The following is a 122723-nucleotide window of genomic DNA, read 5'->3' as shown; positions in this document are numbered from 1 at the left end:
TAAAGACATAAGGATAGGAAAGAGCAAAACCAGGCAACAACTGGGATAGAATGTCCCACAAAAAGAGAAAAGCATGTGCAAAACCCTCCAATGAGACCAGGGCTGGGAGAAATGAAGGGATAATGGAAAGTGAAGAAGTGGGGGAGTTAGGCCTGTGGCACACCATTCAGGCTTATTGGTTACGGAAAAGAATTTGGATTATATTCTATTTGCAGTGGGAAGACCTTTAAATATAATTCTATTCTTTTGCCCCCTTCATTAGAGAAAACTCTTAAGCGAGAAGAAAAGGAATCCAGGAACTGAGCCTTGGTGAACACAGACCTTTGTAAGTTGGGAGAGAAGAGGAAGAAAGAGCCTGAGAAGGAAGAGCCAGAAAGATAGAAGGAAAACCAGGAGAATGTGTTGTCCCAGCGAAGAGGAGAGTATTTGGGATGAGATTGTGCTTGTGTAATGGTGAACATTATAATAAAAGCAGATGAGTACAGATAAGTTGAATTTGGCAACAGGGAGACACTGATGATCTTGCCCAAAGCATATCCCACTATATTTAATTTGGAGCTGGAATGAAAGAGAAGTGGATAGGAGATGAGGAATGAAAACAATAGCGCAAATAAGGGGTCAAGGCAAAGTTTATTTAGGGTGGCAGCTAGGAGCCATGCTACCTAATATGGTAGCTGCCAGGTGTGGCTATTTAAATTAAATAAAATTAAAAATTCAGTTCCTCAGTCATACTAACCACATTTTGACCACTCAATAGTCACATGGGGCTACGGACAACCGTACTGGGCAGTGCACATACAGAACTTTTCCATCATCACAAAACGTTATATTGGGCAGTGCTATATTAGAGTTTGTAATTAAGCAACTAGGAATGATTTGATAGAAAAGAGAGCTAATCTCTTGAGAAGAGAAATCAGATAGGTTCCACAGTGCATGTGGAGGGTCTTAGGTAATTTCAAAGGTCTTGCATAGGAAAAAGTTCATTTGTAATAGGAATTGCAAGTAGAGTTCAGTTGCAAGAAAGTTTGAAGGTTGATGGTAGGAAGATAGTGAGAGCAGTCCTGTCTGATGGCTTTTATTTTCTCAGCAAAAAAAAAAAAAAAAAAAAAAGGCATTATCAGCTGAGGGTAAGGAGAAAGGGAGTAAGATGTCTGAGGAGAGAGAAGGAATGAAATAGACACGAAGAGTGGAAATGTTGGTTTCTGAGAGTGGAAAAGTTGGTTTTCTAAGGAAAACTAATCAGCAGCACTTGTAGGCAGTGTGCTCATTTGGTATTTGAGATAATGGATTTAAAATAATTGAAGATGTGTGGCTGTTCAGGTGCAGGCAGAGAAGACAGACTGTTGACTTCAACCAGAAATGGAGTTTTGCCTGGCAAGTACAACAGAGAGAGAAGGCCAAATGAGTTGAGGGTGTTTGCAAGAGAATGTTTATGATGATGTATTGTAGAATCAAAACCATAAAGAAAAGCAAATAATTACATGTGAAGCCTGATAGTAGAAGAGTAGAGGGTGGCAGGGAAAGGAACCGAGGTATTAGAGCATTGACAGGAGAATGGTTGCAGTAGGGTATTCTAGCAAGTGAGCTGGCAGTACAGATGACAGTAGCCTAAGTGGGATATTTGAAATGGAAATTTCAGAGATTGTGAGTTTCTGATGATGCCAAGGTCTGTGGTGAACCCATGCGGAGGTGAGACCACCAGAATAAAAGGCTGAGGCCTAATGCATGCCCTGTCATTAGAACTGAGAGAGCAGTGTGTTAGGTTTATCATCCATGTAGAAGTTTAAGTCAGATTGTATTGGAGTGAAGAGAGACTACAAGAAAAGAACTAAGTTGTTGAGGGCAGAGTGATCAAGAGGTTGGTAAATGATAGTGAACAAGAGAGGAAGATGGTGGTATGGCTCTCTGACTACCCCCACTTTCCTTTTCCTTCTACTACTCCTTTCCTTTTCCTTCACCCCACATTTCCTGCACTCCTCCCTATCTCACTCTACCCTCCCTCCCTGCCCTCTTTTTTTTTTTACTCATCCGTCCTTCCCTTCTCCCCATCTGCTTCTCTCTTCCTGTCCTCCCCACCTTCTTTTCTTTGCCACTCTTTTCCCTTCTCCTTTCAGTTCCTACCTCCATCCTTTCCACAATTTCTACCTTTTCCTTCCCACCATGAAAGGGGAAATGAGATATTTCAGATTATCACAGCTGGAGAAATATTATTATTAATAACTTAATATTCTTACAAAATATTCCAGTTTTTTGTTTGTTTATTGTGCCTTATTGTAGCTACTATCTCATTGACCTAATAATATAGATGTTACTTTTATGTAACCTCGTTTTGCAGATGAAACCTGAAGCCAAAAGTTGTCCAAGGATATACAGCCAGTAGGCAGCAAGAGCTGGAATTCAGAACTTCTGAGTCCATATCTCATGTTGTTGTTATTACTGTAGAGCTGGGTACCATCTCATTTAAAAAGCCAAGCACATATAGGTTGAAAGGGACTGTAGAGTTCTGAAGGCCAAACTCTTCATGTTACCAGTAGGGAAGCAAGGATACAGATAATTAATTACCTTGTCCAAGATGTTGCCCCGTTTTAGTACAGTTATTAGGACTCAGGGAGGATGAATATTCAAGGGGCATCTGACAATGAGCAGAGAGATCTAGGTTTAAGTCTCTGTGCTACCAATAACTCTCTCTGACCTTAGGAAACTCCTATGAATCTCTGAACTTCAGATTTTTCATCTTTAAATTGGGAAATGGAGAGAAAGGAAAAATGAAAGCCTTGGTAGACAACCTCTAAGAGGCCTCCCATGCTTATGTTTTTTGATTAGAAAAAGGAAAGCTACCCAATTGATGCTACTGAGTCTCTTGAAGGCATGTCCCTGGTATCTAGCCCAGGGAGTTGCCAACTTTTTCTATAAAGAGCCAGATAATAAATACTTTAGGTTTTATCTCTGTTGCAACTACTCAACTTTGCCATTGTAGTGCAATAGGAGCCTCAGACAATACATAAACAAATGAGCATGGTTATGTTCCAATAAAACTTTAGAAATGAACACTGAAATTTGATTATCCTATAATTTGCACATGTCCAAAAATATTGTTTCTTTTATTTTTAAAATCCATTTAAAAATGTGAATACCATTCCTAGCTTGGGGCTATAGTTTGCTGACCACCTCTGACCTAGCAGAATATCTGGTATCTAATCCAATCTCAAAGAAAGCCTCCAAACCCTTCAGCTTCTGGGGAGGAGGAGCTAGGACATGGGCAGCTGAGAACAAGGACAATTAGTCTTATTAGGAAGGGGTAGCGGGAGCATTAAAAAGGCCATATCAAAGCAAATGTGCCTTCTTTTCCTCTGTTCTTTCCTTTTCCACATTATCTTCAGTGACTTTTCTGTATCTCTTCTGGAAATTAGAGAAGAAGATCTTAAGGGTATGGGATCTGTGGTAAAAGGGTCTAGGAAACTATTGGCATGCTTTTAGTGAAGGCCTTAGGCCAGAGACAAAAAGGCAGTCTTTGTTGCTTACTTGGTAGAGGACCAGAACTAAGGATTCCACATAGGGGTTTGGGTCCAAAACTTCCTTGTATACCTACTTACAGCAACATGAGGTGATTTTTCTCTCTGTCTCTTTGGATAACGATGACCATAGCAGGTTGAGTACTTAATGTTCTGCACCTTGCCCATCTCCTTCTGCCAACCATGCTAGGCTATTAAAGAAAATATTAATGTAGAAAGATATAAAAACATGAAATGCATCCCTGACAAGCATTTTCCAGGGAGTCATTTCCTGAAAGAAGGTTAGGCAAAAGAACACTTTATTCCTATTTGGTTCTTTTAGCCTGTCCTGGTTTTCTATTGCTACATTACAAACTGCCCCCAAACCTTCATGGCTTAAAACAACAAAAAACATTTATTTTGCTTATGATGTGAAATTTGGGCTGGGCTCAGTGAGGACAGCTCATCTTTGCTCCAAATGGCATCAGCTGGGACAGTTCAACTGGGGGAGGGAGGATCCATTTCCAAGAAGGCTCATTCACATGGCTGGCAATTTTGTGTTGGCTGTTGGCTGGAAGCTCAGGACCATGGGTTTCACCATAGGTTGTCTGGATTTCTTCTTACAGCATGATTGCTGGGTTCAAAGAGTCAACAATCAAAGAAATGGGGAGTGAAAACTGCCAATTTTTAAAACCTCAGCCCAGAAACTGCCACAGCAACACTTCTACCATGTTCTTTCAGCCAAGCAGACAGGGCCCAGATTTAAGGAGAGGATACACAGATCCTCCTTATCGATAACAGAAGTGTTAGAGAATTTTGGAGCCATGTTTTAAAGCTGGTACAGGGCCCAGAATGCCTCTGTGGAACCTTAGCTTTAGTAAGCTAAGTTGGATCATATAGAACTTAGAAAACTCTCTTGAGTAATCAGTGAAGGCAGGCTTAGATGACCTTTCTTCTCTTAGATGCCTCCCTGGCAACAGATACCTGGGAGCACTCCAGAAGAGAAACAAGCCACAGAGGTCAGGATCTCCAGGTAGCTTTTGGCCTATCTTAACATACTAGGCAGTCACATGGAGCCAAGCCAAGGAGGCCAGAATTCATAAAAGACACCATACTACACTGATACTTGAACATTTAACCCTTCTGCTTATCCATAGTGAAAGGTCTACCTCTTAGCACCTTTATCCTAATTTGTCCCCAAAGAATCCATTTTGTCTTAGCCATATATCAGTGCTCCTACTCCTTGGAGGTGGCAGAAATGCAATGAGTTACACCTAAATGCAAAAAACCAGACATGCAATAATAGTATGTCCCAATAAATATATATAGAATAAATTGATGTCACCCAGTAGAGGGCCATTCCCTATCTAAACCCATAGATTGAATCCATAGGTTAAATAAATTTGATAAATATCTATTGAATGTCCACTATGTGCCAGGCACTGCACTTATATTATTTATGTTTTAGATGATAATCAAACTTTTAAACTATTGAAACAATCAGAATATCTGCAGAGATTTCTGTGCCAGGATTTTCTGTGCCATACATCCTTTAATTGCTAGATCACGGAGAGGTCCAGGGTGTCCCAGGGAAGTCGAGGGTACTGGAGGTGCTTAATAGAGTAGCTATATACCAACTCATATATAAATATTTCAGTATTTTAAGCACCAGCACAGTCTTACCAGTTGTGTATTGGCTAAACATCAGCCTTCCCTTATAAAACCCTTATAATGCTGTGAAGTTAGTACTGTCATTTTACAGATGGAGAAATAGAGCCAGGAAGTGGAAGTACTTTGTTCAAGACCACAGGGCAGTAGATGGCAAAGTCAAATTCAAACTCAGCATGTATGGCTTCAAAATCTGCACTCTTTCTATATAATACTGACTCCATAAAAATTCCATACTCACAAAATCCCTTTGAAGTAAGTTATATTACAAACGAGAAGACCTGTCTTCAGAAAGATGTATAGCAAGAGTTATCCTTAAAACCCACTTCTACCCATATGTGTTTATTCATCACTGAGTACATTAGGTCTCTTGGCATATATTCAGTGCATAGATATTCCCAAGGTATATCTATGTTATTAGTGCACTTTCTAGGAGCTTTAGAAATAGGACCTTGTTACTATTCATCTGTCCTGTTTATCATAATTGCCCTTTGGAGATAGATCATCTGTTTTCATACTTTCATTTTCCCATTCTTGACCACTCCTCTTTGCTGGCTATGTTCTACTCACTTTCCAGGATTCAGCTCAGATTTTTCCTCCTCCAGGAAGCTTTCTCTGTATTCCCAAGACTGGGTTAGGTGCACCTCTTTTGTGCTTCTACTCTCTCCCACAAGTCCCTTGTTACTTCTGTTGTAGCACTACGTTGTATTGGGTATCTCCACACTAGATTTAGAGCTTCTTGAAGGAAGGAACTGTGCCCGATTACTCTTTGTACAGCATTGAATTAAGTGCATGATGTGTGTTATTGTTATATCATGATTCACTTCCTTAGGCATGCAGGTCACATGCTTTGTATTCAGGCCTTTATAACCATGTATTATATTGAGATCTATTTCCTGGAGGGATGCTTAGCTGATTGTATAACCTGAGCTTAATGGAGTTTCTAAAATGAAGGTTCCTGCTACTCAGATTTGCATGGTTATTACTGTAAGGCTTTATCAAAGGAACTTTTATCAAAGATTCTTAGAGCATCAGTTAAGGAAAACATGTCTTTAAAAATCTGATGTGCCAAATCTGGCAGCAGACAATATGCCTACCCTCTAGGAGTGACTTTTTCAGCTGAGTTTAGTTAGTTCCATACTGCAGAACTGCAGGCAGACCAGTGAAGGGAGATTGTCTTTAGCTGATCTTACAGTCTCTTTACTCATTAACTTTGTAAGTTTAGGTAGGTTGGTTATACCTTCAATTTACTTGTCTGAAAAATCAGGGTGGTGGTACATTAACTCAGTTCAGCAAATACTTTTAGAGAATTTACTGGTATGTGTTATTTCATCATTCCAGTCTTCATTTCAAATAACCCAAGCTTTTAAAAATAAGTAAAATAACCAAGACTGGGAAGGGGAAATTACAGTTAGATAGGAAGAATAAGTTCCAGTATTCTATTACACAGTAGGGTGACTATGGTTAACAGTCGAGTTTTGTATATTACATAATAGCTAGAGAAGAGGCTTTTGAATGTTTTTGCCACAAAGAAATGATAAATGCATGAGGTGATGGATACCTTAACTACCCTGACCTGACTGATGACCAGAAGAATCTGCTTTGACCAGCTGAGCTAAATTCTAGTGCCTTGAGAGATCTGGGATAAGTCAGTAATCACATCCACCTGTCCTGGAAAATATTATCATAAGATCATTTTACTTAAAAGCAGCCATATGGCGCCAGAAAGCCATAAAATAACCTAGAATACTTCTTATTACCCTTACCATAGATCCCTGCATGTAGGATGTAACCTAGTAACGATCCCAAATCTAGATGTCATGTACTGTCAACAGAAAGCCAGATAAAGTAATTAGGTGGGGCTCTCTTTCTCTCTCTCCTTTGACTCTTCCCCCTTGTGATTATAAAATGTTAAGCTCTGCCTGCCCTCCTTGGAACACATTTTCAGGGCAACTTCATCTGTCTCCCAGGTTGTAATCTTCATATTGGTTTAATAAATCCTTACTATATATATTTGTTCTCAGTTTCTTTTTTATATCAGCATGATCATTATACAACACACATATATATCAAAGCATCAGAATGTACTCCATAACTATGTACAATTACAATGTGTCAATTAAAACCAACAAATTAATTAAAAAATAAGTAAAATAAGTCAACATGACTTGAGACATAACTTGTTATTGTTACCTTTCCCAAGAGTTTTAAGTGTCTAAAAGTAGTTTTGCATAAATTGACAGATTAGTAATACCCTTTAAAAATATGATGTTCCTTAAAAGCAAAGCTGTAGTCATTTTTAAAAAGCATAGCTGTTTTTAAAAAGCAGCAGTACAACTTAGCTCAGAAGTATAAACTGAGAAAGGAAAAGTTGGGTGTTTCAAGAAACTTGGTACAGTAAATAAGTAACAGAACCAGGAAGAGGAGAAATAACTGATTCCAACTTCTCTGATCATGGTGATAACAACAGCTCTTTAATTCTCACAGCCAGCTAGTTAGTAGGCACCGTCAGGGTTTATAACACTGAACGTTTACCTTGTCTAATCATAAAAACCACGTCATATGAACAGGGACTCAAAGGAAACAAGGTGAAACAAATTGTTGTGTTAGTGTCTTTATCCATTCGGGCTGCTATAACAGAATACCATAGACTGGGTAGCTTATAAACAACAGAAAGTGATTTTTCATAGTTCTGGAGGCTGGGAATTCCAAGATCAAGGCACCAGCAGATTTAGTATCTGCTGAGGGCCTCCTTCCCTGTTCATAGACAGCCATCTTTTATAAGAAGGTGAGAGCACTAGTTAAGGAAAACATGTGCAACTTCACATGGTGGAAAGGGGCAAGGGTGCTCTCTGGGGGTTTCTTTTATAAGGGCACTAATTCCATTCATGAGAGTTCTGCCCTCATGACCTAATCACTTCCCGAAGACCCCACCTCCTACCATCCCACTGAGGATTAGGATTTCAACATATAAATAAATTTTGGGGCGGGAGAGAACACAAGCATTCAGTCTACAGCAATTAGGATGTAGAATTTTGGATGAATTTTTCCCTTTACAATTTTTTTCTTGTTATAACACTGATTACACAACAAATTCATACATTTTCTAAAAGCATGACACACTGGCAATGGTTTTCTATGAAGTAAATTAAAGCACTTGAAAATTTGAAAAATAAGACTGGTAGCTTTCCTCTGAAGGGGCTAATAGCGATAGCAATTCCACAGTGTCTTGAAATGGCACATAAATAGATATAAACAGGAATGAAATAGCATAGAATGAATTCAGTCTATTTAAACTGGCGAGCAATCTAACAATAATTCATATTTGCTTTGGATAATTACCTCGCATTACTCAGCCTATAAAATTGTGCCTTTCTTGTTCTCTGCCTGTATATATCTGTTCAGTTCCACATAGCAGGTAGCACAAAGTTTAGTGTGAAGTTAGTTCTTGGTATAGCATTTGTAGACTTTATTTCATTAAATTTATTCTCTTTATTTAACGTTGGTTCCCTTAATTTCTTTGAATGTAGGGCACTGTGTTGCTCATTTATTGTCAGTATACCTAGACTACTAATAATATATGAGCAGCCCTTTTAATAAGTTAATTAAAAGTGTAAAAGTTATTACAATCATAATGTATTAATTCTTTTTATGATAATATACAATATGCAAATGAGGGCAATCAATCTCAGATTAAATGGCAGAATTGGGGCCAGATCCCCAAAGCTATTGTTTGTTGCATTACACCATAATTCCAAAAAATTTTTTAAAATATCTGGGAAGGAAAGCTCTTTAGTCACCTCCAAGTTCTCCTAAATATAAAGCTGAATCATTCCAATCCTAAAATGAAATCAATACTTTTCTTTTTTTTTAAAATTACTTTTCATTCGAGTCAAAAAGTATTTACTCTATGAATAGTATATCCTTCTTAGAAGTCCAGTGGTAATAAAATGTTTAAGTCTTATTGGTATCTGAGCTATTAAGCAAAAAAGAAGACATGTTATTTTAGTTGTTCAAAAGATTAGTACATGCTTCAACTCTCCTTTTGCCCCTTCCTTTTTTCTTCTAATGGGCTTTTTTTTATTTTTCTTTTTATTTTTTATTTTTATTTTTTATTTATTTTTTTTTAAATTTTATTTTGTCGATATACATTGTAGCTGATTATTGCTCCCCATCACCAAAACCTCCCTCCCTTCTCCCTCCCCCCCTCCTCCCCAACCATGTCCTTTCTGTTTGTTTGTTGTATCAACTTCAAATAATTGTGGTTGTTATATCTTCCCCCCCCCCCCCCGGTTTGTGTGTGTATGTGTGTATGTGTGTGTGTGAATTTATATATTAATTTTTAGCTCCCTCCAATAAGTGAGAACATGTGGTATTTCTCTTTCTGTGCCTGACTTGTTTCACTTAATATAATTCTCTCAAGGTCCATCCATGTTGTTGCAAATGGCAGTATTTCATTCGTTTTTATAGCTGAGTAGTATTCCATTGTGTAGATGTACCACATTTTCCGTATCCACTCATCTGATGATGGGCATTTGGGCTGGTTCCAACTCTTGGCTATTGTAAAGAGTGCTGCGATGAACATTGGGGAACAGGTATACTTTCGACTTGATGATTTCCATTCCTCTGGGTATATTCCCAACAGTGGGATAGCTGGGTCGTATGGTAGATCTATCTGCAGTTGTTTGAGGAACCTCCATACCATTTTCCATAGAGGCTGCACCATTTTGCAGTCCCACCAACAATGTATGAGAGTTCCTTTTTCTCCGCAACCTCGCCAGCATTTATCGTTCAGAGTCTTTTGGATTTTAGCCATCCTAACTGGGGTTAGATGGTATCTCAATGTGGTTTTGATTTGCATTTCCCGGATGCTGAGTGATGTTGAGCATTTTTTCATATGTCTGTTGGCCATTTGGATATCTTCCTTAGAGAAATGCCTACTTAGCTCTTTTGCCCATTTTTTAATGGGGTTGCTTGTTTTCTTCTTGTAAAGTTGTTTGAGTTCCTTATATATTCTGGATATTAATCCTTTCTCAGATGTTAATGGGCTTTTTTTTAAAGAACAGTTTCAGATTTACAGAAAAATTGAGTACAGAGTTCCCATACTACACACCCAGTTTCCCCTATTTTATATTGGTATGGTACATTTGTTTCAATTAATGAACCAATATTGGTACATTATTACCAACTAAAGTCTGTAGTTTATTTAGATTTTCTTAGTTTTTACCTAATGTCTTTTTATTCCATGATCCAATCCACGATACCACATTACATTTAGTTGTCACATCTCTTTAGGCTTCTCTTGGCTCTGGCAGTTTCTCAGATTTTCCTTGTTTTTGATGAATTGAATAGTTTTGAAGAGTGCAGGCCAGGCATTTTATAGGATTCTTCACTACTGGAATTTGTCTGATGTCATTCTTAGGATAAGACTGGGTTATACGGGCTGGCTGGTTAGCTCAGTTGGTTAGAGTGCAGACTTAAAACACCAAGGTTCAGATCCCTGTACTGGCTAGCCACCAAAAAAAAAAAAAAAAAAAAGTTTGGGTTATTGGGAGACAGACTGCAAAAATAAAGTGCCATTTTCATCATATCATATGAAGTATGCATTCTATGAGCAAGACTAAAGACTATTAATGGTGGCCTTCATCATCTGGCTGAAGTAGTGTTTATCAGGTTTCTCCACTGTAAAGTTACTCTTTCCTCACCCTCCCACTTGCCCATATTGTAGACGTAGGAAGAATGTCATTATGCACAGCCCACACATAACAAGTGAAAAGTTATGTGTTCTGTTCACTCCTTCCTTTTTGTCTAATTCATATCATTTTACATTTCTCTCTCAGATATCTTAAAGTAGTTTTAAAGAAAACCATAAATCATGAGGGGCCCACACAGAGTTCCTTTCCTTTACATCCGAAATTCAATTTGTAATCAAATCCTGTTGATTCTTCCTTCAAAATATATCCAGCAGACCAGCCAGTTAGCTCACTTGGTTAGAGCATGGTGCTGATAACACCAAGGTCATGGGTTTGGGATTCCCGTACCAGCCAGCCACCAAAAAAAAAAAAAAAAAAAAAAAAAAATTCAACAACCTTTCACCACCTCCACTGCTACCATTATGGTCCAAGCCACCATCATTCTCTCTCCCTAGATTATTGCAGCAGCCTTCTAACTGGTCTCCTTGCTTCCGCTCTTGCCTCTTACAGTTTATTCTCAGTGTAGCAACCAGTGTTCCATTTAAAACCTAAAATCAGATTATGTCTGTCCTCTATTTAAAATCTTCCAGTGGCTTGCCATCTAACTCAAGAGTGCAGCCAAATCCTTATCATGCATGGCCTATAAGGCCCTATGTGGTCTATCCATACTCCTAACCCTCTCTCACTTCAACTTTTAATATTCTTCTCTTCACTCACTCTACCCAAGTCATACTGGCCTCCTGCTCTTCCTTGAAGATGCCAGGAAGCTCCCACCTTAGGGCCTTTGCATGTCACGTACCCCATGGTAGCTACTGAGGTGTGTCACTTAGCTCTCTCTCTGGAAAGAACTTACTAATCAGCTGCAAAGAGTACACTTGGCTGACAAGCCTCCTGCTGTGGCCTTTGGACTCTGCCTTAGCTTTGGTGCTTGGTCTTTCTGGAAAACCTCAAGCAATGACTAGGTACAGTAAAAGTTCTAGGGCATAGCCATTTCTGTCCAATGGGGGACTTCTCTAACAGGCCATTTTTTCCTCTGGAGCTCCTTATTGGGTTGGCCAACAGTTTATCAGACATACATTGCAGTCTGAGGCTCCTCCTGCTCCTGCACCAGAGGTGAGGAACTGACCAACAATTCCCTTAAAATGTGTGCCTTAAATTCCAAGAGTTTTTCCAAGAAGGAAGAAAATGACACTCTATAGAGCATATATTTCTTGGCTAGTTTCACACATTATTCGGGATAGTTTTTCATTCTCTCAAAAGGATGGAAGCTTATTCTAAATAGAACAGCCTATAAACGCAGCTCAAACTTTAAGACATTCCCATATTGCTCAGAAAACTAACAGAAAGTGGAGTCTTTTTTTTTGGCTACTGGCTGGTAAGTGGATGCCAAACTCTTGACTTTGGTGTTGTCAGCACCACGCTCTACTAAATGAGTTAACTGGCCAGCCCAGAAGTGGAGTCTTGAGCAAATAAGCGGCATTTTGAATCCTGACTGTGCACTACCAACCCGTGGGATCTTTGACGTTTCGTCCCTTGTTGAATAGGAATAACACCTATCTGCTTTGGCTGTTAGGAGAATCATACGAGATACTGGTGAATAAGGCACAATTACATTAGCGGTGGAGATAACTACAAATTATCAAACCAACATTAATGCCATATATAAATGTATAAAATACCTATACTACATATAATACCCACAGCTGTGGAGATAAGCATAAGTGGTTTATAAATTCATGTTCTTTTCCGCTCAATGGGAAAGAATTCCTAAGATTTTATGTTATGGAGAGGAGAGAATGCTTCTGAGGAAAGAAACTGGGAGAAATCTAACTTCCCTCCTCTTTTGTCCATTCAAGTAACGGGTTTAGGAAATGCTCCCAACGAGTCTGCTTCTAGTCGCCGCGCGACTTCCGGCTTCCTCTGCCACCCTCTCATCTTTACTCAGCTAAGCTTTTCATTGCGCGTGCGCAAGTCCCGCCCAAACACATCCCCGGAACTTAACCGTTACGAAAGGAAGGATTTTAAATCCTTGGGTCCTGATTCTGGAGTGTTGGTGGCACCCTCAGTGCTCCAAGGCGGCTTGAGATTGGTCAAGCACAGAACCGGCGCGTGGCGCTGATTGGCTGGCACAACAGCACGTCGCGGCGATTGTGCGTGCTGCTCCAGCACCGCCCCCGCTCCCTGACTGGCATGATTTCTGACCAGTCAGTAGGCGCGGCGCGGCCTTTGGTTTCGCGAGCTTGTGTTTGCCGCCTCTGTTCCCGCGACCGTAACGTCCCAGAGGCGGGGCCGGAGACAGTGAGGTCGCTCCTTGGAGCCGGCCTCAGTTCTGGCCCAACAAACAAACCCCGGCTCGGCGGAGGTTGCGGTAGGTGGGGCTTTGTGCTGTGGGTCCCGCTGAGGGAGCGGCAGCGGGGCTGGGAGGAGGGCAGTGGGTAACATTCCTGACCCTAGGTGGATTCAGCCCCCCAGGAGCCTGGGGCCAATGACGGGAGGGGAGCTAGTGGGAGAAATTAAGCAGACCTCGAATTCCTTGGAATCGTACTGTATGTGAAAGAGGTTTGAGTCAGTAACTTGCCACTTAAAGGTGTTTTTACTGTGGAAATTTCTTGAGGGCTGAAACCTCGCTCTTGCGTTCCGAATAAAGGGGGCAACCTGTGCAGATATAGTACTGAAACTCAGGGACAGCAGGTAGTTCAGTTTGACAGAGATGTATGATTAGTACATAGGGGATAAGGTTGGAATAATGCAGTGAGGCCAGATTGTGAAAAACCCTTTATTCTGCATATGAAGGAAGAAGAGCCATCAACTTTTTAAGCAGCAGAATAACTTTCACATTTATATAGAAATCCCCTTCTGGAAGCACTGTGGGGGCTTTTTGTAAATCTGGTGAGAGTTGATGAAGTTAGCAACTAAGGTGCTGGGGATGGAAAGACAATTTATATGGGTGAAGAGGGAGGAGGAAGAGGAGAGGATAACTTGATGGTTTCCATTTGATATATGATGATGCCGTTATCCAAGGAGAATATGTTTTGCTGGGTATAGGTGTTGTGTAGTTTTAGTTTCATTAGCTTAAATTGCTTTCGTAACCCTGTCAGAATAAACTACCTTATGTGTATTGTATTAAAATGAGAATTGGATCAGCATTATCCATGTTTTCACCTCAATGCATGAAGGATGAGACAGATATGAAATTTTAAGACACTTCTGTTTAAAGAAGAAAAAATGGCCCTTTATATACTTTATAGAGTTGCATTTATCAGCCTGAATACTATTATCCATGAAAAGCAAGTGGTGTGGAAGGGCTTTAGAGTTAAAGCTTGCATTCCATAGAAGCTGCATTAAACTTTTGAAGTCCAAATATCTGAGGGACCTTTTGATCAACCTTACAAGGGTACTTTCAATAGGATTTTGTTCTTAAAAATATTTTCAGCCTCTGACTACCTAAAAAGTGCCTTCTAAATGACTTCTGCACCTTCATTAATAATCCTTTCCCCCCTAATTGCTTCAGACAATTCCTTTTTTCTAGAATTGAAACAGAATGTGAAGGACCTAAAGAAGTCTGAAACTTGAAATAGTATAAGAAATACTGAACTGTAAAGAAAGGACTATGAGGTGTGTATTTTGTTTTGAAAATATTTAGATGGAGCTACCCACTGGGCAATTAGAAATATGAGTTTGAAACTCAGAAGAAAGGTGGAAGCTGAAGATTTGGAAACAATGGGAGTGGATGAGAGTACCCCAAGGGGACATGTGAGCCCAAAAAATAATACTGATTTTTCACTGATACAAGTCAATTTTGGGGGATGCAGTATTTCTCTTATCATTGCCACAAGACTGAAGATTCCTTGATGACTTTGTTATAGGCCCAATAAATACCTAGCCCAAATTGTTCCTATCTGCTGACTCATAGTTTTCTGAGGATTGTGAGGCTTCTGGTCAAAATCCCATATGTAAATATTATTTGCTCTCCCCACCTCACTAATTTGATACAAAGATTTTGGGGCAGAATCTGTGCTTTCCTTAATGAATAGATACAGTGGTAGATTTTGATGCCTGGAATAAATACTAACATTAATTTATAGGCAGGATGACTGTAAAGTATGAAAATGATCAGCAGAATCTACAAGCATTTAATCTTATTAACCTATAGTCACATTAATATAAGTAACCTAGTTTTACCTGTAATTTCGTTATGTGGTTAAATCATGTTTCTTCTTATTCTTTGGTTTTATCATTCATGAGTAATATTCTCTTTACTTCTTTAGGATACTGAGGATTCCAAACTGAATAAATCATTCACCAAATATTGTGGAGCCTGTATATCCTCTTGCAAGTCCCCAGATGAATACCAGGTATAGAAATAGTTTTTAAAAAATTTTTTTTCACAGCTGCTCACATAACTTGGGAAGGTAGGTCAGAAGAGAAGAAAGAACATAATCTTTAGAATCAGGAAAATCTGGGTCCATATCCCAGCTCTACCACTTATTATATGGGTGACCTTGATCAAGTTAAGTCTCAGTTACTCATCTGTAATATGGGAATGGTAATCTATCTAACAGAAGATTATTGCAAAGGGTTAAATAAGGTTACTAAACTAAAGGGTCTGGTACTTAGTAGACACTCAATAAATACAAGTTCCGTTCTCTCCTTCGCTTAGTTACACTGAGGATCTTTTCATTGATGGGAAATAGTACCTGAACTACTGAGGCTATAAATTACATAGGTTTTTATTTACATCCTAGACAAGTGGGAAAGTGGTTGGGTTTCTTTCCTCTTCCAAACACTAATTCCTTGATGGGAAAAATTTCACACTGGGTACACCAAATTTCCTCAAATGTCCTTAAGCCTTTCCCACTCGTAAAATAGGAAGGAGGAGCTTGCCACCTGTCTCCTAATTTTCTCAGTCTGTCATTGACATTGGGACCAGGCATATTGGCCTGTGTTATTTGGCTCTTTGGATCATTCATGGCTCTTTTTCCCCTAGGGAAGGACAGTTAATGCTGACATGTGCATTTTTTTTTCTTCCAAATTAGAATTACATCCATGAGGTACCTTTATTCTCCATATTGTCTTTCCTTGTGCCAGATGTTCTTAGTGAAGACAATGGGAAACATGTCCCAGGAAGGATATCATATTCCTTTTGCTTTAATTCTTGCCCTTCTGTTCTACCCCAGTGCCACCTCTTATTTGAAAATTTATTAACTTCTGTTCTTTAAAAGGTATAGTTGTGTAAAAAGTTCAATGTATCTTTTATTTTATTGTCTGATGGACCATGGGGTCAAATTCATTTCTTGCATTCTAGGTAAGACATATACTCATGTGATTTAAACTGGTCATTCCTGGCATGTTCAACTCTAGTATCTTTTACTCATATAGTAACCTCTGGTTTTCAGTAATCTCGGAGGTTTAGCAGTTCTGATTAGTGTATGTGTGGGTGTTTAGGTGTTACAGACCCTCTGAATATCTGATAAGAGCTGTGCATTTAATTCTCTAAGAAAAAGCACTTACATACATACATGCAAAATTTTGCACCCACTTTCAGAGAGAAGTTTATATCTCCCCTGCATTCAAAGTCTACCTGTATACTCTAGATTAAGAAAAAGACCAATAACAGCATTTATTGAAGTCTTGTTATGTGGTAGATGCTGTGCTAAGCACTTATTATCTAATCCTCATAACAAACATATGAAATAGGTACTATTTTTTTCTAACTTTTTAAATGAGGAAACTGTAGCATAGAGAGATTAACCAACCCAAGTGCATAGAGTTAGTTAATAGTATAGCTAGGATTTAAACCTGGCACGACTTCTGTACTGCTGAGGAAAGTAAAACTGAAGTAGTGTAGGTTGAGTTTAAAGGTATTGTGGATTACTGAGAATGAAAAAGAAATAGCTAACATTGAACGCTTACAATGAAATGGGAATTATTTAAGCACTTTACATATATTAACTCATTTAATATACAATATAACTCTACAAGGAGATACTGATAACCCGTTTAATGAACAAGGAAACTGAGGCAAAGAGAAGTTAATTAATTTGATGAAAGTCACACAGCCAGCACATTGTGAAGCCAGGTTTCATTTTTTTTTTTTTTTTTAAAAGATGACCGGTAAGGGGATCTTAACCCTTGGCTTGGTGTTGTCAGCACCACGCTCAGCCAGTGAGCGAACCGGCCATCCCTATATGGGATCTGAACCCGTGGCCTTGGCGTTATCAGCACCGCACTCTCCCGAGTGATCCACGGGCCGGCCCGTGAAGCCAGGTTTCAGACCCAAGCAGTTAATTTCCAGGCTCTTTGCTTTTACCCCCATGATATACTGCTTTTCACTGATGGGTAAGTGACAAATATATTAAATAGAGAGACAGATAAACTGACAGTTTTGTCATTTACTAGCTTTGTGACTTTGAATAAATTTCTTAATCTCAGACTGTCCTCATAAAGAGGGGATCAAAAATCCTACACATAATATTATTTTTATTTTTATTTATTTTTTTGCAGCAGGCTGGTATGGGATCCTTCATGTATATATTATAAACTCAAAGATTTATAAGGATTTATGAAGACAAAGATTTGAAAGCACACAGCAGGAATGTGGTAGAGTCAGAATTTGAACCCAAGCTCTATACTACTACACCATTCAGCTCCTAGAAGTATATGCTTTCAAATCAGACACATTTAGATTCAAGTCCCAGCTCTGCTACTTAATTACTATATGATGTTAGGAAAGTTACAGTTTTTAATCTATAAAGTGGATAATGAAGTGTTTCTAGAATGTCTTAATGGGAAATATTGTGTATGTAAAGTGCCCAGTAGGATGCCTAGTATATAGAAGGGTGATCAATAAACTGGGGCTCGTATTTTAGTTGAGAATCTTCATCAGATGATACACGAAATTAAGATCTATAACGATATTCATGTATATGATAAATATTCCTTCAAAATAGTCTGCCACCCTGCAAATGCACTGTTGTAGGAAGCTCACTGTGAGACCTTTCCTGCTTTAATTGCATGTGATGATTTTGGTCATTTTCTCCCTGGTCTTTCCTTTCCATTGTCTTTTTCTTATTGTGGTTTTCTCATGTTACTCACTTATGTAAAATTTAAACTTTGTGATGTTACCCTATATGATTTAACATTGAAACTTTCCTTTACATTGTCTCTGGAATCTTTGTTGTGGAATTATTTATCATGATGTCCTTTTATTTTTTGATGGCTGGTCAGTATGGGGATCTGAACCCTTGACCTTGGTGTTATAACCAAGCCCACATGATGTCCTTTTGATGCTTCAATAATTAGACTTGTGTCACAGGGCCCAAGATATCAGATTTGGAAACACTGAAAAATAATTAAGACTCTATAATGTTTTTGTGCTTTTCATAACTGGTTATTATCTAGCAATTATTCAGAAATTAGTTCAGAAAGACAGATTTTAATTAAAAATTTTTTTTCAGTATTTTGTATTATTATTATTAGTTTTAAATTTAAATGTAAATTCATGGTTTATATACTTTTTTTTGAAGAAGATTTTATAGGACTGATCATCCAGTTATTTGTTAAAAGCTTATGTGTGTGTGTATATATATATATATGTATAGGAAAAAAAAGGACAGAAAAAAGCCATATCTAGATTTTGAGTGCATATTCTCCTGATAATAGTTAGAGGTGATTTTTCTTTTTACTTTTTTAAAAAATATTTTTTAACTCTTATAAAATTACAAAAGTAATCTGAAAAGCCCTGTTATTTAAAGACAGTTAACTATTTCTTATAAAAATTTTACCAAGTTTGTTTTTTTCTTTGTGCTTTAATTTAATTTTTTTTTTTAAAGGTTTCCTTCAAGCAGGATGGTACCTTTCTACTTTCCTCCATCAAAATGTGCACTTTGGAACCCAATGCCAATTGGAGATTTCATCTATTTACATCTCAATTACTACAGGTATAATATATTTCTCTTTTCAAATCAAGGCAGTATATATAGGTGTCATAAAAGGATGTGTAAGGCAGAGTTGATTACTGTGATCTATTATTCATTTTTCTTTACTTTTCCATTTAAAAGCTCCCCTCAGTCGAAATATTCCATGTTTCTTCTTAAATCTGTTCCTTGTGCTTTTGAGAAAAATCTGAATTTCACAGTTAAAGTATTCTGCAAATCTAAAGTTCTGAGTATTGGAGAAATTCAAGAGACGAAATATAAAAACTGAAAGCATTTTGTATTATGCTTCAGCATAGTATCTTTGTAAAACATTGAGAAGATTGAACTGATTTTGAGTGGATCAGATTAGAAAGAGTATGAAATATTCTGGCTATGTCCAGGGCCTTGAAAGAAAGACATAGAAGTTTCGGCTTAAAAATAGTAGAAAGTAGGTCCATTGAGATTTTGTATATGAGGGAGTTACTCGTTAACAGCAGTCTTCTAACAAGGATGGATTATAGTGGGGAGAGCCTAGAGTCAGCCTAGCTGTGAGATGATTTTCTGTAATCACATAGATTTATATTATAGTGTCTTAAGGTTCAGTAACTGGAGTCAGAGTGCCTTGGGGGTCAAGTCCTGATTCTACCACTTATTTCTGTGACCTCAGTAAAGTAACCAAGGATCAGTTTCCTTATTTATAAAGAGGCTATAATAATACCTGTTTCATAGTACTCTTGTAAGGATTAAATGAGACAGACTCTAAAACAGTTGGCACAGTGCCTGGAAAAGAAATTATTCAATAAATGGTATCTGTTATAAGGACTTAGAAGAGTATAGCAGTATTCAGATCAAGAGGAAAGAAAGAAAGTTTATAGCATATGATGATTGAATAGAGGAACTTAAGTGAAGACACAAGTCAAAAAGTTGTCAAATTCTAAAGTAATTGGCAAATAAATGTGGTATCATTGACAAAAACAGGGAAAGTGTTGTGGAAGTTCATATTTATTAGAACTATTTATTCTTTTCTCCATGTCTCTACATGCTACATTTTGAGTAATTTCTTTCGTTTTTAACTCTACTAATTTTCTCTTTAGCTATGTTTAGCTGCCATCTAACCTGTTCATTTAGATTTTTTAAATTTGGAAGTATACATATATATGAAATAATGTTTATAATATATATGCACAGTTTATAGAATAATAAACATTCATGTACTCATCTCAGTTGATTATATAATCCATTGAGTTTTTAATTGATCATATTTTTTCTTTCTGTAAGTTTTGTATGGTTCTTTTTCATATTTGCAAGTTTTTTTCATAGTATCTTGTTCTTTGCTTATATTTTGGATTCCTTCTTATATTTATATTGTATATTCAATAATGCTAATATCTGAAGTCCATAGACAATATGTAAGCAAGTGGATGTGACTGTTTCAAACAAACCTTATTTGCAAGAATGGGAGACCAACCTCACAGTTTGTCAATTCCTATTATGGTTCATAAAGTTATGTAAATGCCTGAAGAACTACTATAGCTTCAGTGTCTGCTTATTGCTGCTCCGGTTTACAGGTGGTCCTCCTACCCTCTGCTTTTGACCCTGGGATTTCCCCACAATGATCTTTCTGTACGGTTTTTTTTTTTTTGCAGCTGGCCGATATGGGGATCCAAACCCTTGACCTTGGTGTTATCACTTTCTGTACATTGTAAAAGATATGTGTTATACTTTAGGCAGCATTTCATGGCAGGAGGGATTTTAAGGATATCATATCCACCACATTCATAAAAGACTTTTATTATTTTGCAGAAATCCAAGGCTTGTGGTAACTGAAAAGTCTGTCCGACTTGCTTATCGTCATGCTAAGCAGAATAAAAAAGAATTGCCATGCTTTTTACTTGGTTTTCTCACAGTGGATGAAGGTAATTTATAGTCATGCACCACATAACAATGTTTCAGTCAGTGACACTACATATACAATAGTGGTCCCATAAGATTGTAATACCATATTTTTACTGTACCTTTTCTATGTTTAGATACATAAATACTTGCCATTGTGTTACAAATACCTACAGTATTCAGTACAGTAACATGCTGTACCGGTTTGCAGCTTAGGAGCACTAGAGGCTGTAATATATAGCTAGGTGGTGTGTAGTAGGCCATACCATCTACACTCTATGATGTTTGCACAACAAAATCCCCTACTGGTGCATTTCTCAGAATGTATCCCTATCATTAAGCAATGCATGAATGTACTTTAAAAAATTATTTGTATGACTACAATAGAATTTATACAAGTCTACTTCAAAAAGTTCACAGAAAGATTCATACTGTCTTTTAATTCTATTTTTTCATGAACTTTTTGAAATATTCTTGTGTTTATTGATTCAAAGCACATATGTGCTTTGCACTTATTTTCTTTGCTGTGCACAAAGGATATGAAGATGAGTAAAAGTACCCATCATAGACTTCACAGTCTAGTCAGGTGGAAGAATATATAAGCAAGTCATTTTTTAAAATAAGAATTTAGTATACTATTGGCATGAATAAAATGCTTTGCTATTATGTAGCCTTGCTCGGTTGATTTCATGTTTTTAATTACCATGCTATATAATAGCTGTTATTTTTGTTCTTCAGATGAAGAAGGTGTAACATTGACAGTAGATCGCTTTGATCCTGGTCGAGAAGTACCAGAATGCTTAGAAAGAACCCCTACTGCGTCTCTTCCTGGGGACTTTTTGATTCCATGTGAAGTTCATACCCAAGGATTTTGTTCAAGAGAAATGATAGTTCACAATACAGATGACCTGAGTTCAACTTTTAAGGTAGATTTGTTGATAACTTGATTATTCTTTTTTGGGGGCAGCTGGCTGGTATGGGAATACGAACCTGTGACCTTGGTATTATAAGGCTGTGCTCTAACCAACTAAGCTAACTGGCTAGCCTGTTCTTAATTCAACACAAGAAACAAATTGTGTATAGTATGCTAAAATTTGATAAAACCATATTTGAGAAGTATTCACAGTAATTTCTGAGTGAATTATTGTGGACCTAAAATTCAATTAAATGTGGTTTCTGAGGACAAAAATCCTAGGTAGGTAATATGGGTAGCATTCTGGAAGAGGAAGCAGTGTGACCAAGATAGGAAAGTTCAAGATGTGCTTAGGGGACTGTGAAGTGTGTAGATTTTTGCTGGTTTTCTGGGCAATCAGACTGGAGTATTAGTTTGGCCAGATTATAGAGAGCCTTGTCTGTCAAGCTAAGCAATTTGAACTTTTTTTTATGGGCCATATAATCACTGAAGGTTTCTGAAAAGAGGAAATACTGTCAAATCAGGAATAGTTAATCTGATAGTGTAAGCTGACTGAAGTCAGAGAGAGTAGCTATCACAGTAGTTGGGTATGTATAGAGAGGAATGTATTAGCTTGGAGTAGATTGGTGTCAGTGAGACTGGAAAGGACACAGTGGGCATGAGCAAATACAGAGGAAGAACTAACTTGACAATTTGGGGTAATATGAAAGGAATCAGAGGAATAGATTGTAGATTCTCTAAGGCTGAGTCAATTAACTTATGTCCATTTTTTTCCCATGTAGTAAATATTTATTGGGTGTGACATTCCCTAGTAAGAATTTGTAGTGCTGTTAGGACATCTAAGTTAGAAATGTGTAATGGAGCTTCGGACAGTAAATATTATTTACTTAACATAATTGTTCATGTAATCTTTTGGTCATATGGAGGAAATGAGTATTGAAATGTAAATCAGAACTAATTTAATTTTGTTAGTGCAAGATATATGTGTATATATGTACTGTATAAAATAAACTTTAGAGATATGAACACATTTCAAAATTTTTAAATATCTGTATTAATATTGATTCTTCAGGCTCTACAGCACCATGTATGTAGTAAAGATTCCTTGGACTGTGGTAAGCTGCTTTCCCTAAGAGCTCATATCACCTCCAAGGAGAGTTTGGACAGTGTGGAGTTTGACTTGCACTGGGCAGCAGTAACTCTAGCAAATAACTTTAAATGCACACCTGTGAAGCCCATCCCCATTATTCCAACAGCTCTGGCAAGAAACTTAAGCAGTAATGTAAATATTTCTCAAGTTCAAGGGACCTATAAATATGGGTAAGTGAAAGATATATTAAACCCAAATTTTAAATATTGGTTGCATTAGTATGTTTTCAGGATATTCAGATAATATGAAATAATTGTGCAGTTAGTTTACATGCCAGAGATCTGACAACTTGATCGATAGCCAGGGACGGTAAAAAGGAAATTGTTCATTTCTGCTGGATATAGAGTTTTCTTTCAAAGAGTTGTGCCCACCAGCCCACAAAAAATCGGTGTTAAAAATGATGTTAAAATTGGTTGATATTTTATGACTTGAAAATGTAAGGAGAAATTATCTTCTATGTCATTTTGCCCTTTGTATTTTACTTAGGTTTTAGGCCATTTTCTTTCTTTCTTTTCTTTTTAACTATAATATGACTGATTATGAGCCTAAAAGAGGCTGGAGAATTTACTTACAATATGCAGTTTTAACTATGAATAGTGAGCACTGCAAATGGAGAATGGGGATAATTAAATAAAGATTTATACTACTCTTGCTTACCAAATGGTCAAGTACCTGAAGGTGGAATTTCCTCAGATGCTGGAGCGAAATCCTCTCCAGCTTTCTATCACCCTCTTAGTTTCTTAGGAAATGTAAGCCAAAATGCGTGCTTTCTAATCCTCAGTAGGGCTACATTCCTGAAACTTCGTTTACTTTCTTTATCCATTGGCTACTGAACTAGGTTAGACAATGTAAGCACCCTCTGCTTAAAGTTTGGCCAGAATAAGCTCTAAGCGTTATGCTTCTGGCTTCCTTTCCCACTGACTCCACCCTAGTTCCTGTTAGGTCTCTAGAGCCAAAAATGTTTGCCAAGGTACACTCAACTCCAAGTCTTATCCTCAAAAATGCCTGTTCAAAAGAGGATGAGAAGAAGAGAAGACTGTCTTTTCATAAAGTGTTTGCAGTAGCAAGTAAGGTCGCATTTTGAGCTCCAGATTCTGACCAGAACAGTGCTTTCTGGTTGGAGTGGCAAAAAGGAAAAAGTGTTGGTGTATTACAGACTCATGGAATGGTCAAAAGTCATAGTGATCCAGAAATGTTTGCATCAAACGGAACATTTAATTTTCTTAGAGCAATAGAGTGCTTCTCAACTGGGACGTGGGATTTTTTGTTAAAATTAACCAAAAAATTAATTTGTTTTTCTTAGTACCCATTCCCATTTACTCATGCAGCATGAATTTACCTTTCTTTGAGTTACCCATCTGTGATCCCTTGGCGTACTGATAGTAACCAGGATATTAAATATTTTATCACTTCTCTATTCCCCTTGCCCCTTCCTATCTAGAATTATCTATTAAATTTGTGACATTTGTTCTTTTCCCCAACCACATTCACTTATTCACCCTAATGTTTATTAGGATCCAATATGAAAATTGTGTTAGACACTGGAAATAAATAGATAAAAAATTATATTTATTGTTCATTAAAAATATTAACATCTAAACATGATGTGCTATAATGGAAGTTTATATACAGTGCTGGGAAAGCAGGAAGGTGTGCCAAATTGCCTGGGAAAATCAAGGAAAGCCTGAACTAATTCTTTTAAGGAATAGTAATTTATCAGATGGGCAATGCAGGGAGAGAGATTTCAAAGCAGGTATAAGTGTCATTGTTGATACATAAATCTTATGCCAACTCAGGCTAATCTTCTTGTCACATGGCCTGATAAGCTTATTATCTTTGTGATTTAGGGTTATTATAGCAATAAAATGTCTGATCAGTTGTACTATCAAGACTGTATATCACTAACAGCATTGTTTTTACCTCTGTGATTTAAAGCCATAACAATAAAATTAACTCTCAGCAATGCTACTGTGGATTTCTGTTTTCTTAAAACTTACTGTCAGGCTGGCCAGTTAGCTCAGTTGGTTAAAGTGTGGTGTTATAACACCAAGGTCAAGGATTCAGATCCCTGTACCAGCCAGCTGGCAAAAAAAAAAAAAAAAAAACCCAAAAAACTACTGCAATGCTAAATGTAATAAAGAGATATAAATGTAGTATGTCTGTTTAGGGAAAAGTGAGTTTTTGGGTTTTATCATTTTTGTTCCAAAGTTCTTTGACAGTAGTTAGAGGAATGTAGTATATGGAGGGTTGATTGATTATACCTCCCCTAATTCAGCCTCCTTCAGTGAAAAGTCACATCTGTTGTAGTCTTGTTGAGTCACCTGGAGGCTTGAACACTTTCAGTAAAAAGGAAATTCACTTCTCCCAAGGAACCCTATTTGGTTCTGAAATTGTCTGCTTTAATGTTAACACTTTTGATGAAAGTAGATTGTAGGTAAAGTAGAGGAAAACTTTTTTTAAAGGTGTATAGTCTTCAATGACCATTTTAATAGATAAAAATTATAAGATATTAAATCTCTTTACTCTCTTCCTTTTATCAGTGTCTTCCTTTTACCAAGTCACTTTGAACTACTTTGTGTGCATGAGGGATGATGTTCATTTGAATCATTTCCCCTACATGAAATATGCTTCAGCACTCAGATTATCTCTTTCAAGTAAAAAGTTCATACTTTCAATTATTTTTACATGATGTCTTCTGTTTAGATATCTTACCATGGATGAAACACGCAAATTGTTACTTTTGCTGGAATCAGATCCCAAGGCTTATTCTCTACCATTAGTGGGAATGTAAGTATTGCATTATTTATGAAAACCTTTTCAGCCAATTATGTATTCAAATGTATATGATATGCATGTGAGTCATTTGTACAATGAATATTTAGATATCTTATAAAGCCACAAAGGCCTATGGTAAAATAAAAATCTGTTTTAATAATAGAATCAGCTAAAAGATTTTGCATAGTGTTAGGAAGAACTCCAATATATAAAATAGATGAAAGCTAAATTCTTCTGGTTGAAGTTGAAGACTTAGAGTCCTACTTCTTCAACCTTCTCTCACAATCCCTTGTCCTTAAGGCACTTAAAGAACCCAGGGCTCAAGATAAAACTGTTTAAAATTTATTGCCAAGCAATATTGCAGAAATGCTCTTTAGTGTTATATATTCAGAGATTTATATTCATTTAGTGTTTATTGAGTGCTTACTTATGCATAACATTATCTTTGATACTCTGTTGTAGTTTAAAGCTCTTTCCCAAGGAATTTATCATCAAAGTGAGGTGATAAAACATTCATATATTCACACATAGAAAAGTAAATAATAATGAAGTATATGATTTGCTGTGAAATGATAGTATAGACAGTGAGCACTATTAGTATTTCTAAAAGAGACGATGGGAACATTTTCTTAGAGAAGGCATACTTGAGCCGAACCTATAATTGTTTGGATAGTAGAAGGGAGGATTGATGGGGAAGGCAACCCATGTGAGGGAATGGCTTGTGCAAAGTTAATGAGAATACACAAATATTCTCTGGACTGTGAAACCTACTTACATTTGCTATGGTCCTGGTATTGGCTATAGGTTATTGATGCCTAAGTGAGTACTTAAAAGAGCATTCTGTGTTTCAGGTTACCTACATATGTTACAGCATTTATTCCTCTCAACAACTCTATAAAGTAATTTTAGGCTGCAAATTTCAGTCTCCTCTAATTTAGCCCATTCTTTCTGGTTCAGGCTAATTTATTCTAGCATCTTGCTTTCACCTCTGTCAACCATTTTCTCTCCAGAGAGAGAAGTGCACACTTGTTTTCTAGATAGATAGATAGGTAGATACAGTTATGTAGATATCTATATCTGTATATTCTCCCTCTTAATTATCAGCATGGTCTGGCGTTTGTAGATTACTTATTTGTGAAGTCTTTTATTGTATTGCTGGTAAATGCCAAGGTTCTGCCATATGACTTTGAGAAGAACGTAGTCTAAAGTACGTTAATTTGTAAGTGACTATAGTTTTTAATTTCATTTTTTTTCTTTTAGTTGGCTGTCTGGAATTATACATATCTATAGTCCTCAGGTATGGGCTTGTTGCTTGCGATACATATTCAGTTCTTCTATTCAAGAAAGGCAAGTGATATTTTATTCTGTAGTATTTTACTTTGATCTTTCCCCCATTCATATTTTATTGATTTCATTTAATTCATGTAATGCCTTAACCTTTTCAATGCTTATAAATGAGTACATTAAGAAAACAAACCTTATGGTAAGTGGGAATAAAACTAGACAAAAAAGATGAGGTTGCAGAATTTTGGAAATATGAAGGAATTCACTTGCCTAACTACAGAACTGTACCACAGAACATACACTTTTTAGAGTTGGAAAAAAACCCTAGAGATTATCTGTTGTAGCATCATAGTTTATAAATAAAAAGATTAACTACCAGTGAGATAACTGCAAATGAGTTTGAATTTGTTACTTCACAAGAGTTTTAAGTACACAGTGCTACTACAAGTACACTAACAAACATTTGAGATGAGATGTTTAATTTTCTTCATGGAACTAAAGCATAAGTGTTGGGATTAATAGTTAGGGAAACAGTTTCTAGCCTCAACTCCTCATTTAATTTTATTTTGTATGTGATGCTACTATTTGCCTCTTACTTTATCTATTAACATACGTTCTGCCTCTCCATCCTTGCACTGCTTTGTTTTGTTGGTAGTATAACATATTCCTAAGTTATTTCTCATTCAACATTTTACAAAGTGGACAACTGAAAAAAGCATTTTTATTTATTTATTTATTTATTTTTAATTTACTTATGTATTTATTATTATTTTTTTTAATTTATTTTGTCGATATACAATGTGGTTGATTATTGTGGCCCATTACCGAAACCTCCCTCCCTCCTCCCTCTCCCCCCTCCCACCCAACAATGTCCTTTCTGTTTGCCTGTCGTATCAACTTCAAGGAATTGTAGTTGTTACGTCTTCTCCTCCCGGTTTTTTTGTGTGTGTGTGTGAATTTACGAAAAGCATTTTTAGATAGTTGGTTTTTAGTGTATATTTTAAGGACTCTTGATAACTTTACAAATATTTTTTGAGTCATTTAGTGAATAATAAAATTAATGTTCATTTTATCACGGTTTATAAAAGTGAAATATTGTAACTAATTTAAATAACCATTTTTAGAAGCCTAGGTGAGTTTATAATGATGGCACATCTATAAAATGAAATATTGGGTAGTCACTAAAAAAGAATAAGGGAGTCTGAGGTATAATATACAATACTGACATGGAAAGAGATACAAGATAGATGGTCATTAAGAAAAAATAGCTTTTGCAAATAATATGGTCCCATTTTTGTTGAATTATGTAAAATGTTTGTGTATGCCTAAAGAAAAGTTCTGGAAGTATATACACCAAACTGGAGACTGGAATTGGGGTGGTTTTTATTTTGTATTTTATACATTCCTGTTTTGTTTGAAGTTTTGTAAGGAATAATGAGGGTACTTGAAAAATTTTGTGGAAAAATAGAATTAAAAGGTAATACTAATCTTTCCACGAACTTTGTGAAGTACCCTTGTATGTGTTTCATAATAAAATGTATTTTAAAAATTAAAAATTAATAACATTAAAAAGTAAGCATAAATTTGCTCTCCTGGTTTTTGTCCAAAAATTAGACTGTTTAGTATCATCTGTTAACTAGATTGGGACACTCACATGGAGTTCTTTGAATGTCATATTGTTATCATCATTAAATTTTAATTAAATGGCATTTCTGTCCAGGGTTTTTTCAGAATCTGGAAATTTTATCATAGTTCTCTATTCTGTGACACATAAGGAGCCTGAGTTTTATCAATGCCTCCCTTGTGAAAGCAATGTATCTGACCTTCGATTTCAGCTACTAACCAGCAAGGAAACTTTACATCTTTTCAAAGTAAGTGATTTTATTACCTAGTACATTAATGACTGTTTAGGGTTGTACTCTGGCAGTTTAAACCCAATGGCTTTTACCCTTTAAAACAGAAATTCAAACTGTTAGGCTTTGTTTATTTACAATCAATCTTATCAAATACTAACTTTATTCATTTATGGTTAATTTTTGTTAAGTAAGTCTTAAACCATATCTTTAGAACCAGATTATAATAGAGGATCAGAGGCTATCCACAGAATAACTTGCCCGTGTATTTCTAAAATCTTTGAAGAATACATCAGTAGTTTATATCATTTTATACTGTTGAGAGTTAATTTTGAGATCTTAGTGTTTTCTTTGTCTTGACTGTTTTATTTTAAAATATATGGGTATAACAAATGGTTTTTCACACTTAAAAGTCAATATTTATATAATATAATCCAAGGAATCAGAATAGATTGTTGCTATAGCTAATAAAATGCATAGATGATAAGCACAGAAAAAGTAGATCTTTCAAACTATAGGTGTCATTATATAAAAACATTCAAAGACTGCTTTTCAATAAAATTGTTGGTTATCCTAGGTCTCAGACCAATAATAAAAATACATACTTTATTTTATTGCAAAAATATTGAATACCTCTAAATAATTATGTGCTTCCACTCAGATTTTTATGCCTTCTTTGAGTTCATTTATAGGTTGTATGTTTGTGAATCAAGATTTTTTTAATTTTAATTATAAATGTAATCATCTTAAATGAAATCTATAATTTATTTCTATTTTAGGGGCATATATTAGCTATCATTTTATTCTTTAGGCTGCATTCTCGGTTCATAGTTATTATATTCACTGAATCCCTGGTTATTAAGTTACATAATACTGGTGATTAAGTTTTCACTTTCACTTACGGAGCAGGGAAATGGACAGTTTTTTTAAAAAATGGTTTCAATTATAGAAATCAGAAGTTTAAAAAAAAGTTTCAGTTATAGAAATCAGAAACTCCCGTTTCAGAGCTGCTTTTTGTCTAAATAGAATTCTCAAGCGTTTTTATTTAAGTCAAAGTATGATCTGCTTCATTTCAGAATGTTGAACCTTCTGACAAAAATCTAATCCATTTTGAACTCAGTGCTGAAAACCAAAATGCAGAAACAGAGTTTTTCAACAAGATTTCTCAGAATCTTTCAATTAAGAGGTAAAAGAGATCTTTTCATTATTATGTGTACTTTTTAAATTACGTTCTTTAGTTTTTAGTGAGTAATTAAAATAACTCCAGTTATTTCTGATGAAATTAGGAAACTGGATGGTAATTTTAATGAAATGACAATTCTGATACAGTTCTCATTTGAGCTGATTTATAATACAGTGGAAACAAAGTATTAGTAAATTAACTTGCTTAGGAAGAAGCATCCTGTTTTTGTTTAGTGGCTTTTGTTTGTTCTTGCCTTCCTTGTAGTTTTAAACCTGGGCCTATCAGATAAACTACTATAAAAATAACTCTTCTACCTAAAAAAGAAATAGTTTGTTTTAAAACTTTTAAAGCAAATATATTTGGAGAATATTAATTAAATAAGGGCTTGTGACATCTTGGGTCAGTATATCTTACCTTTTGTTAGTCAAGTTTTTCTAAATAAAAATAGAACCAACAAGATATGTATACGATTTTAGACTCGGCAAGTCAAAAATCTGCAGGGTAAGCTGGAAACCTAGAGAAGAGTTGCAGTTTGAGTCCCACGGCAGTCTGCTGGTAGAATTCCCTCTTCCTCCAGGGAGATCAATCTTTTTCTATTAAGCACTTCAACTGATTGGATGAGGCCCAGCCATGTTATGGAGGGTAACCTCCCTTACTCAATAAGTCTACTGATTTAAATGTTGATTTCATCTAACAAATACTTTCACAGAAATATCTAGAATAATATTTGACCAAATATGTGGGCACTAAGGCCTAGACAAGTTGACACATAAAATTAGTCATCACATCCTTGTTCTAGTCTTTTCATTTATTCTGCTGTGTGCCAGGTAATGTGCTAAGGGCTGGGGATATGGTGGTATACAAAACAGGTGCAGACATAGTCCCTTTCCTCATGGAATTTTTAACTCAGTGATGTAGCATTGAGCGTTTTCCATATTATTTGAGAGGTTCATTAGTTTGAGTTAATACTTGCCAAATATTTAATAACCTCAGTTAAAAGTTGCCTTAGAATGCTGAACCGTCTTTGGGCCTCTTTAATACCATCTGTTTAGAAACAAGCAGATGTAAAGTAGCTGTTCTTTATGAATTACTGGAATGCTTTTATCTTATGGATGAAATGGCTTGACTTTTTATGTGGTATTCAGTCATCTGTCCTTACACTTGATTCTTTAGGTAGAAATTAACTAAGATAAAGGTTTAAAATAGATGCCGTCTATGCCAACTATTCATAGGGGCTGCATCACAAAAAAGTTGTGAGCTCAGATTATGGTATCAAACATATCCATGTTGAAGTCCTGGTTCTAAACATCAGTATCCCATTCGTAAAATGGGAATTATGATTATCTGTATTAGTTTCCTACTGCTGCTATAACAAATGACTATAAACATAGTGGCTTAAAACAACACAAATTTATTATCTTACAGTTCTGGAAGTCAGAAGTCCAAAATGGGTCTTTGGAGCTAAAATCAAAGTGTTAGCAGAGCTGCATTCCTTAGACAATCTGTTTCATTGCATTTTCCAGCTTCTAGAGACCACCTGCATTCCTTGTCTTAGGGCCCCTTCCTTACTCCATCTTTAAAGCCAATAGCACAGCATCTTCAAATTTCTCTCTCTCTCCCACTCCCCCTCCCCCCTCCCCTGCCCCTCCCTCGCCCTCCCCCCCCTCTCCCCCTCTTCCTCTCTCCCTCCCTTCCCCCGTCCCCCTCCCTCCCTCCCTCCCTCCCCCCTCCCCTGCCCCTCCCTCCCTCCCTCTCACCTATGCTTCCCTCTTTATTTCTCTTTCTTTGACTCTCACTCTCTTCCCTCCCTCTTATAAGGACTCTTGTGATTAAATTGGGCCTACCTGGATAATACACATAATCTCCCCATCTCAAGATTGGGATTTCTTGGGGGGAAGGGGTGGCAGTGGCTGGCCAGTATGGGGATCCAAACCCATGACCTTGGAGTTATAAGGCTGTGCTCTAACCAACTGAGCTAACTGGCCAGCCTCAAGATCCTTAACTTAATCGCACTCACAAACTCCTAGATCCTTAACTTAATCACACTCACAAACTCCCTTTTACCACATACATTAACATATTCAAAGCTCCTGGGGATCGGAGAGATGTCTAAAGTATACCCTCTCACTCTTCTCTGGGCTTTTTAAGTTACTCTTGAAACAGATGAGATCACCAGAAAACTTTGTAGGAACACCTACAGAAAGCTTTGTAGGAGCATCTTTACTGGCTTAAATTTTAAGGCTTTATTTAACATTCTATTGAATATGGAAGAAAAAAAACAAATTAAGGAGACACTGGTAATTTCTTTAATAATGTTGATTAAAACCATGTCTGTTTTCAACTCTGACCAAAGCTTTAATAAGGACCAGTCATTTTGGATTTCAGTAAAATGTTTGTCTCGCCTAAATAACTGGTATAAATATGCAACCTAAAGTTTTTCCTTTTTGCCTTGGGTGATTAAAAAAAAAGCTAAGAAATGGATTTTATTGCTCAATGTCAGTAATTCTGTGTGTGTGTTTATCGTTAAGTATACAGCAGAATGTTAATCATGCCACAACTCAAGTGTACAAGAAAATGTAATTTTTTTTAGTAATTGAACTTAATATTTATTTTTAGCCCCTATTCTACTGTGTTATAGAAACCAAATTTCAGTCAATTCAAGGTCTCTTCATCCCTTTTCCTCTGGGATTATATGTAATGTAGAAGGGACTAATGGTATGACAATAATGGTGATATGGGGTGACATTATTATCATTCATCTGTGCTGCTATCTGCTGAGGTGTTTTCATTTACATCTGATCTTTGGCAGGTTTCTGCTGCAACCCCTTTCACCCTATTCAGGTCACTGGCTCTCTGCGTCATGTCTATGCTGCACTGACCACATGAGATATCATTCTGTATTTCCCACGTCATTCTTGGATGTTGGGGGAAAGCTTTGTAGAACTGGTGCAGACCCATCTGCTTAAGCATACCATATAGACATTCTGATTGCTTTGTTGTAATACCTTGCACAGAAAGAACTCTGTGAATGTCTGTCTCTATAGACTACCAGGGTTTGAGGCAAAGGTCTTTTCTGCTGTCAGATCTTCAAATCTATCTTGGGGTTTCCGTTGTTTCCCTGCTTAGGAAGATTCAACTTGCATGAAACAGGATGCAGGCTGCTTTCTTAGGGACCCCATGAATTCTAAGCTCTCTTATCTTCTTTCTGGCTTATCTTTTCTTTTCCCTAATGCATCTTACTGAGACTTTACCTAGTTTAGGATGCAAAAAAACATAATGCATATTGTATGCCAAGTCGTTAATCTTGAACTCTATTTCAGCTTTCGAACTCAGTACCAATACTCTAAATTTTTCTGTGTTCTGCTGGAGCATGCTGTCTGTGATACAGTGATTACAACTGACTAAATGGGATTTGGTATCTCAATGTCTCAAAGAATCTTCCCACCAAAGATATAAGTAGACAGGGAAATGTAATTTCTTATTTAGTTTTCCTTTTTAACATAAGTGGGTGTTTAATATAGTCATTGTACATCTCTATTGCCAGATTATAAAATTTTTGACAGTAAGTGTTAATGTCTTATTTCTGTATTCCTCAAAGTGTTCAACCAGAAGATACTCATTGACTGTTGATTTATTGTGACATTAACAGTACTGGATTAAACCAGCCATGATCAGGCAAATGGGGTAGTCTATTAAGTATGAGTCTAAATGGACCAGCTTTTGTAGTTGACTAACATTGGCCTGGCTGGCTGGTTAGCTCAGTTGGTTAGAGCGCAGCCTTGTAACAGCAAGGTCACGGGTTCAGATCCCCCTATCGTAAAATAATATGTGGTTGTCAGAAACTAAATTAAGCGATTGAAATACTATTGTGACTTATCAAAGGGCTTTATTCAATTTCAAAAAGAAAGAACACTGGATTACTGAAGGTTTTTCTTGTCTCCCCCTCTACTCTTTAGGTCTTCCCAAAAGTTATCTCCTGGGAAAATGCCAGTAAATGATCATGACTCTGGTGTTGAAGATGAAGATTTTTGTCCAAGACCAATTCCTAGTCCTCATCCAGTGAGCCAGAAGGTATCACTGATCTTATAATAAATTTACTCTTGTGGTTAGACAACTAAAAGTTTCTTCATGTTAAAGCACTGAATACTACTACCTTAAACTTATTTAAGTATTATGCTAAAATTTATCTAGCTATCTATATCTATATGGTTATATTTATAGAGACAGAGAGAGATACCTCATGGGTACACATAAATCTTATTATATGTAATTATATATACATAAATACATACATGTATAATAATATACATGTAATAAGTACATATTATTCCCAGAGAAAACTGAGGCATAGATTGCCTAAGTTATAATTCAGGAGTTTTGGTTTCAGAATCTGGTGCTTTTTAGTCCATTATAGATTCAACATTCTAAACTATCAGCAGAGTACGAAGTTGATTTTTATTACTATATTCTGAGAAAACGTTCTACTTGCTTTCAGAAGTTAATTGCTAATAAACCCCATCATAATTTTTTGATTGCTACCAACCAGTGGGTTATTTTAGAATTGTTGTTTACCTTAATTGGACTAATTATTTATTTTAGAAGAAAAAGGAATGGGAAAGATTTTTAAAAATTAATATCAAATTATAATCAAATTCACCACAGAAAGTATTCTATTTACTTTTTCTGCTTTCTTCCAACTCTTTTAGTTGATATTAGTAGAAGGAATAACAGTGAGTAACTTCACTTAGTATATAAATATTCTGAAATATTTATTGGAAGATCCTTTATTATTTTAGGAACATAAGCATTATTTGCTACTAGATTTTTTTTTTCCTGAACATAGATTTGTTGAAGCATTCTGCCTGTGATAATTTTTTTGCAGAGAGAGGGTTAAAAAAGTGTATTGTAGGGCCGAGCCCGTGGCGCACTTGGGAGAGTGCAGCGCTGGGAGCGCAGCAGCGCTCCCACCGCGGGTTCGGATCCTATATAGGAATGACCGGTGCACTCACTGGCTGAGTGCTGGTCACAAAAGAGACAAAAAAAAAAAAAAGTGTATTGTATAAAACAAGTTTCCCATATTGTGTTCTGTGACCTAACCAATGTTAATCAGTGTTCCAATAAAAAGAGTTTCATTATTCAATAAGTTTGGGAAATGCTTAGTTATATTTTGAGGGCAAGGGCCTTGTTAATTTTGCTGACAATTGTGTTCCTAGTGCCTAGCAATACAATTGTGTTCCTAGTGCCTAGAACATGCCTAGAAAACATTTATTTGATGGTCTAAACAAAGAATAAACATTTTTTAAATACCTAATTGGATATAATTTGGGAAATACTGGTCTAAGGAAAGGAAGGCATAATTTTTATCCTAAAAAATTCTTTTTTCTTCTTTTTTTCCTGTTTATAGATTTCTAAGATCCAACCATCTGTTCCTGAACTTTCACTTGTATTGGATGGCAATTTCATAGAATCATACCCTCTGCCTAAGTCATTGGAGATAGTGAATAAGGAAAATCCTCCTTTGTTGATAAACCACTCTGAACACTTGAAGCCATTGCAACCCCAGCTTTGTGATGAGAAACACAGCCCAGAAGCTGAAGCTGGAGAGCCATCCTTGAGTGGATTATCAGATCAGTTAAACCAGGGCACTGTTTCTTTGAGACATTGCAAAGTAAGACAATCATCCACCTGTGTGAAAGGGAACCCCTGTATCAGGAACAATGTTAAACCGTCTTTTCTTAACGGGCCTGATACATCTGAAAAGCTTCAAGCAGTTTCTGCTGGAAATGTACAAATAGAAGAGTATCCTGTAAGACCCTCCACATTTAATTCTAGGCAGTCTTCTCTTGTCCCACAGTCCCATCCACACAGTTTTATTTTTTCAACCCATAATTCAGGAAAACCAATGGAACTTCAGATATCTACTCCCCCACCATCATCTTACTATTCCACAAATGTCTGCAGTTGTTGTCAGCATCATGGCCATATTCGATACAATCCAGTAAATTCTTGGCAAGGAATAAATACAGTAGGATCCATTCAAGAGCTCCAGTCCAAAGCCTTTCAGAAGCATTCATTATTTCACCCAAGTGGTTGTCCATCTCTGTGCCCTAATGCATTCTATTCTTCAAGTAGTCCTATAGCCTTGAGACTTCAAGGAGGCCCAGGTGGTTCTCCCCACAGCAATGTAGAACCATCGCCTGTGGCAAGACTGCCTTCACATATGGACTCGTGTAACCCACATCTTTGTGCAGTGTGCATGCAAACACCCAAGACTGGGTCAGATAATGGAATGATGGGACTATCTCCAGATGCATATCGGTTTCTCACAGAACAAGACAGACAGCTGAGACTACTTCAGGCGCAGGTTTGCTTGGTGCATTCTTCTGTTAAATTCTTGGTGTTAATATGGGTTCTTAAAATCTGGCAATTCTCTTCAGTAATTACATTTTATAGAATAAAAGTGTAAAATGTCAGAACTGGAAGGGACCTTGGAAACTGAATTCTAGGTCCTCTTGTTTTACAGATAAGTAAAATGAGAATTAGAGGATAATTTAAGCCAATGCCACATTGCTAGTTAGTAGTGGAACCAGGACTAGAAAGCAAGTCTTCTTTCTTTCTGTTTTGTGCATATCCTAACCTACAACATAATTGCATTTTTCTTTTTTTTTTTGTCCCCAGTGAAAAGTCTATAATTTACTAAACTTTTATATACAACTAAATATAAAAGCTGGATAGTAGATTTTGATACATCTCTAGTTTGTTAACCCTGTAGTATGAATACTAACCCTTAGCCAGTGTACCTTAGGGAATAGTTTTACAACCTCTCTGTATATATGCTGGACTTGTTTTACTCACTTTATTCTGAAATGTTCCCTTTTCTGCAGAGTTCTTTGTATTTTTATTATGTCCTTGCCTAATGTAGTCTGCAAGTATTGTCTGCTTTTCTTTCTTTCCTCACTGACATCCTTCTTCGACATACCTACTCCAAGCCAATTATTCCACTCTTCCCCTTAATACCGATGGGAACAATCTGAAATTTATTCTTTCATATTTTTTTCGTGATCCTGTAACTATGCAAATATATGTGTAATGTTCATACATACATGTGATGTTTTCAAATAGATCTTTGTTTTATAAAATTGGAATCAGCATTTGTATTTTGGAAAAAAAAAAAGACGTGATGTTTTTCAAATTAAAAACATTTTGGATAGGAACACCTGAGAAAAATTTAGCTTTGTTGTTTTTTAAACGTAGGTAAATTCTTTGAGCTTATAAAATATAAATTGGATTTTAACAAATCATTATAAACATTTAGCAAAAATTTTAGTGTAGCTATTTTCACATTGAAAAGAATTCTTATTTATTTCCTGTCTTGTTTAAAAAAAAAAAAAGACTAATAGAGGCTTAAAGGATCCTTTACATTATTTAGAAATCTTATTTTCTTGAGATTTGTATATTTAAAATGTAATATTATAGACTGCAGGCTCTGGTCTAGATTATCTGAATCATTATAGTTGGAGAATACAAAATATGATATAGGAAGTGTTTCTGTGGTAAATTCACATAGTGTTTTCTTCATGCATGAACTTTTTGTTTGGGTACCATTTTTTTAAAAAGTACCTTAGACATTTTCTATATGAAGGGACTTCAAAAAGTTTATGGAAAGATGTGTATTATCTTTTAATTCCATTTTTTCATGAACTTTTTGAAGTCCCTTCGTACATATAGAACTCCCTTATTCTGCAGAGGATTCTGTTATAAAGAGTACAGCAAATTTTCTAATTTTTCTTCTGTTGGAATATTTAAACAGTTTGATGTTTCTGCTGTTGCAAACAATGCAACAGTGAATATCCTTATACTTGCATCTAACTGCATATGTGCAAGTGTCTCTATACCATAGATTCCTTATGATAAAATTGTGAAGTCAAAAGGAACATAAATTTTAAATGTTTGAAGATACCTGAAACTTGTTCCTCTCCTGTTATTTCAAGTCTCATTTTGGTGTAGCGGTTAAGGAAGTAGGTTCTGGCACCAGATTTCCTTGGATGCTAGTCCAGTTTCTAGGTAACACAAGTTACGTGACACTGGGCAAGTTACCTTACCTCCCTGACTTCACTTTCCTCATTTACAAAATAGGGATATGCATAGTTGTATGGAGTTCTAAGGATTGAATGAGTTACTAAGTAAGGGCTTACAGTAGAGCCTGGCCTATAGTTGGTGCTCAGTAAATGTTAACTATTACTATTATTTTCATTATCATTATTATCTCAGTTCATTTACTCATATCACCTCTCATCCAGTCACTCAGGCCAAATTCTCAGGAGTCAAAAACCCAGGCTCTACTTTCTAGATATATCCTGAACTTAACTACTCTTTACCATCTTCCCTGCTACCACCCTAATTCAAACCATTATCTAATCATAACAATATATTGCTGCTTCCAGTACTGTCCCTTCATGTTTTCCTGTTGTTGGAAACATCACAACTGTCTTTTTAAAGCTCAGATCAGATCATAGTACTCCTGCTCAAAATCCACCAATGGTTTTTCATTGCAATTAGAATAAAATCCAGATTTCTTACCTTGGCCCTCAAAGCCCTCTGCTATTTGCCTTCTCTCTCCCTCTGCCAACATATCTCTTACCACTATCTTCCATGTTCACTATACTTCAACTACAGAGGTGTGCTTTTTGTTCTTCAAACATGCCAGAGCATGTTTACACTTTAGCTTGCAGTTCACTTTGAAACATTTCTCCTCTGGTCTTCTAATGGCTATTTCCTTCTTATCATTCAGTCCTTAATTTCATTTTTTTTTTTTTTTTTTTTGGTCTATCTCTGATAGAAAGTAAGCTCTACAGAGGGACCTTACATTTATCATGTATTCTTAGCACCTTATATAATACTTGACATGTAATAATAGTTGCTTGATACATATTTTGTTAGTTGAATGAGTGAAAATGACCATCAGAAAGATTATACCAACTTAACACTCCAAAACCATTTTTCTACCTCTCCAACACTGGACATATCAAACTCTTAAATTATTATCAGTTTTCTAAGTAGAAACTTTTAATTTGTATTGTGTTATTATAAGTAATATTAATTATTGTTTATCGGCCAGTTGTATTCTTTCTGTAAAAAGTATCTACCCATTTTCTACTAAGTCCTTTTCTAAATAATTTATAAGAGCTCACTGAATATTAAGGAAATTAGTTCCTTATATATGTATGTGATATTTCTTACAGTTTGTCTTAAGTGTTTTACTTTTTTTAAAAAAGACATGTTCTTTTTTCACAGTTTTATTTACTTTTTTATATCTTAATATTTATTTGTGCATGTTTGCGGGATACAGTGTATTGTTTCAATACGTGTGTGTACTATACATTGATTAACTTAGAATAGATAGCATGGCTTTGTACCTGTTAATCCACCACTTTCCCTCCCCACTGTCACACTCCCCTCCTAGCCTCTGGTAAACATTCTACTTTCTACTTCTATGAGAACCACTTTTCTTTTTTAAAAAAATTCCATGTATGAGTAAGACATGCATTATTTGTCTTTCTGGGTCTGGCTTCCTCCACTTAACGTGGTAGTAGTCTCCAGTTCCATCCATTTTGCTGCAAATGACAGTATTTAATTTTTTAAAAAATAGCTGAATAGTATTCCATTGTATATATACCATAGTTTTTTTATCCTTTCATCTGTTGATGGGCATGTAGGTTGATTCCATCTCTTGGCTACTGTGAATAGTGTTGCAATGAACATGTAGTGCAGGTGTCTCTTTGATATATTGATTTCATTTCCTGTGGGTGTATACCCAGTAGTGATATTGCTGGGTCATATGGTAGTTCAATTTTTAGTTCTCTGAGAAATCTCCATACTGTTTCCCACAATGACTATACAAATTTACATTCTCACCAGTAGTGTGGGAGAGTTCCTTCTTATCCACATTCTCTCCAAAATTTGTTATTTTCTGGCTTTTTTATAATAGTCATTCTAACTGGAGTAAGGTGATATCTCATTGTGGTTTTAATTTGCATTTCCCTGACGAGCAGTGATGTTGAACATTTTTTCATGCACTTGTTGGCCATTTGTATGTCTTCTTTTGAGAAATGTCTGTTCAGGTCCTTTGCTCACTTTTTAATTGGGTTATTTAATTTTTTGCTATTGAGTTCCTTATGTATTCTGGATATTAGCCCCTTTTCTGATGTGTAGTTTACAAACACTTTCTCCCATTCTTTTATTTGCTTGTTTGTTTGTTTGTTTGTTTATAAAAGATGACGGGTAAGGGGATCTTAACCCTTGACTTGCTGTTATCAGCACCACATTCTCCCAAGTGAGGTAACCGGCCATCCCTATATAGGGATCCATACCCGTGGCCTTGGTGTTATCAGCACCACACTCTCCCAAGTGAGCCACAGGCTGGCCCTCACTTTCTCCCATTCTGTGGTTGTCTTTTCACTTTGTTGATTGTGTCCCTTGCCATACAGAAGGTTTTTAGTTTGATGTAGTCCCATTTGTCTATTTCTGCTTTAGTTGCCTGTGCATTTGGTGTCATGTTCAAAAAAGCACTGTCCACTCCCATTTAGTGTAGCGTTTTCCATATGTTTTCTTCCAGTACTTCCATAGTTTTGGGCCTTAAATATGGGTCTTTAACCCATTTTGAGTTGATTTTTGTGTATGGTAAGAGGGGTCTAGTTTTCAGTCTTTGCATGTGGATGTTCAGTTTTCCCAGCATCATTTATTGAAGAGGCTGTCCTTTTCCCAATGAATATTTTTGGAACCTTTGTCAAAAATCAGTTGGTTGTGGATGCATGGACTCTATTCTGTTCCATTGATCAATTTGTCTGTTTTTCTGCCAGTACCATGCTGTTTTGGTTACTAAAGCTATACTATAATATATTTTGAAGTAGTGTTATGCCTCCAACTTTGTTCTTTTTGTTTAAGATTGTTTTGGCTATATATGGCGTCTTTTGGGGTTCCATACAAATTTTAGGATTGTTTTTTCTATTTGTATGAAGAATGTCATTGGTATTTATATAGGGATTGCATTGAATCTGTAGATTGCTTTGGGTAATATGGACATTTTGATGATATTAATTCTTCCAATCCATGAACAGGGGATATATTTCTATTTATTTGTGTCATCTTCAATTTCTATTTCTTCTTCTTCTTCTTCCTTCTTTCTTTTTTCTTCTTCTTTCTTTAGTTTCTTTCACCAGTGTTTTGTAGTTTTCATTGTAGAGGTCTCTCATCTTCTTGGTTAAATTTTCTCCTACGTATTTCATTTTTGGGGGGGAGGGGAAGTAGCTATTGTGAAAGGAATTATTTTCTTGATTTCTTTTTAAGATATTTTATTATTAATGTATAGGACCACTATTGATTTTTGTGTGTTGATTTTGTATCCTGCTACTTTACTGAATTCATTTATTCTAGTAATTTTTGGTGGTGTCTTTAGGGTTTTCTATGTATATATCATGTTATCTGCAAATAGGAATAGTTTGACTTCCTTCTTTCTGATTCAGATGCCCTTTATTGCTTTCTTTTGTATTGCACAGGCTAGAACTTCCAGTACTGTGTTGGATAAAAGCAGGGGAAGTAGGCATTCTAATCTTTTTCCAGATTGGAGGAAAAGCTTTCAGTTTTTGTCCATTCAGTATACTAGCTGTGGGTTTGTCATATATGGCCTTCACTGTGTTGAGGTATATTCCTTCTATTCCTTGCATCCCTGAGATGAATCCCAGTTGGTCCTGGTGAGTGATCCTTTTAATATGTTGTTAGATTCTGTTCATTAGTATTTTGTTGAGGATTTTTGCATCTATGTTCATTAGGGCTATTGGTCTATAGTTTTCTTTTCTTTTTTTTTTTTGTCACCGGTAAGGGGATCGCAACCCTTGGCTTGGTGTTGCCCGCAGCGCACTCAGCCAGTGAGTGCACCGGCTATCCCTATATAGGGTCCGAACCCGCGGCCGCTGGGCACCCAAGCGCCGCACTCTCCTGAGTGCGCCACGGGGCCGGCCCTATAGTTTTCTTTTTTGTTATATCTTTTTCTGGTCTTGGTGTGAGGGTAGCTGGCTTCAAAGAATGAGTTTGGAAGTATTCCCTCCTCTTCAGTTTTTCAGAAGAGTTTGAGAAAAATTGGTATTAGTTCTTCTTTAAATGTTTGGTAAAATTTAGCAGTGAGGCTGCTTGGTCCTGGGGTTTTCTTTGTTGAGAGACTTATTACTGCTTCATTCTCATTACTGGTTATTGGTCTGTTTAGGTTTCCTAATTTTTCGTAATTCAACCTTGGTAAGTTGTATGTGTCCAAGGATCAATCCATTTCTTCTAGGTTTGCCAGTTTGTTAGTATATAGTTGTTCATAATAGTCTCTTATGATCCTTTGTGTTTCTGTAGTATCAGTTGCAATGTCTCCTTTTTCATTTCGGATTTTATTTTGAGTCTTCTCTCTTTTTTTCTTTGTTATCCTAGCTAAAGGTGTATCAATTTTATCTTTTCAAAAAAACCAACTCTTTGTTTTATCAATCTTTTGTATTTTTTTAAATCTATGATTCATTCATTTCTGCTCTGATCTTTGCTATTGCTCTGCTATTGATTTGGGGCTTGGGTTGTTCTTGTTTTTCTTTTTCCTTGAGGTGTAACATTAGATTGCTTATTTAAAGTCTTAATAGTTTTTCAATGTAGACATTTATTGCTTTAAATTTCCCTCTTAAAACTGCTTTTGCATAGGTTCTGGTATGTTGTGTTTTCATTTTCACTTAGCGTCAGGTATTGTTTAATTTTCTTTTTAAATTTCTTCTTTGACCCATCTATTATTTAGGAGCATGCGGTTTAATTTCCATGTATTTGTACATTTTCCAATGTCCCTTCTCTATCTGATTTCTAGTTTTATTCCATTGTGGTTCAACAAGATAGTTGATATGATTTCAGTTTTTTAAAATTTGTTGAGACTTGTTTTGTATCCTAACATATGATCTATTCTAGGGAATGTTTCATGTGCTGCTGAGAAAATGTTTATTTTGCAGCCATTGGATGAAATGTTTTATAAATACCCGTTAGGTCTTTGGTCTAGAGTAGAGATTCTAACATTCTCTAATGTTTTTTGGTTAATTTGCTGTTTGTATGATCTGTCCATTGCTGAAAGAGGGTTATTAAAGTTCCCAACTATTATTGCATTGGAATCTATTTCTCCCCTTAGGTCTAGTAGTATTGATTTATGAATCTGGATGGGCTGGAGTCAGGTGTGTATATATTCAGAATTGTTATATCCTCTTGTTGAATTGATCCCTTTATCATTATATAGGGACCTTCCTTGTCTTTTTTTTTTTTTTTTTTTTTTTACTTTTCTTGGCTTAAAATCTATTTCATCTAAGAATAGCTAGTCCTGTCTTTTTTGATTTGCATTTGCATGAAATATATTTTTCCATCCCTTAACTTTCAGTTGATGTATGTTCTTATAGATGAAGTAAGTTTCTTGTAGGCAGCATATTGTTGACTCTTGTTTTAAAATCCATTTAGCCCCCATGTCTTTTAATTGGGGAATTTAATCCATTTACATTTAGAGTTATTATTGATATATAGGGACTTTTTACTACCATTTTATTACTTTTATTCTGGTTGTTTGTAGATCCTTTTTCACTTTTTTCCAGTCTTAAACTTTCTTCCTTTTTTATTAAGTGGTTTTGTCTGGTAGTGTATTTTGATTTCTCCCTATTTATTTTTAGTATGTCTATTATACATTTTTGTGTTATGGTTACTATGAGGCTTACAAAAAAACATGTTATAGTTATAAAAGATTATTTTAAACTAATAACAATTTTGCTTTGGTCACTAAGGAAAAGGAAAAAACCAAAGCCTTAATGTTGTTCCACCCCCACGCTTTTTGACATTTTGTTTCAGATTACATCTTTTAATATTGTCTATCTCTTATACGGTTGTTGAATTTGTTATTATCTTGTTGGTTTTGTCCTTTAGTCTTCATAGTAAGGGTATAAGTGGTTTATTCATCACCCTTACAACACTGGAATATTCTGAGAATGTGTACTTTCTTTACTAGTGAGTTTTGTTCCTTGAAATTTTTTTTGTTACACTTTAGTGTTGTCTTCTTTCAGCTTGAAGAGCTCCCTTTAGTGTTGTTTTAATCTGTTTGTGTTGCTATTACAGAAATATCTGAGACTGGGTAATTTATAAGGAAAAGAGGTTTATTTGGCTTACGATTCTGGGACAGCTGCATCTGGCACAGGCCTCAGGCTGCTTCTACTGATGGTAGAAAGCGGCAGGCAGCTGGCGGGTACAAGCAGATCACATGGCAGGAGGAAGCAAGAGACAGGGGAGGTGCCAGTGTCTTTTAGACAAACAGCTCTCGTGGGAACTAATAGAGCGAGAACTCATTCATTAATCCTCCCTCCCCCCCTGGGAGAGCATTAATCCATTCATGAGGGATCTGCCACCATGACTCAAGTCAGTTTCCAGCACTGCCACACTGGGGATCAAATTTCTGCATGAGTTTTGGAGGGGACAACACATCCAAACTCTATCAAGCATTTCTTGTAAGGCAGGTCTAGTGTTGATGAATTCCCTTAGATTTCATTTGTCTGCGAAATACTTTATTTCTTCTTCATATTTAAAGGTTAGTTTTGCTGGATACAGAATTCTTGGTTGATAGTCTTTTTCCTTCATCGCTTTGAATATATCACCTCACTGTATCCTGGCCTGTGGGATTTCTACTGAGAAATCTGCCGAGAGCTTATTGGGGCTCTGTTGAATGTGTGTTTCTTTGCTCTTGCTGTTTTCAGTATTCTTTGGTGTTTGATGATTTGATTATGATTTGCCTTTAGTTTTTCTCTTTGGATTGAATTTGATTGGTGACCTTTGAGCCAGGGTGCTGTCATTTTTCTCCATACTTGGGAAATTTTTGTTCATTAATCTTTAAATATGCTTTCCAGACCTCTTCCTTTTTTTTTTCCTTTGGGTACACCAATTATGCAGAAGTTACTTCACTTGAATGAGTCCCATCCATAATTACTGCAATTCTGTTTTATTTTTCTTCTTTTTTTTTTTTCCTCCTCTGATTGGATAATTTTGTATCTTCTGTCTTTGAGTTCACTGATTCTTTCCTCTTTTTGGTCAAGTCAGCTTTAGGAGCTTTCTTTCAGGCTTTTCAGTTTAGATAATGTATTCTTTATTTCCAGGATTTTTTTTTTTTTTGATTATGCATATTTATGGAGTATAAAGCTGATAGTCATGACTTGTGTCCAAGATGTGATGATCAGACCAATGCTATCAGCATGCCTATTACCAAAAATTGCCATTTTTCCCCATGTCCCCTACCCAACGTCTCCCCAACCTCCCTCCCCCTCCACCCCCAGCATCCCTAGATCTATGTTCTCTCCCTCTGCCAGTCCAAAGCCCCACTGTGATCTTTCTTTCTTTCCTTCTTTCTCTCTTAGCTCCCACTTATGAGTGAGGACATGTGTTTATCTCTCTATTCCTGGCTTATTTCACTTACATAATTTTCTCCAAGCTCATCCAGTTGCTGCAAATGGCAGAATTTCATTCTTTTTCATGGCTGAGTAGTATCCCATAGTGTGTATATACATTTTTCTTATCCATTCATCCATCAATGGACATTTAGGTTGGTTCCATATCTTGGCTATTGTAAATAGAGCTGCGATGAACATGGGACATGATGATTTCCATTCCTTTGGGTATATACCCAGAAGTGGGATTGCTGGATTGTATGGTAGATCTATCTGTAGTTGTTTGAGAAATCTCCATACTGTTTTCCATTGAAGCTGTACTAATTTGCAGTCCCACCAACAGTGAGTTCCCCTCTCTCTACATCCTTACCAGCATTTGTTATTCTCAGTCTTTTTGATAAAAGTCAGTCTAACTGGGGTGAGATGCTATCTCAGTGTGGTTTTAATTTTCATTTCCCTAATGATAAGTGATGTTTAGCATTTTTTAAAGTACCCGTTGGCCATTTGAATGTCTTTCTTTGAAATGTCTGTTCAGCTCCTTTGTCCGTTTTTTAGTTGGGTTTTTTTTTTTTTTGTATAGTTGACTTCTTTGTATATTCTGGATATTAATCCCTTGTTGGATGTATAGTTTGGAAATATTTTCTCCCATTCTGTAGGTTGTCATTTCACTCTGTTGATTATTTACTTTGCTGTGCAGAAGCTTTTTCGTTTGATATAGTACCATTTATTTATTTTTTCTTTTGTTGCTTGTGCTTTTAGAGTCTTATTCATAATGTCTTTGCCCAGTCCTATGTCCTGAAGTGTTTCTCCTATGTTTTCATCTAGTTTTATAGTTTCAGGTCTTGTACTTAAGCCTTTAATCCATCTTGAGTTGATTTTGGTATATGATGAGAGGTACAGGTCTATTTTCTTTCTCCTGTAAATAAAGGTAGTAGAAGAAAATACATTTTTAAAACATACTGGCTGATTAATTTTAGGCCCTGAATATGTATATGTCTTCTATTAGAGTCTTTCCTGCATGATCTCTCTAAACCTTACTTTTCTCGTGTAAAATGGGAGAGATGATCAGTACATAGATTTGAAGGTTAAATGAGTTAATATATATAAAGTGCTTAGTATAGGACCTGACTATAGTAAGCACTCAACAAATTACAGCTATTTTATCTCTTTTAATTCTCACAACAACCTTATTGTTAGGTGATATTGAAGCTCATAATAGTTAAATAACTTTTCCGAAAGGTAGCACAGTGATATTTAAACTTAAGTTCACATGACACCAATGCCATGTTTATGGAAAAATTGAATTAAAAGACAATATGAATGTTTCCACGAGCTTTTTGAGGACCCCTCATATTTCTATGGACCTTAATAATTTATTGATAATAATTATTTTCCAATATTAATAAGGTTAATCCTCTAAAATAAATGATAGTAGTTGAACACCATAGTACCATTTATAGGGAAATAGACAGTTACAGTGTTTAAAAAGGGAAGCTGTTACACTCCTAGGTATATACCCAAGAGAAATGAAAAAATATGTCCATACAAAAACCTGTATATAAATGTCCATATCACCATTCATAATAGCCAAAAGTGGAAACAACCTAAATATCTGTCAACTGATGAATGGATAAACACAATATAACATCCATACAATGGAATATTACTCAGCAATAAGAAGGAATAAAGTATTGATAAATGCTACCACATGGTTGAAACTTGAACACATTATGCTAAGTAAAGGAAGCCAGACACAAGGCCACATATTATATAGTTCTGTTTATATGAAATGTCCAGAGAGGGAAATCCATAGAGATAGAAAGTATATTACTGGTGGCCAGGGACTGGGGAGACGAGCAATGGGAGTGACTGCTAATGCAAACAGTTTTTTGGGGGTTGATAAAAATGTTATGGAATTAGTGCTAATGTTTGCAGACTTTGTGAATATATGAAAAACTGCTGAATTGTATGCTTTAAAGCAATGAATTTTGTGGTATGAGAATTATATCTCAATTTAAAAAGAAGGAGGGAAGCCTTTTGGTGTTTGAACCTCAGCTTTGCTACTTGCTAGTTATGTGACCTGGACAAGTAACTTTTCAATGCCTCAGGTTTTCTTATCTGTAAAATAAATTTAATAGTAGTGTACTCTTCACGGTCTTATTGTAAAAATTATAATTAAAAGCTTGCAAACAAAAAGCACTTAATAAGTGTTAGCTATTGTTAGTAATATTTTCAGTTTCAGCATGGACAAACATGAGAAATTCTGATTAACCTTTATGAGAAGAATGTTGTATAGAATGTTCAATATTTGTCACATGGAGTCAGAGGATACCTCTAATCTTTTAATTTATAAGTGAAATAGGAATAAAATGTTCAGTTGAAATAGTAACTTGAAAATATTTCAGAATTTTCTATATCAGTGTCAATTTATGAATACTAATCTAAACATTTTAATGTTTCACTCATATTTATACTTAGCTTAAAGTTCTTCTTAACAGCTAATGATAATGACTTTCTATATTGAATAAGCTTCATGGTATGATATAATTGAAATGTGAGAAAATTGGGGCACTTTGTAATTCATTATTAAACTCTGATGCCAAGTTTGTTGATTACTTCACTGTCAATTTAAAGTATGTCTTTAATTGATACAGATTCAGCGTTTGTTGGAAGCACAGTCTCAGAACCCTTGTTCCCCTCAGACGACTGCTGTTGATGACACAGTGCAAGCTGCAAGACAGATGGAGTTGGTTTCCATGGAAGCACAGTCTTGCCCTGGCTTGAACATGAGAAAAAGTGTAAGCATTGCTGTGAGCACAGGTAATTTCATTTTTTATTCATAAGGAATTTTTTAAAAATGTTTTTTATATCCACTTTTTGAATTTTTACATTGCAATTGGTTCACAGTTCAATATAACCAAAACCAAGGTGATGAGAGTATAAATTGTTTAGGTCTTTGTGTAATTTAACTCTTTATAAAATGAAACTATACCTGAAAACAGATATGAAACCACAAAACACGATATTGTTTAGTTCTCTTATTTTTCTAGGCTGGACCCAATTCTAATAAGAGAAATCATTTGTAGTTTAAAGGATCAGGAAAGGTTTCATCTATGCAGTATTATTGAATCTGGGCTTTGAAGGGTATGTAAGATTTCAGTAGGTGGAGTTAAGGAATGAGAGAACAGATTGGATAGAGAAAGTAACATGGGCTCAGTGAGAAAACCAAGACTCTGTGTCGTAGTTGTGCTGGTGATAAGAATGACGAGGAAGGGTCATGTAGGGTGTTGATAAGATTTGATAACTAATTGGATGTGGCAATGAGAAAGAGTAAGGACTGAAAAATTGTTACACTTCTCTCTGTAATGGAGACACAAAAAGGGATTACTCAAAGCAACATGAATGCAATGAGAAGCCCAAAGCGACTGTACACCTCAGCAACTCCTCTGTTAGAAGGAGAAAACTAGGTACAGCCCTGACTCAAAGTTAGCTTCTGTTTTTATTGTAAAGAAAAGGAAGTTTCACAAGAAAAATCAGTTGATTCAATCATTTCGAAAGGACACAAAAACATGGGCAGTGTGACAAAAGTTATGTGTGGCTAAGTATAGCTTAAGCAATAGAAACTAGTAACATCATTAAAATTAACAATGTGACATTCTAAAGTACAATTTGTGAAAAGCTAAGTTGGTCAAACTGCAATCATTATCTAAAATATAACCTTTCCTTAAATGATTTAAGCAAAAGTTACATTCTTATGATTAAATCTAAGTATAATTGTTTCTAAAGTTTCCACCAACAAATAGTTTGCCCTTAGCAAACATTTTTTCACATTTTTCCTTCAGCAATTCTTTAAAATATCTTAACAGGATTGGTATGTCAACCACCTGTTAGCTCTAAAATCATTAAAGTATCCAATCCCATACCTAAACAGTGATTAGAGTTTATTAGATGGGCTTTTGCTCACTGGCTATGGACCATTGTCTCTTAACTGAGGACTTTTGTCCCATACATGCATTACCTAAAAACCCTATTCTAAAAGTCAAATGAGAATCAAGATTTCTAACCCTCTACAAAAAGTTATTCCAGCTAAATGCAATGTGGTATCCTGAATTGGATCTTGGAACAGAAAAGACATTAGTGGAAAAATTGGTGAAATATATGCAAAGCCTGGAGTTTAATAATAGTAATGTACCAATGTTGTTTCTTGATTTTGACAAATGTATATTGGTAATGTAAGATGATTACATCAGGGGAAACTGAGTGAGGGAAACACAGAAATTCTGTATAATCCTTGCTTTAAATCCTAACATGATGCCTGAAACATGGTGTGTGGTGAATAAATAAATGATAGTTGAATGAAGTCATTCACATGTTTGAATTGATATTTTGAAATAATTTAAGTTTTAAAACATGTTCTACAGAATTCAAATATTTTAAAACTTCATAGATTCATGTTGAGTTATTATTTATATATATGTTGTTACTTATATGTAGTTATTACTTATATGTAGAATAGTCATTTGAACTAAGTGACTTTTAATAGCACACTTATTCTATAATATACTTAACTCCCTAAAAGTCCATATTGATATATAGAAGAATAGTAGTACCTATCTAGATTTTTCAGAATTGTCTTTTAAAAAAAAATTAGTGAATGCAAAATTAAATCTTGCTTTTAGTAATTTATTTTTGTAAAATCACCCAAATAGACCCTCAAAGTAGAAACCATTTTGGCTCATATTTACATTTTGGTTTTAACATTTCTTTAATCCATTATACAAGGGTACTTCAAAAAGTTTGTGGAAAAATAGAATTAAAAGATAATATGAATCTTCCCATGAACTTTTTGAAGACCTCTCATGTATAGCATAATTTCTCAAGTTGCAGAATGTGTACAGCTCATGGTTCAAAAGGTGATTTGGGGTGGTATATAGGTGAATATTTTTAAATTTGTAGGTGTATTTACTCTTATGAGTTTTGGAAAAGATATAAGGAGCACATCAAATCTATGATTTTGCAGAAATGATGAGGCTAGATGAAAATAAAATGAATTAATTAAAAAAACAAAACAGTAAGCAGATAATAACACATTTGCAAGTTTGGGAAACATTTGATTTTTAAATACTTACCTGATACTGCATATGTTTGATGCATCACTAATACAGTATCCAAAATATTGTATTTAAGGATCAAAACCAGTGAACCTAGGGATTTGTATTTTATAAATTTTCGCCTATTATTTAAAGCAGCAATTTGTAACACACATACCCCACCCCACAAATTATATTGAGGACCTTAATATGTAAAGCAGTTCATTTCAGAGCCACTCCTGAAGAGCCAGGGCCCAGGATGTCTCTTTTCCTTTGTCCCCTGATTTTCTTCCTTTCACCTACTTCTGTGTGGCATTTCTAAAGAAATACAAGCTGAAAACAGTTCTAGGTAATTTTTTTAAAAATGTTTTTTAATTTATATTATTTTTTTGTTTTAAAATAATATAGCTAATCTTAACAAACGTTTGTCAGAATATTATTTTTATTGTTGAATATTTCTTTCAGTATCTATTAAATCATTTAACCTCCAGGTGCTAGCTTGTTTTGGAATGCAGCAGGTGCTGATCAAGAGCCTGACTCTCAGCTGAAGCAGGATGATACCAAGATTTCCAGTGAGGACATGAATTTTTCTGTTGATATTAATAATGAAGTCACAAGTCCTCCAGAGAGTGCATCTTTGTTAAAAGCAGTTGATATTCCCAGTTTTGAAGAGAGCAACATTGCTGTGGAAGAAGAATTTAATCAGCCAGTTTCTATATCCAAGTAAGGTCTCTTTGATTCAATATTTCATCCTACTTCTTATTTTCTTTTTTCTTTAAAAATTTTATTTTAATTGGCATATAATAATTGTATATATTTGTGGGGTATAATGTGATGTTTTGGTGTATGTTTACAATGTGGAGTGATTAAATCAGGCTAATTAACTCATCCATCACCTCACATACTTATTGTGGTGAAACATTTAAAAATCTGCTTTTAGCAACTTTGGAATACACATTGCATCATTATTTATTATAGTCACCATTCTGTGTGATTTTTCTCTTTTTAAATTCTAGTATTGTTTTGATCTAACTCAGAAACCATTTGTTTTCTAAATGCTATTTTCATTGGTGTCTTTCCCTGGTATGTTTTCTATGTAACTGACCATACTGAGCCTTCCAAAATTATTCAGAGATGTCAGTCATTGGATGTGTTAGTCTAGCTGAATCAGAACATCTGAAGAAAACTTCAAAAATACATATGTTCAAGGCCTCACCTTGGATATATTTCCAAATGGAAATGGGGCCTAAACTTTTGTAAAATTTTAAAAATTCTCCATATTGCATTTATGTATAGAAAAGTCTTTATTGTTGAGAGATACAACCTAAATATTTATATGTGAAATTTTATCTGAGATCTGCTTCAAAATAATCTGGAGGAGATGAAATGACTAGGTGTATAGATGAAATGAGATTGGCTGTGAGTTAGTAATTTTTGAAATTGATTGTGTATGTTGTTTTGTTAAATTGTTCTTTGAAATTTTTCATTATGAAGTGTTCTATTAAATAAGGATTCCAAAGTAATTCAGATTCTTAGCAAATTTGGAAAACAAATTCAACAAATATTATTTGAGCTTCTGTTATGTGCTACCATAGAACTAGGCACTAGTGAACAAGCAGTAGGTTAGACAAAGCTCCTAACCTTATGGAATTTAACCACATAAGCAGCAAATAATTTAATTTCATATAGTGACAACTGTTCTGAAGTCAATAAAACAGGATGATCAAGTGGAGTCTTAACTGGGATGATAGCATGGGAGTGAGGTGATATATTAAGTAGGGTGTGGTGAAGGAATTCTTCTCTGAGAAGGTGGCATTTGAGCAGTGACCTGAACAATGAGAAGGAGCCAGTCATGAGGATATCTGGGAAAGAGTGTTCCAGGCAGAGGAAATGTCAAGCGTAAAGACCCTTGAGATGGGCATGAGCTTGACAGTCCCAAAAACAAGCAGGAAAGCCAGTGTGGCTGGACATAGTGACTGAGAGGGAGAGTGTAGGAAATAAAGTCAGAGATATAGGCAGCCGCCAAATTATGTAAGACTGTAGGATATAAAAAGGAGTTTTGAATTTATTCTCTGTTCATTAAAGCTATTGGAGGATTTTAGACAATGGAGTGGTATGGTCTCGTTTTCATTTTTGAAGACCGTTCTAGTTTTCTGTAGAAAGGGGGTTAAGAGTGAAAGTTGGGAGACTGGTTAGTTGACTAAAGACCAAATGAGATGAAGGTGCCTTGGACTTGTGGTGGAAGGGATCAGGTGTAGGATAAATTTTGAAGGTAAAAAAATAATGTGGGTATAAAACCATGTCAGAGTAATATCACATGAAACAGTTAAAAGAAGTGAACTTTGCAGTGAGGTGGCATAGGACCAGCAGTGGGTTACTTTTTTTTTTATAATAATCCTTGTGATAATATTTTACATTTTAAATTATTCTGATTACAATAATAATAAACATGCCCCTCCAGAAATCTAAAGAGAAACATCTCCTTCTTTTAGTATATGTTTTAATCATATAATTCAATTAAGTACTCATTTTATGTACCACGGTGTATTAAAAAAATCTTTTGTGTACGTCTCCCCCGCGAGATTGAGTTCCTACAGGGTAGGGATCATATTCATTTCTCTTATCTTTAGAACTTGACCCAGTGTCTCATTCCCCATATTAGCTTCTTCATAAATGTTCACTGATAGGAAGAATAATTTAAGGTGAGACCCAAGATAGGGCCATATCTTATCTGAAATAATTATAGAAACTGAGGCCAAAGAGGAATGAACTGTGGTTATCTTTATTTATCCTTCCTAATTCTGTAAAGTGCAGACTACTTTCTAGAATTATGTGGAGGTTTTCGAGTTAGAACTTTAAAAATCTGCAATCTGTTGTGGTTTTTAACTTCAGAAACAGATCTGGGTTAATTGAAAGAACAAAGTTAATTGCTTCTTCAGAGCAATTAATCAGCTTTATTGATTCCAACACATAAGTAGATGTAAATCTAATCTTTGTTCAGCATAACATATTGATTTGGATTAAATACTATCTCCAATATCCATGGTGATTTTGGTGCTTTTCTAGAATCCTTCCCAAATATTTGGTCTCATTCATGCTGTGGTTCCCACTGCTGAGTATTCATAGATGGCACCTAACTACTTGGGCTTCCCCCTTGGATGTCTTGCTGGATTAGGCTTTCTGGTATTGAAGCAGTCCGTGAAAGAAAAATTTGTTTGCTTTGCAGCTTGATTGGTTATTGATTGCTTTTTCCCAGGGGCAAGTAGTGGTGTGTGCTATTTATAGAGACTTTGTTTTGTTTATATACATATATATGTTTTTTTTTTTCCACTTGCAGTTCTCTCAGTTTAGAGACTTTCTTTTAAAATAATTCTTATTTTTGTTTAGAAGCCATACTTTGGATATACCTAATAATACTTGGCATATTGGAATCATCTTTTAAAATTTCTTTTTAATCTTAAGTTTTTTGAGGTTTGAAATCCTTAAGGTTTTAGTTATATCTTTTTCAGCTTTTGTTTTTGCTTGCTCGGTTAGACATCAAGACAGATATTTTTAGATCCTGAGCACACAGTATAGCAGAGTGATTAAGAGGAAGGGCTCTGGTGTCAGAATGCCTGGACTTAAATCACAGCAGTATGACCACAGGCAGGTCTTGTGATCTCTTGGTGACTCCATTTTCTCATCTATAAAATGGGAATAATAAAAGTACCTGTTTCATAAGATTGTTGTGAGGATAAATGAATTGATATATATAAATTAGTAGCTAATTACTGTTATCATTTAGCTAAAGGTGGAATAAGGCAAACTCGGTAACTAACAAAGACTCTCCTTAAAAATGCTTTGCAAGTGCTTGGGTGACGAAAATCCTGCTGAGTGGAAGTAATTCTTTAAAAAGCCATAAAATCTCTGAAGGCTGGATTTCTGCTTCTACATCTGACTTCTGGTGTTCTCATTAAATTAGTTAACCTAGTTGAAGATAAAGTCTGAATCTGATGTTTGGGGCACAGGGGTGAAGCAGAAGATGAAGAGAACTAACAATTATGGATCACCCTCTGTGTATATCTGGTACGGTGCTAGGCACTTTATATCTCCTTTAATTCTGTCTCATTGTTTTCAATCCAGGGAGGTGGATATCATTTTCCCAGTTTTACAGATGAGGAACCCGAGGCTCAGAGAGTTTAGAGAAATTTCCTCAAGACATGACAGACACACAGCTGTAATATAAATAAGAATATCTGCAACATTAAGACATAAAAAGGTGCTAAAGGGAGGTAAAAGAAGCAAGAGAACATACTCAGGGTTTTAGAATGATATCATAGAGGAAACATATTTTTAAAATGATCCTTGAGGTAAGATCTACAAGAGACAAGTGAACCAATTAAAAGCATTAAAGCAGTAATTCTTGACTCCATGGCATTTGAAAGTAAAAATAAATCCCGCCCCATTGCCAGTGCAGAATCTCTGGGGGAAGAGGTCCAAATAGTGTTTTTAAAAACTTTATAAACGATGTTGATGAGCAAACAATATTGAGAACTACTGCACTGCAAACAAAATATGTGGGCTGAATTCAGAATATTATAAGTAATCCAGTTTTTACAAAATATGGAGTGAAACAAGAGACATTGTAAAAGATTAGCTGAAAAGCCAAATTGGCTACCAAATTTCAAAGAGTGTTGATTGTCAAAATAAAGATTTGTGTTTATTTTAATAGTGCATTTAAAGTTTTGGGGTTTTTATTGTGGTAAAAAACACGTAACATCAAATTTACCATCCTAATCATTTTTAAGGGTATGGTTTAGTAGTGTTAAGTATATTCACATTGTTATGAAATAAATCTCTAGAACTTTTTCATCTCACGAATTTGAAACTCTATACCCATTGAACAACTCCCCTTTTCCCTTCCCCCCCAGCCCTGGCATCCATCATTTTTCTTTCTGTTTCTACGAATTTGACTATTTTAGATACCTCATATAAATGGAATATATAGTATTTGTCCTTTTGTGGCTGGCTTATTTTATTTAACATAGTGTCCTCAAGGTTCATCCATGTTGGAGCATGTAACAGGATTTCCTTCCTTTTTAAGGCTGAATAATATTCTATTTTATATATGTACACCACATTTTGTTTTTTTATTCATCCACCTATGAGCATTTGGGTTGATTCCACTTCTTGGCCATTGTGAAGAATGCTCCCATGAACATGGATGTGCAAATATCTCTTCAAAATCTGGCTTTCAGTTCTAATGGATATATACCCAGAGTTGGAATTGCTGGATCACATGGTAGTTCTATTTTTAATTTTTTAAGAACCTACATACTGTTTTCCATAGTGCTTGTGCCATTTTACATTCCCACCAACAGTGCACAAGGGTTCCAATTTCTCCTCATACTTGCCAACATTTTATTTTTTATAGTAGCCATTCTAATGGGTGAGAGGTGATATCTAATTATGGGTTCAATTTGTACCTCTCTGATTAGTGGTATTGAGTATCTTTTCATGTACTTGTTAGTCATTTGTATATCTTCTTTGGAGTAATGTCTATTCAAGTTCTGTGGCCATCTTAAAATAGGGTTATTTGAATTGCAGGAGTTCTTCATATATTATGGATATTAACCCCTTATCAGATATATGACATGCAAATGTTTTCTCCTGTTTAAGGTTATTGTTTTTTTTTGGGGGGGGGGTTGTTTTTAAATGGCACGTTTTCTCATTGTATAAGATTTAATTATTGATATTTCAGTGTTCCAAATGTGAATAATAAAGGAAATTATGCAATATAATTTCACTGAAATTCTTTTGAGATTAAGGTAACTTCACTTGTGTCTTTACTGGTTTAAATGCAGTCTCATCTTAAGGAAGGAGATGGACTGGGTAACTTGGAGATCTCCTTCCTGATTGTAAGACCAGTGTGTCTTTGTATTTGAGATACCAAATGTTGATTATATTAATCTCTATTTGTAAATTTTATTATTTGTTAAGTTAGACATACATTGTATTTTTGTCATATTATTCCTTCTTCGGGATCTCAGACTTCTTTACCAAATTTCATTTGAGAAAAAGGAACTAAATGTAGAATTATATCTTTTTTTTAACTTTTTATTTTGAATTTTTAGATTTTCAGAAAAGTCAGAAAAATAGTACAGAAATTTCACCCTGCCTCCCCTAATGTTAGCATCTTATATTACTGTAGTAAAATTATCCAAATCAGGAAATTGACATTGGCACAATACTGTAATCTAAACTGCAAATTCTTATTGTACCAGTTTTTCCAGTAATATCTTTTTTCTGTTCCAGGATCCAATGTTGATTTAGTAGTTATGTTTTCTTAATTCAATCTCTGATAGCCCCTCAGTCTTTCCTTGTCTTTCATGATCTTGACACTTTTGGTGAGTACTGGTCAGGTATTTTGTAGAATGTTTCTTAATTTAGATTTGTCTGATACCTTCTCATGATTAAATTGAGGCTTTGTATTTTTGGCAAGAATACCACAGAAGTGTTATTGTGGCCTTCTCAGTGTATTGTATCAGTGGATGCATATCTTATGTTATTAACCTTGATCACTCAGTAAAGGTGATGCCTGTCAATTCTCTCAGCTGTAAAGTTATGATTTTTCCCTTTGTAGTTAATAAATAAATTAGTCCTACTGTTGTCCCTTGGTATCCTCAGAGGATTGGTTCCAGGAACCCCCGAGGAAACCAAAATCCACAAATGCTCAAGTTTATTATATAAAATAGCATATTATTTGCATATAACCCACTCATCTCTAGATTACTTAAACCTAATACAGTGTAATTGCTATATAAAGAGTTGTACTCTATTGTTTAAATTTGCATTATTTTTTATCATTCTTTTTTTCCAAATATTTTCAATTCATGGATTCAGAACCCAAGGGTATGGGGGATCAACTGTAAATAAACCCCTTGAGAGACATACTTTGAAACTCTGCAAATATCCTCTTCTCAAGCTTTCTCCCATTTATGAACCTTGTTTGCAGCAATTACTACTGTAGTATTTGCCTAATGATGATTTTGTATTTTCCCCATTTTTTTATATTTATAAATTGGAATTCTTCTGTAAAGAAAGAAACCATTCCTTCTCCTCCACTTATACATTTATTCATTTACTTATGCCGGTAAGGAATCCTGGATATTTCTTTTATTCTGTGAGTTATTCAATACTACTATTATTTATTTTGCTATGCAATTTGTTCTAGTTCTGGCCATTGGAAGTTTTTTCAATTGTTTACTTTGAACAAGCCCCCATCCTTTTTTGAACACATTCTTATTTTCTAGCACTACAAGTTGTTCCAGGTTCATGTTGTATTTTCCCTGCCCCAGCATGGAAACAACACAGAAATCAGGAGCACTGGTACCAGAGAATGGTATTTAGGAACCAAGATCTGGGCACTAGGTATGCTCTTGCTTTTGCTGTATCTGCAACACTAGGCCCTCTGAGCAGACAGATAAATACACACACACACACACACACACACACACCCTATACATACACACACACACACACACACACACACACACACACACACCCCTATATATATGAGAAGATGTCAAAAAGTTTGTGGAAATGGAATTTTTTTTTCAAGTTACTTTTTTCTTTTTTAGTTTTTAGTTATTAAAATATTCATTCTTAAAAATCGTGATATTTCTTTATGCCCTTTGACCAACCTATCACTTCCCAAGCCTTCTCCCTCCCTCCCCTTCATCTCTAGCATCCTTAGGTTTGTTCTCTCTTTCTGAAAGTTCAACTTATTGTTATGGTCTTTTCTTTCCTTCCTTTTTTCCTTCTTTCTTCCCTCTCTTCCTTTCTAGCAGCTAGTTATGAGTGAGAACATGCGGTATTTCTGTTTCTTTGTCTGGCTTATTTCACTTAACATAAAAAAAATACAAACTTTATTTCTCAACATAATCTACATCAAGTTCAAGACACTTTTTAAGCGATGATACCAGCCATTTAGTTTGTTCGTAAAGAACTGAGGGTCTTGGAAACTTAACCATGTACATGCAGTCTTTTTTACATTATTAACTGAAGAAAAACGGGTGCCCTTTAAAGATTTTTTAAGATTAGATTAGAAAACCATGGGCCGCCCCCTGGTCTGCTTTTGCTTTGACTGGACCACTTCTATCTCTTGGTAGCCATGGCTTTGATTGTGCTTATTCTTCAAGATCATACTGGTAAAGCCATGTTTCATTTCCTTTTACAATTTTTTTAAGAAATGCATCAAGATTTCGATTGCATTTGTTTAAAGTTTCCATTGAGGGTCGGCCCGTGGCTCACTTGGGAGAGTGTGGTGCTGATAACACCAAGGCCACAGGTTCGGATCCTGTATAGGGATGGCCACTTAGCTCACTGGCTGAGCGTGGTGCTGACAACACCAAGCCAAGGGTTGAGATCCCCTTACCAGTCATCTTTAAAAAAAAAAAAAAAAAAAAAAAAAAAATTTCCATTGAAATCTTCTACCTAGTCTGCAGCTGATCAGGGTGCAACAGTTTGGGCATCCATGAAGCAAAAAGCTTGCTCAACTGTAATTTTCAGTCAGAATTGTATAAGCTGAACCAATTGAGTTGTCTGTGGTCTTGGCTGTTGTTTCTGCTGTTAATCATTGGTCTTCTTTTACTTAGGGCACAAACAATATTAATTTTTTCCTCACAAATTGATGAGGATGGTCTGCTGCTGTGGGCTTCATCTTCAACATTGTCTTGTCCCTTCTTAAAGCAAGTTATCCATTCATAAACTGCTGATTTCTTTGGGCCATTGTCCCCATAAAACTTTTCGTAAAGCATCAGTGTTTTCACCATTCTTCCACTCAGCCTTACCATAAATTTGATGTTTGTTTTTGCTTTAGTTTAGCAGAAGCTCTTTTCAAACTCATGTCTTACTCTTCTTAGTGCCTCAAATTAGCTCCTGTTCAGACATATTATAACGAGTTAGTAAGTTTATTTTCATGCAAAGAAATTTTGCAATCCATACATAGTTTTTCTCATAACACACATTTTTCCATGAACTTTTTGAAGTTCCAAGAACGCTTGTATATATGCCTGCTAACTCATGCATACACACAAATCTATATTTATTTCTAGATGTATCTGTCTGTATATAAAAATCCTGGACTTCATGGCTGGCTGGTTAGCTCAGTTGATGAGTGTGTTGTTGATATCACCAAAGTTCACGGTTTGATCCCTGTACTGGCCAGCTCCAAAAAATTAATTAATTAATTAATTCCTGGACTCCATACTGATTCTCCAGTTTCAATTCAACACTTCCTTTTCTTATTTATAGCTTTGTTCTCCAACAGTGAGAAACATGGCTCTCATTATGTGTACTATACTTATTTGTTCAGTCCTAGTGTACACATAAAGTAGTTTCAGAACTGCTAAGAATTTTGAAACATATTTACTAACTAGAGTATAATATTTGTGTAGTTCTTTATGTCTTTAGCTTTACAATATCCAGTCAAAAAACTGTTTTCCAGAGTTATTTAAGTTAGTTCGTTTCTTCCCTATACCCTTCAGTGTGGTTATGTTATTTGCTTGTAATGCCATTAGGTTCATTTATTACTTTTTGTATTCCATGTTGGGCTCCCCTACACACTGGTTGGTTTTATTTATTTTGAGGATATGTGAAACATTACCGTGGTTCCAAGAAACCAAACTATATAAAAAGGCATGTATTCAGAGAAGGGTCACCCTCTTCTTATCGCCACTGGCCTTTTCCCAAATTCTCTTTCTTTCAGCCCTTTCCCACCCATCCCCTTTAAGTAACCAATCTCTTTAGTTTCTGGCTTATTCTTTCTGTATTTCTTTGGCATAAATGAATATATACAAGTACTTCAAAAAGTTTGTGGAAAAATAGAATTAAAAGATAACACAAATCTTTCCATGAACTTTTTGAAGTTCCCTCACATACCTATTTTTTTTGTGCCTCCTTTTCTTACACTAAGTGTAGAAAAGTAGCATGTTGTAAGTATTTTGAACTTTGCTTTTTTTTACTTAATAGTTTATCTTAGAAGTCGCTCCAAATCAGTTCCTAGAGATTCTCCTCATTCTTTTTTATAGGTGCATAGTACTCCATTGTGTGGGCATATCATTATTTTATCAATACTCTCCTATTTATGATCATTTGGATTATTTCCAATATTTTGCTATTACAAAATATTAAACAGTGCTACAGTGAATTATTTTGTGCGTGTGTATTTTGAGTTGTTTTAGAAACGAGAATTTCTTCAAAGATAAATGCATATATAATTTTTTTTAGGTATTGCTAAATTTCCCTCCAGCAGGGTTGTACCAGTTTGCATTCTTACCAGCAGTGTATGAGAGAACTTGATTCCCCACAGCCACGCCAAGAGAATGTTGGCATATTTTTTAATAAAATTTTTTACTGATCTGACAGGTGATAAATGGTATCTCAGTTTTGTTTTAGTTTTTGTTTGTTTTGTTTTGTTTTGCTGTCTGGTACAGAGATTGAACCCAGGACCTTGGTGTTACCAGCACCACACTCAAACCAACTGAGCTACATGACGGTTCATTTTTAAATTGTATATGAGTTTGAACACTTTTTCATGTTGAGGGTCCTTTTGATATCTTTGTGAAGTCTGTTTATATCTGTTACAATTTTTCTATAGGTTTTTTGGTCCTTTGCCCCTTAAATTTTAAGTATTTTCTTCTAAGAGATGCTAACTCTGTGTGGTATATGTTGTGAATATTATCTCCCAGTTTGTTAGTCTTTTGACTTTGTGTGTGATAGTTTTTGCCATGTAAAATTTTTATATTTTTATGTAGTCAACTATATTGATTTTGTCTTAGAATTATACCTTGACTAGCATTTTGTAAGGATTTTATTTAGCTAATATTTATTTAATCTGTCATGCACCAAACGTGTGCTTGGCATATCATATCAGATTAAAATGAAACATTGTAGAAAAATTGGAAATACCCCAAGTTTTAAAGAAGAGGTATGATTAGAAAACTCATACTATGTCTGTAAAATGAAATATTATATAACAATTAAAACTTGTTTTTAGGAATATTTAATGAAATGGGAAGATACTCATGATATAATAATAGGTTTTTAAAAACAACTTCAAAAACTATAACATGGTACAGTTTTTCAGAGAAAAGAATATAAACTATAGAAAAAAGAACAAATGGAAATACTCTAAAATGTTAACATTGGTTCTCTGTAGATATGAAAGTACCTGTGACTTTTATTTTCTTCATACTTGGTGTAACTTGGTGTAGGTTAGTTACCTAACCTCTCTGTGTCTCGATTTCTTCATCTGTCAAAAGGGGATAAGGTATGACATCTATCTCATAGGTTTTTTGGTAAGGATTTATATGAGACAATGCACTTGAAACCATGCCTAGCCCATAATAAGCTTTCTACTACCTAATATTTATTATTTTTTCCCTATTTTTTTGCAATAGGTGCAGATTATTGTTTTAACAAAAAATGTTTTTAATACTGCCTTCCCCAGTTATTTTAAAAAATTGTTTTATTTTCTAATTTTGAAAGCAATATATTTTCATTATATAAAATTGAAAAAATACATAAAAGCATAAACAGCAAAAGGAATACCAACAAATATATATAATGTGCTTATAAATGACAGTTACGAACTTTCATTTGACAAGGATCTTGACTATTATTTTAAAACTTGAAGTGAACAAATAATATATTTTAAGTTTTTAGATACTCTGAAAATTTTCATTGCATCTTGTTCAGGAGAAATCAGCAGGTTGTTTTCCAGCCTTCAAAGAAAGTTATCTTAAATATATTATAAATAATATAATTTTAAAAGGTATTATGGTCCAGTTTATATGTAGCTTATCAAGATGGGATGTTTACATAGCATCAGTAAGAGCTGAAAATACAAATCCGATATTGCTTGAGTCTTAACCCCTTTAATATATGTTAAAGGCACCTTGATTAACTAACCCTTACATTATACGTCCTTTCAAGCAGCAATTCTCCAGTTGTGAAAAAAGAACCTGATGTGCCTGTGTTCTTTCCAAATGCCCTGCTGGCAGAGAGTGTAAGCATGTGCTTACAGACTGGGCCAACAGAGGGTGCTAGTAACAACTCTGAAATGTCGGGGGAACCAAAAATTGAGCAAATAATGCAACCCTTGCCTCCTCAACCATCAGATGACCAGAAAATTTACCAGGATTTATTGGTAAGAAAATGTAGTGCATTTCACCTTTTCTGAGGTGGTTATTTAGTATAGTGTTTACTAGTTTAGCTTTTCCTAGATTTAACCTGATAGAGACCTTGAGATTAAAAGATTTTTGCCTAATAATATTGCATTTATCTCTTTTAGCCTTGCTTGTTTTTATATATTTTTTATATTTATTTTTTATATGCTGGCGGGATCAACCAGGTACCTTTTAGCTTTTCATATATTATGATAATCTAAATTCAGTAATTTACTATAAATTTGCCAGTCATCAGGTACTTAGCTGGAAAAACAGACTTATTTTTAAAATATAAGTTGATATTATGCCAAATTCAAACTGAAGTTAATAACAAGAAAAAAAAGTAAGTTTGAAAATTGGAAAGAAGTGGGTTCAGTTCAGGTAAGCAGATGTTTATTAAACGTGCTTAGCCTAAGAAAGTAGGCTAAGTAAATAATATAAAAATGAATATGACAGTCTATGTCCTTGAGAACCTAGGAGAAATAGTAACACTTGGACACCAGTAACAAACAATTATAAGACAGGTTGAGAAGTGTATAAAGCAAAGGGAGCACAGAATAAAAAGATAGAATTCTGGTTGAAGGAACTTGTCTTAGAAAACTTAGAATGTGAACTGCGACGTACAGATTGAAAGGACCCTGGCTGTTACTTCCATCCAAATTGTAGATTTTGGAACGTTTGATTTCTCCATTTGTAATTTGAACGCTAATTAAAATACTTCATAGGGCCTCTATGTATTCATCCATGAACACACGTTTTTGTAATTTGCCTGCTCGGTCCTAGGTTGGTGCTAGCAGCTTTATTTTCAGGGAATTAGATATACTTTAATATCAGGAAGGCAGAGATAGTATCTCAGATCATTTTCGTTTTTAGAAAGTGAGAAAAGAAAGGAGCCTAATTCTGAAAGTAACATAAAGGTCCAATTTATAATTCTGAAATGTATTACCATTTTTCAAATGAAAGCATGATTTTAAACTTTTGTTTAAAAAGAATTTAGCATAAATCCTTGAAAACACTTGGTGTGTTGCTCAAATGATTTTAAATATGTTGGTTTTAGAAAGAATGAATTCTCAACAAACATTGTTTCCTCTAGGATCTGATGAAATAATCCATTAGGATGGACTTCTTTTATAAAAACCCCATAATACTTGCAAACATACTTGATACCTTGTGGAATTTGACAGTATGATATTATTTTGGTTTTCTATGGCCTTACTTATGGTATTATTTAAGATCTTATCCTAAGATTATTAGTAGTGATTTTTCAAATGTGTCCTTTTTCTTTTCATCAGGGTCAGGTGAACCACCTATTAAATAACTCCTCCAAAGAAACTGAACAGCCATCCACCAAAGCAGTGATTATCAGCCATGAATGTACCAGAACCCAAAATGTTTACCATACAAAGAAAAAAAAACAAGATTCAGGACTGGTGGACAAAGACTGTGTTCTTAATGCAACTCTTAAGCAACTAAGAAGCCTTGGAGTAAAAATTGATTCTCCCACTACAGTAAATGCACATAAAGTGGATCATGCCAGGTAACTTTTTGAATTTTGTTTTAAAAGATGTATAAATTGTAGAAGTATTGCAGCAATCTCATGATGATAGGTATAAATCTGTGCCTCGATTCAGATGATTGATCATTTACTCAGGGCCTGCTATACATGTGATGAATAGGAGATCATGTCTATGTTTTAGATCCTTCATTTTACTAGGAGAGAGATTTAATACGTAAGTAATTTGAGAGATATTGTGGGATGTGTCGTGGGTAAAAGTGCCAACAAAATACTTTGGGAGTCTTGGGAAAAGAGAAATGAATTTTACTGGCAGTGTCTGAAAAGTCTTCCTAGAGTTGATAGGGTCTGTGCCGGCAGTTGAATGTACAGTTATATACTTGTGCCATCTAAAAAGTAAAAACATTACTTTTTCTAGGAATGTGTCCAACTGGTTATGTCTTTCTGATCAGATTCCTCTTCATCAAAGATGACCTCAGCACATACTTACCAAAAAGAGGAGAAAGTCTGGAAATTATATTATTAAGGCTAGCATGTTTTCTGTTAGTCATTTTTTACTGTTGTTTTCTAATTGCAAAAGTAATTAAATGTCATGGTTTAAAAGCAATCAAATAATACAGAAGAATATAAGATAAAATGCAAAAGTCCTACTCCCCAAACTCCTCAGTCTGTCTCCTCCAAGTTTATGTCTCTTAACCATTTTTTATATTCTTCTAGAAATGTTCTGTGAATGTTCAAGTATAGATGTGTGTGATAAGCTTTGTGATTTGATTTTTTTTTAGTATTATTATACCTTGGATAATTTTCCTTATAGGTATATACTGCTCTTTCTCATGCATTTAAACAGCTGCATAATATTCTTTTGTACCCATGCATTATAATATATTGAACCTAGTCCTCTTTTATTAGTGGACTTTTAGGCCACATCTCTTATTTGTTGTTTCAAGCAATGCTAAGTGAACATTATTCTGCAGGTACTTGTATACGTAGTTTGGTAGGATGAATTCCTAGGTAGGCAGCATCAAAGAGTATGTGCATTTAAAGTTTTGGTAGATGTTATTTTTGCTTGCCAAATAGTTGTACCAGTTTCTATTCCTACCAATAGTGTAGAAGTGAAGCTATCATTTTGGAAGGTTTTATTTTCATACTGTGAGATAGAGGCTATATAACCTCTGTTGGAATGTACAAATCACTCTATGTGGAACCTTTATGGGTTTTTTTTGTTTTTTTTTTTCTTTTTTTTTTTTGTAACCTTTATGTTTTGAAGTAGCTGCTCTTAGAGAATAGTTTTTAAGTAATGTCTTTAGTGTGAACATTGAAATTAATAAATTTTCATTATGTAATGAACTTGATTTGTTTTTTAAATGCCTAAAATGAAATGGAAAGTAAAGCCTTTTTGATGTGTCAGTGTGGGGTATTCAAATTGTTTTAATTAGGATTATTCTGTTCTTAATTTAAATATATTATAAATTTATATTGTAAAATTAATACATGCTCAAGATCAAACTTTTAGAAAGTGAAAAAATGTCATCTGAACTAATAACATGCAACATGCAAAGAAAATTAGCTTTTTAGGAAACATAGTTGCAGTTTTACTATATATAAAATTTTGTTTATTTTTCTTAACATTATAAAACATTCATAAAGTTTTACAATATGGTTTAAACTGTTTCATAAAATATAGATATTTTATATATATTAATGATATTTAAATATATATTTATTTTTTAAATTATTAAAATAATTTATTAAATATAATTTATTGAATATTAATATATTTATTAAATACATTTATTAAATATATTTATTAAATAAATATAATATATTATTTAATATAAATATATATATTTAATATAAAATATTATGACGCTTTGGAAATAGAGTTTGATATTTGTTTTGTTTCCATTGTCAGAATAAAATAAGCTTATTTTGAAAACTGGAAAATTAAGAGTAGGCAAGTAAAAGGCCTATATATTCCTACCAATCAAACTCAGCTGTTATTAAAATTTTGCTTTTGTGTTTCCTTTCAGTCTTTTTCTTAAACGATTTTAACAGCAATCATTTATTGATTGCTTATAATGTGTCAGGCAGGAACTGTGCTAAAATTTAATGCAGCATTATTTTATTTAACCCTTAATAAATTTTATGTGGTAGATACTAGTCCTCCTGTTTTATAGATGAGGAAATCGAGGCTTTGGGAAATTAAGTACCAATTTACTCAAGGCCTTACAGCTGTGATTTTAAACCTACTTTTTTTTTTTTTTGGCTGCTGGCTGGTAAGGGGATCCGAACTCTTGACCTTGGTGTTATCAGCACCACACTCTAACCAAGCGAGCTAACAGCCAGCCCTAAACTTACTCTTTAACTCCAAAGTTCATACTTTCTTTTAACTCATTTGCTCTACTACTTACTGCCTGTGTAATTTTTTGGGTGAGGGTGTGATGGTGGCGTGTGTTTTGCTGCTTGGTATTTTAACTATGCTGTATATTCACACACACAAAAAAATTTTTTGGCTTTACATTTAAATAAGCATGTTTCCCAAGTTGTTGTAACCCATCATCTTTAATGGGGATATAATAATCCATTGAGTGGAACATAGCAATTTGTTTACCTAACCCTTCCCCTCTTGTCAAAACAGAACTGATTTGTCAGGTTAGTTACAATTTTTTACTCTTCTAAATGTTGCTGTGAAGAACATCTCTGTGCAAAATTACATTTTTCAGTTTTAGGAGTCTCGGAAATGAAAAGACTAATGAGTCAAAATGGTACAAAACTTTTAAAGCTGTTGCTAAGTTGCTTTCTGAAAGAGTAAGGTTTTATTCTCTACTAGCTATATGTATTACTATTGCACCACTATTTTCACTTCAATAAATATATACTGAGCTTCTGCTATGAGTTAATTATGAGAGATGTCATGATACACAAGATAACCTCGTAAAGACATTCTTGCCTTCATAAAGCTTACAGTTATAGTGAGGAAATACACATATAAATAGTCAGTTATAATTCTTGATACCTGCTGTGAAAAGGAAGGATGTAGTATGCTATCAGAACACATTACCAGTAGTATTTTCCTACTGTGTTATAATTACCCTATATTAAAGGTGCCCTTTTTAAAGATCTGTGCTAATTTAGATAAAAAATACTTAAAGTTTTTAAAATTTATATTTTATTGGATATATCCTGATAACTGCTATGGAAAGGAAAGATGTAGTATGCTGTGGGAACACATTAGCAGTAGTATTTTCCTACTGTGTTATAATTACCCTATGTTAAAATTGCCCTTTCTAAAGATCTGTGCTAATTTAGATAAAAAATGTTTAAAATTTGTATTTTATTGGTTATTAATATGTTCCGTATGCTAGTTTGATTAAAAAATGAAACTTCATTGAAACTATTTCTCCACCATAGAAGTCAAATTTTGTTTATCAATAATCTTAGTCTTATATGTGGAATGTCTTCCCAGCCTATTTGAAGCCTACCTTAATTCACATTATTTCAGTTTGTCTTAAGCTTAGTTTTTTAGTATAATCTTCTACCACTCTCTACCAAGTTCCAGTTTACCCACCATTAACATTTGCAGGCTTCCTTGCCATCACTTTTATCTGGGACGCTCTTTTTTACCTATTTGCTTGCCAGAATCCTCCTTATCCCAAAGATGAACTCCGATGTCACCTCCTTTGCCAAGATTTCCTGGACCCCTAAAGAATATTGGTGTTTTGTACTTTCAAAATACCTTGTTCCTAATAGATACAGCATGTGCTGTGATAGCCTTTCCATCAAGATCAAAAGTTAATGAAGAATCTTCATTGCTTCTACCACATTTAGTGGGCCTTCAGTGAGTCATTTGCTGAATGAATGAAACTTCACCTACTCAGGTCATCACTGAAGTTTACAATGAATGTTCATATTTAGTATCTCTGTATACTTACTGTCAGTATTTATGACCTTGTATAATCTTTTTTTTTTTTAACACATATAGGTATAGTATAAATGGTATGCCAAAAGTTCATAAGGTGGCTGTTTAGAATTTAAGACATATTTTTATGTAGGAGCAGTGCTATAAATTATAGGTTAGGTATTCCAGGAAAGTAATCCTTGTAATCCATACTTTTCCTCTAGTTCTGTAAACCAGTCACCTTTTGTCATTGTGTCTATGAGAAAACTGATTTCACGTTCCAATTCTGGACTCTAGGAGCACATCCTCCTACCAGAAGAGTGGCTGAGATAGGGCAAGAAAGACTTCTTTCTATTTTCCTGTTCCAGAACGCTGCAGAGATTAAGAGAGTCCAGAGACAGGTGGGCAGGGAAAGAGGGTCCCAGATATACCTGTAAATTGTATAGGAGATGGAGATGTGGGTTTGACGTCTGGCAGCAGCTTCTACATGCAGATTCCCAATTGAAGTGACCTTTTGAATTGAAAACATGTTTCAAGCAGTCTCTCTAATTGCTTCTTTACCTTGCTTCCTGGCTCTCTGCTTATTAGTTGAAAAACCCTTTGTAGGATAAGTAGGAGATAAATAATCTGGATTCAAACAGGACAATAAATCAAGGTCGATTTACATCTTTAAGTAAGTTGGAATAATTTTAGAGTTTCGTTTAATTGTTGGCATGTGACTCTCTTATTCACATTTATTCATGGACTTTCACCGTCCTTTTGTTGACTGCACATCTAATGAGATTCTAACATAGAGTATTTGTGCTCAAGGCTTTTAGGATTTGATAAGTGGAGTGACCTCCTTTTCCTTTTCATATTAATTACCCTAGTGTTATATGGTTTAGTTCTGAGTATTATTGATCTGTTTTGTCTTCAGAGTAGTGGTGTCATATCACCCCTCAAATTGAAACTAGCTAGCTGTGTTAGACAATGAAATTTGAAGAATTTTCTAAACTGATATTGACTTCTTCATGGATCCTTTAACCAGTCTATAAAAGACGATCTAATTAAAATTAGACCTACTTTTTCTAAATATTTAACATTTTTTAAATGGAACTTTTTATTTATTTTTTAATTTTTATTTTTCATGGCCTGCCAGTAACAGGGATTGATCCCTGGACCTTGTTACTTTTATCAAATTATTTATATTAATGTCTATAGATATACTTATGTATATTTTAGTATGTACCAGTTTTCAGACTTAATATGCAAATTGCTTATGATTTTGAGGAAATAGGCAAAGAAATAGAAAAAGACTATATATTCAAAAGGTATTATTACTATGAATATCAAAAAGAGTAATGTCTAGATAAATTGATAGTATTGCTTCCTTCTTATTAAAATAGTTTTGCAAAGCATGACATACCAAGAAGGTTAAGGGAGAATTCTAACGTAGTTATAAAGACCAGTTTTACTGAGCACACTGTTTCATTGCTTGGTGATGACATCACTGGTTTCGGGGCAGTATAATAAAGAGTAAGGCAGACCTGGGTTTCAGTCTAAGCTTGCCACTTAATAGCTGTTCAACTTTGGGGAAATTAGTTAAAATCTCTATTCCTCAGTTTTTCTCACCTGATAATAAATATAATAATAGTGTACCTACTTCTTTAATTCATTTAGCAAATCTTTACTGAGTGCCTACTATGTTCCAGGCAGTATTCCAGGCCCTGTGGATATTGCAATGGGGAAACAAAAACAGACAAAAATCCCTGCCCTCTTTGGCTTTCATGAGGGAGCTAGACAGTAAATAAGAAAAGTGGTTTGAATTTATAGAGAGTGGTAAGTGCTAAGTAGAAAACAGAAAAGTAGGGTAGGGGGAATGTAAACTATTGAAGTAAAGAATTAAGTTGAAATAGATACCGAATACCTCCCTGACAAAGATTACTATGAGGAATAAATGAGATAATGCTTGTAAAGCATTTAGCAGAGTGCCAGGCACATTATAAGGCCTCAGTAGTAGCTATTATGATTGTATATGTGATATTAAAAAAAAAAAAAGGTAAGTCCGTTGAATTAATGCTAACCAAAGTGAGCTGAAGGTTATATCTAATGAAAGAAAAGTGTGGGGGGTGGGGTGGGGGGAGGTGTAAGTTCATATCCAGAGATTGATTGAAGTTTTTCATTCATTGCAAATGGAATCTCTTCAGCTATGAATAATGTAACCTTCTGAGCTACTTACCAAAGCTTATACTGTTATATCTTCAAATGTGTTTTGTGTTTGATTTTATTTTTATGTTTTACTTTGAATATTAGCTGATCTCTCATGCTATTTGGGGTTAATTGTTGTAAATTAAATGACTCAGCAATATTAAATGACTTATACTTAAGGCCTTGTGTTTGGTCTTAAAACTATGACTGATGTACACATTTAGGAAAATTAATTCATTTGCATTCCACCTTCAAGATGTGAATCATGGATTACCTTCTAGATTATCATATTTATTCCTTGAATGTGTATCTGGATCATCAAGACTGAGATGTCTTAGTACCCAGATAAAAAGCAACATGAGTTTAGAGCTAAAGACCTTTTGTAACTTTTGTACAATACAACACATTTAGAATGACACTATTTAGTCCTCAAAATAAGGTAATGATGGCTTACTACTTTGTGTCTTTCAGTGTGTTGGCGTGCATCAGTCCAGAAGCAGTGATCTCTGGATTAAACTACATGTCATTTGCTAATGTTGGCATGAGTGGTTTAAGCCCCAGTGGTGTGGATTTGAGCATGGAGGCAAATGCTATTGCTCTGAAATATTTAAATGAAAATCAGCTGTCACAACTCTCTCTTACCCGATCAAACCAAAATAACTGTGAGTCATCTTTTAGCCTTCTACATGTCAATACAGACAGAAGCACAGGGGGACTTAGTTTAATTTCACCAAACAACATGTCATTTGCAACCAAAAAATATATGAAGAGATATGGACTCATACAAAGCAGTGACAATAGTGAAGATGAAGAGGAGCCTCCCAATAATGCAGATAGCAAGAGTGAACATTTATTGAATCAAAATCTTACATCCCTATCTGAACAACTTGGTCATCAGAAAGAGCCTTCTAGGAATGCCAGTGAAATAATTCATTGTTATAACTGTGAATCTGTGAGCACCCACACAGATATGCCAGTATTGAGAAATATTACAAATGAAGTTATGCAGCCAAAAGCAACACAGCAGAGGAATGAAAGTCCTGCTTTCTTATTAAAGAACTTTAAGCCAAGTCCTGCAGTGAACCTCCGAACTGGAAAAGCAGAGTTTACTCAACATCCTGAGAAAGAAAATGAAAGGGACATTCCAATTTTTCCTGAAAGTTTGCAACCTTCTGAAAATTTAAAGCAAATGAATAGCATGAATTCAGTAGGCACCTTCTTAGATGTAAAGCGTCTCAGACAGTTGCCAAAATTATTTTAAACCTTTAACTCCCTGCTCCTCTGATATGGGGACAGGGTGTCTCCGGAAGATACTTAGGGAAGCCAGAGCCTTTTGGTAGTTGTGGGATTCCTAATCCTTCTAGGAGTCTGTTTCTTGGTAGCAGCTGATTGCAACGAGCTAAACAAGTGGCTTGATTGTCTGTGAGATGGCTGGCGAATGTGAAGGTTAAGTTCTTGTTCAGATGGAGCTGTTCAGCATCCATGAAACCTTTAAGAAAAACAAGTAAACCCTGAGATCATTTATTTCAACAAATTTAGGTAAACAGACATTGTCCAACTCAATCTGAACTGCTCTTTTATACTATGTATTTTAAGACATAAATCCATTTTTTTAGCATGTGCATCTCTGCATCTACCCAGTATCACTAAAAAAACAAAGTTATCATGACCTGGCTAAATTAGCAAATCAACCCTTCTTGAGTTTAATGGGAAAATTATTCTTAAAAATAACTTAAAATCTTATATACAAGGAGTGTATTTCCTCTTAATTAAGATGCATATTTGTTGAACTCTGGAAATAAAACTTTTGCAGTCTGGTGGGTTGATGTTAATAGCTTTAATGTATAGCACTAACTATCACAGAATAAGAAAATTATTGGGTCTGAGTGCGTTTTATAAATTTTATGAGTTTTTCAAGTGTCTTAATATTTTTTGATGGGACTTAATAAAAATGTCTAGATTGACTGTTTTCCTTTGTCTTGTGCTGTAGTTTATCTTTCCCCATTTTTGTTGTTGTTGTTTTTAGAGTCCTAAAAAGTTACAGAAATAATACAGAGAATTCAGGTTTACCCTTCATCCAGTGTCCCCAATGATAATACAGGGGTGCTTCAAAAAAGTTCATGGAAAGATTGGTATTATCTTTTAACTTTATTTTTCCACAAACTCTGAAGTACCCCTGTATCTTACATAATCATAGTAAATTATCAAAACCGAGAATATATTGACATTGGGTAGAAGAGTAATAACTAAGCCACAGACCTTTCAGTATTTTTGCCTACACTCATTTATTTATTTTTTGGTATATACCTCTATGAAATTTTGTCACTTATTGATTCACATAATTACCACCAAAATCAGTATACAGAACTATTTCATCACCACAAGCTCCCTAGTGCTACTCTTTGAAACACACCCTCCCACCAACCGTAACCCTTGGCAACAGTGATCTGTTCTCCATCAGTAGGATTTTATCATTTTTAGAATGTTCTATATATGGAATCATACAGTGTGTGACTTTTTGGAATTGGCTCTTTTCACTCAGCATAATGTCCAGAGATCCATCTAAATTGTTGAGTGTATCAATAATTCTTCCCTTTCCCCATTTAAAAATAAGGTTTTAAATTATTTCTGAATATAAATGAAAAAGTCCTCATTCACTTGAGAAATTAAAGCTTTTCTGCTGAAGTTAAATTAAGGTGTGATTGCCTTATATTAAAGTTTAATATGAAACTGGAAAGAAATGGACTTTGGATCTCAAATACTTTTCCAATCCAGCTGCAGCATTCTGAGACACTATCCTGTTAAAACAATTTATAGTTAGCAAGCCCAAGTATAGTAACATGGTGGCTCTCTACTGGAGCAAGGGACAAGTTAGTGCATCTTGCCCTGCATTGTTGCTCTTTTAGTTAAAATTAAGACATGCAAATGGCAATGATAATGTCTTTTTCCTATGTTTCCATGTGCAATGTTTGGGGCTTTGGTTATTTTAATAAATAGCCATCCTTCTAAAAATCCACTTAAACATTTCATTGAAGTAAATTTAAGTAATAGAATTGTCAATGCCACTTCAAGTGTGCTCCGTTTAACTTTAGCCCTCAGCGTTTCATTCAAGGAGTATAGGTACAATTTATTTTGCACACTATTGAAAAAACTGGGAACGTTAGTGAATTAACTGACAGCCTCATCAAGTACCTTTAACACTGGGAATCCTGTGATTTTTATACCAAACAAAAAGCTCTCTATCTGAACAATAAAAACTGAACCTGATCCTTTTTAGGCAAAATGTATTTCAATCACTTATTACCACATCTAACATAAAGCCTCTGCCAAGATGTTTAAGCAGTTTAGGAGGCTGAACTCAAACTGCAGTTTAATTCAACAAAATACATCTCTTTCATATGCCAAAATAAGAGGCACCATCACTGAAGCCTACTCTAGAAAGTTCTCTAAGAAGAATATTTTACTGTGGGAAGTTTTTTGGCAAATAAGTTGCTATAGTAACTTTTAGGCATCTTTGGAAAAAGCATCGGTACTGGGAAAATTGAATTAAAAGACTGGAGGTGTTTGCCTCTTAAGTGACATCTCTCATTGCATGCTGTTTATAAGATACGTGGGTGCTCCTTCAAATGGAATAGGGAAATGATGGAGCTTCTATTACCCAGTGTCTGGGAAACAAAACCATTAGTCTGGGTCCTGGTCAATTGACAACCCTCCCTCTCCCGGCCCCTCCCCCCCTTCAGCAAATGTCCCCTCACTCAACCTCTAAAGCCCGTTGCTTTTAATTTAAATCACTCCATGCTCACTTGTCTTCTGCCTTACCCTGGCCTGTACTAAGCCCCACAGAAGTGAACGTAGACATGCTAGACGTAAGACTTGCCCTTGCCAGCAGAAGAGATTCTAGGGAAAACAAATCCAGCAGTCACAACAGTTACAAGAATATATGATGAAAAGCCAAAATGAGTGATCCAGATTCTAAGGAGCTACAAGAGTGTAATTGTGATAGCTTCCATCTTTTTAGGACAACAGTGTGCCCACAGGGTACTGTGCAGAGCGCTTGACATTCATTAGTTCCTTTAAGCCTCCTAGCCGACTGCAATTGATAATTGTTAGACTCACAATTGAGGGAACAGCCTTAGGAAAGTAATTTACCCGGGTAAGTTGCTACCAGAGGTTTAAGCTCAAGTGTAACTCCAGAGTTCAAGGTCTTATTAGGCCACTGAGAAAATACAGCCTCTCTGAGGCCTGAGGAATTCCAGAAGAGCTTCCTGAAAGAAATCGATCTTAAGCTGAATGAATGATTTCAAATACTACAGCCAAAGTTGTCTTCAAATACTACTCTGTCCTCCAAGCTGGCCCAGTTTATATTCCTTCAGGAAGGAGTCCCTTGCCCTTTAGCCAAGACCGAAAATTACTAGTGTTTACAGATGGGTCCTCAAGTAGGCAACCCCATCTATGTTAATGTTAAAGGGTTCACTTTAATGATTTTACATTGTGGTAAGCTAGTACTGAGTCTATACTATAAGGGCTCCAGAAAATTACGGGAACAAAAGTTCTTTTTGTGCCCCTGTTTCCTAGGCGTTGTCCATAAGGGCAGAACCTTTTCTAGTCTCCAAGATTAACTGAGAGGCCTTCGTGCCTGCAATATAAATTTTGTCATAATATCTTAGGTTTTCAGACCGCTTCACACTTCAAAATGCTTTCCCACTTATTTATTTTCTCCTATAATCCTCACAACAAAAACCCTATTGAAATATTTATGGCAGGCATAATTAACCCATTTTTACAGATGATGATTCAGATACGAAGTATAACTGAGCCAAAGTCATACACTTGTAGTTAACCAATTCACTAGCTTTGTGTCCCTCCATAGCGTCTAACCCAGAAGCAGCCACTCTCTCCACTCTTCCTCTCCACATCAGCAGCTTTTCTACACCTCGTCATTCAACAGGTATATGATATTGATCCTGCTGAGCACTGAGCTAGATGCTGAGCATAAGATGATGAGCAAGACAAATGTGCCTTGTAGGAACTAATGAGGGATTGACGTGCAAACATTAGCAATACAGTCAGATAAGTACTTATAATTAAACTATAAAACATGTTTGGGAATATAATAAGAAAACTGGGAGGAAGGTTATTTTGAGAACACTTCAGAAGGATGGTGACTTCTAGAATCTTTCAGGAACAGTAGGAAAGAAAAAGGGGGAAAGGGATATTTCTGATAGAGGGAACAACTTGTGTGAAAGCATGAAGATGTAAATAGATATAACATTGGAGGAGAGGGTTTGGGGCAGGAAAAACAAAGATAGGAAAGAGAAAAAATATACAAGTAGGAAGAACACTGAATTAGGAGCCAGCAACAATTAGGTTCCTGTCATTACTCTGCCCCAAACTGTGATATTGGACAAGTCACAGGCTTTAGTTTCCCACTTTTTGATGTGAAGGAGTTAGCCCCACGTATCTCTAACATACTGCGATTGTATGAAATGATGTTGCAGACATCAGGTGTGAGCAGTGGTTTGAAAGTCCAGAGGAGGAAAAGGCTTCCTATAAGGGAAAGTGTTGGAGCTGGGCCTCGAAAGGCAGAAGAATTTCCACAGGTATAGGTGAGGAAAAGGAGATTTCCCTACATTTCATAATATTTAATATATTTTACAACTTAAAAGGAAAAAGAGAATTCAATTTTCCCCACCAAAATGTTGAGTAATCATATCTGTTTGGAAGGGGTACCAACATGTCTTTCTCCAGCTCTGATTACACATTCCATGGTTTTACAGGGTTCAAGTCTGTGTGGGAGAACATCATTAAAACCCATGAAAAGGTGCTTTAGGGTTTGGAAGCATGAGTGATGCTCCCTATCTCTTCCTCTCCACTCCCCTGACCGGAACTGTCTGGGTCACAGAAAACATCCTCAGAGGAAATCCTGCTTTCCCACTTCCTGGTTAGAGGCTGAACTCCAGGAAAAGGATAGATTTGGGGGGGAGCCCTGTGTCCTGCCTCTTCATGGGAGGTCTGGGTCCACAAGAGCAAAGGGGAATAATTAAAAACACAATGGAAAAGATGACATCAGTATCAAGGGTGTCAGAGCTGTGGGGACCTCAGAAAGCACCAGTTTACACAGTGTAGAAAGCACAGAGCTGACTGGAACTCAGAACTCTAGGCTTCCAGACCAAACTATCATATGCCATGGTATTTGAGTCAGTAAGTTAGGTATTGAGCAATCAAGCCCAGGCCTTCTCTGTGCCCCTGGACAAAGGAAAGAGAAGGCAGTCAAGTACACACACACACACACACACACACACACACACACACACACACACACACACACACTGTTCCTTTTGCCTCTAAATTGTCCACAGGTCCAAAGCCCTGTGTACCCTTCAAAACCCAGTTTAAATGCTACTTCCTTGCATCCCCTCCCCATCCTGCAGGAAAGCCTCCCAGGAATACTCATGTGGAAGTGATATTTTTTTCTTTGAAATTCCATAGCCCTGGGGCCGGCCCGTGGCTCACTCGGGAGAGTGCGGTGCTGATAACACCAAGGCCCCGGGTTCGGATCCCATATACGGATGGCCGGTTCGCTCACTGGCTGAGCGTGGTGCTCACAACACCAAGTCAAGGGTTAAGATCCCCTTATCGGTCATCTTTTAAAAAAAAAAAAAAAAAAAAAAAAGAAATTCCATAGCCCTTTCGCTGGTCCTCTTTTTGTCCTCTTATAGAATTCATTACAACCAGCTTGTATGTTGGTTATCTGTACCCACGGCTGGGAACTCCTCAAGGACAGGGACCATGTGTGATCCCCTTCTGCAGTGAAGAGCCACATGGAAAAGATCTGCTGAATGCTCCTGCTGTGTTGGGAGCCTTGTGCTAGACTCTGGGAGCATGACAAAAAAAGAGAAGGCACTGTTAGAGCTTGCCATTGTAGATACGCATTTATGCACTCATGGACACATTTGTGCAGAATCATATCCATCTAACATTTATCAGAGTCCTACTCAGTATCTCGTTTATACCTCATAGTAGTCCTTCAAGGTAAACAGAGCAAACGTGCAGCTTCCCACGCAGACACTCATAGGAGTACTAACAATTACAGAGTATTGGGACAAAAGCAGATGAAAAGATTTGTAACAAGTGACAAAGTCCTGGTTTAGGACAGTGGAATGAAGATGAGGTTGAGGAAAGGAAGTTGATATTACTCTTAGAGATCTTTTTGAAGACCAGAAACTGCCTGCTACGGAGCCCACACTGTCTGCTTGCTACATTGTGGATCATGAGGGTCACAGGGGAAAGCACTATTATGTATGTTCTTTCATCTAATCATTGTAACAATTCAGTGAAGTAATAACAATAGTTAACCTTTACTGAACACACTTGCTATGTTCTAAATCTGTTACATTTATTAACTCACTTATTCCTCACAATGAGTGTAGAGGTTGATACGATTACTATCCCCTATTTTATAGAGTAGAAAATAGGAACAGAGAGGTTAAGTAATTTTCCCCAAGATCACACAGCCAATACAAGGACTCAGGATTTAGACCCTGACTCCAGAGCCCATTCCACTAACTTAACAGTCGGGATTATCCCTGTGAGGAAATGGAAGCTCAGGCATAAAGTGATGTGTGCAAGCTCACACAGGTGAAATAAGGGGTAAAATCAGTATTTGAACTTGGGCCTGTCTGTCTTCACCCATGTTCTTGCCTTTTTCTCCTTCTTCCTCTCCCTTGGGGGTGGAAGGTTGATGTGAGCATGGGCTTCAGTTCCCTAAAGCCTATGTTTCTACCTTGGTAAGGTGATACCAGGACTTAGACGCTGGTTGGGAGGGGACCAAGTTCATATACCATAGCAGAGTTGCTCCTGATGAGTGACTTGCTCCAAACCCCCCAAACCACCCTAGAGGGCCTGTGCTGTGACTCTCCAAGCCCCCTGCTTGCCCACCCTTCCCCACCCAGCACAGAGGCTGTCTATGAAGATAGGGAGAATCTACTCCCAACTCCCAGCAAGGCCTGCATTTCCTGGGCTGCCCCAGGAAGGGGCTGCAACTCGCAGCTTATGTAATCATGGAACCATTTATTTCCTCACAAGGGCCATACAGGATGCACCTTCACATGTCTCTGAGCCCAGATTCTAGGACCAGGAGGGCTAGCCAGTTCTGCTTTCTCTAAGTTCATGGCCCAGGGTCCTGCTGGGTGGTTTCCCTTTCCCTCAATTGCTTTCTCCAGTTCTGTCTCTGTCCCTCTTATTTCTTCAACATACACTTGCATTGCTCCTTCATGATCTGCTGGGGTGTAGACAATCATAGTCGGTCCCTGTCTTTGAGAGTCTTGGTGGGTACATAGACACCCAGATGTATTACTCTGTTTTCTGTCACTCATAACAGAATACTTGAAACTGGGTAAGTATAAGAAAACCAAATTTATTTCTTATAGTTTTGGAGGCTAGGGAAGTCCAAGGTCGAGGGGCACATTTGGTGAAGGCCATCTTCTTGGCGGGAACTCTCTGCAGAGTCCCTAGGTGACACAGAATATCACATGGTGAAGGCTAAGGAAAAGTGCTTCTTAACGTGCTCATTTGCTGTCCTTGTAAAGCCCACACCCATGATAATCCATTAAACCATTAACCCATTATTCATGAATAGTTTAACCCATTCGTGAGACCATAGTCTCCATGATCCAATCACCTCTTAAAGGCCCCACCTTTCAACACTGCCACATTGGGAATCAAACTCCCACATGAGCTTTGGAAGTGACACACATTCAGACCATAGCACCCAGGTAAATGTGGTCAGCACCACATTGGGGGTTGTTTAAGGGCACACAAGAAGGAGCCCGAGGAAGGAACTTCTGCTCTACCTGGAGTTTCAGACCAGCTTATGACTTTCTAATAGGTCCAACCTGTGAGAAATGTAACAGGAGAATTGGGATGCCTTGTTTTTTGGGGGTACCTGTGTGGAACTGGAGTTCTCATTTGAAAGCCTGAGAAGAGACCAAAAAAGAGGAAGAGGCAAAGATGAGAGACAGATTAAAGATGGGGCCAGAGGTAGGAAAGAGGAGCTGACTCAGAGAGAGAGAGAGGGAGAGAGAAGCACGGAGGTGGGGAGAGCGAGAGGGTGCTTAACATAGAGATGGCACAGATGAGAGGCAGAGTGAAAGAGATGAGGAGAGAAAAGGGAGAGAGAGGTCTTGTGGTCCCACACCACCCCGCATCTCTATTCACACAGAGAATCTGAGGGTCAGAAGGAATGACCCTACTTCCTGGCAGATGTCTCTGTTACTCTTTAAACCAATCAATTCAGTTCCTCTCTTGTCCCCAGATCTTCACTCATGCCCATGTGCCTGGCCCTGAGCAGAGTTAGACTGTAATGCAGGGATCAGGGGTGTGCTAAACAGGAGGATATATCAATACAGGTTAGGGAAGGATTGATCAGGAAAGGATTTCTGGACAAGGTAACTTTGAAGCAGCGCCACAAAGAATGTTTCCAGTCAAGTTTATTGAGGCATGATTTATATACAATAAAATGTACCCATTTTAATGTACAGTGTATTGAGTTTTGACAAATGCATACAGTCTTATAACCACCACCACGATCAGGATATAGAGTATTTCCTTCACCCAGAAAGTCCTTTGTGCTTCTTTGTAAGCATGCCCCTTCTAACATCACCCCTGATCTGAATGCTGCCTTCACAGATTAGCTTTGCCTTTTCTAGAATTCCATATAAATTCTACACACATACACTATATGTTCTTCATACACTGTAATGTAGAATCATGCACTGTATGTTCTTTTGTGTCTGGCCTCTTTCACTGAGCATAATGTTTCTGAGATTATTCTAAATTCTTGCATATATCAGTAGTTTGTTTCTTTTTTATTGCTGAGTAGTATTCTAGTTCATGAATTCATTCACCTATTGGAGGACATTTGAATATTTTCTAGTTTTTGTTTTCATGAATAAAGCTGCTATGAATATTTATGTACAAGTGTTCTTGTGGATATATATTTTTCAATTCTCTCAGTAAAGGTATGTTCATGGTTATAAAAAACTGCCAAAAATTTCCTAAAATGTTTGAGTAATTTTTGCATTTCCTTATAACAATATCTGAGTATTCCCGTTGTTCCACATACTCACCGGTACTTCAGATTGTCAGTCTTTTAAATTTTAGCCATTTCAGTGGATGTGTCATGGTATCTGATTGTGGTATTAATTTACATTTCCCTAATGCAAGTTTGAGCATATCTTCACGAGATTTTTGGTTGTTTATCTTCTTGAGTCACAAGGGATTTAAACCAAAACATATCATGATGCTATCCAAAGTGTTCAAGATTTCAAAGCAGCTCTTCCAAAGTAACAAATATCTCATTACAGCCGGCAGGAATAGAGAGGATATTGGGGCCAAGCTGAATTGGGTGTATACCAGCTCAGTGACTTTGGGTGAGATGAGCTTCTTTCCTCATCTCTAAAGTGGGGATCACACTAGCAGCCTGGCAGGGTTATTGTGGAGAATCAAATGACAGAAAAGAGGCAGAAGCCTGGAGCAGTGCAGGCACACAGCAGGTGCTCAGCACATACAGTCCCCTTCAGGGGTCCAGGGGTCCAGGGTTCCAGGGGTCCCATCCACATGTATTTCTGTGGACACATGGGCCAGGGCCCTGTCTCAGTGACCATCAACAACTGTTTCGTAGCCAGAGAGCTGGTGGATGTGCATGTTTTCTAACAGCTCTGGGAGTAAAACCTTTGATGTCAAAGTCATTGGGGTTTCTCTGCTTGTGAGGATGGACAGCATACACACTATCCTCTCCAAAAACTTGGGAAGCAGTTTTTGTCTTCTGGGTGCTGGCGGAAGAAATATGGGGTAGGGAAAGGAAAATGGCTTTGAAACATTAGAGAGCACAGTGCTTTCTTAACACAATTATTTTACTTTGGTCTTTGCTACAGATGGGGGCTGTAAACTAGAGCAGTGGTTCTCAAATCTTTCTGTGCATAAGTAATCACCTGGAAAGCTCATGAAAACACAGATTGCTGGTCCTCACACTCAAGAGTTCCTGATTTAGTAGGCCTGGGGTGGGGCCTGAGAGTTTGCTTTTCTAACAAGTTCCCAGGTGATGCTCATTGAGAATCACTGTATTATAATGAAGTCTCTTCCATTCCTAAAAATTCTGATGGCAGGGCTGGGGTTTGGAAGCATAGAAGTGACTTTCAAGCTAGAAATTATGGGCTCAGGCCTGATTACTGATGGGGTAGGGGTTCTTCCAGGGCAAGGGACAAAAATGGGGAGACTGGTGATATGGCAGTGTAGGGGGCAAATAATGACAACTTCAAGTCAGAGTTTTTACCATTAAAAATAATCCTTACAAAACAGTATGATGTATGCAGACAAAGGAAGTGAAACTCAGGGATTAAGTCATTTGACTACACTCACACAGCTGGCAAGTGGAGAAGCAGGATAGGAGCTCAGGTCTGCCCGGACCACTGTACTTGCTCTGCTGCCCTTGGAGGCGCTATGGCCTGAAGCCAGGCTGCCCTATGTATGAATTGTGCTTCCAGCATTTACCGACTTTGTGTTCTCTGTAAGTTGCTCAACCTCTCTGCACTACCTACAGAATGGAGTTAATAGTAGTTCCTATCTCACTGGGCTGTTGTAAAGATGAACTGAATATTTATGAAGCGCTTAGGACAGTACGTAGCACATAGAAACCGCATGACAAATTTGTTAAAAATAAACTTTGCTACCCCTCAGAGTGCACACACACCGACTGCATCCCTCTGGAGTACAAGCTTGGAGGAGATAGCTCAGAGATCATCCAGCGCCAGAGACCGGGTAGGCACAAAAACTTGAAAAATTTTTAAAGCCTGCCTTTGGGGTTTAGGGAGAACGCAGCCTTTGGTGGTGGGGGTGGGGACGACAGCCCGAGGCCCAAAGCCTAGCTAGGCTGCTCTCCTGCCCCCTCGCGCTTGCCGCCCTGGGACCAGACTCCAGGCTTACCAGTCTGGGTCCCAACCTCCCTTCCCTCCTCGCCACCCTCCACCCCACCCCCAGGCGCTCCGGGTTTCCTGCCCGACTGAGGCCCTGCTTGGGGCGGGTGGAGGAGGGGTGGCATTTCCTGGCCGGGCTGCGGGCAGCGTCACTCGCTCACGGACAACGAGCTGACCGCCAGGCACCAGATGCTATTTTGGGCGAAGCACCGCTTAGCACGCAGTTTCCGTTTTTCCACCGACCTTCGGAAACAGGAGAGGGGAAGGGTGTAGATGTCACAAGCCCCCAGCCCAGGCGGGGTTTGGGGGACGAGGTCTGCACGGCTGCCACACTGTCAGAATCTGAAACTTCACGGATGGGCTTATGTGTGGATTTGGGGATGGTGAATGTCACCTGGGTCCCGCAGATGTGCCTGGGCACATCTTCTGCGACAGGGTTGACAAAAGCCTTTCCACCTATCCATATTCCTTCACCACAGCCCTGGGAGGTGTCCAGCAGGGTCATTTAGTGTGTGTAAAATAAGCAACAGTCTACAGATGCCCCAAAGGCAACTAAACTGGAGTTCAAAATCAAATGCATAACAACCATCTAGCCATCCAGCCAGACATGACAGCCAGAAACCCTGGGGTTTCCTTGGATTCCTCTCTCTCCTTCATTTCCCCAATCCAGTTCTTACAAACCCATTTTTATATTCTAAATACATGTCATCTTCACTCACCTCTTGTCATCTCTTCTGCCAGCACAGTAGTCCAAGCTCTAATCCCCTTCTGCTGGACCACTGCACTGGCCCCAGAACTGGTCTCCAGTGTCTCTCCCATCCACTCACATCCCTATGCCACACTGCAGCCAAAGAGCTTTCTAGAAATGCAAATCTGATTTTACCCTCAAACTAACCAAACAAAATGGCTCTCCCAAATCCTTTAAATTGTCCACAGACTTCCTCCAGCCACACTGGACTCTCCTTGTTACTTTCATGAACCTACAGGCCTGTTTCAGCCCTTGCCCAGCTGGTTCCTCAACCTGCCTGGAAAGTTCTGGATGCTCACTCTTCTCCCCACCTCCCAAACCCCACTCTTGGATCTCAGTCCAGGCCTCATTTTCTCAGGGAAGCAGTCCCCAACTGCACTCTCCCATGTGAAAATGTCTAGCCTCTTTTCGCAGCGGCTCAGAGACAAATGACTTGCCCAAGAGTACCACAGCCCAAGAATGGCAGAGCTGAGTTTCAAGCTCAGAATTATATGGTTCTCACTCTTTCTATTGAGTGAGGCAGCCAAGCAAAGGCAAGGGCCTGTGGCAAAAATTAGACTCCATCTCAGGACACGGGTGGCCCTTCTACCACAGGATTCTGTGAAAGTTATCTGTATCCACATGGCAGCCTGACTTCCATCAGAGAGCACAAGAGGAACAGAGAGGACAGGCTGCACTGAATTAACCACATCTTCTCAGACAGTTGTCCTGATGACCAAGGAGGGGCCAGAACTCAGACTGGGGCCACACTTTGGGCTCAGTCCTTGACTGGGATTCAGTCTGTGACCAGACTAGAGGCTTTTCCCCAGTTCTCAGGCTCCAAAAGGAGTTCAAAACCAGAGATACCAGAAGGACAAGGCAGAGTGGCATGGTAGGAAGTGTTATAGACCAGGAATTGGACACCAGCATTTAGGTCCTAGCTTTTTCTCTGGGTCACTGTAAGTTTTGGCCAAGTCCCATCTCTTTGTGCCTTAGTTTTCTTCTCTATGATGATAACCAGAACTCACATGCAGGTGCATAAGACTTTGTCCCGGGCCATGGGCTGGGCAAGTTTCCATACATTATCACCCTCACCACTACTTTTAAAGGTCATTTTATTTAACCCTCCTAACTTTGTGAGATAGGTATTATTTCCCTGTTTTACAGATGAGGAAACTGAGGTTCCAAACTAAGTGACTAAAATTTGAGCCTGTACTTTCCACTCCAACTTGAAAGAATTAACTGAGATACCCTCCTCAGGCTGAGCCCCAGACACTGTGAACTCAGATTCCTACCCCACAGTACAGATCTTAGCCCCTGCAATGAATTGAGTCCAAATTTCTCATCCCAGCCTAGGTTCGAGGGGCCCCTCTTCATTTTCTAGACTCCAGAGAAGGCTCTGGTGCCAAACCCAGGCTTCACCACTCACTAGGTATGTGGCATTAGGAAAGCTACTTTTACTCTCTGTGCCTCGGTTTTCTCATCTGTGAATTGAGGATAATAATACCACCAACTTTTCAGAATTGTTTATAAAGATTAAATGAGTTAGTATTTGTAGAATGCTTAGAACCGTGCTTCATGGCAGGTTAGAGCATGGTGCTTATAACATCAAGTCAAGGGTTCAGATCCCCTTACGGGCCAGCTGTATGTGTACACACACACACACACACACACACACACACACACACACACACACACACACACACACACACACACACACACACACACACACACACACACACACACACACACACACACACACACACTCTTTTAATTTTAAAAAATGTATATATTTATATATGATGGGGGAAGCGGTGTGGCTGGGCTCTGGGCTCAGCCTGAAACCCAGCAGAACGGACATTTTAATCTCCCTACTGACATCAGTTCAGCCCCGTAGAACCCCTTGGGTTTGAGCTACCGGCTCCATTTTAGAGCAGAAAGGGGCCAGGGCCAAAGGGGATGGTGGCTCAGGGAGGAGCTGAGGAGCTTTCCGGGACACGGGTAACTGCCCATTAAAATGTGGGTGTCTAGGATACGAGAGAAAGAATGAATGAGGAAGGGTTGGGAGGTGATGGTTTTGGTGTCGTGATGGTCTTCAGAGGCAGAGACAGAGTGTTGTGGTGACAGTATCAGAAGAAAGGTGTCGGGAAAGCCTAGGGACTGAGGTTGTCGGAGCCGAAATTCCCGAAAGGCCTCGGAATCAGAAATGGGGGCTGGCCCCGCTGGGTCCTAGACAGCGCGGCCAACTCTCTCCGCGACGCATTCCGGAGCCTGTCCCTGCGCCGCGCAACCAGTCCCCACTCCCTCTGGTGAAATTGCCAAATTAAAATGAATCATTTGGCCCATAATGGCCGAGGCGCTTATCGGGGGCGGGCGGACCCGCGGCAGTGCCTTATCTCCGCGGCGCACACGGCCCCGGCGCGCCCCGGCCCATGCTAACGAGGCCTCGGACGTGAGCGGGATTAGAGCGCGTCCGCGGAGGAGCCGGGCGCGGCGCGCGGGCGGGGACGGGGGCGGGAGGGGCCGGCCTCGCCGCTGAGGACCGGCCGCAAAATGGCCACGCGCGTGCCCCCGCCGCGGAAAAACGTGAGCATTCTGGCCTTTTTCTGGGGGAAAAGCAGCCAGCCTTCCGCGAACTCCTCAGCAATTTCCTCCCTCTTTCCCCCACGCCCGCAGAAGAGGTCTTCGCGCCTTTCCCCTCGGCCTCTTTCGATGGGGGGCATTTTCCACAGACGCCGCCGCCCTCGCCACCGCCGCCGCCCCTCCCGCCTCGGAGACTCCCTTCCTTCCCCCTTTTCTTTACGCAATATACAGAAATGCGCGAGGCGGTGGTTGGTTTTCATTGCTTCTCCGTGGTCGTGTGCGTGCGGTGGGATTGTGAGAGTGCGTGTGTGTGAGCTGGGCCCACGGGGACGGCTGCCCAGTGTGGCCTTGCCAGGGAGAGGGGGTGCGTCCGAGTGTGGTGGTGTCTGCGCTGTCTGGGTGTGTAGATTTGGACATTTTCGAGGCCCCTCTGCGTTTTCTTCGTTGACTATGATTACGGTCGTTTGCTTTCTTATCAGGGGTCCTATTCTGTGCGTTGGGTTGTGTGGCCTTTGCGATTGTGTTTGGGTGATTTCGTTAATGTTGGGCGTGTGTGACTCTGACTGGGTTGGGTTGTGTGTCCGTGAACGACTGCATCTGACTGATTTCGTTGTGTCGTGTTGGACAGTGTGCGGGTCTGACCGTGTCAGCTCGTGGGGATTCGCTTCCTTTCTCTGTGGCTGGACCGTGTGTGGTCCTGTCCGCACTGAATTGTGTGCCTGTGTGCTTGTGTCCTTTGGAGGTGGCATTTGCAAATCGCTGAGGGCGGGAGTGGGGGGAAGGCCCGCGAGAGATCGAGGCGCTGGTGGGGGTGGCGGCATGGGGGCGGGGAGCGGGATTTCACGTTTTATTCCAAATTGTGATGTATTCGGGAGTCAGTGTTGGCTTGGATGGGCAGGCAGAGCTCGGTCGGCGGCTGCTCTGTCCGGAGGCCAGTCTGTGCCTTGGTGTCGGAGGGGTGCGTTGCTGAGTTGGAGGCTCCAGGCTGAGCAGCGCTCGCTGAGGCCCGCGTCTTCAAGCCGGTGGCCGCGGGCTTCGGTTCCTGCCGCACTCCGGCTGGCTTCGTCCATTTCTGGTCAGTTTCGCGGGTGCGGCCGCCGGGATCTGGGGGAGAGGCCCCCGAAAGGACAATGGGCGCATTCTCCAGGGCCTCGTGCGTCGGGTGGGGACCCTCGGGATCACCACCGGGGAACATTTTCCCACTCTCTCCTCAGTGAGCGACATTTCCGCTTGGGTCCGGTACCCGTCGCATCGGTGACCGGTCACCGCGGCCAAGTCCGGGCTCTGGAGGCCCCGGGTCAGTGAAAGGCTTTTGTTTTGCCAGTGATTGTGATTGCTGATGCCTTCATCACCACAATCACCATTATTAACATCGTATTTTAATTAAAATAGTCGTCCAAGAACGAAGCAGATTGTTCCTTTTAGCTTCTTTGGAAGGAGAACAAAGCAGTGCGGTCCCTCCCCGCTCCTCCGCACCCCCCCATCTCTGTTTTTTAAGTTGCTGGTTTGAGGTAGAGAGAAAATGAAGAGAGGAATGGATACAGAGGCTAGGTCATAGACAAACATAAATCCCGAACTAACACCCCGGGAATGGGTGGATTTTCCCCTTCTTTTCACCCTCTCCCCATTTGAATTAGAAGAGGAGAAAGAAAATTTACCGCATTGGATTGAAACCCAGGGAAGAATTAGTTTTGTATTTCCATCAAAGCCGTGGCAAAAAGAAGGAGGCCTTCGCAATTAATCCTAGACTTTCGATGTGTGATCCTAAACTGGGCGATTTAGGCAAAACAAATTAAACTAAACCCACTGGGGGAAAAATAAAAGCAAACTAAATCCTGCTACGTATACCTTTGGAAGCAGTGTCGGGTTTGTTTTTTTACCATCCTTCCCTTTCGCCTTTATTGCGGCAACAAATTATCAGAACTCTCCCCTATTCTGTCTAAACCCCCAGAAATCGAAAATCGTTTTGTAAAGGTGGTGGAGGGGAAGGTAGGGGATTTCTCCCCTTTCTTTATTTTTCCCTCTGTCTCGTTTCTTTTCTTTTTCTCCCCTTTCCTTCCTTTCGCTCTTTCTTTTCTTAATCAGTAGGAAGAAAAAAGGGGACCTGAATAGATCGGATACCCCCCACCCCCTCCGTTTCGACTTCATTCCTGCAGGAAAGTACAGGCCTTGGAATCAGGTTCTGGTTTCGATTTAGGCTGGAGGTGGGTAGATGGGGGTCATGGAGAGAATAGGAAGACTCCAAGGTTCTGTCCTACCGACCAACTGATCTAGTCGCCTTTCCCGACACATCCCTCCACGCATCCACGTCAGGCCCGGGACTACCCCTTCGTGCTGTGGCGGCAGACCGGGTCTGGCCCAGGTTGCCGAGCCGAACGCATAGACTCGTCCGTGCATAGAAAACAAACTCGGCCACACTGAACCAGACCGATTCCAGTCGGAGGGTTCGAAAATGTTCTAGGCAGCCTGCCGGGAAGGGTGGTTGTTTTTGGAATAAGCGTAATTCCTGATTGGTCAGGTATAGGGTTCTTTTTTACGGGGTGGGACAGAGGCTTCAAACACCTGCAGGTTGGGGGCGGAAAGCTGTTCGCGATTCCGTGGGCCGGTTGGCGGGGGACAGGAGGTAATTCCCAGCCATTGACCCCCATTTGTCTCTCTCCCTCCCTCCCTCTCTCCCTCCCTCTTTCTCTCCACCCCCATCTTTCCTGGAAACTCGCTTTGGGCGCGTCTGACTGCCCAGGACCACACCACAACCTAACTGCTGGCCTCTCAGCGAGACCGGGGGGAAAGCAAAGACCCCGTCCACACCCTCGACCTCCGCCCCTATCCGGCGGAGGAGCGGAGATCCTATTCGGAGGGGTCTGTCTCTCTAAATATGCTCCAGGTGAGTCGGGAGGTAGGATGGTGTCGTGCAAACAGTGTCCACGAAGGACTTGTGTTCGGTCGGGGGTGGGGGAGGCTCAGGACAGAAGAGAACCGTCTCAGATTGGGGATGGGGGAAGGGAGGACCAACCCAGGGCTGGGAATGGGGGATCTGACTGCAGCTAGCTACCTCTGTGGCCTCCAGCAGGGCCCTTTCCTTTTTCCGGCTCTGGGTAAGACCAGCTGGTTGGGCTTAGTCCTCCAGGCCGCTCCCATCGGTCTGGATTTCATGGACTTTTAACAAAGCCAGTAACTTTGGGACAGCTATATCCGGGTGGTGTAGGTTGTGCCCAGAGCTAGGCAGGAAGAAGGCCGCAGCCATCCTGGCTAGGCAAAGCAGACTCCGGTGGGCCCTGACCGGGAGCCTGAGGCCTAGGGCCGGGCCGTGCTGGAACACCCCTCTGTGATCTTAGCTGCTGAGACAGTGGTGCCTTTCACTGGCTGGCTTGGTTGTGGTGCAGGCTTGAGGCTCCCCCAGAATATCATGCGGGTGTGGGTGTGGTAAGGAGGGACAGGAGGCTGAGTCTAAGGTGGTGGTGGCTCTAGCCCAGGGCAAGGCTGAGGCTGTTTTCATCTAAGAAATTCTCTGTGCGGTGCTCTGCTGGGAATTGGGAGCTGTTCCAGACCCCTTGCCTGCCCCCAGGAAGGAGCTCCTGGGATCTCCAGTCTTGTTCAGGCACACACAAAACGTTCCCGCCGTCTGGCAACTGGAGATGAGATGTGTTGTGGGATGCAAGCTGGCTCTCATCTGCACAAAGAGAGGGGAGTTGTAATGGTCGAATACTCTAGTGCAATTCAGTTTGAAACCTAGGCCCCCCTCTTCAATCCTCCCCCCAAAAAAACAAATGAATAAAAATCACTGAGGCTTTCCTCTCTATAATCTTAACTGAAGCCAAGTGATGCAGTGTAGTCCCCAACAACCATAGGTGCTTGAGAGTTCTCTGGTGGCTCCTTGGGTAATGGACCCCTGGCTTGGGTGATACTGGTTGCAGAAGAGCCAGCTAGGTTTTTCTGAGGTCCAGGAGGGACGGGAAGAGGTCGGCCATAGATCCTACGGGCCAGTCCTACGTTTCTCACAGGGAACTTTGGAGATATGGATATTTATAGGCGTCTGGAGAAGGCATTTGGGGCCAGAGTCAACTCATCTGAAATACGTGCTTCCCTTGCCCGTCGGGAACCAGCCCCTACTGGAGCTGCAGAGTTAATTAGAGGGTACGAGTGTGTCATAGAGCTTCAGCTCAGTCTGCGATTGCAGTGCACACCATTTATCACTCAGAAGCTTGGGCTGAAGCACGTGTGGCTGACTGGGTGCACACTGGTGCTTTGGAACAGTGTGGTAGGAGAGAGCCAGAACCGTGGGGTTTGTATGGTTGGCCAGGGGCTGGTATATTTCTGGCGTATTAAACTGCCTTAGGGAACCAGGACTTGGCTAGTATAATTGGTGCATTTTCAGTGGCCATGGTGTCTTGGTGGTCATAGTCTGTGGATACAGGTCTATTGTTTCCTCCGTAATAGTAAACTCGCTTCCAATGAAGCGTCGCAGACCCATTGCCTTTGTGGCTCATGTGCACCAGGTCTCGGGGAATTTTGTCATTTCTGGCTCAGCCTGGGGGGCTGGCAGATCCAGAGCAGGTGTACAACCTGAATTGTGATTCTCCGCCAGCTTGGATGTGTGGCGGTAATTGAGTTGAGCTCCAGAGGAGGTGGCGGAAGATCCAGTCTCCCTTCTGGGGTGGGAGGGATGATTCCCAGGAAGACTGGGTCAGAGCATTGCAGTGACAGAATAGAGCTCAATGGCTGCCCTGAATGATTAGGTGGACTCTGCTTGGGGCTAAATTGGATTTTTGTGTATATATTTTCTGCTTAAAAGTACCCCAATTATATAATTCTGAGAGTGGAAATCTTGTTTTGGACAAATTATGAAGCCTGTCGAGTTGATTGTATATTAATTTTATTTTTTTATTCAAACAACTCACAGCATCCCCAAACTCTGAACCCTGAGTCTTATGTTTTTTTCTGTTTTGGTTCTTGCCAGCCGGCTTTATCAGGATGAAGCCGGGTGATGGAAGAACCCTAGCACACTTGTGGGAAGTGGAGTGGCTGCCATCATCTTGGAGTATGGTTGTGGGGGAGAGCGGGAGTTTTCCCGGCTCCAGGGGTAATATGGGAGGGTAGAGCAGTCAAAGTGAGACCAGAGTTCTGGTCTGGCTGTCACAGGTAGGCTGTGGGTGACTTTAGGTCAAGCAGTCCCCTTGCTGGCCCATTCTCTTTGTCAATAATAAGGTTTACTCAAACATTTGCACAGTGCTTTTAAATGCATAAAGGTATTCCTTCCATTTCCCAGAGAAGAACACCAAGGCAGGAGAGGGGGGTGGGGATGGACTGGAAGAGTTCAAGGGCCTTTTGTAACACCATATCCTGCTCTTGGGTGGTATCCCAGACCCCACTGGCATCAGGGAAACCCTTTGAATGCCTGGGCTGCATACTCCCTCAGCCAGGCCTCCCTTCTAGACCCAATCTCACTTCTGAGTCTAGCTGAGCAGAATGGGGTCCTGGAGTGTGCAGAGAGGTAGGACTAGGATCATCTTCTTCCCTTGGTGACCTTTCATCTCCTGGTCAGAGTGGGAAGAAACAGCCTCACAGAATACATGGTGGATTTGCTTAGTGTAGACAGACACTCCCTCCCAGTTGGTTAATATGTACGTATGCAGGGAGCTGGTTCCTCTGGATTATTCTCTGCCAGCTCTGGCGGAGTGGACCACAGTCCCTGTGGTCTCCATTCCCTAATTTCCTCCTCCCCCCCTACCAGGTTTTTGGGTGTATGTGTGTGGCAGAAGGCTTGGGGGGCGGGTATTGCTGAGAAAGAAAGAAGGTTCCAAAAGTACCCCATCTTTGCCTGACAGATTCCCCGCCAAAACCAAAGGCGGGCAGGAGGAACGCGGTTGGAGATTTGTTCCCTCCTCTTCCCTTGAGGTCTGAGAATGGGGACAGGGGTGATCTTTCTTTCTTGCCTCTCTGTACATTTCCCTCCTCCTTATTTTCCTTCTGTGTTTCTTCTAGCTGTATTCCTTTTCTTCCAGTGTCGCTGTCGTCTTTCCCCATCTCTGTCCAGTTGGCCCCTAGTCTCTGTGTCTTCCAGGCACCTGGCCCTTTTCTCCCAATCCAGAGACCCCCTTTCCCTCCCTCCCTATACCCGCCCCGCCAGGCTTTGAGGCTCGGAGGGCGGCTGTGTATCCACGTGAAGCTAAATTTGTCCGCCCCTTCTCACGTCTTAGTGCATGAGGTCCTCTCTGCTCTTCATTCCACCCCGCCTCCGTGGGCCGGGGCTTTTGTCAGAGCGGGCGTCCGCTTGTCTGTCTGCCCGTAGGATGACGGAGCAGCCGCCGAGCGAGGCGGCACGCAGTGACCCCCCGCTAGAGGAACGGGACGCGACCGAGGCTCGCATGGCCCCCCCGCACCTGGTCTTGCTGAACGGCGTCGCCAAGGAGACGAGCCGCGCGGCCCCTGCCGAGCCCCCAGTCATCGAGCTGGGCGCGCGCGGCGGCCCTGGGGGCGGCCGCGCCGGTGGGGGCGGCGCCGTGAGAGACTTAAAGGGTCGCGACGCGGCAGCGGCCGAAGCGCGACAACGGGTGCCCACCACCGAGCTGTGCAGACCTCCCGGGCCCGCGCCGGCCCCCGCGCCCGCCCCGAACTCCGCGGAGCTGCCGGGCGACGGCCGCATGGTGCAGCTGAGCCCGCCCGCGCTGGCGGCCCCTGCCGCCCCCGGCCGCGCGCTGCTCTACAGCCTCAGCCAGCCGCTGGCCTCGCTTGGCAGGTCAGGGCCAGGCCGGAGGGGCGGGAAGGGCAGGGAGGCCACCCGCAGCCGGGCTCCCCTTCTGCACTTCGGAGGCGGGCTGCTTTCTTGCCCACCCGGCTGCGCGGGTGGAGCGCGGGAAGAGAGGAGGTCGCTTTAGAGCCTAGAGGCTGGAGCCCCCGTGCGTGAGTCAGAAAGGAGCCCTCTGTGAGAGAGTGTGTGCGTGTGTGGGGGTTGGGGGAGCAGATGTGACTGTGCGGCGTGCATGGGTGTGAGGAAGCCGAGGAGAGGGAGTGCACGACTTCGGGGTGCAGGCACGTGGCTAGGTGTAGGTAGAAGCACGGTGTGCCGTGCGGTGCTGTTGTGGGGGTAGGTAGGAGGGAGTCCACTGAATGTGGGTACCAGGCACAGGTGGATGTTTGCTTCGGAGGGTGTGAAATCTTCTGGGAGCTGAAGCACCAGGTGGACAGGCAAGAGATAAGGATCTGAGAGATAGCACCCTCCTCTGACTCTCTGCCGGAGGTCCACCTGAGGAATGATGTCCCTCCATTTCCAACCCCTCTGCCCCTAGCTGTGGTCTCTGGCCCCGGAGGGCATCCTTTGTGTGAGGGCATCCGTTTTTCTGTTGGGGCCTCCGCGATGGTGGAGAGAGAGAGGCAAGGTTGGCATGGGGACAGGAAGATAAGGCAGGGATAGAGAGTGTGGGACAGTCAGTGAGTCTGTGGGAGACCTTGAGAAAGAGCTGTCAAGAACCCAGACTGGATAATGGCAGAGAGTAGCATGGAGCATGTCAGCGGTGGGGAGCCGGGGCTTCCTGTCCGTTGTCTGTCCACAGTCCCATGGGGCCCCAGCGAGGTTGCGGGGAGGGGACAGTGTGCCCCTTTGTGATGCTAGAGTTGCACACCATCAGGTGTGAAGGCCACTTCTGTCTGTGGGCACTTGTTTGGGAGTGGAGGTGGCTGTGTGGATTGTGTGCTTGTTTCTGGGGCAGGAGAGTGTCTGTCTGTGGTGGAGGTGTGTGCGTTCATTTTTGTGTTTGCTCCATGTGTTCACCTCTGCTTCTGTGTGTGTGTGGAGGGGTGCGTGGATATGCAGCCCCTCCTTCCTTTTCTTGTCTCAGGACCGAAAGTAGTAGCATCCTGTGTTTGTGTACATATGTGTGTGTGCATATGTGTGTGTACACATACGTTTTTGTGTGTTTAATGCTCCTTCTATTCCCAGTTCAAGTGTGAAGGGAGCAGAGTTGCCCTCCCAAGGGTGGGGGGCTCAAGACAGCGGGGAGCCTCAGGAGCTTCTCTCTCCCCTGCACCCAAAGTGTGATCTTGTGATCTGCCTGCTCCCTCCTACAGTGGGTTCTTTGGGGAGCCTGATGCCTTCCCTATGTTCACCACTAACAACCGAGTGAAGAGAAGACCCTCCCCCTATGAGATGGAGATTACTGATGGTGAGTCTACTGCACCCCCCCTTTGTACCCACCCCTCATGCTACTTAGAGACTGCAGGAGGGAACATCTGGGACTACTCTGTAGGTATCTTATGTAAATAGTAAATGAGCAGGCCACCTAGGGATCCCTAACTGCTAAAGCCCTTCAACCTGCAACTGAGCTGGGACTAGCTGAAGCGTGAGTGGGGCTGGGAGGGCCACACTCACAGTCCTGGCAAGAGGGGACATGGGATAGGGACACACAGTGGAGCTTAGTCCAAACCTCTAGATCCAGTTCTAGTCCCCACTCTAGGCACACTTCTTACATGCTGGCAAGGATCCCCTCAGGAGGGCAGAAACACACTAGGCACTGACCCTCAGTGGTTCCTGGCACCTCTTCTCTAGTTGTCTATGCAGTCTCCTCCCTGGCTAGAATTGCACCTTCGAGGTTTCCTTCCAGGTCCCTACATTGAGGGTCCCATTTGTCCCCTATTATACACTCTGGGCTAAGACCTGGAGTTCCCTTCTTGATGCAGTAAAGTCTACCCTGCTCCCTTGATTTCCTTCAGAAGTGCCTCAGCACTACTACAATGAACTCTGAATATTCTTTGGCCCTAAACTTGTCGGAAGGGGTTGGACGAGTGGTGAGAGGACACCCCCTATGCCCCCTTTCCAGGATTGACCTGATGTAGTAGATGGGTCCCAGCACCAGGGGGCAGGAGAGCAGGCTCTTCAGCTCCCAGGGCTTCAGCCTGGCTGCAGCAGGGCTCCTGTAGGAAGGGCACCTGTGGCTTTAAGCCAGGCTGAGCTTTCTGCTCAGAGCCGGCAGGAAGCTCAAGAGCCGGTATGAAGCTCAAGCTTCTGGAGTGGAGCACTCTGTGGTGTTCTGAAGAAGATGGCTGGAGTCTGGACAATAGAACAGATGTCAAAAGACCCAACCATCTTGGAGCATAGGCATGTTGGGCCAAGAGGGAAGGGTGATGGGGGATGCCAGTGCTGCTAGATGGGAGATGGGTTATCCAGTCTAGGGGAGGTGGGTGTACAGAGGCAGAAGAGATGGGCAAGGGGGCGAGGTAAGAGGGGGAGTGCGGGAATATATGGAAGCTATTACCTATATTGTAACTGATGTTACCAATAGTTACAGAGCACCTACTCAGTGCAGGGCCAGAGAGAGTCAGAGAACGCCAGAGGATGGACAATTCAGTAAAGAGGAAGGTATCCAAAGGGCATGGTTCTCTGGGGAGGAGCCAGAGAGGAACAGGCAGAAATGTAGGTGAAGGGGAGGGTGTGGGGGTGCAGGATATGTCCACAGGACTTTGAAATCAGAGACTGAACCAAAAAGAGTCCGAGAAGTGGAACTAATGCAAGATCTAGAGTCAGGACTTGATGTGGATTCCTGTTACTGAACTTTTCTGGGCCTCAGTTTCCTCATTTGTAAAATGGGGAGAAAAATAACTTCCTACCAGATTGTTAAGAGAGTACAATGGGATAAAGTGTTTTTAGGACCTGACTTGGAGTAGGTGCTGAGGACAGGTGAGTGCTCACGCCCACTTTCCCTGCATGTCAGGAAACTGTGGAGGGGTTTTGGGGACAGTAAGTCCCCTTTCACAGGAGACTGGACCTCCCTAACATGAGGATTTTGTCTCCCTTATTCATGACTGCACTCCTAGTACTCAGTACATTGCTCATCAGAGAGCAGTCCTCAGGCAATTGTTCAAAGGGTGGGGAAAGGGGGCAGGTTTAACAATAATGGCTACCATTTATTGGACGCCTATTATGTGCCGTGAACTTTGTACACATGATTTTTATTTAATCCACAAGTTCATGAGGTTAATATTGTTTTCAATTTACAGGTGAGGAAATCGAAGCTCAGAGAGGTTAGGCAGCTTGCTCAAGGTCACACAGCTGAGTCCTGGACCATCCTCATATCATTGGCCTTAAGCTTTGTAATAAGTCCTAACCCCCTCCTCTCCACCCACCTCCCCTTCTGGAGTCTGTCTAGCTTTAGCTGTGACAGCAGTCATAATGCCCCCCTCCACAACTAGGAGCTCCTTCAAGATCACCAGCATTAGCCATGGTACAGGGACTGGTCCTCCCACAGATGACGGACTTCCTCCCTCTGGCCTGGAGGCCCGAGAACAGCAAGTTATTTCCTCTGAGGCAGCCCAGGGTAGGGCTGCCCAGCAGGTGTGCTCTGTTTTTCCCAGCCTGGGTCTGGCCTTTGGCAGAGTCAGCTGGGCTGGGGCCTGCTAGGGTTTGGAAAGACAGCTTCAGAGGTGCTGTGGGCAAGGGATGAGTGGTCCTCCCTGGGAAAACGTGTGTGTGTGTGTGTGTGTGTGTGTAAAAGAGAAAGAGAGACCATCAAGCAGGAAGTGTCGGCATGGACGAGCTGGTTCACAGACTGATCACTGGGGCAAGATCTGCCTCTGTCCTAGCCTCAGTCTCCTTAGCTGTAAAATGAGCAGTGGGATTTAGGTGAGGTCTCAGCCCTTCCTCTTCCTCTACCAAAGTTGCCGCATTCTGAGATCTGGCTCTAGGGGTTACTGGAAGAGGGCAAATAAATATCCCAGGACTGGCAGTACCTGCAGTTCACAGAGCTTCCTGAGGACTTCCATGAGCCCTGCTCTATGCCTTAGTGTTGGGGAGGGAATTAGTCACCCCAGCCCAGAAGCTCAGGAGCACTAGCAGGGCCCACCACTGTCTTCCCCTGGCTTTGGGAATCCCAGGTTAGGCTTGAACATTTAGTGCAATGCTTTTTACACCACATGTGCTCAATACATGTGTGCCAGTGTCTGCCCCTGTTCTGCAAATCTTAGTATGTAGAATGCTAGTGACTATTGTGGCAAGCCATAATCAGTGCATTGTAGACATGGGGAGACTGAGGCAGCCCTTGGAAGCCTGCCTAGAGCCTCAGGCCATAGCCATGCATGGCTGTCTCTCCACTTCTGTTCTGGGGGAGGCAGCCCACAGGGTGGTGCCTTTTCCATCTGGTCTCTGCTCTACCATCCTTTCCCCCCACCTGCCACCATGATTGGTCGTCAGCAAACATTTACTAAGCCCCTACTCTGTGCTTTCCATCATCCTTAGAATAAAATCCCCAGACCTTACTGAAGGGCCTTATGGGATCTGGATCCTGCCTAACCTGATCTTATGCACACTACCCCAGCCTGGCTGGCATCAGCCATTTTCCAGCCCAGGGTCTTTTCACATGCCATTCCCTCTGCTTGGACACTCTTCTTTCTCTTCCCTTCCTGTGCCTGGCTGGCTCTTCTTCAACCTTAAGTTTTTACCTTATAAATGTCACTTCCTCAGAAAGGCCTTCCCCGACCACCTTAGCTGAACATAGTAGCTCCTTTCATCTTTTAATTACAATTCAGCCCCCTGTTTGTTTTTTAATTTGTTTGTACTTGTTCATCATCTCTCATCCCCATTAAAGTGTAAACTCTGTGAGGGCAGAGACCCTGTCTGTTCACCATTATTCCTTAGTGCCTAGCAGAGTGCTTGGTTATGAATAAAAAACTAATGAATGGATAATAAGAACCAACATTTATTGAATGTTTAAGTGGAGGCAGGTATTATCCTAAGTACTTTACCTACTAGACCCATGTAACAATCTTATGACTTGACCTATTAATATTATCTCCATTTTACAGATGATGAAGCTAAGGCATAGAGATTTTAAGTAACTTGCCCACTGTCACTCATCTAGTGGCTAATAGTCAGGAATTGAACGGAGAAAGTCTGGCTCCAGAGTGTCTGCCTAAATACTGTTGTAAGGCCTCTTGGCACAAGTGAATGAATGGATGGATGATGTATAGTCCCTGTCCTCAAATGTCTCACAGCTCAGAGAGGGAGATAAGGTTAGAAACATAAGTAATAATCAAGAGTGATGAAGATCAAGGGACTGTAGGACCATGGTGATTGGTTAGATCTGTCTGCAGGGGTTGAGGGAAATTCTCAGAGAGGAGGAAACTTATGAACTTGATTTTAAGAATGAGTGTTTCCTAAGTAAAAGGAAAGAAAGGCAGTTTGGGTTTCCCAAGTGTCCCAGTGGATGGAGATTCCTTTGGAGGATCTCCAGCCCATTCTCCTAACCCTTGTCTTCCTACCCTCCAGGTCCCCACACCAAAGTTGTGCGGCGTATCTTCACCAACAGCCGGGAGCGATGGCGGCAGCAGAATGTGAATGGGGCATTTGCTGAGCTCCGTAAACTGATCCCCACCCATCCACCCGACAAGAAGCTCAGCAAGAATGAGATCCTCCGCCTGGCTATGAAGTACATCAACTTCCTGGCCAAGCTGCTCAATGACCAGGAGGAGGAGGGCACCCAGCGAGCCAAGCCTGGCAAGGACCCTGTGGTGGAGGCTGGCGGGGGTGGGGGTGGAGGAGGGGGTGGCGCGCCCCCAGATGACCTCTTGCAGGACGTGCTTTCCCCCAACTCCAGCTGTGGCAGCTCCCTGGATGGGGCAGCCAGCCCGGACAGCTACACAGAGGAGCTGGCCCCCAAGCATACAGCCCGCAGCCTCCATCCTGCCATGCTGCCCGCCACTGATGGAGCTGGCCCTCGGTGATGGGTCCGGGGCCACCCAGGATCAACCAGGAGGTGCCCTTAGGCCTCTGGGATGATGGGCTTCAGGGCAGGTGCCATGAGAATTAGGCAGCTCTGAAGCAGAGCAGTGGACTTGATAAACTTTCCTTGATGTGTGAACTTTGGGAAGCCCTAACTGACCCTGGGGCTGGCTTTTCTGTTTCCTGCCTCAGTAGGAGAACAGAAAAATGGCGCAAAGTGGTAGGTACTTTTTATGAAGACGGCACGGTCTTCCCCCTTCCCCCAGTCCCTAAAGACTTCCCAAGTAAGAGGCTCTAGTGTCACTGCTTTTGGCCTGGAGTTTAGGAGCCCTGTTTTTGCTGAGACTTGGGGCTGTTAGCTCTCTCTTGAGGCATCCAGCAGCCTCTGCCTTGCCTTTAGCCCCTCCCAAGCTGGCTGGGGTGGCTTTTGTGGCCACTCTGTCCAAATATATAGGTACCCAATAGCTGCCCATTTCTTGAGCTCCGTCTTCACCCAGGCCCATGTTGGTCCATTCAGCTTGCCAGCTGCTGCAGTCACAAGCCTCGAGGTGCCTTCTTCAGGGCCTGGTTGATGAAGATGGCCAGTGGACAGCCTGCTCTCGACTAGCTGGGCCAGATGGTCAGAAAACCCAGTAGCTCTTACTTCTTGCCCTGGGGATCAAAGCTCTGTTTTCTACCCTCTGAGACTTGCCTTCCTAATCATGTGGCTGTGAGGATCAAGGCTGCAGCCATGAGTGTGTCCTGTTGGGCTTTGTGTGAAGGCAGAGAAAGGGAAAATGATATTAGAGTGAAGTGGAGCAAGAGATATTTTGGGCATGTGGGCTTCAACTCCTACACATCACTGTTGATGCTGGTGAGCAGATGCCAGTGTGCTGTGGGCACATGTTGGTGCTGAGAGTAGACGTGCAGCCCCGTCTGCACATTCTCCTAGATGCTTAGAGGATCTCTCTTCTGCAAGATGTCTGTTTGCGGATGGTCTGCTCTGTGTTCTGGATTGTGCACAAACTCTGTCCTGTGAATTCTTTGCATTTGGGATTTTTGCTTGACTTCAGTTATTGGGATCTTTAGGTCTTTGATGTGACCCAGGATATAGCCCTACTTCATGAGCATGAGAAATCCAACCACAAGCCCTGGCTAAGACCCAAACATATGCACATTCACTTAATAGAAACTTGAACACCCCTCGATTGTGCAGCTTTCAGTCATAAAGGGTGTGTATGGGAGGTTGATTTGATGCAATAGGAGTGCCCTCCTCCAAAAGCTGTACATGAAATTTTTGTAAAGCAAATCCTTATCCTTTATCTTTTAAGGAAATAGCCACTGCAAGTCCTTTTGTAAAGAAAAGAATCCTTTTGTACAGTGGAACACTGCCCCCTCGTTTGTCTCCTGTGTCAATCTAGATGGTGAGACGTGGTTTTCTTAAGGCTAGGCCTGCTTGTGACCTGCATTCCAAGCCATGGGACAAACTGCACAGAAGTCCTGTATATTTGTCATTATACCCTTCAGTCACCCCAGCCCTGTCCCACCAGGCTCCATCTTTGAGGTCAGAGGGAAAATGTCCTATGGCCCTGTCCTGTCATGCAATAAACCATCGCTGTGGCTGTGGGAAAGCCCCTCTCATGCTTTGAGTTTCAGCCCAGTGGCTTGCCCCTGTGCTGGTGGGGCCTCGAGTACAGTGTATGTAGGCAGGGAATAATCCCTGTCCTTCTCCCCTTCCTTTTAGGTTGTGAGGTTCAATTTTTGGGCAGGGGGACAGTATGGTTAACCTTTGTAGCACTCTGGTTCTCCAGCCCATTTCAAGCTTCCCAAATCATATTTTGGTGGAACTTTAGGATCGGTTCCTTTTCAATGCTTGGAAGATGCTGTGAGGAGTCTCATTTGTCTAAAGATGCAGCAGGTGTTCGGGGCTCTAAAGCTGTGTCTGTTTTCCAGTTGGATTAACTTGGGAATGGAAGGTGGCCACAGCGCGGATGGATGGATGGGCTTTACAAGATGGATCACACATTCTATCAGGAACTCAAACTTCCTTCTTTCAAGCTTCTCTTTTTTTTCAGACTTACAGTGTGACTGGGATAAGGTATTTCTTTAAGTGTCAGTTTCTCATAAATACCCAAGCTTGGCCTGTTTCCTGGGGCTGTGAAGTGGACTGAATGGGATCATGAAAGTAGAAGTGTTATTGAAACCATAAAGAGCTCTGTTGCCCTCAATATCAATCTTGCAATGGCATTTCTCAACCTGAGTCCAGGACCTGGGCAGTGGGCCAGTCTGCCTGGCTACACATCATTTGGGTCATTTAGGTTGTAAGCCACTGAAGATCCATAATTTTTATTTTCATATTCTGTACCCCATGCCCTTCTCCTCCTTCTGCCTCCTCCTTATCCATAAAGAAATGGCAATATTCCAAGAATAATATCTGCACAAAAGGGAAAAAAATGTAAAGGTAAAAAAAAATGTTTTGAGAACAAAGGTGAATGTAACGACTGGAGGGAATCACATCTTTTAAGAAAAGTTCACATTCTTTTATTTGTAGTGGCAAATGACAGGATGGTACAACCTTTATTCTTTTCCAAAAATAAAACAAAAGACACAACATCTATAGTCAGCTGACAACTATTTTGGCCTTTTGGGGTGGGTCTAGCCGTACTTGTGATTTCAGTGGTACGTGACCCCCACCAAAGGCTTGCCCCTGCCCGTGTACATAGTCATTGTTTCTGTGGGCGGGCCCAGCACTTTCTGTCAGTGTCGTACTGTATGTGATGAATTACGTTGGTCTCTGCATTTTTCTGCAGAAGAGGAGTATCTGCTCCAGGTACCTTTACATTTTCACAGCCCAGGGGCCAACACTGTGGGCGTGTGACTCTTTAGCGAAAAAAACCCATGTGGTGATGATGTGTGTGTATATATATATATATGAGGATATATTGGGAAGATTTCTAAATAAAAGTTTTACAAAGGGGCCTAAGCTCTGTGCTTGCATTTTGCACCCCTAGGCCTGAGAGTTGGGATATTAAAAGGAAAGGCATGGCAAGACCGGTCTCCCCTGAAGTGGGGAAGCCTACAGGACTCAGTTGTCCTTTTAATGAGTAGGATCCCAGCCCCTACCCTGAGAGCAGGGCTGGTGGGCAGGATTTCCATTCTTGTCCCCCTGCCAGGCCTCACTGAGGGTCCTCCTCTCCTCAGCATCCATGCTTTTAGCTCAAGGCAGCCCTGGGGGATATTCCCTTTTTAGGTTGGGGTCAGATTCCATGGCTTGGCAATTGCTTTTATGTAGGTTCAGGACAGATTAAGGTCTCATCCTAGGAGGCCCTGGGTTGCCTGATGACTTAATGAAAGCTATAGCTCTGATGCCTGGCTCTGGAGGATTGCTGGCTCAGGGATAGAGTCTGATGACTTCGGAAGTCATGAGCTGAGGTTTGGTATCATCCAGGAGGGCTTCCCTGGAGGCTCAGGAATGGGAATGAAGTTCAGCGGCAGGAACTCTGGGTCTGGAGAGGCCACTGTACATGGACTGTTCGATCCTCAGGGACTTCAGTAGTCAGGCAGGCACTTCCAGTGGAACAACAATCCTTTCTTCATTCCTTTAACAAATATTTATTGAAAACCTACTATGGGCCAGGTATTGTTCTAGGTACTAGAAATCTAGCATTGAACAAAACAAAGATCCCTGCTTTTGTGGAGCTTAAATTCTAGCAGGGGAGACAGTAAACACACAGACACACGATTATAATAAGTATGTTGATTATATAGTAAGTCAGAAAGTAGTTAGCATTAAGTATTAAAGCTGTGCCAAGAAGGAAATTTAAGGATCTTACAGATAATGGGCTCCTTTGGGATAAGCCTTGCTCATTGTGCCAGGCTCTGATATTGGCTGCCCCTGTCTTCAGGGAGCTTCCAGCCATAGCTAGACAGGTAAAGGCAGTGCTTGGGGATCATGCTGTGGCCTGTAGAGAAGCTCCCTGGATTGTGGAAGATCCCAAGTGTGCCTCTCCCTGACCCAGGGCAAGGAGGTGCCTGGGCAGGTAGGATGGTGAGATTTAGCCCTTGGGTGTGGAGACCAGTCAGAGCTGGGTATGAATCTTGGTCATGGTGGACCCAGGACCTGGCCTGTGCTCACAGGCCTGAGGAGCAGTATGATGAAGGGACCTGCCATTAAGGGCTTGGGAGAGAGAGAAACAGACAGAGCAGTCAGAGAGGTAGGAGAAAAACAGAGTGTGTGGTGTTTCTGAGGCTAAAGCAAAAGGGTGTTTGGGGCGGGGGAAGTGGCTAGCCAAGTCTAAGGCAGCTGAGCGGTCAAGCAAGAAAAGGCCTGGAAGTGCTGATTGGATTCAGCAACATGGAGGTCACAGGACACTCTTCAGGACAACTGAAGAATGGGAGGAGAGAAGCACCCTTTTTCCAGAAGAATGTTTCCCAGGAGAGGGTGAGAGGTCAGGAAGAGCCTGTGAGCTCCAGGGCCACCAAGACAGAGACTATGAGGCAATAGGATGTCCAGGCTGGCCTGGCCCTTGGGGGCCGTCTGGGCTAGTGTTCATATCTCCATGTGGGGAGACTGAGGCCCAGGGAGGAAAACAGTCTTCCAGGACCACACATCCCATAGTGACACGCAGGACAGACCAGGCCTCCTGCCTTCCAGGACAGTGCCATCCTTGAGGCACTGGGAACCCTCTGCCCCCCACAGGGAAAGGGCTGCACTCTGGGGCCTTGCCTGACGTGGCCCTGAGCTTTTGCACCTTTGGTTTCTTTTCCTCGGGATAGTCTACTCATCCTTTTCCCACACCTTCCTTTCATTTGGTTAACTTGTCCTCAACATCCAGGAAGCTGTCTGACTCTATGGGGTCATCTTCCTCCTTTGTGCCCCCAGGGACCTTCCTTTCCTGTGGTCCTTCTCACTCAATGCTGTCTAATATCCATCTACTTATCTGTTTCCCCACTAAAACACAAGATCCTGGAGGGCAAGACCTCATCTGATTTATCTCTCTGCCTCCAGCACCCTACGATGGGCCTGGCACAGATCCCTTTTCGTGTTAGCTGGTTGAAGAAGTTCCCCTGAATGGAATCTCCTAGCTCAGTTTTGAGGCCAGCATGGAACGGAAGAGTGGAGATGAGTGGGAGACAAGGTCTTTCCCACAATGATGCCAGCTGCCTGCCAAAAACATGGTCCTGGGCTGGTCAGGTGCAGATGGGCAGCTCTGCCCCTTGGGCTGTCAGTGGTACTTGGGCTGATTTTGGTGGAGGAGGGGAGTGGGGGACACGGTATAAGCTTTGTTGGGCTTTGTTGGGCTGCAGCAGCCTGTTTATCGTATTTATCATACAGGTGGGGTAGGGTGGGGTAGGGTGGGGTGGGGTGGGGGGGTGATGAAGATCAGAAGCTGTTTATCTGGTCTGCTAACAGCAGCCCAGCCTCCTCATGCCGGCCCACCACCCCCAGCCCTGTTTGCAAAACAACTAACTGTTCCCACCAGCCAGCACCCTGCCCCCATCCCCCACCCAGCCTCACTGCATGTGTGAGCCAGGCACTCACACAGGCCATGGTGCTGGGCACAGTGTCCAGCGACAGAGGCTCAGCATCCATGAGTCAGAGTGAGGAAAGGAGTCAAGGTCACCCAGCAGTCTGTCCTCTTCATTGTACGGAGGAGAAAATGAGGTCTGGAGAGGGGAAGGGGCTCAGCCAAAGTTACCTAGGATCTGAATTCAGGTGTGAGTCCAGAGCTCAGTGCTCACTCTCCTCGGGAAAGGAAGAAGAAGCAGACAATTAGTAGTTGGTGTTCTTAGAGCAGGTAGGCCAGGGCTGTGGGGGAGATAGCAGCTCAGGTGGTCCCAGCAAGCTGCCAGGACCATGAGCAATCAGTGTGGCCACCAGAGAACGGCAGCAGGCTTGGCTTGAGGATGGGCCAGTAACGGTGAGGACAGTCGATGTGGTATCAGTTTAAGAAGGGAGAGGCCAGGATATAGGTGGGTGTGAGCAGGAAAGACAGCTGGGCCACGGAAAGAGCTTGGTCTTTGGGGTCACAATCACCTGGTTATAAGTTCCAATGCAGCTACTTGTACCAACTGTGTGGTTTTGGGTAAATCACTTTACCTCTCTGAGCTTCAATTTCTTCATCTGTTAAATGAAGATATAAACACCCATCTTATGGAGCTGCCGTGGAATTTCAAAATAAACATGTAAAGTGCTTGTGCTTTATAGAAAGCAGGCATTATTATTCCTGGAAATAGGATTGGGATAGGAGCAGTACTTGGGGATGGCAGAAGAGAGGAGGGGAGAGGGGGATGTGGGAACATCAATCATTCACAGAAGCTGGGCCTGCCCCATGCTGAGCAATGGTGGGGAACCAGCAAGGGACTACCTCTGACCCTGTCCACAGGGGCTCACAGGCTGGGTGGAAGTGGGGTGTGGGGGAAGAGATACAAAGCATTACCACCCTGGAGGCAAGTGCTGTGAAAGAGAGAGAGGCCCAATAGCCATGAAAGACCCGGCTCTTACAGAAGAGGCCCTGAGAAAACATCTGCTGAATTGAAGGAGTCTGAGGAGGAGGCTGGGGCAGGCTTCCAGGAAGAGGTGCCATTTCCTGTCCTGAGCCCCAGCATTTTCTCTCAATGGCAGCTGCAAGCTGCTCCAGGGATGCTAGTCTTCCCTCCTGGGTCTCTTACTCCTGCCCAGGCCACCTGGGGTTGGCCAGACTGGCTGCTGGAGCTTGCCAGTGCCCACTGTGACCTTCCTTCCTGCTCTTCCTTTCTCTCCCCACCTCTTCCCACTTGCTTGGTCTGAGCCCTGCCTCCCTCCCCAGCGCCTGGCCTTCTCTGTCCACACAATAACAGGATGTGATCCGTTCGAAGAGAGGAAGTGGGGAGGACGGGCAGTGCTGATAGCGCGTTTCTGACTCTCCATGCCTCCCCTCCTCTTTGGACCAGCCCCTGCAGCTCTCTCCTCCCCCAGGCCCTGCCTGGGCCTCTCTCTGGGTTCAGGAGTGGATGAGTTTGGGATCTTTGGGCCCACTCAGGCCTGTTTAAGCCTGTAGAGAGATGCACACTGCCACATTCTCTGTAGGGACTGCCTTCCTAGGAGGCTTGCTGAACAAGCTTTGGATTCAGTTATTTTCTGGAGGTGCTGGAGCCTGGGGGTGGGCAGGTGGGTCCCACAGCCTCCCCATCAGTGGGGCTCTACCTGCTCAGCTCTTCCCCACCCAAATCCAAAGCAGTGGGGTGGTAGAATCAATCAAAAGGACCTCGTTAAGTGCTGTCTACTCTTGGCCTTGCAGTTTGTGGGATGGGTCATATAGATGAGGAAACTGAGGCTCAAAGAGGCAAAGAGACTTGTCTAAACTCAGCATGAGCTAGGAACTAAGGTGGAGCTAGAACCTAGACCTCCTTGAGCTCTCTCTCCCCTCTTAGGCCAGCTCTGCCCAAGAGAACTTTCTGTGATGATGGAAATGTCCAATATCTGCCCTGTACAATATGGTAGCCAATAATCACGTGCTCTTGAGCACTTGATGTGTGACTAGTGCAACCGAGTAAATGAGTTTTTAATTTTGTTTAATTTAATTAACTTAAAGGTAAAGGACCACACATGGCTAGTGGCTACCGTATTGGACAATGCAGCTTTAGCCTCTCAAATGCATTAAGTTATTGTACACTTACTGTCTCCTTTGCTGAACTGGGCAGAGCTTGGTACACAGATCAATCAGGTAGTTGCAGCCATATGTTAAGAGCTGCCCTGGAGGTCAACCAGGGGAGGAGGAGCTGCCCTGGAGGTCAACCAGGACTGCTCACCCAGGAGTCATGGAAGGCTTCCCAAAAGAAGCTGGTTCTTGAAAGATGAGTAGGAATTTATCAGGTGTGCAAAGAAAGGGATGGCATTTTGGGTAGAGAGAACAGTAGGAACAGAGGTGTGGCATCGGGAGAGAGTAGGATGTACTTTAGAAGCTGCTGTCTGGGCGGCTGGTAAGGTGTGTGTGATGGGAAGTGTTGGGGCTGGAGAAGACTTGGGGCCAGGCCACCAAAGGCCTTGAATTTCATGAGGGCAATGGGGAACCATTGAGAGTTGTGAGCAGGTGGGAGGGTGGTCAGATCTGTGTTTTAGGGACCCTTTGAGTAACCAATGTGGAGGGGCCAGCCTGGATGCAGGAAGACCAGTGAGAGGTCAGAGAGCCACAGTCACCCACAGCATGGCACAATAAGCCACTTGGCAAGTGGCTGGGGAGGTTGGCTTCTTGCTTCCACAGAGTCAGAGGAGACCAGAATATGTTTGAGAAAAGCAGGACTGATTCTATGACCATAGGACTTGAAAGCAGGGGGCTCTGGAGAGCCCAGAACCTCCTTGCAACCAAGCCTCAGTCAGCTCTTCCTTTTTCCCATCACAGTGCTCCAACCAATCCACCCATTCCACCATTCAACTTCATCCGTGTTAAAATGCCAACCCTCAGGGGAGAGTGAAGTTGAGGCTCTGATGTGTCAGAGTGAAGAGATTTTGTACATATTCTCTGTGAGGAGCAGGTTTTGGTAGAACAGGGCTGAGGGCCCCAGATCCCAGTCCTGGGAAGCTCAGAAAGAGGACGAGTCACCAGACTTTAGTGCTGCCTGCACTCAGTGTCCTGCAGCTTATGTCACAGGGCTGTGCTCTCATGGCTGTTGACTCACAGTCTCCTCCCAAGAACCTGGTGCAGAGGGAATGATTACTCCCATTTTACAGATGAGGAACACAGAGGTCAGAGAGATTAAGAGATTTGCCCAAGGTCAAGTGGCTAAGACAGAGACCTGGCAGGGATATTTGGGGATATAGTCCCCTCACCCCCGCAGCAGGTGGAGTCCTGAATACTGCCCTGATCACTACAGATAGGCACCGCATTGTCCCAGACAATTAGGATGGGACTGCTCTGAAGGGAAATCAGAGATCACCCCCTCTGATTTCTGGGGTAGGAGAGGTTTGGCTATATGTCATTTTGTGAGTTCCCTGATTTGGGGGAAACGCAATATCTCCTGATGCAGATGGTGACTTGATAACATCACCTCCCCCTACCCAACTCATCCCCTTGCCATCCATGATTAAATCCCCCAAGACCTCTGCCTTTCTGAGACCCAGTGGAGCTATGGGACCAGGCTGGAAAACCCTTTCCCACCCCATGCTGGTGACAGCCCAGCCAGCTGAGCCCTGGGAGCCCAGGGCCCTCAGCCCTTCCCAGCTCACTCTTTATAGCCTGAGGCCCATGATGCTCTTGAATCCCATGCTCTGTGGGACCTTGAAGGCGGGGGGGGGGGGGGGGGGGGGGGGGGGGGGGGGGGGGGGCTGGGCCTTATGCCCTCGGCCTGTTCCCGTTTTCTCACAGGCTGGCTGAGGCTCCTTCTCTCACCACTCCCACCCCTCTCTCCAGCTATCCCCTGGGAGGCACTCCTTCAATGGATTATCAGGCTTCCCCATCACTCTCACGCCCCCATTGCATTACCCCTGAATAGGTGGGATCTAGACAGACACAGGCACTCCCAGCCCCAAGCCCCCAGGCAATCTCTGCCAAGACCTCCTGGGATCTCATAGCTCTGATGTGCTACCTGCCTTACCACGCTCAAGACTAGTTCTGGGATGCTAGCACTCTATTGTTTGGCATTGGCACATTCTAAAGCAGCAGTCAAAGCTAGTGCCAACACTCTCAGATTGTCTTGGTCTGTGATGCTAAGACTCTACTCTGTGAGTCTAGTCACAGGTAAGAGTTGAGATCCCTAAGATGTTCAGTTTCTGTCACCCTAGCAGTCACCATTCACGGATTGCGTGCTTCTCTGCCTCCCTCTGGCTTTTTGGCAGCTGCAGCAGCTTCTGTGTGACAATGCAAGGAGAGGCCTATTGGGGTGAACAGGGCAGGGTGGTGGTTGCCTGGCTTGTTTTTTGGGGGGGAGGGGGGGTGTTGGCTATAGGCTCCTTCAGGGTCCACATCTGCTGGGTTGGGGCTTGGCCAAAGCGGGGCTGGCCGGTCCAGTTGCTGGGCTGCGGCTGCAGGGAGCCCGGCTGGCAGGCTTTCTGTATGATGCTAATGAGGGCAGTCTTGGTGAGGGGGGAGGTGCTGCTTTTGTCCTGTGCTTGTCCTTTCTGGAGGGTCCTCAGAGAGAGACAAGGGGCCCTCGTCAGACCCAAGTGGCTGTGATTAGCCTGCCATCAGTCACTTTGATGGCTCCAGTGCACTGAGGGGTGTGGAAAGAGATTTGGGGAGGTAAGAGGAGCAAGCATGGTCCTGTGCTGTCCCTATACTTTCCAGGGAGTGTCCTAAAATATCTGCACCATCCTCTCTCCTCATCTTCTCTTAGGGGCCCTTGAGTTCCCCAAGTGCTCCACATCCATTCTCTCTTACTTTCCCACCTCAAAGCCTTTGCTGCACCTGAGATGCCCTCTGTGTAGACTCCCACTGGGAGGAACAGTTCCCTGTGTTGGACTTTGTCTCAGATGCTATATGTACTATAGCCTGGGGTCTCCCCTATTTCTGAGCTCGCAGAGCCCCTTGAACCATGTCAGGATGCTTTTCGCATTCCACCTGTGTTTGAGTCCTGGCCTCATCTCCCTATTTGTAAGCTGCCCAGTGCTGGGACAGTGTGTCACTGGTTACTAGTGGCCACTGGTCTCTCGTCCTGCCCAGTGTGGGAGGCCCCCACATAGGAGGTACTCAACAGGTATTTCCTGAATTATCTCATCAGACCCCAGGGTGGGTGAGCACAAATGATTCATTACCTCATGCTACAGATGAGGATGGATCTGTAACTTGTGCAAGATCACATGGGGTCACGGGGTCATGAGAGACTCAGCTTCCCAATCCTAGCTGCAGACCTCCTCTAGAGCAAGTTTTCTCAAACTTGGGTCCACGGACACCCAAGAAGTCTGGGGAGACAATTCAAGCAGAACTTAACCTTGAATGAGAAGAAAACATTACATCTTTATTTTCACCAACCACTGACTGAAACTGAGCTTTTCCTTCCATTTTTCATGTAGGCAGCAAATCACCGCAGCATTAGCAGTGTCTGTGACTTTTGTTACCAATAGAAATCACATTCCAGTTGTGGTAGATAACCTTGAAATATTGTTCACAGTCATTACCATTTCGAAATCATGGTAGGTATTATACCTGTTTCTAGATCTTATTATTTAATCCATTAACAAAGAGGCACATATATCATTATATCATAAAATTTTAAGATATCTTGACAATTGTATTTCTTGGTTTTCATTATAATTCTATGTATTTTATTTTATGCACTTAAGGCATTAATTCTTTTTTTTTTTTTTTTTTTTTTCTTTCTTTATAGGGATCCGAACCCGGGGCCTTGGTATTCTCAACACCGCACTCTCCCGAGTGAGCCACGGGCCGGCCCTAAGGCATTAATTCTAAAAGGGATCACAGGCTCTACCTTACTGCCCAAGAGGTCCATGGCACAAAAAGATTAAAACCCCTGTACAAAGGAGCCTCCCTGACTGACCCTTCAGCTCAGAGGTGTGTCTCCCTGGTCGCATCTCTATCAGGGAAGGCTTGCATAATACTTTTGTCCCTATTGTGCAGGGAGGGTTGGGAGAGAGGTAGGCACCTGCTTGTATGATTGGAGGGGGTTTGGGGCAGGGATTACTGCTCCAACATCAGCCCTTTGGCCTGTCACTTTAAAAAAGTAACCAATATTTATTGAGCACCTCACACATGCCAGCGCTATTTTTAGCATTGGGAATAGAGCAATGAACAAAACATTCTTTTCTTTATAAGGTTTATATTCTGGGAGGAAAGATGGATAATAAAGAAGATAAGTAAGTTAAATAAATACTTGGTTAGATGGGGAGAAATACTAAGAAAAAAATAAAACTGGGAAAAGAAATGGGGAAACAGGGTGTGTGTATTTTAAAGGGGTTTGCAATTTTAGAAAGGGTGAGCAGGACGGGCTCTCTGATGAGGTGACATTGGACCTCCTGAAGGAAATGAGGCAGCAAGGCATGCAGATGTCTGGAGAAAGAGTGTAATGGAGGTTGGGGACAGCAAGTGCAAAGGCCTAGAGGCCAAAGTGTGCCTGGTGCGGACGGGGAGCAGTGAGGAGGGCAGTGTGGTTGGAGTGAGGAGGAGGAAGTGGAAGATGGGTCAGAGAGGTTCCACGAAGGGACTCTAGGCCATTGTTAAGGACTTCAGCTTTTATTATGGGTGGGATATAAAGCCATTGGAGGATTTTGAGTAGGCAAGAGACATGGTCTGACTTAAATTTCCAAAGAATCGCTTTGGCTGCCATGAATGGGGGCAAAGGAAAAAGTAGGGAGACCAGTCCAGAGGCTACTGCAATAAGCCTGAGAGATGAGGGGCTCAGACCGAGTGTAGCAGTGGAGGAGGTGAGCAGTATTAGAAGCCTGGATATATATAGAAAAAGTCAGGAGGATTTACTAATGGATCCAGTGTAGGGCACGTCAGAGAGAGAAGTCACAGTCAATTGTGAACATCTCGGAGGATGTGAGATAGGAGGTACTCAGTCCTCCTGGGATCAAGTTTCAGGCCACTCCCCTGGGTCTCAAGCCACTTCCCTAGGACTCAAGCTCTGCGTCTGAGTCCTGAGCTATGGTGGTCTGTAGCACCTATTTTCAGCACCAGCACATGGAGATTGAGACCACAGGAGGCAGACTTGTGTAGTCTATGAGGCCGAACATACTCAGTAGAAAGGAGTTTGTCCCTTGAATGACCTCTCACTGGGAGTGCTAGAGAACACCTAGAATATCGTAAATGTATTCAGTGCACGTGGTGGAATTTGACCGATGAGCATACTCTAAAAGAGACCAACTGAGCATTTGCAAGACTAAGTTACATAACTGGAAAAACCCCCCTTAGTTGAAAATTCATTAGATGACATGAATATGTATAGATAGCTGAACTATAAAAGCTAAATTCTGGTTGAAGGCAGGGCTATTGCCCATTTCACCTGGGGCCAACCACACTTCACTGGTGAGGTGTGTGTGCTTTACTTACTTCTAATGGGCAGCTGCTCAATCTCTTGAGCCAGCCTATGCTTTGTACTAAACTCTGAGTGTGTATTTCTTACTTTTGTATTAAACTTAGCGCTGGCCCTGCTCAGTTTCTGGAGCTAGACCGCACTTTCTCTATGAAGTCTGTGTTCTTTAATTTGCTACATTAACCCTGCTTTCACTTTCTACTGTGACTCTGTTCTTGAATTCTTTCCTGTGGTGGAGTTAAGAACCTGTTAGAGGACAGGGTGGGTTGAGGCCGGCTGTCGGGTTGCCCCAGATCCTCTCCTCCAGTATCAGATGGAGTGCCACACACTGAGCTGGGAGGCTGTGGGAGGAGCTGGTTTCCAGTGGGGAGAGCTCAGGAGCTCAGGTTTGGGCATCTTATTTTTGAGATGCCTGTCGGGGTTGGTCTGGGCTGGAAATGTAACTGTAGGAGATATCGGTGTTTGGATGGTGTGTGACTTAACGAGACAGGGCTTGGTCATCAGTCACCATCCAGGGAGCACCTACTAGTGTCAGGCCCTGTCCAAGGCTTTCCATGTGCCCCCCAACAAACCCAGGAGGAAGGTGCTATTATCATCCCTTCTATACAGATGGATAAACTAAGACCCGAGAGGGCAAGGGATGCACTACTGTCACACTGCCAGGAAAAATGGAACTGGGATTCCAACTTTTTCTGTCCCATTTCAGAACTCAAGCTCTTTAACCCATACCATACTATTGTAATTTCTTCTTTTGAGCTTCATGGGTTCTTCCTTCCTTCCTTCCCTCTTTCCTTTCTTCTTTCCTTCTTTCCTTCCTTCCTTGTCTTTATGATGCTTACCTTTAGCTTTCAAATATCTTTGGAAGAAGTCAGACTATAGTTGGAGTTAACACTTAGCATCTGTTAAAATTTTCTTAAATTTTTATTATGGACATTTTCAACATATATGAAAATAAGAGGATATTATAATAAATGGCATGAATCCATCACCAACTTCAACAATTGTCAACATGTGGGTAATCTTGTTTCATCTAATACCTCTATCCCTCCCCACACCCCCTCTCCCCACAATGGATTATTATAAAGCAAATCTCAAACATGTTATTTCATCTGTATATTCAATTCATATCTTTACTAGTTGATTTAATAAAAAAATATTTACTGAACATCCATTCTGTCAGGTCAGATGCTATGTTCTGGTAAATTTCTTTCAAAGCTCAACTCAACTGTCTCCTCTTCCTGCAAGTCTTCCCTGATCTTTCCTTTTCCCAGGGGAATTCAGATTGTATACCTCCTTCATAGCACTCATTGCTTTTTAGTAATTGATTTCTTTTTTAATGTGAGGGCAAAGTGTTTTTGTCAGTAAAGTGGGGATATAGTATTCACCTCATATTGGGAGGATAACAGTTATGAATCCAAAGTGCCTGGCACAGTTCCTGACATATAGTAAACATTCCTTCAAGAAGCTATATGTCTCTCTCACTGTATTGGGTTGAGTGGTGGGACCAAGACTATTTCCTATGTGTGTCCTGGCATCTGGGAGACCTCTGTAGAAGAGTATGGAAGAAACAGTCTCCAGTTAGCCAGAAAATAGGCAGACTGGGCCCTAGCAGCCCTGCCTGGCCAGGGACAAATTCTCTTGCAAAGAGAGGATCTGGGTTAACTTTGGACTATTTCAGGGCACTAGTAAAAATTTGGAAAAGTGCCTTTTAATACACACTTATTTTATTTATTTTCAAGCTACAAGTCCCCTCTCCTCCCCTCAACTAAACATTCCTCATTATAGAAACTCTGGAAAGAACAGAAAGAGAAGGGAAAAAAAAAGAAAGAAAAAGATAAAAGTTATAAACTCAGCCCAGGTCACCAATTAACATTTCCTCCTTTAAAAAAAAAATCTTTTCATCTGTGAAATTGTAGTTGCATCTCGTTTAATTTTTGCAACCAGCCCCAACCTTTCAAAGTCATCTTCATTTTGGAGGCTGAAGTCTGACCTTTCAGATAAAAACTCCAAGTGTGAAAAGGTCAGAAGGTTTGGGTGTGGCTTCTAGACTGAGCAAGTGACAAACATGTGGCTGGCAGAAGATGCCTGTAATGCTTCTCACTGCCCTGCTGGGCTTCTGTTCAGAAAAAGGATTGGTTTGAATCAGGGCAGTATGGTTCAAACACTTGACACCCTATTTAGATCTGGGTGCTTCTACATTTACCAAGTATCCACTTCTGCAAGGCGTTTAGATGCATTATCCCTCAACCAATCCTGTGGAGTATTACTGGGAAACAGGCTCAGAGAAGGGAAGAGAATTTCTCAGTTCACACAGCTAGTGGTATGTGAGGATCTTGACCCCCAGCTCATCATCTTCCTGGGCCTCAGAGACTCTAGCATTGAGTCCATTCACTCCTCCTCTGCCCCTTGCTGTGCTCTACTTGCCTCTACTAGCTCAGAGCTCCTACTTGCATACCTCTAGTGATGGGGAGCTCACCATCTTTCAGGGCCATCTCTGCCATCACTATACAGTTCTGTGAGACAGCTCTTTCTCTCACTGACCCAAACCCAGCCGCCCTGTGGGTCTTGTCTCCATCCCTACCTCCATGCTGAGAGGGCTCAGAGCACAATTTCTCTCTCTGATCTGGGATAGCCCTGCAGATATCTGGAGACAAAGACCCCCAGAGCTGCTCCTTTTCAGTCTGGGAATCTCAGCTTTATCAAATATTAACAGACTAATGGCAAAATTAGTAACAAGGGAAGAAGACATTTTTAGTTGGATGAAATAAAACCAGTGTCATGACTCCACATGCCCTGATATGTGAGATGTGGGTGATGCTTGTTGTTTTATCCTAAGTAACATAAAAGGCAGTATGTGTTGCTCCTTTATTTTCCCTTCAGTTCAGATGGATACCCATTCCCCATCCATATAAGCAGGTATTGCTTAGGGTGGGTCCTAGACCAGCTTCTCACCCTTCCCTATCCTCGGTTGTGTCATCCCTGCCTAAGGCCTCAGTCCTATTCATAAGCAGTTGAATTCTAAGCCTCTATTTTCAGCTCAGACCTTTCCCTGGAATGCCAGACCAAAACATAGAGCTGTGTCCTGAGCTGTCCCCCGGTGGGCTACAAACTCAGCTTTTCTGCAGGAGAGCTCATGGCCACAAGTGCAAGACTGCCCATGCCACATCCTTGCCTAAAACCTACAGTGAGTCTGCATGATCTCTAAGTTCAAGACCATACCTCTTCACCACCCTGCAGGGCCTTGAGGACCTCTTTCCTGGCCATCCTGTGCTTTCCTGCCAGGCAATCGCCCATCGGCTCCTTCCCAACCTCTCTCCAACCAGATCTCTCACTGCAGATCTCTCCCTAGGTCCCAGGTGAGTTCCTCCATTGCTATCCTGACATCTCCCAAGTGTACAACTCCAGCCTGGACCTCGGCTCTGACCTCCAGACTCACATACCCATCTCCAAACCAAACTTGTGAATCCTGCCCCTCCTGCACAAAAACCCTCCTCCTCCTCCTCCTGCAATCTCCCCCCTCTCAGCCTCCTCTAGCCGAGCAGGCAAAAAACCTCAAAACCATCCTTGGCTTCTCTCTTTCACATTCCAGACCATGGTAGCTTTACCCTCAAAAAATGTCTAGACTCAAACCACATATCCCCAGCTCTGCAGCTGCTCCCCTGGAGTGTTGCTGTAGCCTCCTGGCGGGCTCTCTAGAGCTCCTCAGCTCTCCTTGCTCCCCATGGTCTCTTCTCAACACAGCAGCCAGATCATGTCCCCTGTGGTCAAAACTTCCTAGTAGCTTCCTGGTCTCAGTTGGAGTAAAGACCAAACTCACAGTCACCCTCAAGGCCCCAAATGAGTGGGTCTCGTGCAGCCTTTCCAACCTCCTGTCCTACCCTCTCCTCGCACTCACTTTTCCAGCCACACTGACATCCTGCCACACTCCTTCCTCAGGGTTTTTGCACCTGCTCTTCTCCCTGTCTGGACTCCTCTCCCCTCTGAGAGCTGAACATCTTGCTTCCTAAATTTCAGCTCTTGGCTCGAATGTCACTTCTTAGAGGAGTCTTCCCTGACAAATATATATAAAATGGCACACCCTTCCTTATGGCACCCCATTCTTCTGCTCCTGTCTGGACTTTTCCATACTGCCATCTGGCCTATTTTATCTGTTTGTTTCCAGCTGACCCCTTTGGAACGTCAGCTCCATGAGGGCAGAGACTTTGTTTTGCTCATTGCTGTATCCCTAGCATCTCAAACAGTGCCTGGTCCACAGGAAGCTCTCAATAAGTATTCGTGAATGAATGAATGAATCTTAGACTTAACACTGTTCTACCATTCCCTGAATTCCTAGACTGGATGGCATCCCCATTTATATACTCTTAGCACCTGTACATCCCCTTTGAAACATTTAGTATTCGTGAATGAATGAATGAATCTTAGACTTAACACTGTTCTACCATTCCCTGAATTCCTAGACTGGATGGCATCCCCATTTATATACTCTTAGCACCTGTACATCCCCTTTGAAACATTTAGTGCAGCCATAATTACACGACTGTATCATGTAAGCTCTATCTTGTTCACTACTGTATTTCCAGTCCCATAGTAGTCATTAAATATATGAGTGAATGAATGAAAGAAAGCCAGGGGTTATTTAAGAAGCTGGCCAGTAAATAGTTGCTTGACAAAGGGACTGAGCCCTGGGCTAGGGATTGCTGGGGTTTACCCCTGTCTCTCCTACTAACTTTCTGTGTGATCTTCAGTCGGTGACTGTCCCTTTCTGGGTTACGGTTTCCCCAGATCAAAAATAAGGAGCAAGATCACACCATTCAGATGAGCCTTTAAGCCAGAAGAGAATGTGATTCTGGAAACCAGCACCCCCAGCTCTGTTCCACTGCAGGCCTGCAGCCCTGGGTCGGGGGAGAAGGGCTGTGCTGGAACCACTGGGTGAAGATTTGGCCTTGGGACCTCTGCTGGCAGGCTGGCCTCTTGGCATAGGGCCAGCCCTTTAGTTTCTTGGCTGGGTGAGTGGGCAGCAGGAGGGGTTGATTGATCTTTCTCCACTGAGGGGTCCTTGTCTTAAATCTCACCGGCCCAGTGGGGTCGCCTAGGACCCAGGAGTCACAGCCAGTACATTCCTTGGCGTGGCTGGCTCTGGGTTGGTGCTTTCTGCCTCTCACAGCTCCCAGGCACTGGGCCCCCCTGAGGGGGTAAGCACCCATTCAATCTGGTTGTAACCCCTGGCTCTGAGCCCTAGAAAGCCTCTGCCCAGACAGTTGCCTATCATTCTCAAGGGCTGACTTTGAGATCACATGGAGTGGCTTTGAGCAGACCTGCCCTAGGCTCCTGGTGAGCCAGGACTTCCTAACCCCTTTTGTGTTTGGGAACCCTGAATAGTTTAATGAAGCTTATGGACCCCTTCTTAGAGGAATGTTTTTAAATGCCTAAAGTTAAATGCATAGCTGTACTGCAACCACTGGGCAAAGATTTGGACTTGGGACCTCTGCTGGCAAGGGAAGCCAATTATATTAAAATGTAGTTATCAAAATATTAAAAATATAGGTTTGTAAAATAGTAATTTATATGTATATTTATCTATTCAACAACGAGATCTCATGGAAGGTCCAATAACTGCTCTATTTCCATAATGGTGAGAATAAGTGATATATGCAGATGTCTGCAACAATCATCTGCGATATGAAAATATGACAGAGCAACTGTAGTTTGTTGCTTTCATTCCTAATGGAAGAAAATGGTAAATTTTAGTCAGAGTCAGTGAACTACAGATGTAATGTTTTCCCCATCCAATTTCATGAACCACTGAGTTCTGTCCATGGACCCTTGGGAAGGGAGTGTTTTATGAAGAGGGGCCGGGAGGATGAATTCTTAAGTCTTGAGAGGAGAGGGCTTACCGCAGTCCTAACCAGTCTGCTTCCTCAGAACCTTACTGAAATAAGAAAATCTATCATAGTCTGTTATTGGAATCACCGAATCACAGGCCTCCAGAGCTGGAAGGGCTAGAACCCTGCTATGGTGTGAACATACGTGTCCTTCCAAGATTCATATGTTGGAACTTAAACCCCAAGGTGATGGTATTAAGAGGTGGGGCCTGTTGGGAGGGATGAAGTCATGAGGGCTCCACCCTCATGAATGGATTAGTGCTCGAATAAAAGAGGCTGAAGGAAATGCTCTAGTCCCTTCTGCCCTTCGTCCCTTCTGCCCTGTGAGGGCACAGAAAGAGGCACCATCTTGGAAGCAGAGAGCAGCCCTCACCAGATGCCAAACCTGCCAGTGCCTTGATCTTTGGCTTCCCACCCTCCAAAACTGTGAGAAAATAAATTTCTAGACTCTATAAATTACCTGGTCTGAGGCATTTTGTTACACAGCAGCATGAACAGAATAAGACAAACCCCTCCTGCAGATGCCCCTGTTGGGTGACCTCGTGCCCGGTGTCTGCTCCCACACCTCTAGGGATGGAGAGCTCAATCTCCAGGACACTCTCATTCCAGTGTTGGACAGCTGCAGCTCTCCAAGGAATGGTGACTGTGTCCCTTCATTCACACACAGAGATGAATCAGACCCAGTCCCTGCCCCCACAGCTAGAGGGTAGACAGGAACAAGGACCCAATTAGAGCTAGGATGTTTTATTCATTCAACAGTCATTCTCTGAGCTTCCACTCTCTGTCAGGCCAGAGATAGGCACTGCACATACATTTACATATTTTATAAAATATTTTTTCAGTGTGTACTCAGGCAATGTGCTCAGAAGTAGGTGCTGGGGGCAAAACAGACGTACTATTTTCCTTCTGGGTAGACAGATATTAAATGACTAAATACACAAATCTATGTGTAGTTGCAGTTTGTGACAATGGCTATCAAGAGATGAGCAGGGAAGACTCATAGAACTTTAGCTGGGAGAGAAGGGAAGTCAAAGAAGTCTTCCTGGAGAAAGTGATATTTAAAGGAAGACTTGGTGGATTCATTCGAGTTCTTGTTAGGATGGGACAGGAGGCACTGGAGCAGGATGAGGCTTAAGAAGAGGGTAAGGGCAGATTGTCTGGCTCTTCAAATCCATGTGAAGAAGTTTGGATATTATTTTAAGAGCCAGTGGACACCATAAAAGGGTTTAAGCAGGATCTATTTGAATGAATAAAATAAGATCTCCAGGAGCTCTTAGGCTGGCAGTAAAGATATTAACAAGATGGGATATAAGAATGAGTGAAGAAAGCTTTTAGTTTTGTGCTGTAAATACCCTTCTGGGATGTGTCTCCCTGCTTGTTCTCAGGCCGAGCTCTCTGCCTGAATTGCCTTCCCCAAGCTGTCTTTCTGCCCAGTCCAACAATCCAGCTAACTTTTTTCCTAGCATCACCTCCTCCACAGCCCTGAGCATGCCACTTGCGTGGTTCCCAGCACCAATGATTATTTACATGCCGATATCCACTTTTCCTTTCTTCAAACCACCCCTGGAGGTGGTAGGTAGTGGAGGGCTACAGGGAGGGGAATTTGCAGATCCTTTAGCTACAAACTGGCCCCCTGCCCTCCCCACAAGCCTGGGATTGGAGTTAGACACTGCCACCTGCTGGCAACAAATGTGATGTCGGACAACATGGGGTGGGGAGAAAGGAGACTCCTGGAAACACTTGAGGCCCATTTTGGCTCTTCTGAATGGTAATCACCTAGATGGAAGGCTTGTTTAAGGGATCTAATGATTCAGGGTGCTAGAGCTGAGTTGGACAGAGGGAGGAACTGAGAGTTGATGGAACAGCTGTGAGGACACAGGGTCCAGCCCTGTGGGGCTGCTGAGACCAGAGTCCAGACCCTGGAAACAAGCTATACCAGCAGGGGAATCCACCTTGTTACCATGGGGACCAGGGCTGTGTCCATGTAGTGGGGGAGTCAGTGAACTACAGATGTAATGTTTTCTCCATCCAAGTTCATGAACCACTGATTTCTGTCCATGGTCCCTGTGTGAGGGCCTCCAGGGAGCAGGGACTAGCCTGAATGCCAAGTGTCCACCCACACCCCCCCTTTCCGGAACAACATGTTTTGTTCAGAAGTTTGGGACTTTGACCCAGGAGGTGTGTTTTCCGCCTGTTGGTCACCTGATGTCCTTTCTGTTCATCTTCCTCTCCCACCACCCCCAAAGCCTGGCCCAGGGAGTCCTTGTTTTTTCTCAGGTTTTTTTAGGGAAGTGGGGGATGCTTGGGTGAGGAAGGCAGAACCTGGGACTTTAGGGCTGTTGGCAGAGGCTGGGCTGCTTCAGGGGGGGGCACTGGCTGGAGGGGGCACAGCAGTGACTTCTCGGCCCACCCCTTCTCAGATATCTCCTTCCTTGGCTCCTGGGACACCCCACGCTTCTGGGGTTTCTTTCTCCTGCTCCATCTTGCCCCCTCTTCCTTTGAGAGACCCTTATGTGTTGGGGCTGCATCCTGACCCTCACTCCCCTCCTTTTTCTGCTCTCTTCTCAAAACACACACACACACGTCCTGCATGTGTCATTTACCATTGCTGTGCTGTAGATGGCTTCCAAATCTAGCTCTCTACTCCAGACTGTTTGCCTGAGCTCGCTACCTTCTACACAAGTCCCTCTGGAGGGTCCAGAGGCACCACAAACACAGTACATCTAATCCTGTAGCTCGTCAGTCCTTCCCACTTTCCAAATTTGCTGTGACTCCTCCTGAGGCAACACCCGCCACCCAGCTGCCCAAGCCAGAAACCTGAGAGTCACCACCTCCCTTCTTTCCCCTTCTCCACCCACTCTCAGCTAGTCACTGTGTTCTAGCAACTGCACCTGTCTTTTCTAGCTCCTAACAGGGCTCAGATCCATTCCCCATATCACCCCCTGCTGCTGGCCATATCACTGGTGTGGTGGCTACTGTGGCAGCCTCCCACTGGTCTCCCTGTCTCCAGTCTTTGCATGCCCCTTTCATTCTCCACATTTCGTCCAGAGGTATTTTCTCAAATGCAAAACTGACCATGTGTCTTCCTTGCTTAAAATCCTAGAAGAAGGTATCAGTAGATGTTTGTTAAATTCAACCCCATTCCTTACATTCCAATCAGCGATTCCCTGGCTGTTCATTAACACGCACAGTGCCAGAAGATTCCAAGAACACCAAGTTGGGGTAGGGAGGGAGAACAGGACATACAAGTATGGAAGGTGTCACTCAACTCCAAGCAATGTTCCCCTAGATCACCTTGATACACCCCATCTTTGGATGGCAGTGGGCCCCCCTGCACACGTGTGAGTGCACACACACAGGCACACACAGGAAGTAGGTACAAGATGTAATGTCTGAGTGGTCCCACTGGCAGAACCATCCTGCAATAGAAAAGGCTGCCCAGGAGGCCCTGTGTACAGCAGTTTGGTGGCTTTGGGGCAGGGAGGCTGTGGAGGGGCCTCCTGCTCAGCCCTGGCTTCTGAGGACCTTCCATCTCTGAGTCTTTGCTCCTTGTCTGCCAGCGCTCCTTCTTTCTGTGGAGCCAGGCTCTCAGCATCTTGGCTTCCTGCACTCCTGGGGTGGGCTGGGGTGAGGAGACCCAGCATAACCTTGGCCCTGGGCCCCAACAGGTACTTGGGTCATTCTCAGTCCCTGAGTTGTAGGGCCGGACGGACACCATGTAATCCTGGGGGGTGAAGTGTGGGATTTTTGCCTCTTCTGAGGGATCTGACTCCGTGGCCTCCCTGGTCCAGGGGATGGGTGTGCCTTTCTCAAGGCTGCTCCCAGCTGTGAGGGCCTGGAATCCCCAGACCTTGCCACCTGGAGGTGTCCTTCCTTTGCCCTCCACAGTGGGACTGTGTTCACCCACTTCTTGCCCCTATGATGGATGGAGATGGACTGAGGGTAGCTGTTGAGGCCTCTAACTGGGCCCAGATCTTTTCTGAGGGAGGCCCTGCCTGGTTTCGAGGGACTACACCTGGGGCTAAGAAGAAGCATTAGTTGGAGCCTATGTTAGCTGGGCTGGGTAAGGGCTTGGTCACGGGCTGGGAAGGCTGGGGGCTGGGACCTTCAGTCCCTCTGTTGTGATCTCTGCAGGAGGGAGGGATTCAGGAAGCTACTGGGCTAGGCCAGGGATGGGGGTACACAAGCCGGGCTGTGTCTTAGGATCAGGGTCCCAGGATCTGGCTTGGTGGGGCAGGGACAGGTGGGTTGAAGAAAGGAAACTAGGCCAAGCTCTGGGGGAGAGGGGCAGCTTTGAGCCTTCGCTGGGCCTCTGGGGTTTTCCCCGGGCTCCCTGAGCTGAGCAGAGCCAAGCCAGCCAGCAAATTTCTTAATCCCAGTATCAGCTTTCCAAGAAGCCCCACCCACTGGGCTCAGTCAAGGCGGGAGCGACAATATGTCATTCCTTTCCCCAGAGCCCAGCCCCATTGCCAGGAAGGGCGAGCTCAGGCAGAAACTCTGGAGAAATGTGGGGCTTGGAGGCGAGGCTGAGACTCTCCGCACATCTCCCTAGTCCTCAGACCCATCTCCATAGCTGGCCTCTGAAAAATGACCTCCAATGCTTGAGTGGGCTGGGCACCTGCCAGGGGTGGCCAGGCCATGCCCGGCAGCTCATTACCATGGGAGGGAGGGAAGTTTCTCTCCACCCCCATCTTTCCTTCTCCTCCCTCCCTCGCCTTCTTCCTTTCTAGCTCCTCACCTCCAGGGCCAGACGGAGCCCAGGCTGATCTCAGGCAGACGCTGACCAACTCTACAGCAGCTCCAGGAGCCCAGACACCAGCTGCCAGAGGGAAGGCCCACAAGCCCTGCCTGCAGCCATGTCGGCCCTCAGCCTCGTCATTCTGGGCCTGCTCACAGTGATGCCACCTGCCAGCTGTCAACAAGGTAGCTAGAGCAGGACTGAGCCAGCCCTGGTGGCTGCAATGAGGAGAGGGCTGGGCTGGGCACTGGTGAACCAGGGGTGGTTGGGGTGGTATCCTGGTTTCCTCCACTACCCTTGACTCCTGTAGTTTGGAGCGGGAAGCAGGGACTAGGCTAGCCAGAGCAACTACCAAAGGCAGAGACCTCTGAGCCAGGCTTCTGTCTGTGACTTGTTTTCCATGAGTGAGAAGTGGGGACAGCAGGGTGGATGTTGGGTCTAGGATTTGGGGGAGGAACAGGAGTTGACACCCAGGCCCCAAGAGTAGGAATTGCTCTAGAGATGGCTGGGTCCTGAGTACAGGGGGTCAGGAGCTACTCAGAGGGTGAGAGTGGAGCCCAAGCCATCCCTTAAAGGCAGGCTTGCTCCAGGGGAGGAACGGTGCTTTCAGGGGTTTGCCCATAGCTTTGACCTAAGTGCTCGTTGTCTTGGCTTCCTGGGCTTGGGAAGGGGGCAGAGCCTCAGAGTGGCCCCATCCATGTCCCTGAGCTCTTTGTCCAGCTCTGCCTGTCTTGGTGTGGCCTTGAGCAAATTGCTGCACCTCTCCGAGACTCAGTTTTCTCACCCATAAAATGAAGACAATAAACTCCACCCTGCCCACTCCTGGGGCTGCTGCCAGGTCAGGGATGTGGAAGAGTGTTGCACCCAGAGAAACCCCACACCCTAACATCTGTCGTCTTTCCTGCACCATCAGGCTGCATCTGCAGCCAAAGTCTGGTGACTGCAGGTGGGACTTGGGTCGAGAGGGGGCTGGCAAAG

At 41.0% G+C, this 122723-nt stretch overlaps 3 protein-coding genes across 7 annotated transcripts in view; all 3 read left to right on the top strand.

The window, feature by feature from the left end:
- Positions 1-14408: 14408 nt before the first annotated feature.
- On the top strand, positions 14409-72087 carry STIL (STIL centriolar assembly protein). The gene is made up of 17 exons (XM_063105131.1): positions 14409-14467; positions 15121-15207; positions 18685-18792; positions 20572-20684; positions 21400-21587; positions 22647-22894; positions 25428-25511; positions 26760-26846; positions 28504-28654; positions 29713-29822; positions 33776-33890; positions 35224-36183; positions 47950-48115; positions 50877-51108; positions 62362-62575; positions 63887-64131; positions 70664-72087. The coding sequence occupies exons 2-17, from the start codon at positions 15197-15199 to the stop codon at positions 71451-71453; spliced, it is 3822 nt and encodes a 1273-aa protein (XP_062961201.1). The 5' UTR covers positions 14409-14467; positions 15121-15196; the 3' UTR covers positions 71454-72087.
- Positions 72088-81945: 9858 nt separating this feature from the next.
- On the top strand, positions 81946-101128 carry TAL1 (TAL bHLH transcription factor 1, erythroid differentiation factor). 5 transcript variants are annotated; one of them, XR_010024195.1, is made up of 6 exons: positions 81946-82009; positions 88215-88358; positions 91764-92210; positions 93539-93633; positions 97728-98400; positions 100113-100127. XR_010024195.1 is itself a non-coding variant. In XM_063104886.1 (5 exons), exons 3-5 carry the CDS (start codon positions 91765-91767, stop codon positions 98180-98182), a joined length of 996 nt encoding a protein of 331 aa, XP_062960956.1. In that variant the 5' UTR covers positions 81946-82009; positions 88215-88358; position 91764; the 3' UTR covers positions 98183-101128. The 5 variants fall into 5 exon arrangements, 4 of the variants coding, with proteins under 4 accessions (XP_062960956.1, XP_062960958.1, XP_062960959.1 ...); XM_063104886.1 differs by having other exon boundaries at positions 97728-101128; XM_063104887.1 differs by lacking the exon at positions 81946-82009 and adding an exon at positions 86338-86549 and having other exon boundaries at positions 97728-101128.
- A 20360-nt stretch (positions 101129-121488) lies between these two features.
- The window catches only part of PDZK1IP1 (PDZK1 interacting protein 1), a 5726-nt gene continuing 4491 nt past the window's right edge, over positions 121489-122723 (top strand). Inside the window, exon 1 of the mRNA XM_063106699.1 lies at positions 121489-121930. Coding sequence (XP_062962769.1) covers positions 121864-121930 — 67 coding nt within the window. The 5' untranslated portion in view covers positions 121489-121863. The remainder of the gene's footprint in view (positions 121931-122723) is intronic.

Source organism: Cynocephalus volans, chromosome 8 (genome assembly GCF_027409185.1).
Source record: "Cynocephalus volans isolate mCynVol1 chromosome 8, mCynVol1.pri, whole genome shotgun sequence".
In the NCBI taxonomy this organism is placed as follows: domain Eukaryota; kingdom Metazoa; phylum Chordata; class Mammalia; order Dermoptera; family Cynocephalidae; genus Cynocephalus; species Cynocephalus volans.
The sequence above is the reverse complement of the archived record's forward strand: the minus strand, read 5'-3'. Positions and strand labels throughout refer to the sequence as shown.

Coding starts and splice junctions, on each gene's coding strand:
- STIL (XM_063105131.1), top strand. Junction 25,512..26,759: donor TCTCTACCATTAGTGGGAAT/GTAAGTATTGCA, acceptor TTTTTCTTTTAG/TTGGCTGTCTGGAATTATAC. Junction 26,847..28,503: donor AGTTCTTCTATTCAAGAAAG/GCAAGTGATATT, acceptor ATTTCTGTCCAG/GGTTTTTTCAGAATCTGGAA.
- TAL1 (XM_063104886.1), top strand. CDS start 91,765: ATGACGGAGCAGCCGCCGAGCGAGGCGGCACGCAGTGACCCCCCGCTA. Junction 92,211..93,538: donor CCGCTGGCCTCGCTTGGCAG/GTCAGGGCCAGG, acceptor TCCCTCCTACAG/TGGGTTCTTTGGGGAGCCTG. Junction 93,634..97,727: donor TGAGATGGAGATTACTGATG/GTGAGTCTACTG, acceptor CCTACCCTCCAG/GTCCCCACACCAAAGTTGTG.